Below are 121896 nucleotides of genomic sequence, written 5' to 3' on the forward strand. Positions count from 1 at the left end.
GATTCCATAATTTCAAAGACAGCTCAAAGCCTTACTTCTGCTGAGGACATGAGAAACCAAACAAAACTTATAATGCAGCCCTATGCCAACTGGGAAGAGTATTTGACACCAGCGCCTCTATCCATAGCTATCATGGGAGAGCTGGTATTTATTTCTTCTGTAACAGATTTCTCCATCAATAAGAATCCACCTAAAGATGGTTACAAATACATCAGATACCCAGAATCCTTTCGAGCTTGTCTTATGCAAGTATGTAACTCTGGTTGGACGGCGTTTAATGAAGCCCATACAAGCATGGACCAAATTCGTCTCCATACTGCCCAAGTTCCAGATTACATGAAGATGGCTGTGAAGATTCTGTTCCAAGACAATGACGAGATCATTCAAGCACATCTTCCAGATCAACTGAATAATATCCAGCTCATTGCAGATGAATGTCTTAAACTGTCTACTGAAACGGAAAAGCATTTCATGGATGTCATTGTGATTATCCAAGAGCTCCTAGAAGCATGTTTGAACACAGAGCACTTCTATGGGGAGGAGAGGGGGGTTATTAAGAAAAAAATTGAGGAGAACAAACTGAGAGAGAAGTCAGCACAAGAAGCAAATAAAAGGACGAAGAAATCAATGAGTACCTTGCAGAAGGAACTGGAGGAGACTCATGTGAACTACCAGAAAGCTATGGATTCTCTCCCTGGTGGTCTGAGTATGATGACTATGGGTATTATTGGTGGGATGACACAGAGTATTTCAGCCCTTATTAATGGAGTGACATCCTTAATAACTCACCCAGTGAGAAATCCGTCTGGAGCAGTAGAAAAGATTTCTAATACTGTGAGCAATATTAGAGGTCAGCAAACTGAAGGAGATTTGGTTGATGAAATAAACTCATGTAGTAAGTCCGCTGAAATTCTACAATGCGCACAGGCTATCAAAGAGTTAATGAATGTAAGCAGCAGGGATAATGACATTGACTGGAAAAATCTTTATGTTCAGAAACAGAAAACTACAAAAACGGATTTCATTCAAGAGCAGTTCAAAATAATTAATGATGAATTGAGCAAAATTAATGACTGCAAAGGAAAGTCTGAAGCTCAGGTGTTATGCCAGAAGGGCATTAACATATGCAATCATCTAGCAAAATATGCACCAGAAGGCAAATGTGACAAAGACATAAACATGAAGATAGTTGAGGAGGTCTTGGATTTGATCAACTCAGCCCGTGTTTTTGACAGCAAATGCAAAGACACAACAAAATCTCCAGCCATTTCACCAAAACCTCCAATGATGTATAGAAATGAAAACAGCTCAGAGAACACGAGTCCTTTACAGCAAGCAACAGATAATGCACGATTCACCATAGAGCAGAACCGAGCTCAGTTAAACAAGACGAGAGAGACATATGAAAAGAGCTTGGAGAATCTAGAGAAGAATGAGAAGGAACTAACTGAGATTTTGGTTACTATGAGAAATTGTGAACTCAAAGATATTGACTTCAAAACCACCATAGACATGCTGGTCAAAGCTATGGATGCCATGGGGAGAGTAAAGGAACAATGGGAGAAGATGGTTCGCTTCTTTCAAATGGTTTCCAACATTGTCAAAACAAGCCTTACCACAACTCTTAAAAATTTTGTCTCAGCATCTGAGAAAACCCAAGCCCTTACCACTTACAACGCAAAGCTCTTCTCAAAAGATTTGCTCTACACACAAGCTTTCAAAGCCTGTGACATTGCCAGTCTGGTCAATGTGATCTCAGGAACATACACAGAGATTTCCAACAAGTATCTAATAGACCGTGTCAGTTCACTGGGCAAACTGATGGTCATGGATAAAAGTAAACCAGAATTTTTGCAGGAGCGACTAAAATTACAGGATGACTGTGATGCTGCACAAAAAGGAATCTTAATGCTTGTTCTAAAAAATAAAGATGTATTTGAAAGGAAGAGCGCTGCAAGATTGGAGAGGATTGATCGAGAGTTGCTGGCCATTCTTCCCCCTGCTCCTCCAGAGGAAACCAAGAAAATTCAAGAGGCTGTTCAAGCTGGATTCTGTGAGGAGGATGTAGAATCATATTACTGAAAACATGCTTTCCAGCAGCATCCTGTATTAACTAGAGGAGAGATTATCGCCTTATTAGTCAAAAGTAACAAAAACTGTATGAGGATAAATTTTTTAGAACGAGTAAGGCTGCAATGCTTGAAGAAATTATATATTTGCTCACCACATGATACAACATTAATTTGAAGTATAATCACAATCATTAGAGCTAGAGTGGACCAAATCAGATGCTCTTCATGCTTAGGAAAAGGTACTGAACCATTGCATCCCATACATACGGTATAATACCATTGGCCTGCATAAGCAAGGCAGACCATTAAGAAAATTACCTTACGTAAATCAACAAAAGACATCCTGAAGATGGATAAACCAAGAGTTTCACTTAACTGAAGATAAGATGACCATTCGAAGAAAAGATTTTGACATTTACACATTTAGCAGACGCTTTTATCCAAAGCACCTCACATTGCAGCATACTAAACAATTTTATTTCCCAGTATGTGCAATCTCTGTGATCAAACCCATGAACCCTGTTGTGGCTAGCGCCATGATTAAGTTCAGGAAAGAGACTTTGGAGAAGTCTTTTAAAATCTATTGGAGAATGCATTAGTGAAAATGCAGTAGTTAATCATGACATAGCAAAAAATAGTTATACATTTTACATTTATAATGACTTGAGCTTTTTTGTGCTTTATTGAAAAATAACAAACTGAATGAAAATCTTTTTCTAATAAGTATCTACCATATGCATGTGCTTGTTATATCCTCTCAATTCTCTTCACTTAATAAAAAAAAAGTATAAGAAATTTGAAGTAAAGGTGTGAAGCTGGAACTCTGATTATTGATTGTCTGAGAAAGTATTTCTTTCTGTAAACCTTTTGAAATGAAAGACTTCATGATACAGAATGTTGTAATACATTTAATCTAAATGTTGCCTTCTCATGTCTGTTTCTTTGTTTAGTTAGTCTGTATGAACCTAATACTCAATCAGTAGGCTACAAGTGGGAATCTAAAGAAAAAAAAGAGTTGTGATAACGTTTCTCTCCAATGTATTTAATACATTTAAGCCTTGAATGTTTTTAGCTGTCCTGCTATGTCTGTCTTTTATGGTTTCACTGTGAAGTGGCGTAAATATTCAAGATATAACAATTATTTTGGGATAGATAAGAACATTGAGAAGTCATTGGTAAAGAAACAAAGGTTTTATTAATTTCCTAAAGCAATTGATCAATATTTTGAACACAATAACAATGAATGAATATACAACACAATATGATTGAACATCTCTGTTATAAATAAACTGTATTTGATCAGGTAGGCTAATAAGAAAATATAAATCAGGTAAATATAACAATTTGAAAACAGAAATAACTAATACGGCTAGTATACGGCATACATATGGAATTGAAATAACTGAATAAAAACATTACGAAGAACAAACAAGCAACACCCCAACTTGAATCCTCGCTTTCAGAGTGGAAGAGGGAAATTCATAAATCTTCTTCTGATAATTCAAGACCAGCCTCTTCTAATTTTGACAGAAGTTCCTCAAATGATAAAGACGCCAAAGCGATGGTGGAGATGCCTGTGGTTGGGTAAAGGTATACTTCACCCAAAAATGAAAATGGTGTCCACTTTTACTCGCCTATGAGTTGTTCCGTATCTGTATAAATGTCTTTGTTCTGATGAACACAGAGAAAGATATTTTAAAGAATGCTTATAACCAAACAGAGCTTGCTCCACTATAGTCGAGCACAAAAGAAGACTTTTTGAAGAATCTAGGATGGCAAACAGTTTAGGGAGGGGGGTGCAAATGATGACATGTTTTGGGTGAAGTATCCCTTAAGTATTTACAATTCGTTTTTTCAATAAATAACAAACAAATAACAAATATCCAAATATTAATGTGCTAGGACTGTGTATTCCTCACAACATTTGATACTGATCATTTTAAATATTACTGTAGGTGCACTTGAATTTTTTAAGTATGGAATTTATTGATTAATAAGTTAACCAATCGTTTTGATGTATGCAAATGTTGACTGTTTATGCTAACTAATACTATTAAGACATTATTTCTTAAAGTAACAATGAATTAAATATCCCTTCAATTATTGCAGTAAATACAACTGCGTCTGTCACCTGAAGTGCCCTGAATCCACTAGAGAGCACTCTCCCCTACACCGGGACTTTCATTATTCACTACATTTCCCATAACCTATTGCCTAATCTCATTGAACACTGATCATTCTCACCTGTGTGTCATTACCTCTGTCAATTTAAGCCTAGTTCAATCATTCTGTTATTGCTAAGTCTTGGCATTTATGAGTGTTTACCTATTGGATACCTGAATTTAAATGTTTGGACTGTTTTGTGTACCGCTGCCTGCCCTGACCTATTGCCTGTTTACCTTAATAAAGCTGCCTTTAGATCCTTAACCCTTTCAAGTCTCAGAGTGGTGTAAGTTGAAGTGTTCATTTTAGAGTGCAGGACTCCTGAAAAAATACGGGGAACTATAGCTTATTAAATATGATCAAATTTAACACACAAATATTATTGTATAGTTTATATTTATACAGTATTCTTCCAATGCACAATGATAAATGAGACGGGGAATACACACACACGATTCACCCATGGTTAACACAGAGTATGCGTTCCCATATAGACAAATTCTACATTATGCTGAAAAAATTGGGAGAAAGGGAAAAATGACAGGTCAAAAGGGAATGTTCACGATGTTTTTACCACAGAAGAATTTGTTTTTCTGCTTGCTGATATACAATCACATATGTCTATACATTACGAAAAGCCATTTATACAAAATGGCTTTTAATAGTTTTAAAATGATGTCAGCGAGATCATTTCACAAATATCTTGTTATTAGTTTATTGGAAATGAGTATACGATGTTTGTTGGGAAGATATTTTATTAATTGCCGTTATAGTTTCATATACCTTGATATGTTCCCAACTGTTGTTAATTTAAAAGGTTTCCTTTGCTTTGTCCAATAACTTATCTTTTTCACCCCTCTACGCATAAACTATTTAGACTCTATTCTGTATTCGGTTAATGTGATCAACAAGACTACAGAAATGTAGTTTTTTAAATAATTAGTGTTTATCATTCTGTAATCTTGAAATTTATAGGATTTTCTACTGCAAAAGAGTGTTTGGAGATTAAAAGTGAGTTGAGTTTGATGTTGTTATTTCGTTGTGTGATCTGCAAATGCAACTCTTAACCAGTCCTTTACATCCTGCTCGAGTCACGCTGGCAAAGTTGTATCGGCTTGATCTTCATTTTCCGGATCAGATTAGGGCTCGAATTGATAAGTAGATCGATGGCATTTTATCACCTGTCAGTAGTTTTGGAACCTGATGTCCTGAATACTATAAGAAGCGTTACATTTCCATGCAGTATTCAACCAATCACTACGCACTAGTGAACTGGCCAATCATAGCACACCTCGCTTTTCAGAGCGATTAGCTTTGTAAAATATCAGGCGAAGCAAAGAGGAGATACAAACATGTACGATATGTGGAAAATATAGCATTTTTAAATCGTAAATCTTGTATACACATTGTATTACATCTAAAGCAAACAATAATATTCGTTTTAACCACGTTAAATGACCCCTTTAAATGACGCCAAAGATTCAGTTTCAACTCTGCTTACTGTTTGTGTGGGAATATTGGCCATGTGTAAATATATCTGATTAAAGACCAATGCACAGGTTAATTGTGGATAGGATTATTCAATTTTTCATTGTATTCAATCTATTAAATGAATGGTGCCATACTTTAATTGCTTTTTTCTTCTTTCGTGAAGCTGGTGCTTGGATTTTGTTGGTGGGTTAGGAGTAAAAATAAAAAAAAAATAATCAAGAAGTGCTTTGTATTACACATGAATGCAGGAGGTCCTAGAATGAAATAAAACTAAATAATATAGGTATATTCACCTTTTTACCAGAAGGTTGCCAGTGGTCTCAGGGAAAGAGCATTTGTTCATACAGTAAATGTCTTGGGGCAAGTCATCTCATTGTTAAAACGTGTGCAGTTCATTCATTTTAATATTTATTTGGCCCAAACAATAGAAATTCACATTTTTGTTGTGACAGCGGTCCCGAAAGTAGGACAAATTCAAATACCCACATGACATTATGTGAATTATAAGTTTAGCTGTATAATTTATTACAGCGAGCATGTATTGTAAATGAAAACAACATCATCCACGTACAGAATTAATTAAAAAGCCATGTACGTGTTTCTGTAAGATCGCAAGTCTTTTTTATGTCTATGCTTTGTAAAGTATGATAGGTCCACTTACATTGACTCCACCCTCGGCTTGGAAATGTTCTATTTCGATTGGTTAAATTTCCTAGGGCCCATCCTCGTTCGATGGCTGTAACCAATGGGCGTCCGAGATGTCATATGAGCTCTTGCGTGGACGTGGAAACGGATCATCCGCAATGCATTTCGGTCGTTGAAGTTTATTTATCTAACGGCTAACGGCAGTGAATGAACTGAGAAACTACACTATACGATACGCCTTCGGTTTAATGGGCCGTCTTGACTTTCGTATGACAGGTGAAATAAAAGCACGCATATATGCCTGTGTGTCATTAGTGCAAGACAAGGACCGTTTGGGAATGGTAAGTCAAAATTAACATCGCAAATGGCACTGACAGGTTTATCTCAGATAACACTAGTTTGAATCACAGCTTACACTCGTTTCTTAGCTAAGCTAGCTACATTTGCCTTAGACTGCGTTTGATTGCATCGCGCCTAAGAAATATCTAACTTAGCGGTTTGCATAAAATTGTTTATAACTTACTGTTCTTCAGACAGTAAGTTACACATTGCGACTGCTTAGTAAGGTGTAATGGATGATTGCCAGCGATGTACTATTAAATTATTTCTAACTAACTGTACTTGAAGCCCATTGCGTGGGTTACTAAATAATAATGTAATACTGTAATCTTGCTTCAATAATCACCAAGAAAATCTGACGCCCTGTTTACATAGAGCCAATGGATACATTCAGTGCAAAAGAGAATTTTCAACACTCTTTAAGAATTGATAATATCTCATATGGTGTGACCAAATAAGCATATCTGGGTCATATCATCTGTTATTTTGTGTGCTTCCTTTCAGGGTGACAGCAGAACCACGAACGGTGTTCATCAGCAGGCGAAAGTGATGTCTGATGCCCAACTCTTTGACAAGGAGTTTGACACTCTCGTATCTGAACTTACAGAGCAAGATTTCACTGATCCAGCTCTGTCTGATGCCATCAACAGACTCAAAGAGGTGCAGAAAACCTTTCTTTTTGAGTGGAGAAACATTGCTATTGACTAAAACAGAGAAAAGCTCCACTAGGGTAAACAGCGTGCTTCTTAAAAGCACATCACACAACATGAGTATAAAAACATAGGAAGTGATTAAGTGTGATTTTAAGCAATGAAACGTCTGCATAAAGTGAGTCAGTGCAGAAACATAAAGCACAGTTTATTTGAATACGGTTTCACCACAAAAAAGTCAAAGAATCTGATTTGGACTGTTAGTTTCTATTGTTTGTTGTTCTAAGGTATTTTAAAGGCATTTTTTCTGCAGGTGCTTCGGTACAATGCTCCCGGAGGCAAGAGGAACCGAGGCTTATCTGTGATTGGCTCTCTACGCGAGCTGGTGTCGCCGCCCAAGCTGTCACCTGTTGAAATTCACCATGCACTTTTGGTTGGATGGTGCATTGAACTGGTGTGTAAAGATGGGACCTTATATAATCTTTTAATTGCTTCATAGTTGTCTGCCACTGAGGAGTTGAGCTACAGCAATTTAAATCTGAGAATGTATATCACGTCCGACCCTTTTTTTGCTTCCTCCGCAGCTTCAGGCATTTTTCTTGGTGGCTGATGACATCATGGACGCATCTGTGACACGAAGGGGACAGCCTTGTTGGTATAAGAAGGTGATTGACTTGTTCTTGTTTTAATATCAATGTTAATTGTGCTGAAAATTGCATTAGAGTGTATAATGATAAACATTGCTTCATATTGACTGTATATCATCTTCTAGTTGGTTTTGATTTAATGCTTAAGAAAATCATGTTTTTTAGTGTATCCCATTGTAAAATACAATGTTGTATTTTATCCCCTTAAAGAGATCGTTTACCCCAAAATAAATATTATTTGATTTATTCACCCTCATGTAATTGAAAAGCTGACTCTTCTGTGGAACACAAAGTAACATATTTTGAGAAATGTCTCAGTGTTTTTTTCGTTTCCATACAATTGACGTCATTGTTTGGATGGCATAAAGGTGAGGAAATTATGAAAGTTGTTTATTTTTTGGTGAACTATCCCTTAAATATTCAACTGAGATGTTTCATCTTTTTTAACCATTTTCTTGAAAACATACTAACATGGGTAGAGAATGGAATGGATTAATGATGTATTACTTGTTATCTAAGTATTTAATTTCTGTTCTAATCTCTGATCTGTTTATATCAGGAGGGTATTGGTCTGGATGCCATTAATGATGCTTTTCTTCTGGAGGGGGCAATCTACCGCCTTCTTCGCAGACATTGTAGAGGACAACGCTACTACATTCACCTGCTGGAGCTTTTTACTGAGGTGACACACCCATAGTTCATCATGTAGATCGATATAATTTGTAGACATTTTAATTTATTGCACACTTATAGCTAAACCATACATTTTCATGAAACAACATTCTTCTCCCTGTATGACGTAAGCTGCAATTTGTTTAATAGACACTGTCTTAAACCTGCATCTTCTTCTTTTAAGACTTCTTTTCAGACAGAGTTGGGTCAAGCCTTAGATCTGATGACTGCACCGCCACATAAAATCGACCTTGACCGCTTCACCATGGAGAGGTGAGAAGACAAGTATTTGCATAGGGCAAATTGTACTGGACTTAGAAAATAATATTGTTCTCCGTAGACTAGGAGTGTCCAAAAAAATCTTATTTGCCAATTGATTATCGTTGACTAATTTACAGTGTGTTTGCCACAGGTACAAAGCCATTGTAAAATATAAGACAGCATTCTACTCCTTTTACCTCCCTGTTGCTGCAGCAATGTACATGGTGAGCTTGTCATGTTTTTGTGTTTTGCATATGTGTATTGTGTATGTTTCTTTAAAGAATTCAATTTTTTATTACAGGCAGGAATTGAGAATGAGACGGAACACAATAATGCTAAAACAATTTTGCTCGAGATGGGAGAGTTCTTTCAGATACAGGTATGAATTGAAAGCCACATTTATATTCTCATATAATCAGACTTTATCATGTCATGGCTGTAATACGGTTATTGAAACTTGATGTCATTAATAGGATGACTACCTAGATTGCTATGGTGACCCTGCAGTAACTGGAAAGATCGGCACAGATATCCAGGAAAACAAATGCAGCTGGCTGGTGGTGACAGCGCTGGGCATCATGACCCCTGAGCAGAGGGCAGAACTAGAGGTGAGAAAGAGTAGGACAACCTTTCACACCTCCTTGCACACCCCAGCTATGAAATCTCTAAAAACACTGGTAATATGGAAGGGTTCACTATTATCTGATTTAAATAATGTTTCCTTCTAGGTGTGTTATGGACGTAGTGATGCAGAAAGTGTTGAAAGGGTCAAGGCTCTGTATGATACGCTGGAAATGCCAATCCGGTACCATCAACACGAGGAGGAGAGCTACCAGCGCCTTCAAAAACTCATCCAGCTTCATGCCAAAAATCTTCCTCATGCTGTTTTTCTTAATTTTGCCAAGAAAATATATAAGAGGAACAAATGACGTCTGGATCTGTGAACTGGAAAGACTATAGAAAGGCATCGTGAGATAAATAGTTTGGATTTTTTTGTCACACAGATTTGGGTCAGTTCGATGCTATGTGGGTTATTTTAGTTGTTCACTAAATATGGAAACGGTAGATTTTATCTGCACTTTAAATATATTCACAAGGTCCTAAATGCTCTTAATTTGAAAACGATATGAAAGGTTTATTATAGCATGTAAATCTGTGCATGCAGTGTCAGCTGTGTGATATGATTGGTTTTGTATGTTACACAACCTTTCTCTTTTAGTCTATTATGTTGCTCTTCTAAAACCTCATCACTACTGTAAACCTTATCATCGAAAGGCAGCATTGTGCTTTTAATAAAGAACTTGATCAAACATTTTTCATGTAGTTCTGTGTTTAGATGTGTTTACAGTAAATACATGTTTTTGTGTAAGAGAACAGGTTTTATGAGGACTTGCTTATCACAGTGAGTTTACAAATGAAGTGTATTGAGGTAAGAAAGGGGACCCTCTATGTGGACCACATTGAAAGGGGCCATCTAAATGTGAAGAGCTTTGTATATATTTTTTATGACTGTCAAATGCCTACATGGCAGATGTAGAATATAAACACATCAAGAGAAAGATGGAGCTGCAAAACCCATGATGTTTAGAATTATTTTACAATTTTTTAAAATATTTTAAATACAAAAGCTGGTTTATGAATATCACATACAGTAAGTGATGCAAAAAATGTTAAAATAATGACTTTGGAGTGGAACAGTGCAAGTGTTTTAACTAGTAATGAAAATGCTAAGTATTACATACATTTACGCCATAGCATGACACAACCATTACTGGTTCTGTACTTCGGCAAGCGAGAAGACGGAGGGATGCTGCTGAGGGGTGTGGTCACATGGATGGGATGAGAAAGGGGAGGGCTACATGACGGAGCGATAGAAAGGGAATAACGCTGTGTGATAATTTGGGAGAGACATTTGTGCGCTGGAATAAAAATCATGAGCAGGAAGCCGTGTTTTCTTTCCTCTCGAAAATGAGGTACAATTTCCTTATTACCTTTGTGTTTTTGTCGGATTTTCTCCTCTATCCGTTATTTTGGCCGCATCAAATCTACACCACAAATACGTTTGTTATTTACTACTACAATTTTAGTGTCCGGCTGCTTTTTGGAGCTATCAGAGACTGCGGAAGATATGACACGGCAGTGCGATTCAACTAATGTCATCAGATGTGCTGTTAGAAATCATTTTCGTTAAACACGTCAATATTTAACATTAGCCAACCCTGACTGCATATATACAGACTAGTAATGTACGATTTCTCACAATAAGATATTTAGAGGTCATTAAATCAAACCTTGTTTGTTGACTAAAGCGCAGACTAGGCCTCTGTATCCAAGGACATAGATGCGAGCAGCGTTGCCCGTGGTGTGTATGGAAAGCGGAGAACTCGGCATTAGCCATTGCTACGATTTTCTGCTGCCTAACGTTACATATGCCACATCTTTTTGAGAATCAGATTTTTACCTACAGTGAAATATCTAAATATGTTACGTCTACATTTTGTGAAAACACTTATTTGTTACGTTTCTTAATATAGGCTCAAAAGCATTTTTATGTAAACTATTAATGTATAACAAATAAGGAAAGATAGAGACACGGTTATCTAATTTCAGAAGGCAATAATCTACATTTAAACCAGTTGGGAATATTAGTTAGCATTTCTGTCAATTAAATAATATAATGAACTTTTTTAGATTAATACCATATTTAGCCTAATGTTATGTTTAAAATATGGTAGACTACAGTATATGTTATTGTATAGTATTCTGGTATATATTGTAATGTATATCATTATAAAAGACTTGTGTATTGGCCTATGTGTATTGAAGCCTTATGGAATCAAGCAGACATTCACAAGGACAACACATGTTACTTTTAACTCAACTTTGTGTAGTCCCTTTTCTTTATCTAACACAAAATCAAACATATATTACTCATAATGTGTTATTTTTCTTTTATTATTCAACACATCCTTTTTGACAGTGCAAAAGTAACAGGTCACTATTATCTACGAATATTTATTAGATAGCAAAATGTTTTGGCCACCTCCCAAATATTTTTTACTTTTGTGTTCCTGAATAATGTCTTTATTGACAGATGTCTCTTGCTATTTCAGGTACTAATAGGATCCAAGATGTCCATATATTTACAGGTTTCTTAGTCAAACAACCAAATTCTCTGCACATAAAAAATCACACCATGCACTCCTCCTCTCGTCCATCCGTGCCCCCGCGTTCCCGCAGATTCGACAATAGGCACACAGAGGAAAAACCAAGCCATGGGACCAAGAGGGAGGAGAAAAACAAGAGCACAGCATCACTTCGTCGTGTCACTCGGGGGCCACCTGAGTCTTCCAGGTTTAAGGGCCCCAGTCAAGGTGCAAGAGCCCCGGTAGTTCAGCCTAAACTGGTGCGGCCACAAAGGATTGGTGCTCACGCAATACCAGCAATCTCAAAACCAAAAAGTGGCCGCACTGTATTAAACGTTGCCCCAGTTGTGGATCCAAACTGCAACGAGCCCAGCCTACCTTGTTTATGTTGTGATGACCATTCACCTCAGGATAGCAACAGCCTTTTTAATCACAACCATAACAACAATAACACTGTAACCATTAGACAACAAATGAAGCTCCCACCACCTCCACCTCCTCACAATGATAAATTGGCTGTTTTAAAACAAGATGTTAAAGAAGATGAGTGCAAGCTAGAAGTAAAGCAACCTAATGTTGTGCCAGTGGAAGAGAGAGATGAAGTAAATGGTAATATGGATGAAAAAGATGCAGATCACTCCAAGAATGGTGACAAAGGTGTTAATGTGAATGGCAATGTTGATGTGAATGGTAATGGTGGTAATGAGGATGAGGATGAGGATGAAGATGATGATACTCTTGTTCCTTCGTGTGGCAATTGCCCAGACTCCATGCTGGATTTCTCTCTTACATCTTCAACTTCATCTTCTTCCACATCCATTAGCAGTTGCTCAGATCTGGAGTGCGACTGCCCTGATACATTTTCACTGTCATCACAGGACCAAGAGGACCCTGAGCTCTATCAGTCTTCTCATACCCCTGCTACCCATTTTCCTTCTTTTGAGTCCAGCGTCTTACCAATGGATCACAATCCTTTGACAAGACCACCAATTTCTCCTTGCTCTATTGACGAAGGCTATCCCTCAGCGCCACCCTCCCCCTGTTCTGACTACATGGACAGGAAGGGAGAAAAAGGAACATGTATTAAAGTCAATCTTCTTAATTTTTTGGATTCCATGGAAGAGTTGGGCAAAGTGAATCTATTCTACCGAATTGTTAAGTTGGCACATTGGGAACTGGACAATGAGGTGATTGTCAGAGATAGACTGGATCACCAACAGAAGCTTCAGAGGGTCAACAAAGAAGTAAAACTGTCTTATCTCTTGAAACTTCAGGAAGAAGGATTGGACTTCAATAATGAGGATATCCCCAGAGTTTTGGATGAAATGGGCAACATTGACATTTCATTGAAGTTGTATAAAAGCAACAAATCATGTGATTCCCAAGAATTTTCTGATGCAGGGGTGGATCTGACAGCCCCATCTGACCTTGATGAGACCCCTGCCACTGATTCTCTCTCTCCATCACCACTGGATCTTCTTCCCCCTCCCAGGCCCCCAAAACCTCCAAAAAGAGATTCAAGTGCCCAACCAGAATCACACACATTTCAAAATATCAGCGGACATGTCTCTTCAGTCTCATCCAACTATGAAACTACTGCTTTCACCAAAGCCGTGTCTGCTCCTACATTGCCTATACTATCCTCTTCACCTTCAACCTTGAAACCACCTGCCCTTCCTCCTCCTCCATCACAACCGGTGCCCTACTTTACTATAAATACTGACTCCGCCACTCTCACCTCCCCCACACCACCTATTCCTCCTCCTAGAAGACGGCGTAAGGCTCGTCTGGAGGCACAGAGGCTTGCTGAGCTTGAAAGAGAAAAGACTCCCTACTCCCTTCCACCTCCAACCTCGAGACCTCCTCCACTACCACCTCCACCTGTCTTAACCACAGGTATCCCACCGCCGCCATCAGTCCCACCCCCTCCAACTTTTCATGCACTGGATGTTGAAATACGAAAATTACTTGCACTGGCAGGCCTTACCCAAGCTGAATTGCTTAAACTTAGTCCAGAGTTGGGTGTTTGTGTAGATGTGGTTTTGGAGAATGAGAAAGAGTCCATACCTGAGATGTCTCAAATGGGAGAACTTAGAGTAAATACAACACAAAAGGAAGATAGTGTGAATGAGGAGCTGGATTCCAGATTGAGAGAGAGAACTAGAGCCGGGAAAGACAAGTCATCAAGTGTGAAGTTTGAATTAGATGTGATCAGTGAAAATGAGGGTTCGAAAGAAGAACAGAAAGACACAAACAGAACAACATCCTTCACGGAAATGGCAAGACGTCGTAAGAGAACTGGTGGAAACTGTAATCATGGCTGTGGCTGTAGCTTTGGAGACAATGTCACCTTATCCCCTTACTCATATTACAGTAACGGTCTTAGCAATACAGACATTCAAGGTGTAAGCTTTGGAAGTTTTGATTATACTTCAATCATTTCTGACACCCCTCCTCCTCCACCTCCGCGACCTTTGCCCCCTTATCCACCATTAGCCTCCAATTCATCTGAACTTCCATCCCTCAAGTCATCCACTCTACCTGCCAATGCCACTCGTCCGGATAGATTTGACTGGCTGATAGCCTTTACCCCAGATACAGAGTTGCGAAAAGTGTCTGATGATGGCATGTTACACAAAACAACTTCAGGCCCTAAGGTCACAACCTTTAAAGAACTACGCAATAGAAGCAAACAGAGTTCCCTGCGGGCCCCTGTCCTCCCAGAACCTGATCCAACTGTAGTGACCCCAGACCCTGATTATCTTTACAACCTCAAATGGAGGAGAGAAAAGATTGACGGGGATGGCTGGGAATATACTTCCCAAGCACAAGCCTCTTTTCTCCAGCCGCCACCCACTCCCGCCTCACTGTCCCTCTTCAGGGAAATGCGGCACCTGAATATACAAGACAACTGTCCACCAGAACCCAAAGTTTTACAACAAATTGGATATTCAGTCAGTGAAGGCAGTCTTAGGACTATTTGTGGTGAAAGATATAAAGAGGATCAACCTAAAAAGCTGGAAGATGGGGAGAAGATGGAAGTAAGAGGAATGGCAGATGGAGCGTGGACATTGGAATCCAGGACAACAGGTAAAGTTGAAAATGTTTCATTTTTGTTTCTGTATTAAAACGTTTACAGTTCTAGAGTTCATCCACATTGTAGTGCAAGTTAGTTCAACCAGTCACACCAGAACTTAAAGGAATTTCCGAAATCCAGTAGGCTTGTGGTGCTGTGTTGCTTCTCGTGATATCATAAAGCTTTTCATTTATTCATCCCCTCAGCAGGCGATTTCCAATTTTTCTCGTCCGTCCGTTTCATGAAAAACAAAATATATCACCATCTAAAGAATTGTATCTGCATCTCTTTCCTGATGCTGCTTTGCACTGCTCCTTTCTGTACTGTTTCTGTATCTGTCCAATGGTAATTTGCCTAGATCAGGTTACTTCACTTTTGACATCAGATATTTATGGCCTCTAATGTGCCTGCAAATCGAGCAGCAAATGTATATTCGACGGAGCCCCATTTTTAACAAGATGAACACATTATAAAGCTATAATATTACATGCATTGTCAATATAATCACTTTTCTTATACACACATATTAATATGTGTATATTTTACTACTTTAAAGTTGCTTAACTTTGTTTGTTTTAGCTGTCAGATATCCAGTGATCATGCATCATGCCTTTAAGTGCGTTAATGCATGATTTTGGAAAAAACAGCCCAAGAATTAATAGCTTAATAATTCTATATATCAATAATTTAAAAGACACCAGCACAAGTAAGGCAAAGGAAATGAAAAACATTAGTAAATCATTATAAACTAGAGCAGTAGCAAACATAGACGTTTGAGCCTTGCCCCCTATACACACACTTACCACAGTACAGTAAGGTATTTTACATATGGTATTTTACCTTACAGTGCTTTCCTATAGAAGTGCGCATACATCGTTATACCATCACACTTACCACATGAAAAGCACAGCAAGAGAGTTATCACCAAAATAACACGTAATACAAATACAAATCATTATTACACATATGCATTATGATCGGCTTGCCACGTGTATCTGCTCTTCAGCAGAATAATGGACCACATGACAGACACTGCCTCCCAGTCTGATCATAAAACCAACGCAGACTAACGTACACAATACCAGTTTAAAAAGCGACACCTCGTGAGAGCGCTCTCAGCACAGAAAACTGGTGACTGTACAAGCACAGTGTTTCTCAACCGTGGTACCTCTAGTGGTCTGTGGCGTAATTGCAGGGGTCTGCAGAACTATTAAAATATATTTATTATCTTGCATTCAGGGGTTAGAAATTAACACCCACCAGTCGCAGATAAAACATCAACCGAGTCGGCTATTGCAGTCAAAAGAATTGCCCAATTGACTGGTTACTTGTGTTTATAAGTTATGTGCACTCAAGGTTCATGCCAAATCATATTTAAAATAACCTATTGCACAGCTTCTGCGCATTTCTGACTCAAACATACGCGTCATGTGGCATCACTATGAGCGGTCAGCATTAAACATCACAGCACCGTGAGAGAGAATCGACTGCTCTGTTTGCTTTAAATTGCTCTTGCTGTACTGTGCCCATTTATCTGATAAAATGTCACTGTTATGCAGAATAACAGCAAATATACACAATATGTTCAATTTAAGAATATCCACAGTCAAAATCACTCGGCTCGATGTGCACATCAGCAATGAGAAATATTTGAGGCACGGTAGCGTAATAAATCATAAATTACTTACAATTTGATGATCAAATTACTTACTTCCTCCTGTTGTTTTAATTGAACAACCTTTATCAGCTTTTCACTTTTTTATCCATAGACTTCATAACAAAGTTAATCCACATGCTGTTTTGAAAGACGTTTTCAACATTTCTTCTTCTTTTGACGTTTTATGGCAACCAACTTCTGGTGCTTTTTTGACTTTACGGGACTGCTTGCGAACAACCCGCCAGATGGTGGAAGGTTAGCAAAAAATTAAGCCCGCCCGTTTAGAAAGATGATATGATTTTACTGTCACTCAAAATGTATCTCTCATTAATTTACTATTGTACAGTCAGCAGTATGCTAATTGAAGACCCCTTCTTGCAAAAGACTTCTTGCAGGCCACGCAGACAGCTTATGACATCAGAAAACTGCTCTGTGATCTTGAATTTGTCTCGTGAGACTCGGAAAGTCAAATATACATATCTAATAGGGAAAACCGGACGCTTTTATTAAAATGTTTTTAAATATAATCTTTTACGATAGTTTAGGTCATCACAGAGGGCCCTGAGGGTTCGCTTCTGATCTAGAGATATATGTAAAGTTGGGTTATACCTCTGCAGTATACTGCCGCTGACAGTGCTTACAGTATCTTGTGTTTGGAGTTCTTCCATACCAGGTGAAATGTGATCCTAGCACAGCTTCAACAGGAATATTCTGGCTGGCGAACAGACACAAGTGCCGGTCACACACCGTTAACTATCATAAAATTGTTTTTAAAGGATGCTTTAGTAAAAATCAGTAATCTATTAAAATCAGTAAAGAAAACAAAAAAGTGTGTGGCAGACAGGACTCTGCATATCAGAGTTAATGTGGTAATTATTACACTTTTTCTAAATGAATGCATCTTTGGACAATTACAGTTATTTATATTTCTTTACATTTGTTGTGTTGTGCTGTGTAGCATTCTTATCAGGGTCCAGAATAAACAGTAACCAAGTGAAAAATGCCAGTGAAAATAAGTGAATGGATACACATACACTACATGATAGTACGGGACAAGTTGAACTATTAGAATAAATTATAAGGCTGATCTTTGTTGATGTAAGTGTTGCTGAGTGTAAGACCAATGACATCTATAGAAAACTTTAAAGATGGTGATAAATTATCTTTGGGATAGTTCCCCCATATTTATAAAATTTATAAAATATTATAAATGTTATAATATTTTATTTTCCCTCATGTTGTTCAAAACCTGTATTTTTTATGCTTACTTTTGGGCAGCACTAAAGAAAATATTTTGAGATGTGACTGGTTTTGTGTCCATACAATGGAAGTCATTGGAGGCAAATGTTGTTTGTTTACCAACGTTCTTCAAAATATATTGTTTTTGTGTTCTTCGGAGCAAAGTCATAAAGGTTTGAGATGACGAAGAACCTTGATTGTTGGGTGAATTGGTCCTTTTTTCACACATCACTGTTAATTTTGAACCCTGGTTCATGTTTTTTAGTTAAGACTCAGAAACTACTCTATACTTACAGAATATTGAATGTTTGAGGAAACTCTCTGTCATCTGTTTTGGATTCATGTTTACATAAATGCATTCTTTCTTCTTCAAAATGACACTAACATTTTCTCCATTATCTCTTTTTCTCTCTCTTTCTCTCTCACTGTTTGCTGTGTTGTCATTTCACCCATCCTTTCCATTCTAATCTTCTCCATTTGCAATTCTTCTTTCCCTTACCCATAATCGCTTTTGCGCACTTTCTCCTGTTAAAGTGTCCTCACCTCCCCTCTCTCTGTCCACATCTTACTCCCTGACCTCACCTTATTACCTGCACTCGGCTCCCTTGTCACAAGCCTCACAGTTTTACCACACTGACTCTAACAGAGATCATGACATGCCCCCAAGGGGGGATTCCATGAACATATCAAAACCATCATGCATAAATTCCACCTTTGACCCTAGTAGAAAATATATCGACTATACTGATTCCCTTTACTGGCCTGATTCAGATAACAATGCATTTTTCACATATAACCGTGCAAATGATCCCAATGCTTACATTGATTCGTTGTACCATGAATGCAACCATGCAAATAGCTTTATAGGTTCTTTATACCTATATGAGCATGATTCAGAGGACAAGAAAACCAACTTTTATTCTGTGTATAACAGTGAACTGGATACAATGAAAAACGAAGATTCGCTTTATTTCGATGAAAAATACTCAAGAAACACCCTGAAGCTTTTCACTGACACTGAACCACCAACCACCAACACTACCACACTCACAGAGGGCGACATAACTCCATATAAGAACATTGACATGCAAAGCTACATAACAATGCGAAACCTCAAAAATCAGAGTTACGCAAACAACAACACTAACAAAGACTCTCAGTTGGATTTGCCCTCAGAGCCAGCTTACTCATATTCCGATCACAACAGCAATGAATCGGCAACACAAATCAAGCAAGACATTTTATCTTTTCCTGCCTACTACCTATATCATCCCAAAAACTGCCCTCTGCATAAAGGTGAACCTCCACGGCTGTCCCCCGTCGGGGCACTCTCTCCTCCATACCGATCCGGACCTCCCGTTCCCGGCACAGATGTTGCCCATCTCTGTTCACCCCTCTTTCCTCGAAGTCACACCCTTCCCGCCCTTGCCGTCCCCCTTTATTACCCCTACCTTTACACCCCTCCTGTTCAAGCTCCTCTGAGGGAGCCATCGGTCCCCATACTTCACTCTCAGCAGACTCCTCCACCACATACTTTGAGTAAGAGATCAGTACATCTGTTCAGTCTCATCTCGCTCACTTCTCCATCTTCCTCCACTCTTTTTGATAATACAGCAACATGTTTGTTTGTTGGTTTGTCTCCATTCAGAGATTTTGTTGGCTGTGGATATTGCAGCACTGACAGAGTGGAATTTGTTGAATGTTGCATGAAGATATTTTGTAGTGATTATACGATTTATTTCATGTTATTTTCTTTACTGTCACTGTCAAACTGTTAATGTTCCTGTTTGTTTGCTTGTGTTCTTTTTAAAGTTATGTAGATTAAATATGTATTTCCCTTACTTACCTTTTCTTTTTTCACTTCGTGTTTATGGCATTACAAGATTTCTGTTTTAACAGGGTTTGGTGTTTCTTTTTAATGCTGCCTGGCATGTTTTGTTCTTCACTTACCGTTGGTTTCATGCATGTGGCAAATCCAACTGTACCAATCGAAATTGACTCATGTAAAATGAGTCTAATTTATTCATTAATATCTGTATCAGATATCAGTCTATAGACTACTACTGTTGCTACTGTCTGCATTGGATAGTTCAACAATATGTAAGGTAATACAATATCATCAGTTCATCGAGTTTCTGACCCCACCTTTTTATCCCCAATCACCGCAGCTGTTCGCAGCTTCTCATTTGCTGGCTCTGAGCAGAAAAACTTGGCCTGGATGGGAGATGAGGGAAGGCCCTCAGTGAGAACTAAAGGGCTGTCTTCTGCGTGCCTGCAAGAAAAGAGAAGTAAAATATCACATACCTTTTTTTATCAGATTCATATGTAGCTTTAATTCATATTTGTAAAACAATACTGTTATTTTTGTGTTTTTGTCGTACAGCTCTTGTCAGTTCAGTCAGTTTGGCAGTGGAGGCTATTTTGGCTCAGTTCAATTCATCTAGGACCCTTGTGCAGAAGGTTCGTCCTTTGCTTTCAAACTTGCCATCCTAAATTTTATTCTGACCAAAATCTGATTTTTTGTTCAAATGTTTGTTTCAAACCACATCCCTAAGATAAGTCGTTTTTTATTATGTGGAGGGTGTCCCATTTCGACTTATTTGTTTTAATAGAACGTCTATTGCAATCGTGTTAATGCTTTCATTACCACATAGCTAGAAATAAATACACATCAGACTGGTCTGATAGAACAGATTAAGTTTTGTTACTTGTCCTAAAGACTAGATTTGTCCTAAAGACTGGAACAAACCTTTGACATCTCTCTCATGCTATGAACATTCCCATTAAACACATCCTTAAAGAGAATGAATGAACAATTCAAGCCTGTTTTGTCCTTCTGTCTTTCTCCATGCCATGTTCATACACTTGGCTTATATCTTCTTTCTTTCTTCAGTTTCACACAGTAGATAAGGTACTTCAAAGTTCATATTGTAAACATGAGCTTTGTCAATAACTTATTTGCCTAACTTCATGCACCTTTTCTGTTTTTCTATCTCCTATTTATGCTTTCACTCTATCATTCTTTAAAACTACATATATTGGGTTCTTCTGTCTTGTATTCTTTTTCCATTGCTTTGCACATTTTCTATCTCTTGTCTATCCTCCATCGCCCTTTCTTGACCTTTGTTTACAGGCTCTCTCTGGAGACAGCAGTGTAAATCCCTCTCTGGGTCGGCTGGTACTGCAGTGCCTTTGCCCAGCACTGCGCAGCCTGCTCTGTGACGGACTCAAGCCCCATCAGAGTGACCTTATTGCAGGCAGAAGGCCGAATTCACCGTGGGCATTGGTTCAGGCCTCCACCAAACCAGGTAAAAGACACGTGGACCTCCATAACTGACAGAAGAAAAACAATTACCTTACCTGATCATGTCATATTTGATTTCCTAAAACCTATGGCCCATATACACCATGTGCTCGACATTTTGTGTCAAAAACAGCTCTTTGCCTTGCCAGATCACTTGTGTGATTGTGTGGTTTTTCTTGATGCAATAGAAGAAGGTGTTTTTGTCTGAATGGTTCCATAAATAACCTTTAACATCCGAAGAGCCTTTCTGTTTCACAATAGGATCTTTGTGGCGTTCTTCAGATTAGTAGTTTAGAAAGAGATGGTTCTTTATGTCTTTAACTGAATGGTTCTTGGTGGAACCCAAAATAGTTCTATGGCATCACTGTGAAACACATTTTTTCAAGAGTGTATGGACTAAAAGCATCAGTCACCATTCACTGCCACTGTATAAAAAGATGCAAAGGAATGCGATGAAAGTAAATGGTGACTGATGATACTAGGAGCATTCTACCTATTGTGTTAAATGAAAGAAAGTCCTAGGTTTAAAACAACACATATGATGATATGATTTATTTTTGAGTGATGTATCACTTTAATGACAGGTATGAGGTGTTTCATTTCACTGTTTCTCAATGCTTTGCTCTCCTCTCTCTATCCATCTCCTTTGTTTTGTTTCTTTATTTTTCTTTCCTGGAACTCTAAATCCCTGCAGTATTGACTCATCCATCTGTGTCATGCTTCCCATCTTGTAACATTCTTCAGTTTCTCCCTCAATTCTCTGCCTCCCATATTCATCTGAGACATTAAAATATATTTATATGGTGGTTGTCTAGGCCCAAGCACACAGGCTTTGCACAGCCTTCAGGCTAAAGTAGCAGGGCTTCCCCAGCTTAAGCACAGCAGACACAGGTTCAACGCCTTCCTGTTTGGTCTTCTCAAGTAAGCCACAGCCTTCCTCATTTTACCTAAAGTAATGATGTCTTTGACAACGTGCCTTTAATCTTTTCCTGTTCTTTAACACTGTCACACAGTAACAAGCTCCTGGATTACTGGCTTTCACATCTGCAGTCTTGCTGTGGTAGGTTTCGTCATGTCATTTACATTGATTTTACATTTACATTTGTACAATTTACATTTATGCAGAAGCTTTTATCTGACTTCACCCCGAAATGAAAATTCTGTCATAATTTTCTCACCTTTTGACATTTCAAACCTCTATGGCTTTCTTTCTTCTGCAAAACACAGAAGATATTTTGAAGAATGTTGGTACCAAAAACACCCTTTGACTTGCATTGGTTTTGTTGCAAGTCAATGGGGACCAACAGTTTTTGGTTACCAACACTCTTTAAAATATCGTATTTTATGTTTTGCACAAGAAAGAAAGTAATAGATTTAAAATGAAAACAGAGTGAGTAAATAAGGACAGAATTTTTATTTTGGGACATTTTATTAGTTTGTGTGCTCGGCTTAGACTATTTTCTGCTGTTTTCTGTCAATAACATCTGCCATTCTCTCCTGCAGATGTGTTGGAGACGTTTTATCGCCCTATGTCCTTCATGCGCCTATCACTCACTTCCTGCAAGCCTGTTTTCGAAGAGCTTCTTCTTCTTCTACAGCCTCTCTCTCTTCTAACCTTCAACCTCGATTTGCTGTTTCAGCATCACCACCTTGACCCCGCCTCCCCGACTCTCACTCCAGCCAGCCACAGCTCCGTTATACGTAGTCCACCAAATGAAAACTTCAGCTTCTACTTGTCCCCAAAGGGGCTTTTCCAAGGCAGCGACCATCAACTTGGAAGCATATTAAAGCAAGATCACAGTGGCTTGAATCCCAACGCAGGCCTCACAAGCCTGTCTAGTCATGCTCTTGACATGTTTGAAGAATCAACCTGTCAGAATCCATTTTTGGGTGCCACCAAAGAAGAAGCCAGTTCGCCTTTAACGTGGTTGAAGGGAAATGAGGTGTCAGGTATTCTTGCAAGCGTTGGGAGTGGAGCGAGTCTTTCTCAGCAGGCAGGCCAGGCTCTTCAGCAGGGCTGGGGGGCAGTAATGCGTTTGGGGGAACGCTTGGGGCAAAACTTTGGTTTGGCCGCGTCCAGCTCCTCAGAATGTGTTAAAGATCCATTGGATGACCAGAATACTGGCTTCCTACTGCATCGGAAAAGTCCAGTTGAAAACAGACATCAACCAAGAGAAGAACTTTCCTTGTGGGATCGAGAAACGGCTGTTCCATGGAACTTGGGAAGGCTTTTTGGAGCTTCAAAGAGCCCCAACAACCCACCAACAAGCAGGTTGGATTATACTTTTGTGTGTTGTAGAAGTGTTTCGTGTCAAATGTGTATTTGTAGTGTCCTTTCTTGATACTTCATACTGATTTTCAAACACAGGCGGCCATCTCAGTGGCTTTCACCTGGGGCATCTGTCCTTACCCGGATAGTGAATCTTGGCCAGGATTCTCTGTCTGAGAAAAGTGAGGTGCAAAAAGATGAAAATTGCTCAAGCAAGGAAACCAGAGATCAGCCGAGGCCCCTGAGGTAAAGTTTCCCAAAAATGTTGAATTGTTATGTTTGTGCGAATTGTCCTTTATGTTTCAAAACTCAAATGCTGATTTTCTAACCTGTTGTTTTGTGATTTGTCAGGGTGGTCAGAACTCTGTGTGATTACACAGGCACCGGGGCAGAGCTAAGCTTCAGGAAAGGGGAGGAGCTTGTTCTGTTAGGAGGCGTGGACCATGACTGGATAAAGTGTCTTCAAGGTGACAAAGATGGCCTGGTTCCCATTAGTTATGCTTCACTTGTGATGTGACTTATCCTTATTTCTGCTTGTATGTGTGTGTGAATATCAAGGGATATAGACTAATGAATATGGAAAAAGAAACCGTGTGTGTAGTAATTAGTAGCAGTGTTTTGTGTTTATCCGTTTATCTATAAGCCTTGTTGCCTGGTTTGTGATGTCTAACTATTTTCCGTGATATACAGACATTATAAATTACTGTATAAATGCTAAATATATCCTTATATATTTACCATAGACTTTACAAAGATAGATAGACAGATAAACAAGATGTTAAGGTAATTAAATGAGTATAAAAGCATCATATTGTATTTATTATTAGGTGTTAGCCTGCCATAACAAAAAAGATTTAAACGCTCAGCACAGTTATCAAAATACTCATACTCATCTACTCACTAAACAATATAACATTTCATTACCTCAAATATAATATGTAACCAATATTCTTATGGAGCTTTTTGGTTCTGCAAAAAACTGTGCAAAAAGAGAAACCCATTTTTTTATCATATACCATAAGCCCATATTTTGGACTTTAGGGCGGTATTAGTGACTACAATATCTACAAAAAATTTGATTTAAATAAATTGTTTGGTTTTGTTAAATATAATGAGCTAGCCAATCAAAAAAAGGAAACGCTTGACAAAACAGACCAAGAAAGAAGTGTTGATGTTGTCTAAAGATGCCTAAAAAAAGAAAAAAAGTCTTTCACTTTTGAAATATCCCATTGGCATAGCATTGTAATTTCATTATTATAATTGCTGTAATTCTCAATGGTAACAGTAAAGTATATTAGAGTAGTGTGTAGATCATTTTACTTTTCTTACAGTGTGATGCTAATGTGTACGATCTGTATCACCATGAGCTTGATAGTGATGACTATGCATAATCTGTACTGTAATATTTATTAGGCTTGTTGCTGGAGAAACTATACTGTATATGATTGATAGTGATACCATTACTGAGTTTCCTTTCGATTGGATATTATGTGTTGGTCAAACGCTTTGAATCAGAGTTTTACATATTGAACTTGCATGAATGTGTATGAATGTGTCTAGAAGTTGTAGTTAATCATCCATACAACCTGCCTTTACATTTTTGAGCATGCATGGGTACATTCACTCAAAATCCCCACACTATGGGCCAGAAGTGTAGTAGAAAAGATCATTTGAGTTTGACCCTAATACACTGTTTTACACATTCACGTGTAATATGGATACTTGTGTCACACTCCTGACTTTAACAATATCTTGACACAAACATTGAGAAACTCAATTGAACGCGGAAGAGAAGTATGCATACTAGGCTGCTGTGTTATACAGCCATTGACAAGTTGAACAGCTGTATCAAGAGAGCTGAAAAAAGTGTGTCAGACTGCATGAAACACTTTAGAAAAACGCGTTATCCCCTACTGAGGAACCTTCTGCTCTATTGCAACCAATAGCTGAAAAGCAGTGTGCTACAATGTCATCTCATAAAAACAACTAAGCATTCACAGCACTATATGTTTGATGGATGAAAGTTGAATCTAAATCTCATGTTTTCACGTAATCTATGCCATTTATCAAGATACATCAAGTGTCATTTGGTACATTGCTGCATAGTGTAAGTGGCATTTTAGAACATGTGCGACAGAACTGGTTGTAAGGTTATTGCCTGAATCCTAATGTACCTGTTTTAAAATGTAAGTTCAATAGTCTTTATTATATGTTCAAGAGTGCATTTGTGGTGGCAAGAGAGATTTCTAATAGGCTGGTATAGTCGTACCTCACAGGGCAAACTGCAATCATGCACGAGAAATTAATTTTTATTAACGTATTATACTTGACTGCTATGATTATTATTATTTGGTAGCTTATATGTTATTAATAAACGTGTACAGCTTAGTCTTGTTTTGGGTTGGCAATCATTTTTTTCAAGTTATCCATTTGGCAAAATCACAAGATATGCACAAAGCAGATGACTTTTACCTCCACTGAAATTTATTCAAAGTAGTATACACATTCACATGCTGGCAATGCATTTTCTATAAGCTTATGAACCTACTGTAATCCAACGTAGAGAATACAGTGATTTCACACAAAACATACAAAATGTGAATGTCTGTCAGCAACATGACGGATTCATAAGTGGGAGATTTGAAAGCTTTTTGTTATTTTTCAAGCTTGACAGACCCAATTTTAACATTTGAAACAAGGAGGTTACGGCTCAACCATAACCATTTTGCGATCAAACAGTAATATAAAGACAGTGAAAAGGAAGGAAAGGTTATTGCCTACATCTGTAAGTCGTATAAATAAATATAGAATTTATAGAATTCACTGATGTAAGGAAATGCTGATGTTTAAAATTGTGCTGTTTGGAAGACTGACCGACATGTTACCATTAAGTTGTACGTTTGTGTAAGTGCCCACTCATACAATGTGTTGTCATTTTGCCAAGTTGTTAACTCATTCAAATTTTTAAGAGATTGTCGTAATTATTATTATTGATCATTGTCATGTGACGATGTGGATTAACAGTTGTGAATTCTACTTTGCATTACCTTTGATTTGGAGAAAGAAACCCGAAGAAAGAAAGTTGTTACGCAGTATATAGTGCATTTATTCTTTGTGGTATATTATATCAAATGATCTGCTTTCTGTCTGTTTCTCTTGTCTGTCTCTCTATCTATCTCTTTTTGTGTGTGAGCATACTTTTGTGTGGTTATGAGTTGCGTAGCTCTGTGTGGTATTGCCCATTGCTGGTATTACATTTAAACATAATCTTTACTGTACCATCTCCTGAGTTTTCCAGTTCCCTGTGAATCAGCTCTATGCATGTTAGTGTTTGTAAATAAACCCAATAAAATATAAAAAACTAAATAAATTGTTTTGTGCCGAAGTATCTCTGTGAGACGTGGCCACAGGATATACAGTGTTGTCAAAGGACATATCATAGCATGTTAAGATCTCGCTTAATGGGATGGTTCACCAAAAAAAGTGATTTACTCACCCTCATGTCACTCTAACCTTTATGACTAAAGGCCATTGCACACTGAGTCAGAAATTTGCGTCCGAAATTTCCCCACATTCAAAAAATAAATACAACCACAAGTTGTGTCGATCACATTTACAGACTGCCTCCAATATTTTCAATCGTCATAAAAAACAATTCCGACTGGGTTCGATTTTCTGCGTTTTTCGCATCCGTAGCAAATTCTAGCAATCATTTTGTGAGGCTTTAATTGAGAGACACCATTCAAACGAGCGCCAAATTAAAAAAATGCATACGGAAATTTCAGACTGTATTTGGAGAGACCATAACACAAAAGAAATATTTTGAAGAATGCTGGTAACCAAACAACATTGGATCCCATTAACTTCTATTATATGGTCACAAAACCACTAAGAAAGTTCTCAAAATATCTTCTTTTGTTTTGCAGAAAAAGAGTCATACAGGTTTTGAATGACATGAGGATGAATAAATGATGACAGAATTTTTATTTGGGGTTACCTATCCCACATGTATGAAACTTGATCATTAAGATTATAATCAAACTCTGAAGGTAAACATTTTGTTTAATAAATAATTGACAAAGATTTGAATAAGAAATTTTGACCACATAAAACACAGACTTTTCAACTCTAAATATCATATTTTTTCCAAAATATTTCATATTATTTCAGAAGTAAATGTGTCCATCCTCAGTGTGGACAATATTACTAAACTCAAGCTCAAACTTAAGGTATGAAGGTATAAAAGCACAAATGGTCTGAGAAATAAGTTAAACACATTGGGTGTGGGAATACAAAAGCCTTTTCTCTCTACCTCTAGAAGCATAAAGACGATATTTTGAAGAATGTTGATAACCAAACAATTTCACTTCTATTGTATGGACACAAGACCAATGCAAGTCAATGGATACCGCGTTGTTACCAACATTCTTCAAAATATCTTCTTCGTGTTCTAGAAAGACGTCATTCCGGTTTTAAATGACAAGTGGGTGAGTAAATGATGACTGAATTTTCTTTTTTGGGTGAACTGTCCCTTAAAGAAGATCAATAGATCAATATTTTATTACTAGATCTGGTTCACACTCTCTAATCTCTGCTAACTACACCATTGTAATCACATCTGTAATTGTTTCCCATATGGATCAGTTCCAGCTAACAGTTAGTGGATCAGCATTCTTCCCAGCAAGATAAGCTCCTGGAGAGAGACTGAGCGAGTACGGTATGGCGCAAGGGTACGTGGAGGTGTGCAGTAAAGTCATATCATCTGCATTATAGAAGCACACCTGACACCTGTCACAGTCCAGGTACAACCCTATCCTTCGTGGTTTCACGGTGAGATCTATCTCGTTCACTGTGTCATACTCTTTGATGCTGTATCCTTGGTCATGCTTAAGGTGAAGTCCAATGTCCTTGTTTAAGTTACTTATACATCCGCCATCGAAGCCCACGCTCCAGTCTATCTTTCCTCCTACGTCCACCTCCCAGTAATGTTGTCCTGACTGGAAGGTCTTGTGGGTCCGGGCCACTGGTCTATAGTCTTTATGGCGCAAGAAAATCCCCTTTTTAGATGTGCGGCTGATGCAGCGTCCATCGGTGGAGACCCGCAGGTATGGGTCATGACAGTCATGTATGACATTATGATCAGGGACTATGATCGATAAACCGAAAAAAAGAGTTGATATATAAAATGTTAATAAAGCAGTGCTCCAGGAGAAGCATTGTAAATTCAGAATAGAAGTCAGCAACAAGTCAAGTAATAAACAATTATGCTTATTAAGTATTATTTCAATAAACCAAAAAAGCACACAAAAACGTTACTTAAAAGTTTTCTATATGATATACTAACAACTGATGTTCTCACCCGGTTTGATAGTCCCCAGCATCTCCCTCCACACAATAAACTGCAAGTGAGTTTCACGAAGGCCAAGAAACAGAGAATTTGGTATCACGTTAACATCTTTCACTGCTGATTTGAACCTACAACGCAGATGATGATGATGTAAACTCACTGATATTTGCAATGTGGCAATTCATCCCGTTTTTTCAGTACTCACTGTGTTATTTGAGAAACATTTTCATAATTTTCACTGCAGTTTTCTTTGTCTTTCATCTCTTCAACAAATTCCTCCCCTTTCTCAGTCCACCACTATAGAAAAAGACAGAATAGTTTCAATATAGTTGAAACTGCCGTATGAATAAGCCAGTGAACATTTACATGTATTAAGTAACTTTTTTCTGAATTAATATGTATTGCAAAATTGTGCTATAAAAATAAAATGTAGACATATTTACTTTTTCTGATGTTTACGTTTCATTGTGTTTTACTGATTTGGCTTTTGTACAAACTGTAGTAAATTTAATTGGTTTGAACCTGCAGAAATCCGTCCGGATGATCCGTCTCTAAAACCGAGTGTAAAATTCCTTCCTTCTCTCTTCCATCGTTCAGTGTCTCCTCAATTTCTGTTCTGTTTGTCTTCATCTTTTCCACCAAATCCTTCTCTTCTTTCTCCAGCAGTTTCTTCACTTCATCTTCTTTTTTCTTCAAGAGCAGGTGCATCTCCTCAAACTGAGCAGAGATCTGGGCAGAGAGCTGTGTGGATCTCTCCTGTAAAAATACACGTTGCAGGTCAGGAGGTTGTCAGAATAAAATCTTTCGTGCTTAAGCTACGGAAAGTAAACAAAGTTTGTTGTACATTATACAATAATAATAGAGTGTAAATGATTGCATTTATTAAAATGATTCAATAGATTTCAATTCATAGAGAATGTGAAGCTGACGTGATGCTCTATGTTGCAGTGGCGCCACCATGGGAGGATCATACTCCACTACTATAATTGTTTTGATATGTACCGTTACTTGTTTTGTATGATATATGGAGAAATCGGAAGTGAAACAATCATTACACTGAACGGCTCTTTGTAATGCTATTGCAGTTTTTAACAAAGAAAGATAGACCTGCCATAGTTATATTACCTTATCGCACAGGAAAAACAAAACACTGCATTGAACGCACTAGCAGCGATCCTCCCAAGATGGCGCAACATTCAACACGGCGTGCCGTAGCTTCACATTCTCTATTGGGACAATAAAGACCTCCCTCCTAACCCTAACCTTACCATGCACGTATTATTGAACACCTGTTAGCCATTTTTCAAGTATTTTCTTCATTTAGATGAAAATAAATGCCCGTAGAGGCTGATATGTGAAGAGTGAGTTTGGCAAAAGGCAGATTCGAACCTGCGTCAATAACGGTTTCAAAACAACTAGTCACACGTTTTCCTACTAAACTTTTAAAGCTGCAGGTAAACGGTGTTGTTTTTACTCAAGCTTTTTCTGGGGGAGGGCGCACACCCACATTTTGGGTTCTTCCGACACCCATGACAACATTTATAGACCTGAAAATGAAAACACTGGCTATGTGGTGCTATCAAAACATTATGTTTGAATGTGCATTCTTACCAGCCTGACATGATCTGGGGACGGAAATATGTGTTTACTAACCAATAACAAAAAGGAGCTTGTTTCTGGAAACATCAGTACCTCACTAGTGGTGATGCTTGTGCAGAAAAATCACATGCATCAAGTCTTTATGAAATATGAAGAACGGGATAGTGACTTGGTGGATCAACTGTTTCACTTTTATATGTACAGTAGCCTATTGTATTTCTCTTCACCTCAGTTTTAGAGATCTCATTGGTCTGTTTCTTGATGAGAGCCTCCAGGTCTTCATTCTCCTTTGATACGAAACTTAGAGGTTCTAATAACAAATTCTGCAAGACACAGGAAAGACATGTTTGTGTATCCTATTTCACACATTGTCGATGTGTAATTTTAAATAAAAACCAAACAGAGACTTCTAGGAGCCCGGATTTCTGATTCATAAAGATTCATAAGGCTTCACTGACCTTCCTGGGCTCCGCTGCCTCCTCCACAGGTTTGAACTTGTGTCCCTGATGTTTCTCACAATCCCTACAGATTAGACACACCAATTTCTGATCAGTCTCACAGAACAGCCTGAGTCTCTCTTTATGATCGGAGCACACCAGCTTCTCAGGTTCCTCAAACACGCTCACAGCACCACGGTGCGCTCCAGAAGCAGCCAGGTTGCTGGCCCTCTGGGCTTGTTGTTCGGTCAGATGTTCCCGCACCGCGTCCACCATATTCCGTAGGACCCGGTTGGATCGGAGATCCCACATGGTGTAGGGTCTGCGACATTCTGGACACAATCTCAGCCGGGTGCTGTGGGAATGATTGCTGATACACTGTCTGCAGAACGTGTGGTCACACAGCAAGCTCACTGGATCTGTGAAATCCCCCAAACACACAGAGCATTGAATCTGTTTGGACAGACGGATATCCATTGCTCTCGTAAAGCCTATACGGCTATATCGTTATATAAAAGTTGGTTGTATCCACGCTGAAAGAATGCCGCTTCTGCCCCCTGTCACAGAGGGTTAAGATATGAGGTGTTGTCCCAACAGCTGTGCTTCAGCCTTTCAGACAAATGACAACACATGTCTACCACATGTGTGCTGTGACGGGGGTGTTTTGGAACTCATCCCCTGCCCATACTTGACTAACACATGTCTTACTGTTCTAAATAAAGGAAGCCATTTGACTCCCAACACTGATGAACTTCCCCATATAAATCATGCCACATGCCATCCTGATCAACCCTTTTACATTTCAGATTTCTACTAAGAATGCAGATTTATTTAGGAAAACAAAAGATTTGTGTCAAGTTTCAGAAGTAAGCTTTGACCTTCTGTGTCATAGAGGGAATCAACAGGTGGTTGAATGATCACATGAGCATATAACACTTGCAGGGATTGGTCAGTTCTCAAGCTATTCTGTTGTCATTTGTATAAATAGTATCTGTGTTACAGAATCACACAATGGAAAATAAAAATGAATGTATTATTTACAATTCAGTTCAGTTTAGTTTATTTTCACTTATATTCTCAGTTAAATTGTTTATATAGCAATAAAAAGTGTGCAAACAAACATCAAATTTGAATACACTTAAAATGAATACACATTAATTGTAGTTGGTCAATGCTTTGAATTGAATACAGTATATAATAAAACAATACAGTAGTTATTTACTTATTTTATTATATACATAATTTTCCTATCGATTGTATATGCATGTAAACAAGTATTTTAGGTTTGTGGACTTATATTTATACAGTATAAATAATTGATTTATAAAATGATACGGTGAATCTGGGTCAGAAATGTAAAAATGAAAGTGAAATAAGAAATGCCATCTAAGCCCACCTCCCAGTGCCTGTTTCCTTCTTCAGACTAGTTGTGTGTGCAGAGAGATGTCCGAATGACAGGGAACTTCTGAGCTTGTTTACAGCTGTAAATGTTATTTTTTAATTTTATTTCAAGTTGCTGTAGTTGCAAGAACCGAACTATACGAATGCAAGAACTGATAAACTGCGCCTTTATTTTAATTTGAGGAGTTTGTATAAAAGCATCTGCTAAAGCCATAAACATTAATGTTCCACTGTCACAAAACTTATATGGAGCTGCTGTTAATGACATTTACCACTAGAGCGTGCCAATGCCACTTCTGAAACTGAACCATGAATCAAAATCTGCTAGAATCACACGTTTACTGTAATAAAACCTTTGACTTATTGTATGCACAAACCTCTTTTTTGCTTAAAGATAATAATTGATTAAGAAATGCTATTTTCTGTTTGTCTTTATGTACCCCTCTATTGCATTTTTAGAAAAAAATGTACAATAAGAAAGCGATTAAGATAAAAAGGAGAATAGTATGGTTTTTATTAGTTAACAGCTGTTGCTGGTTTAATTCAATAACTCAGATTTAAGTTCTGCTTCATAAGCTTTCAACAATTTCAACAAACTGTTTTTTAGTTCAGTGCGGCCATTTAAATAGCTGCATATGTTTTATAAATATTATAAGCAATATAAATAATGTCATTCACAAAGAATCTAAAGTTCTACAAACGCAGTGTATGTCCTGTTCAAAACTAGACATGCTTTGTACTGATCTTAAAAACTATTTTTTATTCATAAAAAATCAATAAAATATAGATATTAATCACAATTTAAAGAGAGTGTCACAATACTGGTAAATATACATTTACTTTTACATGACATTTACATTTATTCATTTGGCAGACGTTTTTATCCAAAGAGACTTACAAGTAGGTTAGCATATACTGTACATCATATACAACTGTGTAAAACATTCATTTAAATCCCAAAGCTATAGACTAATGCATTAAATCAACAAATTATAAAAAACCTCACTAGCACAAGCACGTATTAGTAAATAACCATTACATTATTGTTCTAAAATGACTATAAACCTACATATTTCCAATTATTAAGGCTGTATTATTAAATGCCTTTCATGCATTATTGCTAACGTAATAGTTACAACACGAAACATTATAAAAGCAGTAGACTCCAGTGATTTTGACAGCATTCAGTACTGTTCAGTCAGCAAACCCAGTAAAGTAGTGTCCATCATCTTGTAAAAGGTGCATTAATGTGAAGAGTGTTGAATCATTTCAAACAGTCATGCCAACCAAGCTCTTAATGCCTTGGCATTTAACGTGTTTTCGTTGAGTCTTTAAGGAATTAAATGTTGTTTGAGTAAAATGTGAGGATGTGGGGTCCCGGTTTTTATTTGTCTAATCATGTCTCTTACTTCTTCCTGAGAGAAAGAAAAGCTGAGTGCTTTCAACTAATAATGTAGTCAAGCATCAGCCGGGTCCTGCTCACAAATGCCTTTTCCGGGAGTGCTGTCTCAACCTACAGAAAATGAAAAACCAAATAGAGACACAGTAAGGGGCTTAATATAAATCAAGAACTTCTTTTTTTTGGAGGATCTATTGACAGAAATGCAATATAATATACACATAGCTCTGTCTTCAGAGGTGTATAAATACCTTACATAATGAAGTGTATGTAGTTATAACCTTAGAATGAGCTATTTCTATCTCCATTCACCACAGGTCCCATTGCATGGAATTCACCATGTTGTTTCTACAGTAGCCCTAAACAGACAACCTTCTCTACAGAGCGCGTTTCATTAATACGCTATCTCAAAGATACGCTATCGCAAAGAAGCGAAAACATGATAACATCTTAGATCTGTGTCAGCCACGGTAGCGCTTCGAAAAGGAGGGGTGGAGAGAGCCATTGGTTGCAATGCATAACGTCACCGCTAGGTGGTGCTTAATGTCATACACTGGATATTTAAGTAATAATTAACAAGATTTTGTGTTATACTGTAGGACTCATTTAAGTGAGGAGAAATCATTCATCTAGAACCGACTGACCACTCCCACTCTAGGATACTGGTTGAGACTTGTGTTACATCAGCAAAAGTAAAATGCAAACCTCTGGTTAGTCTTGAATAAATGTGGACAAGATTCCACTGATGCTGCATGTTTTTTATAATGTACAAACCAGTGATACATGGAGCTGTGGAAATTTCCGATGCTGAAAATATCTGCATCTGTGTGTGATAGTTGTGTGTTTTTGAGACTTTGTGGATGTTTCGTATTTGTCTATACGTTTGAGAGTTTTACCTGTGCAGTACATCTGTGAGTGCAGCATACATAAGGTCTTGGAGGGCATCATGGTATCGGAGGGTATCGTTTGCCTTCTGCGAGGCCCATCATGCCTCTCTGTGTTTTGTCACAGCCACGCCCAACATAAGCTGTGGGTGTGGTTTTCTGCTTCTCACAGGACGTTGGTGATCTGAGTTAAGGCCTCCTGATGAGCGTTATGGTACACTTCCCTCAGCTGCTTCACATTACAGCCCACCGATGACTCGCAACCGTAGTATTTCTGATAAGATTCGTAATGTAAATAAGAGGTGACTACAATGCAATAGAGTTGAACACAAGAGCACTATGTCAAACTGACCTCAGCACAGTGAAACACCTTGAGCATGTCTGAATGAAAGGCATCCAGGCTCTCATAGTGCCCTGAGAGGAGCTGCTGCTGCAACCTACTGAGATCAACAGGAGCCGAGACAGATCTGAAAGAAAAACCATGAAGAAATTACATTTCATCACCTTGGAATGATAAGGTTCTGAGATATTGGTCCAAACTGAGTTATCCACATATGCCTATTTTCTGATAACTTTAAAATAAGATTTTTCCATTGCGCTAATGTTCAAAACAAAACTCAACTGGTTGTGAAAGTGGCTGTAATTTGTTTACTTTAAAATGGTCTTGAATCAATATTCAAATCTATTTTCTCATTTTTTTTTGTTCCATTGAAAAAAATAACAGTATACACTTGTCCAGCAGTATTTCCTTCGTTTTTTATCTTACATACATAATAAAATCTATTTGTTAACATTTTGATTTGGTTCTAAATGTTCTGTTGTTGTTTTCTGTTCAAATGTTTGTGTAATGTTAAAAAACTGAAACAGGCAGCGCTGGACCAGCATTGTTTATTTATTCTGAAGTAGTCTTCACTATATGACTTTGAAAGAATTCCAGTTTTTGTGTGAACTACTTCTTTAAAAGCATTCTGCAGTCGACTGCGTATGAAAATATGCTGAACAAACAACTCCGAGTTAGGGAATAAAAATAGTACCATGTGCACACAATCATCCATACGAACCTCTTTCGGGAACACAAGTTCAGCAGAGGAGCAGCGAGGGTTTGTCCGGATGACCCTGAAACGAAAAAGTGATCAGCTAAGCCTCACACTGTACCTCAGTCACAGCCTTCTGCAACGTCTATTAATAAAGTCAACAGACGTACCCTTGGAACTGACAATGACGTCATAGATCCCCTGGAGTGTTTGCGTGAGGTTTTTGCTTTGTACACTTTTCCTCTCCTCTTCAGACAGAAGACTCGCGTGAGTCAAACGCCTGTCGTCTGTTATGTGCACAACACACATCTACTTAGATGTCACACACAACAACACATGTACAGCTATGAACTAAACGCTTCAATGTAGGTAAAGGTAATCTGTCATCTTTTAAATGCGATATTCAGAATGTGGTAAAATACATGAACTTTTTCCATGAACTCAACGGGACACGAGGCCTATGTGCCAACTGCGCTAGCCCTAAACCACAAGTCCTCTTCTGCCCTTTTGACTAATGCTGGATGGAAATAGAGTTGAGGTGGTTTCGGGAGCTGTTCCAGAAACTATGGCCCGCTGAGCATGAAGGAGCGAGAGGAGAAGGGAGGAGTTGAGGGGAAGAAAAAGGACGTATAGGTGATGTTTCATAAAGAAACTTCCTCAGCCCATAGAAATTACTATTAATAGACCGTCCCATTACACTTGGGTTAAGATGCAGCTTGCAGCCAAGAACACACTTTTCTGCCACTCACAATGGAAAACATATCATCGTGACTCTAATTTGTCTAATTTTTAAATAAGAGAGTTGCCTGTGCTTTGAAAATGTAACTTTCAGACCTCACAACTTCTTTTCGAGCAAAGATCATGGTTGAAACTCCCAAAATGGTTTATTTAGTATTTTTTGAGCACATGACCCACATTTAGATGTCATATTCAATGCATATTTGGTCTTCAGAAACTCGGCCTGGTGATTTAGGGTGACGGGGTAAAAAGGAGAAAGCTGGGTAGAGGTATATATTTGTATATTTGTATTTCATTCCACAGCATCTCAACATTAGAAACAAATGAACTTTATTTTTTTACAACGTTAGTGTTCATTTAGTATAATTGACACATTTCTAGGATTGTTAAGTAATGCTGTTCAAGTAGCCTATAATACAGGCTTTGCAAAAAGGCTTTTTATGTATAGGGAGAAAAAATGACATCCAAAGTAAGCTCACAAGATTTAGTTCACAGAACTAAAGTTTTTGGCACAAAATGAAATACTTAAAAGTGCACCATGACCCCTTTAGGAGCTTAAAAACAAAACACAAACTCAAAGACACACATCACAAGTTGGACCTGACTTGGTGCTGGTGTTGTCTTCGAGAACTCCCGTCTGACATTGACTGCTCCCTCCGCTCTCCTCCTTTTCTTTCTCCCGCTCTCTCATTCCCTCCCTCAGGAGCGCTGCCTGTCTCGCTCTCATTTTCTCATAGTTCCTCACCAGAAAAATGCAATGTTCCCAGATGAAACTCCTGTTGAGAGTAAAAGAGCAAATTAAAGATACAATAACAATTTACAAATATATAAGACCATCAAGTACGTGGATGTGCGTGCATGGGAAAGGCATAAAAATAGCCATAAAACAGGGAAAGAGAGCAATGTTGCCGTTATGTGTTTTTGTGTGTTCTTGCCTCTCCTCACAGGACAGGGGCATTATCAACTGAGGGGAGGAGATATTTTCATCATCACTGCCTCTCTCCTGCAAATGAAGTCATTGGCAATAAGACTAAATCATCTGGGGGCACTAAACAATAGAGATTCTCATTCAAGTCTGTTTAAAGTGAATTAAGAGCTGTATCTTAATACGCCTCATACCTGCTGTTTAAGAGGGTCACACTGATAGGGAAGCTTATCATCCCGGTCTGTCTGACTGGTTTCTTTACCAACCTTCTCAGCAGGCAGTCTCAGACTGTCATCTCTGAGCGAAAAAAAATAAAACGATGTTTACTCATTAAATTGTATCTAACGGAATTAGCTCTGCTATCATCTCAGCCATAGATGGTTTGCCTAGTCAGTTTGTTTGTGTATGTGTGTTTGTGTTTACCTATTAAGGCTGTCAGAAATGCAGTCGTGAGGAACACTGTCCGTATGGTGTTTATAAGATCCGTCCTCGGGCTGAGTGAGAGACATTACATCAACAGACCCTTCTAAAAGAGAGAATAGAAAGGACATGTTAATGCTATGCTAAAGTTACCAATGATGAAATATAACATGGAAGCACAAAAACCACAGCTTAATGCAGAGAAAGAAGCAGCTGTTATATGTGATATTATTTTACAGAGCTAATTTAGACTTCCTTCACACCTCCGGTACTCAGACCTACACACAAGTACACAAAAAGTGTTGATACACATTCACAAGTGGGTCTACTCACTTGATGTTGCAGTCTTTTCTGATATTTTAGGAAGCTGCAGTGAAACAGAGACGGTGTCACATGCAGAGTACAGTAAGAAAAAGGTATTATTTAAATAAACAGTAACTTTTATGATATTTATGAGAAAAAGTCATATGGGAATACTATGAGCGAATGATGACAGAACGTTCATACTAACTCAATACCTTGTTGTGTGCACTCAGCCAATAAATGTCAAAGGGCAACTGAAAGTTAATCCGTTTCAGCCTCAGATATTTTCCTGTTACACAAACATAGGTTATGAATTCATCATTCAGTTCTTTCATTGATGTTTTCATCAATTCTCTCACATAAGGCGTTTAAACCACATAAACAGAACTAAATCGGCTGATGATTTTTTTGGTCTAAATATAACAGATATAAGTAGATACAGTATATATAAGTAGGTGTAAATATACCTCCTTATGTTGCTTGTATTAAAAGTACATTGCAAAAATTTTAATTGCATAATAATAACTATATTATCAATAGCTTTATTTATGTTCGCAGCCGTGGAAATATGTTAGGGTGCATTTCAAACTTATTTTCAGTTTTTCTAGATTTACTATTTATAGGTATGTGTTTAGGTACCTTTACCATTTTGTTCCATTCACATCACAACTACCTCGCCTGTGCCTAATATTCTTGAGCTTTATGCCTGCGCATCCTCTCATCCATTACAAGGTATAATTTGTGAATTACTCTGTGCTCTGTGTTACTCAGGTCCTCTGTGACCTCCCAATGACCCCCTAAATAAAACTATGAAACCAACACACATATACAAACTCACCTACGTGTATAGGTGCAGGAAGAAGGCCGTACTGATGTTCTTTAGGGTCATAGTGAAGGCTCTCTGTGTTTTCTAGTGAGGAAGGACTCATGGGGCTGTGCAGGCAGAGTAAACAGACAGACAGACGATTTGTCACTTTGTTAAAAGTTCTGTAAATAATGGCTGCATTTAAACAAACACCCTTAACTCCTGTTTATAAATGCACAATAGATGAGCGTTTCAAGAGTAAACTCACTCCTTGGTTTTAAACACATCTGAGTAAAGCCCCGCCCACTCGTATTTCTTGTCAGGTGACATAGCAGAACTCCTCTCTGATTGGCTGTGTGCAGATACTGATGTGTCACGAGAGGGTAACGATAGGCGTGGCTCTTGGCTCAAATCTGTCTCTTGTTCGTCATGTCCTCCGTCTCTCGATTTTTCACAGTCTCTTTTCTTTCTAACTTTCCTTTTCTCACATTGAGACACAAAGTCGGACCCGCAGAGTATCGTGTTATCATCTGTTTCATCTTTCCTCCGTTTTAAAGGACACTCTGACACCCCATCAAGTAACGGTGCAGTTGGCAGAGATGGAGAGAAGCAAGGTGCAGGATTTTTTCTCGGTCGGCCCCGCCCCCTCCTCTTTGCCTCACTTCCTGTGCCCGTCTGACTTTGAAAGCTCTTATTTGTGAGCGGCTTGTTAACACGTTTAACATGTTTACTCCTGCTCACGAGAGTACTGCTTGAATGAGACAGCCTGGTTTTGGTGGCAGTAGAAGAAGAAAAAGAGCTGATCTCACTGGTCTGGATGAGTGTCCTGCTGATATCGTGTCTCAGGCCTCTTCCTTCTGTATCTCGTCCTTCAGTGAGATGCTGATGGTGCCCATGGAAAACTGGACCACCAGGCCGGAAGCTCTCTGTAAGAAAAGAGTATTGATAATAGTGTTCAAAAACAAGGATGGTGACCCCTGATGTTAAAAATAAGGTGTATAAGAAATACAGTTAATATACTGAAAAGTCTAGCATGACAAGGGGCCAGTTGCATAAACATAGCCGCTAAGTTAAGAATGTCGCTGCTCCCGAAATCGCCTACTCTCATACTATATAGTAGGCGAAAACTGAGAATGTGTCATGACCTAAGTATGTCCGCAACCACAGTATGCAAAAAAAAGTAGGCAAGAAATCCGTAGAGATTTGTGAGTGTGGATCAGATGAACACTTATCTATCCCATGATGCAATGGGAGCTGAGCAACGGTCAAATTTCAAAAGTACATCACATAAAAGTGGCGAAAAAATGTAAAGGCGGATGGGCGTTTCAATGTAAGTGCCAATAAATGAATTTCTTGTGACTAAATTATGTTTTTAGCAACGCTCATGTATAGATTGTTGTTTATACGTAATAGTTCAAAGAGTGTACGGGTCACATGACCATAAAACATGGCGGACGCAGTATGTCCGAAATCTATTCATACTACTCACAATCATACTATGTAGAACGTACTGATTTAAATGCCGATAGTTGGGTACTGTTCTTATTCAAATTTAGTACGTACTGTCACAGTATGTGATTTTGGAAGCGGCCTGTGTCTTAACAACGAGTCTCACCGACTAGCAGTTAGTTAGGACTAATCACTCTCACTTTTCAGATTTCAATTAGACCAATCTACATTATTATGTAACCGACTTAAAGAAGTTAAGTCCAGTCTTGAAGAAACAAATGAGATGACTAACTTGTAAGACTAGCTTAAGCAGTTTATGCAACCGGCCCCTGATTTATGTTGTCAGCCTAAAGTCAGTCCAAACCTGTGTGCCTTTCTTTCTTCTTCAGAACACAACGAAATGCGTTGGATTTTTAATAATGTTGGTAACCAAATAACTTCCGCTATATGGACACAAAACCACTGAGACATTTCTCAAAATATCTTCTTTTGTGATACACAACAAAAAGAGTCATGTACAGGTTTTGAATGACATGAGACTTAATAAATGAATGATAATTTCTCATTTTGGGTGTTCTGTCTTTTTAAGTGTCCCACTTATACAGTAGACCCTCTACCTCTTAAACTAAAGCTACAGTAAATATGAATAATTCCAGCCTGTTTTGTGGAGTAACTCCTGTAAGCCTGACCGTGGGAATCATACTGCCAGTATACAATGTGTAACTGCAAATTCCTCAAGTTCTCCTAGTTAGATACTACAGTACAGTAAATCGATTTCACAGAGCTTCAGTAAAGCGCATTCCACAGTGAGCCAAGCCCCGGGCCAACAGCACAGCGATCGGGAGATGAAGATAGGGTGTGTGCTTAAAGAGACTTTACGAGAGAGATAAAATAACACATTTGACAGCATAAAAAACATTGGCTCAAAAGCTGTATATTATGATTAATATCAACTTCACATTTTTAAACAGCAAATTCATCAAAAATATGACACAAGTTCAACTGTGAGAATTATATAACCCATTCTAAATCCCATTAGAACAAACCGTGTGTCGCCGGTGTACACAGTGTTATGTGTCAAAAGAAGAACGTTTTGTTTCCATAAAGAACCTTTAACGTCTGAATAACCTTTCTGTTTCACAAAAGTTTATTTGTGGCGATAAAAGGTTCTTTTGATTATTAAAAAAGTAAGAAAGAGATGGTTCTTTAAGAGTGGTTTCACATTTAGTTCGATTGTGTGAAACATACACACAAAGACAATTTTTTACCAAATAATACATAATTAATAGCGGTTTACTTCCACGATTTGGTACGACTGGTTCATATATCAGCAGCGAACCGTATTGGAGTTCACATGAGCCGCTCCCCAGACCTCCCTTTGTAAGCAGACTCGGGTACAGTTCGCTGCGCACCTAGGGTTCGGAAGGCAGCATTCACATCATCCAACCGAACTCTGGTGTTATTCGAACCTGTTTCCGCACAAAACATGCTAATGTGAAACCGACATAAAGAACCTTTGGCTGAATGGTTCTTTGGGGAACCACAAATGGCATCACTGTGAATAACCGTTAAAGCACCTTTATTTTTAAGAGTGTAGTATAGATACAGTGGACTGGTTGCAGAAGGACAGGGTCATAAAATTTAGTTTGGTGTAATATGGCCTGTGTCTTCAAGATCCATAGGAGCTATTTTTGTTCTCTGGATGACCGGAGAATTAACCTGCAGCATGAATATGAGCAAACATGAACATCTGATATATCAGATGTGCGTGGTTTAATAACATTTTAAACAGCTTAAGAGTGGCATTATTAGGGCCCATCTGGCTATGAATACAAAACTCTTATGCCGTGTATGTTCTGGCTTTTGTGGAAACTAGTAGCTTGGTATTAGCACCTATTGTATTATTGCTCCTTTATGACATATCGCTTACTGCCCCCTGAACTCTCTGTAAGTCGCTTTGGATAAAAGCATTTGCTAAATGACTAATTGTAAATGTAAAAGTGTCTCCTAAATGTAAATGTATATTCCCTTTCATTTACAACAACACTCCATCCTTCCTTTCCTCTTATTCTTTTTGTCAATAATTTTTCACTTGTAGATTTCCATGCCCAGATTTCTTCCTTTTCCCTAGCATCACCACATTTCCGTTCCTCTGCAGAATGCTGGCTCTCTCTTATTCACTCTTTCCAACTCAAACACACTAAAGTATTCTGGCCAAAGGCCGGCAGGAGGTCTAAATGTATAGCAGAAATCTGGGTGGTTCCATTTTACAGAAATAGAGACATAGTTGTCTGACTGAGTCAGCAGGGAAATACTATTAAGGTTAAAGCTTGTATGAGTTTTTATAGCAAACAAGTTTGCTTATGAAATGTAACACTTAATTTCATGTTTACAGCTGTGCAAGTATAAAAAAGCACAGGAGAAAACTACAGCTCACTGATAATAGATCCCTGAAGGTCAACTGAGGCCGAAAACCTTCACATCTGGGACAGTTGCTTAGATCGCGGTATTCCCCGTGCAGATGTTTTATTGAATAACATATGGGGTGCTAGTAGACTTGTGGTTATGGATTTGGGTTAGTTATGCAATGCTTGCAGGTTCGAGCGAAGACTTGGAGATGTGTGAGTCACTTTGAAAGTAGCTGGTAGAAACCCATCAGCACTGTGTATCTAGACTGCTTCAAGGATGACCACACAGTCCGAAACTAACACTCAGATAAGACCGAGAGCTGCTCATCATATATATACAAAATTATTCGTTTGACAGATGCTGCTTTCACTCACAATTTCTGCAATGCTAACATCATGCTCTACCATTTGAACTAAAGAAACAATTTTGTTTCATATATGATGTCATACATGCTGCGGAGGCTGACCAAATGACCTGCTACTAATACAATTTTGTTTCAGTAAATCTTCTTAAATTGCCCAATAGCAGTTCGGTAATTCATACAAATATCAATTTTAAGATTTTAAATGGTTTTCACCATACTAATAAGTCAGATGTCAATATTTCTGGTGGTTTAAATATCTATTGAAGTCTCTCTTAAAGGTATTAAAGTCTCTCAAGTTCTTTTGGTATTTTTGTGCTTTTAAGCATCATTTTCCATAGTCAGGTAGGTGAATTGTCACATCCATAATGGAGTTGTCATATCCATAACAGTCCTACTATTTTTAGGTTTGTGAAGAGCCATCTCTCTCTGTTTGTTGCGTCTGGTTTGCACAGGTACGAAAATGTTTATACTGGGACTATTCATGCAATTAAAGTAGAATTTACTCACAATGCTTAAAATAAAAATATGCATCTGCTAAATGTCAAGCAATGAGTTTTTTATTGTATCTGCTTATTTGTGTATTTAGTAGAAATTGCCTGAATAAATACAGAAAACATCCATAGGTAGCAAGAAGCCGGAACTAGCAAAAACACGACTAGACAGCTGACGACTTACGAATAGACAACTGACGACTTACAACTAGACAACGGACGATTTACGACTTACAACTACACCTGACAAATAAGAAGACATTTACATTTAGACATTTGGCAGACGCTTTTATCCAAAGCGACTTAGATAGCATTATCCTATACATAGGTATCTGCAATCCCCTGGGATAAAAACCCACAACCTTGCGCTGTTAACGCAATGCTCTTACCACGGAGCTACAGGAAAGACAAACACATGGTTTAAATTGTGTCCAGGGAGTGAAGATCAGGTGCGGGTGTAATCAAGGTGGCTGACGGGTTGCAGTACATGTTGGGAAATGAAGTGCATGGGGTTAAAAGTTCAAGGAAATGTGAATGGAAATGGTCGGTAGCAGGCGCTGATGTGAGGGGGGGGGCGTGGCTGCCAGCGGTGGAGTTGTTACACAACCTTATGAAAGCATGAGATTTATAGACAATAAAACATGCAGTAGAACGCAAGTCTAATGCTTCTGCCAAGTGTTACATAATGCTAATAACACCGATACCAAGACACCACATAACAAAGCAAATTGTGTTACAATATTGAAACTCAAGTGAGAGCATACACCTCTCAAAGGACTTATAAACTGATTCTCTGCTGAAAAAATCTGCTTAACCAAATATACACAAAGCAATATCAAGCCTGCTTCATTTTAGCACCTAACCAGCAAAACAGTGGGAGACAAATATGACTACAGACTCTCTTATCTATTATAAATTACTGTCATTTCATTCAAAGATTTTCTCTCACTGAGTTAACATAAGCAATGGTTTTTAAATATGTCACATTAACACTTCATTATGCCAATATTTATGACTTAAACTAACATAAACACTGACAAGGCCATTGATGAACCATTTTTGGTTTGCCAAAGAACCATGACCTTCCATGAGATTCTTTTTTTATATCTAAATAATTGTTTCCACAACAAAGAACAACCATTTTTGTTTCATAAATTGTTCTATGGCATTGTGATGCATGTTTTTTAAGACTGTACAAATAATATGTCTCTAAAAATGTCACCATAAAGGGCCATTCACAGTATAAAAATGAATATATAGATAAATGTAACTATAACTATATTTGCATCCAAAGTCCACACCAGCGGACAACAATGTTGTTTATTTTAAGCCTGCGTACTGCAGTGTTTCCAATCCCTATGAATGTAGATGACCTGCTGCTATTGTTTTCGTTTTCATTACGGAACGTATTTTCTCCAAAATATGACAGCAAAGGCTGGATGCTCCCTCTGAAGGCTGAAGGTGTGAACGTATCCGGGATATAAAGCATATTTTGCCACCTTTCATAAGCGGTATATATAAAATCCCGCCGTAAACACACCTCTTTCCAACCACTACAGTATTTAATTAAGATATAAACCTGTGATGCGGTCATCAAATGCTATCCGCTAGAAACTGTTTGTAAGTATGTTTAATTCTTCATCAGCTGGAAAAAAACGTCCTGAAAGTGGTCCCAACGATATCGTTATAGTTGTGATGTGAACAACTATACAACCGCTATTCTACTAAATAGAGAATGATTTTTAAAACATATTTTTTAAGCTCTGCATGTGACTTAATCTTTAAATATAAACAACAATCATATCATGCCCTCACCTGATGCTTTTCTGCCTCCAGTCAAACAAGATTCCATCATCCATGAGCTTCCAGGTCTCATCAGGTTCCTTGAATCACCCTGAACTTCAGCAGCACTACTCTTAAATGTCATTCTACTTTTTGCATTGCTGACAAGGTTGGGATTCTGCAGAAAAGTGTTATGGCGGATTGTTCTATCTGACCAAGGAGGTGAAGGTAGGCCTTCATCACTCTCTGTACCAGCAACAGTTTCATCCTCCTGGTACCCTGATGCACCTCTTTGGTCTAAACTGCTATCTATCCTCTTGGATTGAACACTTCCTCTCGACCTCCAGGGCCGCTGATGCTCTGCCCACCTAGCTTTTGATGTGGGCCTCAGGTGTGCCGATCCTATATAAGAGAGATGTGAAGCTGTATGTTTATCTGCCTTTCTTGTTGGCATTGAGGAGGAGAAGAGGGAATTAGAAGAAGAAGCACTTTTGCTTCCATGGTCTTTTCTGAGCTTACTTTGTCCTAGCAGACCATCAATTTCCTCTCTTGCTCTTCCTCTAAGCTGTTCATTTTTGTCTCTGTTGTCGACCCTTTGCCAGCTATTTCTACCACACCAGTCGCTTGAGGATTGAGAAGTTACATTTGGGTTAGTCCACTGTTGCTTCCCTCTGCAAAGAGGGTCACGTCTCATAAACTTGTGCTTCCTTTTATGGAACTTTGATGGGCTTAAAATGGGATTTTTGGAGTAGGGATGCATATAAGAGGGTAAAAATGGTGAAGAAGGATATATGGTGGCAGATGGAGGGTATCCTCTGTAAAGCCCGAAACCGAAGGAAGTGGCGGAGAGTGGCAACTTGCAAGGGGAGTGATAACAACTGCCTCCTGTCAGTGGGAATCCGAGTTTATGAACCACCGGACAATGTGTAACAATATGTTCTCTTGGTTGCGAGGGGCACCCGTTGTTCCTTTTAAAATCTGCCATGCCAACATAATGCAAAGAATCGTGGGGAAAGTCAGATTGGGGTGAGTAGTAACCGCTGAAGTTGATCTGAAACATGGTTGGATGGTGAAGGTTTTGTGGTAGACACTGAAGAAAATGGGGGTGATTTTTCGTTTTCAAACTCTTTCTTCCAAATTTCGCCTCATCTCCCTTAGCAACGTGATGCACAATACGAATCGCGGCAAGCCTTACTACTAATTCCTCTATCTCTGCCAGAAATGCCGGGTTTTGTCTTTTGGCCTTGAGTTGAAGATACTTCCTCTTACATTTGTGTTTATGTCTCCTAATCTCATCATGGCTGAAGAAATTATGACCTTTTCTATTACATTTGTAGTTGAGTCTTTCCTTCTCCATCAGTACTGATCGGGAAACATGTGCTGTTCTGCTGTCTTGCATTCTTACAGAGCATAACTGAGTCGTGGCTGGATTAAGTGGTGTTGAACGTAATGATGAACGTGGTCTTAATTTGTCATCAGCTATTGTGTTCACATTTTGGGAACTGGTTGCCTTTGGAGCCGAATGTTTATCGTATTCACAGTTGTTAGTATAAGGCTTTTTCCTGAGGGACTCAGAAGATTTAAATGAGCTGGACAGAGCAGGTTGGGTTTCAAATGTATTGCTGTGTCCCCCAGGAGTGAACCAAGAATTCCTCAGACTTGTAGATTCAGCCTCTTTCTGAGACATTTCAAACTGAATTTTCTCAGAATTTTGTCTTTGTGCTTTAGGTTTGCGTCCTCTTCTCTTTCCTATGTAGATAGTGCCACGTTTGCTTACGTTAATTTGTGGACCGAGTTTCCCCCCAAAAGAAGTCACAAGTGAGGATAAAGATTGGGTAGGATCTGAAACTGAACAGTCTACCTCTCCTTCATTGTCTATCTGAGAAATATCTGCTTTGGATGATTGTTTTTGCCCTGAAAGAAACTGCGTAAGCACTTCATCTCGTTTCTTCATTCTCATTGTATTAATATTTTTGATAATTGTCTTCATTATCAACTTGTTTCTTTTCCGGCAAATTTGGGCATGTTTAGTCTTTGTCAAGGGGGGTTTGAGATTGTATTTAGCACTCTTCTTCACAGACTCCGACCCCAGGAATTCAGATCTCTGTGGCTGGACTGTGAAGGAAAGTCTGGGCCGACCTCGTTTTCTTCGTACAGGCTTTTGAAGTTTAAGGTCAACCTCAGGATCACATACATTTGTTTGTTCAATGATGGGATACTTAGATAAAGACTTTTGAGACCCACTTTCCTGAGAAGATTCATCCAACCTGATCATTTTTGGACGACCCCTTTTCTTAGTCTGAGGCTCTTGGGATGAGACAACTGGTCTGGGTGATGGATTTTGGCATTGTTTAGCTTTCGGAGGTCGTCCTACAGGTCTTGGTTTATGGTGTTGTGATGTCTTTGAGGACTTCAAGGTAGATATTTTACTAAGATTAGCTGTTTGAGGAACAGTTTTACAAGCAGTGGAACCAACAGTCTCCACCAGATCCATCTTTTCCACTTGATTTGCCACCTTTGTCATTTGAATGACTTTAAGTTTCTTGTCTGAGTTGTTGAATTGTTTGGGGTGTAAATTAGTCTTATCACCTGAGGTTTTATCTGTGGAACGATTTGAGGTGTTATACTGAGAATCAGCACTGCTGCTAGTTTGAGAGGGACACTGCATATTTTCTTCATTGTCTGAACTGTGTCTTACTCTCTTTTTGTCAATTACATGACCCACACTACTGCTATCCTTTGACTGGACAACAACATGGATTTTTTGTGTAGGTACCAAGGTCCGTTTTCTGTTGTCATCCATGTCTCCACCTTTATTATGCTTCTTGTTCCTTCCTTTGCTCTCAAGTCCCTGTGAAGTGCTGCTCTCGTGATCTGATAAACTAGCAGATGTATTTGAAGCCGGAAGGACTGCTGGTGTTTTCATAGAAGGACTTGGCTGATGCCCTGATTCATTTTCTTTACTTCTTTTATTAGTAGAATCTCCACCCTGTTTGCTGTCCTCTTTCACACTTGCCTTCAAATATTTATCAACATTACTGTACCTGAATTTAGAGGTCTTTGACTTCTTTTTAGGCTTTGAGGACTGTGAATTCTCACTACAACACAATGAGTGTTCAGCCTCATTTTGAAAACTGGAAGATGACTGCTGAGAGGTGTGAGCTTTCAGCCTTGTGTCTTTTGAGCTTTGTGATGGGAGGGAAACAGTTATTGTTGCTCTGGTTGGAAGTTCTTCACCCTTCCCCCTTTGAACATTAAAAACTTGGGTGCCGTCGTGTAGGCTGGAGTTCTGTTGAAGTGAGGATGGTGGAGAAGGAGCAGCTGGAGGTGAATATGTCTGCTTCAGTGGGGTAGATGAGGTTATCCTGTCAGAAAGGGGAACTTTGCTATTGGTCTGTGGTTGAGCTGCATATGAGGGCCCATCTGATGTCAATAATGACTTTGAATCGGTCTTCTTTGTCTGTTTTGATGCAGCCTGTTGGGAAAAAAACATGTGCTGACCAGAAATCATCAAGAAATCTTTGAAGTTTTCAGACATTCAGATCACTTTAGGATGTGAGGTTGAACTAAAAGGTAACCTGAACTGGATGTATATCTGAGGAAATATCAGCATCATCTGACAGGCTTCATTGACTGATGACCTTTACTGCACTTGACTTCAAGTACATTGTATCCTAATACATGACTCTGTAGTCTGTGCTGGATAAAAAAGCTACAAATATTCACATCTAAATAAATTTTTCTCAGTCTTTAGGCAAAAATTTACAAAAATGTATTTATTCAAACAAGGATTTATGGTTAGTACAAAAATCCACTTGCAACTTTTTAAGTTTAAACTTGACACTTGTGAAACATAAAGCCTACAGTTTTTAAACAAAGGATCAAAGTAAACGAAGAGAAATATATTTAGCTGCAACCATTTTAGCAACTGTGTGATACTTATAAGAACCAACCAATAATGAAAACCCACACACAGATGAAAGACTTCCAACTGAGGCGGAAAGGAGTGAAGGAGTAGAAGATAAAAGTGAGCAAAATCAACCAAGAAGAAAGCGAGAGAGAGAGAGAGAGAGAGAGAGAGAGAGAGAGAGAGAGAGAGAGAGAGAGAGAGAGAGAGAGAGAGGGTGAGAGAGAGAGAGAGAGAGAGAGAGAGAGAGAGAGAGAGAAAGCATCTGGTTAAATGAGGGGATGTAAAAATAGATAAAATATTGTCCAGCCGTTGATGAGAATAAAATTCTGTCATCATTTACTCACCACAAGTGGTTTCACATCTGTATAAATGTCTTTGCTATGTATAACACAGAAAGGATATTTGGAAAAATGTGTGAGATCATCGACTACCATAGTCAAGGTGCACTAGAACTGTTTGATTTCCCAAATTCTTCAAAATATCTTCTTTTGTGTTCAACATAACAAAAAAAGAATCACTGATGTCCCATGAATGTCAGTTGCTAACAAATTTCCAAAAACCTTTCTTTGTATTTATCAGAACAAAGTAATTAAAACAGGTTTGGAACAACTTGAGGGTGAGTAAATTATAACAGAATTTTCATTTTTGGTTAAGTATCCCTTTGACGGACTACAAAAACAAACGTAGAGCACTATGACTGAGAAACAAAAGATTAACTCATATTACAAAGAAAGAAAGACTTACCTTTTTAGAAGGCGGACACAAAAGTGTCGAATCAACCTTTATCGATGAAGTGGAAAGTGGTGTTGTGGAGGCTTTTGAAGAAATGCAGTCATTGCTGTCTTTTTTCTGACTCTGCTGACGTGACTGAATGGCCCCAGTCATGTCAGAACCGGATCGATCACCTCCACATGAGCTTTGGCCATCTCCGTGTGAAAGTCTCTGAGAGATCCTAGCGGTGGGTCTGCATATAAAGTTCTCAAGGCTTTTTGGGGGCTTCTTGGTTCGTTTGGCTTCTAACCCTATTTTCATTCTTCCATATGCCTCTGACTGGTCAGACTTCATAACTGTTAACTCGTCCTGCCTGCTCTGTTGCTGAGATTCACTCTTAGTCCTCTTTGAAGAAACTTCTGCTTCAGCCTCCTTGGTTTTTCTCATCTTCTTTCTATCTTCTCTCTTTTTATGTTCATCTCTCTCTGGGCTTGGTGCAGGTACTGTCTTCTGTTTTTTCTTATCCATTTGAACTTATAAGTGACAAATGCAAACTGATTAAAGTTCTTGTGTCAAAACCAACTTCCAGGCAAAGGTTTGTCTTTAATCCCTGTTCAGTTCACCAGAAGTGTTTTGGTCATACTCATCTCACCTGAATTGGAAGGGGCTATGAAGGAAAGTGACAATGAGAATGTTACATTAGTCAGTGTCTAATAATAGGCCACAAAGTGAAAATCATTTGCACAAACTGAGAAGATTAGAAAAATAGAAACAGTGACAAATTGCATATCTTCGCTGTCAGGCAGACATTATATTTTTCGTTTTTGGTTTTTGTCTGAGGGCAAATATTTAACCAATAAAACATATTAAAAAGAGCTTGTCAACTATGACAAAGTAGACATTATGGAGATACAAGGTTTCAATCCAACAGCAGCTTTCGCACAGACAGTCCAGTTACCTGAGATATCTCTGGACTAGCTCACCCACGGATTATCGAGGCACATAGAGCTGGCTATAAGCACGGCAATACAGATGCTAATAGCATCTGTTATTAGAAGCTGACATGAAATACCTCTGGAAAGTTGGGATGTCCTGCAGTGTGACATCTGAAATACTCATCCAAAACGACTTACTAATATACTGCAAACTATTTTATTTGTATTATACATGCAGCTGAGATTAAATCAATATCTGTACGTTTAAATATGGTCACAGTGCAAATACTTTGGCAACTAGTTACATTTTACCCCCAAATCTTAATGGTATTCAAAATGGATATGTCTAATAGAGTGTTCACACCAAATGCGACTTGCGCGAATAAAACGAGCTATTCGCGAGTAGTTGGACGCTTGAACATTTTGAGTTTACTTGCATCATTTGCGAAATGGCAGACATGGATTTTGTTGAGAGGGTAGCTGCGCTTTATGTGCTATGGAAGGCTGAAAAACTGCGTAAAATCGTTCGGCGCCATGTCTGGATCCTTCCGATTCTTGAGGCGCACTGATAGATGGAGCGTCCCTGCAATAAAAGATGCTGGTCATGAACGGCACGTGGTAAATGAAACTGAGTCATATGTCGTTGCTTCGTTGGCAGTCGTTGGGTACGTGCATAAGTTACACAACATGAACTACACAATATATGTAAAAGTTACACAAGATGAACACAACATGAACTACTAAGGCAGGGATCATTCGATGATGTATTGTGTGCTTGTGCTGTAGTCCCTCCTGCTTTAAAATATCTTCTAGTGTGTTCTGCAGATGAAGGAAAAGTCTAACAGGTTTGAATTTCATGTGGGGGGGTGGGTGAAATTTTGACAGAATTTTCATTATTGGGTAAACTTTCACTTTAAAGGGTGGACGTGTACATCTTCAGCTTAATTATGGTTTCTGCATGTCTTGCCTTGACTGGGATATCAGTAACTATCAGATATCAGTAACTGTGATACCTTGACTGTAAACACTTTCAAATTTGATGTAATAGAAGAGCAGCTCCTAGAATAATGCATCAAATGAAATCCAGATCCTACACATACAATCAGCTAAACTCCCTCCCTTTTGTTAAGTATTTTATAAAGTTGAAAATGTAAGTGTTCAATGAGCAGTTTTCTGAATCTTAATGTGCCATGTGCATCTTTGATCATAAGCGTTACAATAACAGCCAAGGAAAGTAGGTTAGCCAGATGTCTACTTTCAAGTTTAATCTGAATGTACAGTCTGAATCCACAGTTAACTCGGACGACACTGTACACGAACAGCATGATACATCTCAATTTCCTAGAGACCAATTCCCTCAGGACATACCCATAGAAAAATCCCCAGCAACTGTTTTAGAGCTCTGGCTGAAACTCTTGTTTTGAGTTGTCTGAAAGGCAGGTGCTTTCCCACAGAGTGAGGTCATTTCCATGGAAGATTCCGAATGATGAGCTCAGTGTGTTCACTTCCACAGGGGACCCATAAAATCCAGCAGCCCGAAGGGAGGAACACACTGACGGAGCCCTGCATCGGTAGTCAGGACCGTATGTGAGCTGCTGGCTGGATCCGGTCAAAGCACTTCCCACTTTTAAACAGACAGATCAATCTTGTCTGACTACAAGGTAAAGCTTCCCTCCCTGATCTCTTGACTTCCTAAGATAATCATTATGCGAAGTGTTTTCATCGCAGCCTCACGCTGGTTAATGAAACCTATTGTGCGTTGTTTCAGTCTCTGCTAATTCTCATTATCGGGAAAGAATTTAGCAGCATTTCACTTGCTGAGTGCAATCTTATCAGCTCCTCCCTAAGGATTTGATGCTAAGAAAACAATCCCAATGGAAGACTTGACAAGAAAAATGTCCTGAGGAGAAGAAAGAGCATGTGTGTGTGTGTGTGTGTGTGAAGTGCAGACGATGGGGCTGTATGGCTATTAGTGGCACAGTTCAGAAACAAAGTGAGAAGGACATCTGAGGGTCCTTCACTCCCTGGGAAATAAGCCTACTTTCATTTACCACACTCATTCATTTTTGTACCACCTCTCATGTCCTTGTTTCCACAACTTTCCCTTCCCTTCTGTTTTTTTACCTTCGTACCTAATTGCTGGTTTGAATGTTTTCTTTCAATATGTATATTTAGCTCTCTCTTTAACACTCCATCTTTCAAAGCAGTTGTTAAATCAAGCCCATATGTTTGACCCCAAACCTCTGTCTATCTGCTTTCGGTATTGCAGATATAAATCTTCAAAAACAAGCAAAAATCCACTTAAAGCCACACTTCTTGCCATCTCTGATAATTTGTTCTCATCTGATCTGCATTTTTCTTTCTTTTTCCCATCCGTCCTTTGATTCAGGATTAACCAATGAATTGCTGATCCATTCTTCCAGCATCATGTGCAGCAAGTCTCCAGGAAGTTATAAGGTTTCACTATATTTGATTTTGTGTATGTTATCTCAATACAATTGTTAACCTTAACTGTTCAAGCCAGTTGGCTCTTCTCTTATACTCTGCCAAAGGGTGGTGTCAAAGTAATGGTTCACCCAGAATTGAAAACTCTGTCATCATTTACTTAACCTTAAACCTGTATGACTATCTTTCTTCTGCAGAGGACAAATAAAGATATTTAAGAAAGTTAGTTATGGAGCAGTACCGGCACTCATTCACTTCTTCTGTATGGACTAGGGATGCACGATAAATATCAATATCAATAAATACCATATCGGTATCAGCCAATAAATGGTCATTTGTAATGTTATTGTATCAGCCGAAAATTTAATTTAGGTTGATATATTATAGCCGATAAATTATTAATAATTTTCTCGGTTTAAACCACTTTACCGTACGTTCTTGTCTTTCTGTCATGATCATTCCCTTACTGCTATTGAAAAAACATTGTTGAGGTAGTTTGTAGATATGTGTAAATTATAGGGAAAGCATATTGTTTATAACCAACTGCTGTCTGTCTTGAGACCTGTCACACCGTCTCTACACCAGACGCGGCGCGACAAAAAACAATAAAAAGCATTAGAACACAATATAAAATACAATTTTGTCCACGTCGGATGGGGCTCCACTTTCCCATTAGATCAAGCCGTGTGTCGTATCACATCCCGCTGGTCGCTTCTAGCATAGACACAGTGTTAAGACTTCTGGGTTGCTCTGGGAGAACAATAATTTATTTATTAAAAAAACATTATACCAGAAAAGTTTAAATGTTAAAGAATCTTGAATTAGTGTAAAGTAGGCTTGGTACATGACTTTCAGGTCAAATATGTATGTACTGTATATCGGCCAATATATTGGTTATCAGCTTCCATTTTTTTATTACATATCGGTGCATCCCTAGTATGGACACAAAATAGGTGCCAGTAACCAACATTTCCCAAAATATCTTCTTTTGTGTCCTGCGGCAGAAAGAACATCAAACAGGTTTGAAATGACATGAGGTGAGTAAATGATGACAGATCACTTTAACCTCAGTCAGACAAAACTGATAAGATCTGCAAAGATTCCGAAAAATATTGCCAGTCATTGAAAATATATGAAAGTATACATTAGCCTGTAGTTGCATTACAGCATCAAAATGACATCACCAAGCACTGCCTTTCATTTGACAAAATAGAGCTTGAAGCTGACAAGATAAAAGACAACTGACCAGGAAATCCATCAGCCAAATTTGAAAATACAAAGAAATAAACCCGTTTCAATTCTAAGAGCTCCTCTGTGACCTAGATATAGCCCAGTGCTCCAAAAATAGCAAACAAAATGAGCGTAATGTTTAAGTTGGCTTCATGCTCGAGCGCAATGCTACGCACTGAAAAGCGCAGCATGTCAATGCGCAGTGAATGCGACTTGATTTATGGGACATAAGTGGGATGTAATAAGTTACTGGTCCGTACCTATAGATAGCATTTGAAGTAACAGCGCACGACTTTTCCAGTGAAAGGGAAACATAGGTAACGCGATCCTGTTATTTACAGCGCTGGGCACGACGACATAAAGTTGTCCAGAAAGTGACTTAAATCGGATGCCAACACCTCGTCCTATTCAACATGGATAAAGTGTTTCCATTTCTGTGCTTATCGATTATATTGAGCTGGGTTATCCCGAATTATAGCGATGCTATTTGAATACCCCAAACTCTATACGCGATACTGTACGCGCATGTTTACGATGAAAAGTATTGTCGGGTATGCATGCGCGAGGGCCTAACAGATGAATACCCAGTTTCATATTACATATTTATTAAACAACTGAGGAACGCGATTCGAAAATGTGCCCTCAAAACTCGTCGCAGATTTAGGAAAACAACAACAATCATTTCCATACCGTTTCAAAGATGCGATTTAACTTACCCGAGCCGCAAGCAGACGTTTCGTGCGAAAGGGAGCAGCTAATTTACAAGTGTGCGCAACGAGCTGAGACGATAAATGGAGGGATGTTGCGTGTCCGTTGCGCGAAACGAAGTACCCATGAAGATGAACATTGTGCAACACTATACGATACTCACGCCCCCCTCCTCCCCTCTCTTTACCCCTGTTTCTATTCGCTTCATGCGCAGTTGTTTTACATCAAAAGCATGGTCGTGCATTGTGTACCCAACCCACAAGCCAACTTAACCGATGAGGGAAGACGGAGGAGAGGGATGGCCATGCTGTATTTGCTCGGTTACTGAGCTGATGCTCAAGTTGAGCTAAATTTACCCACCAATAACACGAGAAAGTCGAAATGTAAACAGACGCATATGGGGCCGCCCGCATCACCCTAGCGGATGCTGTTTTATCGACACAATCAAAGACCAGATCGAAGTACATTAAACCACATGGCTATTAGAAAATATATCAAATATAACCTCGTTGGTCGACGTTTAAATGATGATGTAAATGAAATGTCATTATTAGCCTGCGCCGTTACGTTGAAAAGTTATTGTTATTTGTATTTAATGCGTTTAATTTGATTCGTAAATATTAGTTTTTTATCTTTTGCAATATTTGTGCACACTGGCATTCAGAAAATCTCGCGCCCAGTTTGCCAGGAAAATGTTAGGTGATGCAGTGATAGTTTACAGGCAAACAGCTATTGCATCGTAATATTACAACATGCGACATAATAATAAACGAATACGCGCTACTGGTAGTGACCAATAGGTGGTGCGATCATACTAGACAGACAACTGAAGTTATATAAGATATATTCACAACCTTGCTGTATAACAATAAACAGAAACGTAACATTAAAGCGAATAGCTAGGGGTTATTATTTATATTATTTTATTATTACATAAGTTAAAACAAAGCTTAATCGAGGCGAAAACTGAGAAACTTTAAATGGTTTGTTTCAGTGTGGGATAAGATTTATATACATCAAATGGTTTCTAATACTCCCATTGTAGATGTAACCTGAATGCAACAAAATAAAAGTTAGAGAACAAATTATTAGGCACATTAAAGTCACCGCACCCGCTATTTTAGGTGCGTTTCATTCAAACGTGTTGTCCTGAAAGACTTTTCAAGCGTTGGATGGTTTTGAGTAAATGCTCAATATAACGGGTTTGAATAACATATTTTAATCACTTGGGTCATAATACTACTTGCTGTTTGGAACGATCTCTGTTGTCATCTTTTTCTAGCTGTCGTACTTGGACATTTACGCGTTGGCGTCATTTCCTGTTTTCAAACAATGATGGCGACCTCCGTCGACCGTGGGTTATGACAGCACGGTAGGACAGATTAGCAAGGACTGTGTTACTATCGCTTTGCATTAGTGTGAATCGTTGTCTATCGAAACATCGGCTGACTTTTAGTGGTAAGCTACTTTGATCAGTTTTGCTGCGTTGTTGTGTGCATCATGGTGGTAGTCACATCTTTCCTCATGCACATGCGACATTACCCTCGGTCCCAGAGCTCTTTCAGCATGACCCTAAGTGGGAAGTTAATGTTTTTGCGACAATGACTAGCGGTACTATCTGGATTGTGTTACCCGTCCACATACATTGTCATTGCGAAGCGAGCTGTCACATTGTCTAACGTAATCATAATTTGTAAAACATGTCCAAATTGCTTTTTGTCTTTCAGAACATGAATCTGCACAAACTTTCCTTGCGATTGCGTCCAGCAGTAGGTGTCCTTGCGTTTGCCATATTGTTCAGAACATAAAACCTTGTTCTCATTGAAGCAAGTTAAACATTTTACAAGACGTATTTCATTTAATGCTTTTCATTACCAGGTAACACAGAAGTTTAGACACCTCCACATAAGCAGCAGTGGCCAACAATTGGAGGCGGTTGCTGTGGAGACGGCATCAGCGGAGCCAAATCTCCTCTCAGTATTCAGAACACCAGAGCAAGATCCAGTATGTCTTCAAAGCTCCACACACATTGTTTATTATAGACAACAATCGCCCATCAACAAATATCACATTTATATAGCAACCCATGTTTTTACTGTAGGTTTTTTTTACCCATCATATCACATAAAAACCTAAAGCATCCTGTCATAACAGTCAGATAACTTTGACAACTGTTTAGCATTTGTCCAAAATTGTCTATATATAAAATATGATACTCTGTGGACTTGCTATTGCTTGTGGTCAACCATCCTTCCTTTCTCAGGCATGCCACTCAGAACAACAAGTTGGCCAATACTACACCCTCCCTCCGACTCACATCCACACTCTCTTCCCTCATGGACTGCCTCCACGTTTCCAGTTACAGGTACAGTGCAGAAGAGCTTTTAAAAATCCAAAGTGTATAGCAAGTAAGTGCCTTTTTATTTTTAATGACTTTTGTTCTACTTGGAAATCTGATGTTTGCATATGTGTGTGTTCGTTTCAGATGAAGACATTTAATGAAGGCTGTGTGATGGTGAGGCAGCCCACGCTGGAGCTCATCTCATACCTTAAAAAAGCAGATTACAGCAAGCCTCCCCTGCGTTATGTATTCTGTATCCTCACACAGTCAATATGTTTCTTGATCCAGTGAGCTATTTGTTTTTTTTTACAATATGTTTGACTTTATAGAGTATGTGTGTTGGTATCCTTAACCATGTCCATTAGATGGACTGCCTGGTTCTGGAAAGACCATGTCATTGTGTCATGCCCTGCATTACTGCTACACTCAGGGCTGGCTGATCTTACACGTACCTGATGGTGAGCTGCGCTGAACCACATACAATATACAAGATGATGGAAAGTCTGGAGTCTGATTAAGTTTTCTTTTTTGTCACAATAGCACATCTGTGGGTGAAGAACTGTAAAGAGCTGCTTCCCTCTTCTTCACGCCCTTTACGCTTCGACCAGCCACTCCAGGCATCCCAGTGGCTAAAGAACTTCAAAATGACCAACGAGCGCTTTTTATCCAAGGTACAACTAGATGTAGTTATTGAAAGACCTATTTGATGCTATTGCTGGGACTTTTGGAGTTACTTTAATATAGATATTTTGATCTATCATTGATCTCTATTGGACAGATAAAAACAACACGGGCTTATATGTGGACAAAGCGAGAAAGTACAGAGGAAGGGCGACCTCTAGGGGAGCTCGTTGATCAGGTGAGTTTTATTATTCATCACATTAAAATATTATTTTAAGTATTTAAGTATTGCTCAAAGTAATTGTTACATTTCTCTTGGTCCTTCCATATATATTGGCCATGTCTCCTTTGTAAGGCTAATAGTTTGTTAATCTTTTTTTTTTCAAACAGGGTGTGAATCGGGTTAAAAGCAGTAGTGATGTGGTGGGCGCAGTGCTTCGGGAGCTGAGGCTTCAGGCAGGAGGAGAGGGGGCCTTTAAACTCGCTGTGGCTGTGGATGGTGTAAATGCTTTGTGGGGCAAAACATCTCTTAAGAAGGAGGACAGGACTGTGGTATGTTGTTGTAAATTTGCACATGTAAAATATCTGTACATTACTATTTACATAGAAAAAGCTCTATTTAAATGTTTATTCTATCATCATATGTTATAGTTTGTTATAAGTACGGTTTCAATTAGTTTGACATCTGTTTGTCTGTTCCTTTTTTACAGTGTGAGCCAGAGGAACTGACTCTAATTCATAATCTGAGGAAGATGTTGAAAAACGACTGGGTAAAATAAGCTCTTAACAGCTATCATACTTCAGGTTTCATTCAAAACTAATTGCTCACTGTTAATTCATTCGCTTGTTTTGTCACAGAGCGGAGGTGCCATTCTCACAGCTTTGTCTCAGACTGGGTCCCTGTACAAGCCAAGAACTGCTTACCTCCCCACAGAGCTCCTAGGAGAGGTCAGTGGCTCACAGGGTTTCTTTAGCCAGGGGTTTTCAAACTGAGGTCCGGGGACCCACAGGGGGCCTCCAGAATGTTCTAAGGGGTCCTCAGAAATCTTTTGAGAAACAAAAGACAGCAGAAAGTATACATTGCTACAGAATAATAATACATTTATTTTATATTCGCCATTAAAAGTTGCTTTCTCAAAGCGCTTCACAGCAGACATCACATCAGATAAAACAACACAATGACAACACTTTGTACATCAACCCCAACAAAAACAAATAATCCCATTTAGTAAAAGCAATCCTAAAATAAAACGTTCTAAATAGAGATTTAAGAGTCGCTAGTGAATTTTCATCCCTGATGTCAGCTGGGAGAGTGTTCCAGGCCTTAGGAGCATATGAGGAGAATGCACTATTACCCATGGAGCGAAGCCGTGTTTTTGGGAACCACACTGAGAAGAACGAAGATTTGGAAGAATCAGACAGAAATCTAGCAGACGAGTTTTGTACATATTGTTGTTTGTTAATGGCGGTTGTAGAGATTCCAGCAAGAAGACCATTACAATGGTCAATACGTGAAAAAACTAATAAAATAATTTCTCAACCTTTTGGCAACTGAAAAGGATAACAAAGGACGTAAGCAAGCTATATTTCGCAGATGGAAAAGGGATGTCTTCACCAATTAGACAAATTGACCGATTAACTGAGATTATTGCCGTTTCATTTCTACAAAGAATATGTTTGTCATACAAAAAATGGATATGTATTTTTGAAAAGGGGTCCCTGGCAAAAGTTTCATCATGTTTGGGGGTCCTTGGCATGAAAAAAATATATTAAACTACGGAAGCATTTCCAACAGATAACAGAGCTTTGTGTATTTTCTGTTGCTTTTACAATTTTGCAAATGCCTCACAATCTATTGTTGAAAGTCTCTAACATGGCCATCTGACTGGACCATTGTAAAGAGATGTATTGTCTAAATGTGTTAAAATGGCTTAATGTATTTAAACCTTATCTCTCTGTTTCTGTCTTTGCCTCTTTTTCTTTCTTTCAGGAGGGGTTTGATCATATGGAACCATTTGTTCCCATATCTATTTCCCTCTACAATGAGAAGGAGTTTGAGAGCTGTTATTTGTACTATTTAGACCGCAACTGGCTGCAGCATCCACACAGTAAGTTTAAAAGTTGTGTTTACAGTGTGATTTCCTTTCAAGGGATTTAGTCACAATGAAATAGACGCTTTGGGTACTGGCATGTTACCCCAAGCAAAGATGGGAAGATTTTTCAGTGTCAAAATGAAATGATGTAAATGTCTTATAAACCAGATGAATAGTGAACCGCACACATAATTGTACTGTCAGCATATTATGCATTAATTATGACCAATAAAATGTATCAGCCCTGATTCTGAATGTCTGCCACCTGTAATGTAAACATGGTAATTCTGACATAAGTCTGCATGAGTGAACTATTCTCAATGTTTCTGTTTTACCAGGTCAAACTGAAGAAGGAAAGAAAGAACTCATCTTTCTGAGCAACAAAAATCCCTCCATCCTGGAACGATTGTGTGCCTTTTTGTAATGCAAATCTCTCTCTTTCTCTCTCTGTGCACCTGTAAATCATGTGAACTGAATTCCTCAATAAACTATTGTACGCACATTTCATATTAAATATATAAAACATCTACAACCTTTATTTCACAATCAAATAATCATACATGTTTAATTTGAAAAAATATTTCGCAATATCTTTGCCTTAAAAAAGAAAGAAAGGTCATGTGACGAAGGTCGTGGTCATGTGATCCCAATCCGCACGAGAACCCGGAACTCAACAGCATGATGCGTGATGGACTGTTGACAGCACAAAAGCAGTATGAAGTACACGCAAAGCTGCCGAAGACGACAGTATATCATATAATGATAGTTACCTTATAAGGAATAAGTAGTCATCACACATTGAAAAGGACAAGTGACATCTCGTTGACAGAATGAGAGAAACCGCTCTTTTCATTCTGCTTATTGGAGTGATCAAAATTCTAAGAGGTATGTTTATGACGTCACTGTAGGATTGTATGCGATCAAATACATATTCGTCTGATAAACGGTCTCACTTGTATTCTTCTGCATGTTTGTGTCTCATCTGTGTAGCTGACAATAACGGAGATTGTCAAGCACTATGCTTTCATCATGGTTCGGTCGTGTGCGAATGCAATGCGACATACTGTGACTCAATTGGCCGGGTTGGGTTGCCAGATCTGGGGCAGTTTTTGTCATTTGTCAGCAGTAAAGCTGGCAGCAGACTACTGAAGAGTCAAGGCCAGTTTCAGAAGAACAGCACAGCAACAGGTGAGTGGTCAGAAAATGAATTATTTATCATGAATAAATATATTTTTCAAATTAAAGTACTGGAACTTTATTAAAGGTTTTAAGTAGTACACCCCCCTTCTTTATGTCTTGCCTGAATCCCAGCTCTCAGAATTATTCTGAATCCCAATCAGAAGTATCAGCGCATTAAAGGATTCGGGGGAGCCATGACAGACGCAGCAGCCATGAACATCCTCTCCTTATCTCCTGGAGTTCAGGACCAGCTGCTCACTCAGTATTTCTCCCCAGATGGTGAGAGAGACAGATATCTTAGAAAGTGGAAAATGATGGATGAAGGCAGGTAAAAAATAGGTGTTGAAAGGAAACCGAATGGAATTTCTAGGGGATTGACACAATAAGCATGTATCCTATAGTATCATATGCCTTGAATCATTTAAGTACAGGTTTTAAACTAACTGCTGTCATACATAAACTATATTCTGTTACAGGTATAGAGTACGGTTTTGTGAGAGTGCCTATGGCGAGCTGTGATTTCTCTACTCGCCTCTACACGTATGCTGACACGCCAGGAGACTATGAGCTCCAGAATTTCACACTGAGTAAAGAAGACATTCACATGAAGGTATGGCACCAAGCACTCAATAGATGATACTACATTCGTCAAAAAATATTCAATATACAGAAAAGGTTACTGCATGCAATGCACTCGATTTGTCGCTGCATTTACAATGTGAAACATAAGGTAGATGGTATACATTCTATATTGTGCTGCTGTATTCAGTAAGCTAGTATTAAAGGCGTAGTTCGCCCAAAAATTATTTTATTATTTCAAACCTGTTTTCAGACCTTTTTTGCTGTGGAAAATATTGTTCGGTTACCAACATTTTTCAAAATATTTTATTTTGTGTTCTGCAGAAGAAACTTAATCATGTACAAATATGTAAACAACTGTTTCTGTATATTTAATCAGTATTAGGACTCATGTTGTAATTTATTTCATCTGTTTTCCCAGATTCCCCTGCTGCAGCGAGCCAAGGCTCTCTCTGCCAGGCCTCTGTCTCTGTTTGCTAGTGCCTGGAGCGCCCCTGCCTGGCTAAAAACAAATGGTGCACTAACTGGAAAGGGCTCCCTCAAAGGAACGCCAGGAGGCAAAGAGCACAAGACCTGGGCTCAGTACTATATCAGGTATGTTGAGGAGCCTAATTTTGCATCTAAATATGAATTACTCATTAGGTCTGCTTTGTAAACTTGATCACAGGTACAACACTGTATTTGATTGTAGTAACAATTACACATTACATGCATTTCAAGGCGCCACAGTTCCTTTTCCTGTCTTGCAGATTTCTTGAGGAGTATGGGAAGTATAATCTTTCGTTCTGGGGGTTGACGTCAGGGAACGAGCCCACCGCGGGACAAATGACGAATTACAGCTTTCAAGCTTTGGGATTTACTCCGGAGACACAGCGTGACTGGATCGCCCTAGATCTGGGTCCAGCGCTCCATTCTTCTGCGTTTGCCAGCATCCGCCTGATGATTCTGGATGATCAACGACTTCTGCTTCCGTACTGGGCCAAAGTGGTAAGTAGGGAGAATGTTCAGATGAAAAGAAGGGTGGCTAAAATGTCTCTCTGACTATTCTTGCTCCCTGTTTAAGGTTCTGAGTGATGTACACGCAGCACGCTATGTCCACGGCATTGGCGTTCACTGGTACTTTGACCGTATTGCACCTCCTGACATCACCCTGGGAACCACACACCATCTCTACCCAGAGTACTTCCTGTTTGCAACAGAGGCGTGCTCCGGATGGAATCCAGCGGATCGGGGTGTGCGTCTGGGCAGCTGGGACAGAGCAGAGGACTATGCACATGACATCATACAGGTACTTGAGGATGTCATATACTTCAGGGGTAAATGAATGATTTTGAAATCACATTATAAAATGTACATATGTAAATAAGACTTTTTTTCCATCTTGTCTTTTGCATAGGACCTGAATAACTATGTAACAGGCTGGACAGACTGGAACTTGGCTCTTGATCAGGGTGGTGGGCCAAACTGGGTGAAGAACTTTGTGGACAGCCCTATCATTGTTGACCAGAGTAAAGATGTCTTCTACAAGCAGCCTACCTTCTATAGCATGGCCCATTTCAGGTAAGATTAAATTAGGGCACAGTCTTAATGCTGTCTGTTTAAAGCTTTTGCATGAAATTGTATTAAGACTACCTCTAGTGAGTGGAAGAAGCTTTCACTGGCATAGACGTTTAGTGCTGGATTTAATCACTAACTTTATAGTATGCACTTTGCTTTTATGTAGTTATACCTGGGTTTTGTACTACTATGCTGTTCTTCTTTGACCTCATTTATATTATCCAAAGCATACATTTTTTTGAGTCTTTGACAGAAGATATGATCAGGCAACAATTTCAAAGTAACTTTTATTCCCTTTAAACCCAACAGCAAGTTCCTGTGGGAGGGGTCACAGAGAGTGGGCGTGTCCATTAGTCAGAGCACTGTCCTGGAACTTTCTACTTACATCAGACCTGATGGTTCAGCGGTGTTGATCATTCTCAACAGGTAAGAATGAGTGGTTATATACAGGCTCAACTAGTTGTTATCGAGCGTTTACTAAATGATTACTAAATGTTTCTGAATCTCTGCAGGTATGAAGAGGACGTGCAGTTTGAGGTCTGGGATCAAACGTTGGGCTTTTTGGCATCAACCGCTCCATCTCATTCTATTCTCACACTACTGTGGAACAGACAATGACTGCAAGCTAACACTTTTGATTAGCTGTATGTGCACCTTTCAAATGATTGTATGATTATAACAACCACAAGTGATACATTGATTGAGTTTGACTGTGAAAAGTGTTAATTAACTGTTTTAATTTATGTTTACTTAAAAAAATATTTTGATTTTGTTTTAACTAATTGTGTTGATGTGAAAGCAGTATCTCATAACTTCATCTTCATGAACGAACTTGTACTGAAGCTACGTGCAATTTACAATAAAAAAACTGTTCACAGACATTTTTTCTTTAAATATTTCTATGAGGAGTGTTCAAATATTACACAGTGCATCGAAGCACTCCATTCCGATTGGTCAATTGTGCCATCCAATAGTCTGATATGATTCCTCAACCACCACAGGCTACTTTAACTGTGTTTCACATATTCAAACAAAGCACTTGATATCAAATCAACATTTTGTGTGAAATTACTTGTGTATTAAATGTGATGATCTAGTCAGACTGCCATTGTCTTCCTCGTAGCGTTAGGGTCCTGAACACCCTAAGTTTAGCAATAAAGACAGTCTGACTGAATGCAATTGCTTTTGTTAATATAACCAATACAGGTAACCTTATGTCACAGCAAGATCAACATATTTCCTGGATTTATTCCTGTTTTATTATTAATACATCATGGTCATACACATCATATAATATATATTTATATATACTTTAATATTTAGCAATTCATCATCATTTTCAATGTTTTTTTGTCTTCCTTACATGAGTTTTCCAACTAAAATTATTTACATTAGAAAAAAACATTGCAATTGAAATGAGAGTGAAAAGAAATTGGTCTACAGCAATTAAACAACAGAATGAGGCCGATGGGTTTGTGACATTTACACATCAGATGTGAAGGGAACCAATGACTAAACCTTATGACCTCGCGGATCAAATAATAAAGGATGTGAGAAATGAGAGAGCTGGGGAATAAAGTGGCTTTCATAAACCGCAAAAACACGGCACCCCATCCCAACAAGAATTCACATTGAATGATAAGAGGCGCTATCCAGGGAGTACAGTTTGTCTCTATGGGAAACATAACACTGTACAATCTAAATACAAGCTGAGGGCTGTTCTGCCATAGCCTGACCCTACCCTCATCTTCCATTGTTTGTTCATTCAGGGTAGGGACGGGAAAGGGTATGCTAGGCAAAATGCTGCAAAAAAACCTACTTTGGAGACTATTGGACAGACACTAAAATACAGCAGGATACATCAGACGCAACTGAGATGGCTGCGTTAGACAAACAAACAGAAGTAATGTATGGTGGGATGATAAGAAAGAATGGACAAACCAGAGGGAGAAAAAAATATACAAACAGCGGGTCACAAAGCTTGACTGAGACAGGTGGACGTGTATGTGTTTCTCAGAAGGACCATCTCTCTGGTGTGCGGGGATCAGTGTTTAGAGAGGAAGGCTCTGATGGGGACTGAGTGTCGTTTTCATCTTCATTCAGGCTCTTCCTGCATACAGGACACGTGTCGTGCTTCAGGGAAAAAGAGAAAAACTCATGTTAGCGATCCATCGTGATTCTGACCAAACCCATTCTCTTTACAGCCTACACAGACTTCTGAGGTTGCATCTGAAAAAGAACGTCAGTCGTAAGTTGATATATTTATAACACAGTGTAACAAGTTTTTATTTGCCTGACCTTTTTTAGTTCCTGTACACTTCCGTGGTGCCAATTATTGTGGTAATATTTATGTTCATGTAGCATCAATGTTTTATTGTATTTAGCTCAAGTCAATATAAATATATATATAATAGTAATATATAGTAATGTCTGTAGCACAGGGAAGGTGGGATTAAGTGATGGGGGGTGACTACATCTGGAACTTGGTTTGTGAGAACAGTATTAGTCATAAAAGAGAAAAACGATCAAATGTGTAATTCTGAGTTTTAGACGACTCTTTTTAGTAACTTATGTTAAACTGTTGTTAATTTCTGTTAATGAGTTATAATACGTAAAAGTATCAAAATATATTTTTAGTTTGTTTGCGAGTATCATCAATGGTAAAAAAAATATTTTCATATTCAGCGTGTTAAGAATTTTTTTTTAAACCATTGTGTAGTCAACATTTCCCTAAACTAAGTGCACCACGGACAAAATACTTTTAAGGAGCTCTTCACAATACATTTGCTTATACATTTGGAAAAGCCTACACTTGTATTTGTAACATTACCTACTTGCATACAGTTATATTTTGTGACATTTACAGTTTACAGATATAAATTTACTTTTATGTTTGTATAAAAATAATAAATCCTTTCTTCAAAAGCACTTAATATTTACATTATTTTTTAAGTCTCTACTTATTAAACCATAGACACCTGGGGCAATAAGGATGTTCAACCAACTCTAGGTGATACCTTGAAATCTGAGTTGGTATACTTAGAAAGGAGAAACTTTGGTTTCGGAACAGCCAAATTGAGTTAGTTCAATTTACTCTGGGTAGGCTTACCCTGGGTTAAGTGTGTGCACCACGACTATAAAAAGCCATCATCAATGGAGCTCCGATTTACCGATTCACCATGGAAACCAAAAAAGCAACATGGCAGCAAAATGCACTTGAGAGCGAGGCACACTTGCCCTTCTGCATAAAGTGGATTTACTGATGTGCTGAAATTGACTTAAGTTTAAACTAATAAATGGATAAACATATCAATAAACAAATAAATTAATCATTTAATGAATGAAACAACAGAAATAACAAAAAATCTCATGTTCTCACATCACAAGTGGTCAAAGCCAAGCACAGGTGTGATTGTTCAAAGCAATTTGTAATAAGATTTTATCCGCATGCAATAGAACACCAACGCAGACCGACTCTTTAAAGAAATCTGATCATAAATAAGGGTTACAATAGACTCATGTACTACCAGGTGTACCGACCCCTTGTGATCAGAACATCTACTGAGAAATGTTATTAACAGGTGTAAACAGAGCAATTCTCTCTTACATTCCCTACAATGTTTCTCCTACCATTTCAAGCCAGGGCACGATGCAGTTGCTATGGAAGATGTGGTTACAGGGTAGCTGCCTGACTGGCTCGCCGACCATGTAGTCTTCCTTACATACAGGGCACTCCATATTGCAGTCTAGAATAGACAGTTAGCAGCGGGCGAGAATAACATAATTTCAGTAGATGAGTGTTGCCATAAATGTATTTTAATTTATGACTGGTAGCAAACGAAAATCAGGATAAACTAACCAGCCTGTTCCTGAGTGATAATGATGGTGGGAAGGGAGGAAATTTTCTCTTTCTCAGCAGGAGGGGGACCTGTGTTCTCAATCTGACCCAACAACTGTATGAGAGAAGACACACATTATCAGCCTTTATATCTAGAGGCATAGAACTGGTAACATGCACCTTTGCATGATCAGTCCTCTGCTCAACTACCTGTGTTATGACTGCATCCAGACCCCCCTGTCCCCAGGCGTAGTCCCCTGGGTTTGAGTGCAACATGCCTGTCCTGAGACACAAATACAAATATCAAGATGAGCTAACATATGACTTTATGAGAATGACTGAAACACATTTAACGTTGTAATATATATACAATTATATACTATTTATAACTACACGCACCGCGGGTCCCCTTGCATGGAATTCACCATGTTGTTTCAACAGTAAGCCTTCTACAGAACATGTGTTGTTTATACATTATCTCCTTTGGCAAAGAAGCGAAAACGTGATGACATGTTTGTCCTGTGAAAGCCGCCATATTGCTTTCGAAAGGGAGGGGGGAGCGGGGGGTGGGTGGATGGAGTAAGACATTGGTTGTAACACTAGATGCCGCTAAAATCTCCACAATGCTCATTTACGATATTAACTATTATAAATAAATATTGAAGTTTAAACCGCATTAATAAAACTTTAGATAACGTTTAGTTTTCTTCACTTAATAAGGAACTGAAATTTCGATTATTCACTTTTAACGGAAAACCAATGTCAGGAAATTCAAGTTATTTTTTAATATACTCACAGTCCTTGTAATAATGACATAGCCCAATTCAGCTCAAAATAAAGACAGAGAATACTTTTATTTACCACGACAGTGGGGGAGATCCTGGTGCTCCTGAATTGGCAAAAAGACCTGCGAGAAACTGCTGTACTATTCTGAAAGGCGAGAGGACACAGTGAGGAAGTGACATTGGTGCTGAGGGATTCTTCCAACTTCCTTCATTTCTTGTTGACATTTCATGAAGTACCTCATTCATCAGCTGAATCACATACTTGCACAACAGCTGCCAAATAACATTTCTATTTCAACCTATAACCAGTCCATTAAATGTATTTAACCGCTAACAATTATTCAAGGAAAAAAATAATATAATACAATAATTTAATAATAATAAAAAATTAGGCAAAAATGGTATAAACAAGCACAACAAAGTGAAACTGTGTGTTAAGGAGGAACATACCCCTCAATGGCAGGAGAGCGATCTGGTCGACTGGTCCCTCTGGATCGGAACCTCCTTTGACTGTGCAAGCGTGGAGGACGACCAGGACCCCAGTGTTCCCCTCCACCTAAAGGGTCCCCCAGGGGCCCACCAAGACCACTCGGGAGGATACGGCCGAATGACCCTGCTCCAAGACTCCCAGAGCCAATACCACCTCCCGGGATCCGCTCTGAGTCAGGACTTTCTAGATCTAGACTGAATGAAGGCCTCTCCACAAACAACAACTGCCATAGCTACAGAAAGAATGGTGGGAAAGAGAAAGATACGTAAAGTTGAGAAGGAGCAGTACAATCTACTTAGACCCAACTCTGTTTCTACCTGTTACAAAAAGACGTATGTATGTAAATGTTTACACAACGTGGAAGTAAAAATGGGATGTTTGGAAGGAACAAGTCCACATACCTCAGCAAAATGTGAAGCTGTGTCATCAAAGTTATTTGAACTACTGTCCAGCAGACTGAGGGGAAAACGTTCAATCACATTTATATCAGACCTGGAACTACAATGTTTCATCATACATTATAGTACATCTTAAAAACAAGTTGTATTTTTTATGCCCATCTTATACAAATGTACTCCACAAGATACTAAAAGTCCCACCTTATAGAAGTGCAGGAGTTGCAACATGCCATTAGATACAATGAACGAGGAAGTGCAGTACCAGTAAAAAGCTCACCTTGAGTCTTCTGTAACCTCCTCGATGAAGCCCGAGTCACATCTGGGACATACATACTCCTAAACACAGCAAACCACAATGAAAATACAATACGTTTACAAACAAAAAAATCCCACTGTTGATCACACTTCCACAACACTGTAAACAAACAAACGAACTACAAACATAAGTGTTTTTGTAAAGAACACAAACAATTGCATAGCACCAGAACACATTCATTTGAATTTTAAAGCACAAAGGATTGTGGGGGAAGAGGCTCTCCCTGCATTATGGGTCACACCGATCGCAAGCTGATTCAAGAGAGACTGCTTCCGTAGTTTCTGCTCAGATTTGAACAGGTCAAGTCAGTTCAACATATGAGTTTATAACAAAAGAAGGACGATGAGTGCTGGACATGTGGTACCGTGTGAAAGGCCACTTTGTCACCCTGTTTACCCTTTAGGTAGGAACCTGTTTTACAATGAAGGGTTGTTGTATGTCTTCAAATGGGTTGTAAACAAGGGATTACACAGAACTCATGTTCTTTTGGCCAACTTGTGGATTGATTTGAAGACACTATGAAAAGCAAGTGCTGAAATGAACACTGTCATTCACATATATCACTAACACACGTAAATGCGACATTATATAACACTGTTACAAAAAACAGAAACATTTCGCTTTCGCTTTGAAAAGACTTGGCTCTCTCAGTCACGTTTGAGAAATAAACGTTTTAATACATTTCTATATGGTAACAATGTAACAGATATAGCGTATGCAAGGTGAATGGGTGTTACAGATACAAAAAAAGTCGACGTTTATACAGAAAACAGCACAAAAACCATCTTCGAACACAAGACGTTCACTCGACTGTTGAATGAATGTGAGCGTTTATGGTGAAGAAAACATCTCTATCATATTCTACCCGGACGAGCATTACTCTCCACAAGACAACGACAAACACACGTATCTTAGCGTGTATTTACACAAACAACAACACACAGCGGGGCCCTTCACCCACATCAGGCTGATCAAATGCTGCGAGCTAACATGCTAACTTTAGCGCAACAGCTGAACCAAGGAAACCAACGACACCACTGAAAAAACCCGCGACCGCGAGCAAGACGACGCGTTACAACCGGGGCGAACTCACCGGCAGTTTTGGGCTTACTTCACCCCTACAACAGTGACAGAAGAAGCGATGCGGAGGAATCGCCGCAGCCTCCGCCATATTTTCCGTGAAACTGTCCCAAACAGCAGCAGCGCTGGCCGTCGCTCCGCCCACTGCAGAGGGAGGTGCTCCGCTCTAACACGAGCTCCGCGAGGTTCGATTCATTTCGGAGAATCGATTCACTCGGCCGCTTCCTTGCGATCGGTCTGTTCAAAGAATCGTTTAAGAATGTTCACTTAAAACAGATTGCGTTGGTTGTTGCCAGCCGCCGCTAAAAACCAAGAAGAAGATTGCATTGGACTACGATATTTCCTCTGCTCGGAGAACTACGTAAATACTTTTAAGAATATGGGGCGTAAACGGTTAGTAATCGCACCACAATACCACTACATCACTTTATGATTGATTTAAATATATAGTTTAATATCGCTTTGTTTGTGTTTTCAATATGTCGTCATCACAGTTTTTTTTCTATATCAAACAAAGCTGTTTACCGCCGAGACGCTGTGCGAATCGCTTCAACTGAATCAAAAGAGTTGGTTCAAAAACGACGATTTGTTTGTTAACCGGACGTCACTAGACCTTCACCACGTGATCATACCACGGAAACCCTTCAATGCTGATGGTCATACAACGTTTCGGCAACACACGTGAGATCTCTCAGTTAATTTAAGATCTTCAATATTGCTCTGTTTATGGTAGTCTCATCTTTGTACACGTGTCTCTGTGTTTGCAGTTGTAGAAATGTTTGGGGTTTATGATTTGTTTTTAAAAAGACCAGACAAATACACACTTACTCTGTGTTAGATTGTGTGAATGTTATTACTCAGAAACTCAATTATTTAAAAGTAGGGGTATGCTGTGACGCAGAGGTGTAAAGAGTACCCGAAAACCATACTTGAGTGAAAGTACAGATACCTTGCTGTGACAATTACTCCATTACAAGTCACAAATTCGAGTATCTGATTTGAATAGTACTTGAGGACACAAGATATAGTACCTCAATGCCCTGTAAATGGCAATATTGCTTCTTCTGTAGCAGAAATAAACCGCTGCCTGCAGATAAAGTTAGGTGCCATGCAAAATTGTATTGCATTAGTCATTACAAATGTAGTGGAGTAAAGAGTGTACTTATTCAAAATTGTAGTCAAGTAGAGATCAAGGTTGCTAATATCTTTAATACTCAGTCAGTACAACTCCAAAGTAGCCACAGCAAAGTAACTAGCTACATTTACTCCCAAACTTTACACCACTGCGTATGGTCTTACTGTATTTCTCTTTTATGTAAGGCAAGGTATTGAATAAGTTACAGCTTGTAAAACAATGTATGATGTAAATGTTCAGAGGGTCTGCTTTTTTTCTTCCTGTCCTGGGTGAATGCTTTCTGGTGATTTATTACAGGTATCAATAATAACAATAACTGTGGGAAGTTTATTGACAGCCATGGTCAATGTTGCCAGGTGTTGCTATGAAAACTAAACCATAAAAATCCTGAATAAATCCACTTTATTAATTTGAATACAAATAAAAGTCTTATTAGGTGGGGAAAATGCTATTATAAATGGACCTTGCAAAAATAACTATTTTACATTTGCCAGCCGGTGCGGCTATTTTTGGTCCTAGAAATATTTTTCCAGTTTTTTGTATGAATTAAAAATAGAAAAAAGCTCAATAAACCGTTGTCATGACCCAAACCAATCAGCACCCAAACCATGAATCACAGCATCACAACATATTGTATGTGCGGTATTTTTGGGGGCAAAATGGTTAAATGAATGGGATATTTATTTATTTTTGGAACCATAGTGTTTTTTTCTTTTGTCAAAATCAAAAAGAGTAAGGAGCAAATGTACAAGCGCATCCATTTATTGTTTGTTAAGTTAAATATGTTGTTTCAGCAGATGACGGCACAGGAGGAACGTCTGTATGGACTGGTGCTGCAGGAGCACTTTGGAGAGGTGGTGGAGAAAGTGGGCACTCATCTCCTCCGCAGTGGCGTTCTGAACCTACGAGCTCTTGTTCATGAGACCAAACTTCCTCTTGACTTGGTGAGCTCATATCAGTCCCCCTTATCCTGATATATTCAGGTCACACATTCTTTTCCATTTCTACTGTTTCTTGTTTTCTCTTTTTGCAGAGTAAGTCAATTTATAATGATCTGTTTTCCTCTTCAACACACACTTCTACTAGGTCAAGAAGTCTCTGTGTGTGCTGGTGCAACAAGGGATGTGTACGTTTTCTGCAGGGCGTCGTGGTCCAGGGGCACCCGTGGAATACCAGATCTGCTGTGAGAAAGTTCTGCACATGCTCCGTTATCCACGCTACATCTACACAGCCAAGAGTCTTTACGGAGACACAGGGGAGCTCATTGTGGAAGAGATACTGCAGAGAGGTCAGATGACAATGAGCAATACAGTCAGCACAGTAGCAGACAGACTCACCCACAATATGCCAGGTAAGTCCTACATATAATGCATAGGAAACCTGTTTTTATATTTATACACGACGGAACGTAAATAAATCTCATTGTGAAGAATTCACATATAGATGAAAGGAACAGAACGTTAAGTGAAATTAACATTTTTTATGTCTTAACTTATGTTTCAAACACTTGTCGCACCAGAGGGCCAGTGTATGGACTACAGTGAGGTTGTCACCGCATTTTCCCGCTTGGTGGAGACTCATTTTTTGCAGCGCTGTCCCTCCGTGACCCCAGCAGGATTTTCAACCTCGGTTGGAGCTGACTCTAACCCTCCTGCTGTAAAGCAGCCCGTCGAGCCAGAGGTCAACCCAGACTGCTACAAACTTCCTTACATCAATATCAGTGGTGAGTTAATTCAGTCAGAGGTGGATGACACTATTAAGTTTTCGTGAAATATATGACTCTCTGTTTCTCATAATCTTAAAGACCTTTTGATCTATAAGCGTTTGCTTTTATAGAACAAACTTAGTTTTCCAGAGAAATATTACAATTTTTAACATGTGCCTACAAATTATTTCTTTACAAACTCTTGGGAAATAGGTGTATACACAATACTGGTGTCATGATTAGTTGCACGTATTACAATATTTTGAACACATATGAAAAAGTAAAAGTTTGAAAATGTAATAGATTTAATTCCAAAATAATAAAAAAAATGTTGACAACAAGGTTTAATTGAACCATCTGCATGTAAGTGTATAAACTGAATTTTAACATAAAATAACTAAGAAAGCTTAACACTATGGGGCAGTTTCCCGGATAGGGATTATTTTAAACCGGTACTAGGCCTTAGTTAAACTAGAATATTTAAGTCATTTAAAAAAATGACAAGTGTGCATCTTGAGACAAAACAGGTACACTGATATATTTTAAGATATTTCAAGACATCTCTAACAGTTAGTCTGGGACTAGTTAGTCTTAAGCCCTGTCCTGGAAACCACCCCTATGAGATAACTTTTTGAAACATTAAAAATAAAACAATCACTACATTTATAAGACCTGAAAAGCCTGCTACCCTCATTTCCATTTGAGTCATTTCAAAGTTTAAAATAACTTGTGTTTTCTCAGGTAAGGGGAAACGGAGACGCAGTGATGATGGTGATGCTGACCAGAGCACTGCAAAGAAAGCCAAGACGGACAACAGTGAGGTATTTCAGTGGAGATAATGACATCACGCAGACTCTCATGTTTATTACCGAAGCATTTCATCTCTAATACTGTAAATTTATCCGTTCGCTCCCACCATATGCAGTTTGGCGATGAAGGGATCTACTGGCAGGTGAATTTCGAAAGGTTTCATCTGCACTTCAGGGATCAGGCCATCATTAGTGCTGTTGCCAGTAAACTTGATCAGGTGACCACAGCTTTCCTACAGCAACCTTCTTCTGATGTGCTGTGAGATAATATTGGACTGATGTGTCTGGGACTGAATGTTCTGGATTTTCACATTTAGCTTTTCTCCTCAAGGGAAATAATAGTACAGAAGAATGTAGGGCTGTTTCGCCTAAAATTCTTTTCTTCCCCTACAGACCAGCAGTGAGATAGTTCGAACCATGTTAAGAATGAGCGAGGTAACCACGCCTGCTAATGCTGCGTTCACTCAAGCTCTTTCAGCCAATGAGGTAACGTACAGACATGTATTATATTTCCAGATTTTTATTTTATTAGATGTAGGTTTATGTATGGCTGTCATTTGATTGTGCTTCCTTTTTTTCCTGTTAGATTTTCCGATCTCTTCCCTCAGGTTACAACATCGCCAGGCCAATTTTAGACCAATACCTCACTCTCCTTGTTGATGATCCGGTATGTGTAGATATATACACATAAATACATGCAATCTAATATCTGATCTGAAGTCCTAGATGACCTTTTCATTATTTCTGCCCTTTTTTTCATCCTGTCAAATCCTCTAGATGGAATTTGTTGGCAGAACAGGGGACAGTGGAGGAGGGATGTTTGTTGTCAGTATCCTTTAGAAATAAATATGAACCACCTTAAAGACAAAGGGAAGTTTTCCATGCCTAATGTGCATGCAAATCATTTACTTCAGAATTATGTTTCATGTCAAAAAGGAGCCAACAAAGTGGCCTCATGAGGGGCTGTAACAATTCATCTTATAAAGTAGAGGAGAAAAAATAATGGAAGGGTTGATTCTTGACTCTGTGGTTAGATTTGCATCGTGCACTGGTTAACCTGGCCAGAGCCACTCTGGAGTCTGTGGTCCAGGAGAGGTGAGTAGGGTTTGTGTTCATCTTTGTTCTTTGCTCAGGTTTGTGTCATTATTTGGCAATGCTTTGTGTCAGGTTTGGTTCGCGTTCTGCTCGCATCTTTCGCCTGTTGCTACGGAAACGACATCTGGAGCAGAAGCAGGTAGAGGATTTTGCCATGGTTCCAGCCAAAGAGGCCAAAGACATGCTGTACACACTTCTGTCTGAGAATCTGGTCCAGCTGCAGGTACAAGTTCTTTAGGTTTCTCTTTATCACAGGGAATGTGATTGCTAGAGTCCTGCATACACTCAATGCTGTGTAAATATGTTTATATATTTAAAAAAAAATCCTGTAGTCAAATAATACGTTTTTCTATATTTCTCTCTTAATAATATGCAGGAAATCCCAAAGACACCAGACCACGCCCCCTCTCGTACCTTCTATCTGTACACTGTGAATCAGCTGCCAACAGCCAGATTACTGCTTCAACACTGTTATAAGGTACAAAGCTCTCGAGAACATTTTTTAAATGTCCAGTGTGAATAAAATGTTTTGTAAAACACATATTGTGTGTGTGTGTGGACAGACAGTTGGAAACCTGATCGAGAGGAGGCTGTACGAGACCAAGGAGAACAAGCAAGTGTCTCTTTTTTGTAAATGAAAACATTGAAATTCTCGGCTCATTGAATTAATTTGTTTATTGATTGACAGGCGACTTTTGGAAAAGTCTCAGCGAATTGAGGCCATTCTGGCATCGTTGCAAGCCACCGGGGCCGAGGCAGAGCAGCTGACAGAGGTGGAGGAGATGATCACAGCTCCAGAGAGACAACAGCTCGAGTCTCTACGGCACCACATCAACAAGTACTGCACATCAAACTCCACTATACACATCAGTTTGACTCACAGGATTCATGTTAACGTTACATCATTTCCACTCTTTTTTCTTTGTTCTGGCAGGTTGGATTCCAGTGAAAACCAGGTGGACGAGACCATATTTCTTATCGAATCCTACATCAAATCCACAAAGTCCTCATGCTGATTGATATTTGGATGAATATAGGCTTGTTTAAATAAACACGTTTATGTTTGATAAACTTGAGAACAGAAGTGATAATGGTTCACCAAAAATGGTAGATGAAGAAATGATGACTCCAAATGTACTCCTAATAGTTCTTTTAAAGCACGGGAGAGGTTGTCTTATGTATAGAGAAGTGAAAGTGGACACCGATGTTAACCGTGTAAGTTTTGTCTAGATTTAATTTGCAGTGGATTAAAATAAAGATGCAATTCTGTTTTATCTAATGGTTTTATTTATCAATGTCAAAAAAGCAAAAAACATTTACAACCTGTGCATTGACCTTAAAAACAGATAAGACGTGATTTCAACAAGAGAAATAATTAAATAAACTAATTGTTAATATACTGCTTGTTTCTGACTTAAATACAGAAATCATTGTTTTGATTTTCACAAATAGTGCATTTGCTTGTCCGTCTGCTTGTTCATATCACACAATGGCATTGCAAATATTCTGACTCTTAAAACAGATAATCTACAGATTAAGTCACTGCTGCCATGAAACATTTAACCTGTATCAGTGGATTGTAATTTGACCATGATGACCCAGCAGGGTAATGGACTGACCCACAATGAATGTGTACCTGCTGAAACATTCAAAGTTCTGTGTATTTACTGTACATTTTGGTTAACCTAAGTTAAAGCTGCTTTTTAAATCCATTCCACGGATGATTTGTCAAAATCAGCACAAAGGGCACGGCCCAGAGAATGTGTCTGTGACTGATCGTGGATGAATAAGTGTTTCTGGAGCAGAATCACTGATCATGTCTAATGGTTGTAAAGGAAATCCCGGTTGAAACTTGCGTCCACTTTGTGCTCAGCTGTCATTGTTCTCATCCTCCTCTTTCCTCTGTTTTCTTGTGAAAAAGCCCAACTGTACGGATACATTAAAATAAACATGGATTAGACTATAATTTTTACTACAGATGTAGTTAATGACACCCACAGTGTTATTTCAGTGTGATTTATGTTGGGTATGAGATTAACTCATATTCGCAGAAAAAGAAAACTGGAGACACCGATCAAACTAACAGAAAAGATACACTGTATATTTTCAGACTTCAAATACTGCAAAGAAAACGAATTCATGTTCACATTGAAGCAATACAACAGTAATATCTTTATATGTACTGTATTTAGGAATGTACAAAAACATTTGTTATGTGATAACCTTGATTTTTATCAGTTTGCATCTGTCTTGTCATGCTGTCAGTCTTTCCAAGCACTATAGAAATTTATCATTTAATACACTTTAAACTATACTCCAATAGCCTATATATGTGTTTTGTAAGGGATGAGCCTGATTGAGGTTATGTCATGCTGGTACCTTCCAAAGGATGAATACTAAGAGGGCAAGTAGCAGCAGTCCTCCAATAATACTGCCAATCAGAATCCAGAGTGAAATTGGGATCGAACGCCCCTTCAGAACTTCCAACACTGTCTACACACAGCACCAATGTGTTAACAGTGTCTCAACAAATGTATTTTTATTAAATGATCAACTTTAATAAGCATAACTGACACTGCAAAAAAAACATTTTATTTATGTAATATATCCAACATATAAAGTTGTTCCATGAATTTATCTGTCTAGGAAGTTCTCTCACCTCCCTCAAGAGGGCAGCATCTCCTATTGTAATCAAATTGGACTCCTGAGCAGAAAGCTGGTAGGAGCCCACTATAGTCACTGCTTTGAACTTGGCCTGACATGAAAACACAAAGGGTTTTTGTGTGATGCTTGGAAACATTAGATATACTAAAGTGTGTGGGTCAGAGAGAGAGACACTCACCTGTCTAAAGAAGTTGTCATGGATTCTTCTTGTGATGCGGATCTTAGCCATCTCTCCTTTCAGTAGCTGCTGCACATTACACATGACCTCCACACACCACGATGAACTACAGTTCTGAAAATAATAGCATAATCCATAATGTTTGCACTACTTACATTTTCTTGTGCCATTATGCTTTGCTCATTCCTTTTATTTATACAGAAAACAGTGACATAGACGAAAGTAATGGCTTTACAACAACATAGGGTGAGGAAATGATGACACAATTTTGTGGCACCTATAGATATCATATGTGCACAGGCGATTCAATTTTCTCACCAACAGTTCAGTTTTCTTCATGTCTTCTGGGTGAAGTGGACGTACATCTCGCTGCCTGGACTTCAGCTGAGCAACATCACTGACTATTCTGCAGTTTACACCTGATGCCTAAACACAGAAACAAAGCTTTCACTCTATAACAACACGTCAACTGAACTAATTATTGTTCAACACACACAAACAACAGAAAAACAGGCAATGATACTAACATTTTGAGAGAAAGCATCAACCACTGTCGCAAAAACTCTGTCCCCTGAAGCCACAGACGGCAAACTGACACTTAGCTCGAGATTCCTGACTGCGTAACAACCCGAGTTTTGCACCTGCAAAAGCAGAACACACACATTACTATTTTAAATTGTAAACATACATAAACTTGTACAAGTAAAGTTCCTGTTTCAGGTTTATTCTAACCCACCCTGAAATGTGTGTAGAACTCAGGCCCTGTCCCCTCAGACACAGTCCTGGTGGGGTGGACCTCATAGCGGTTTAAATTGGACTCACTGTTGTGGATTAAACCATCATAAAAAGTTAAACATTGAGCATCTTTAAAATATGATTCCTAAATTGTTTGATAACATAAACAGGTAATAGAGGTATTGTCGGATAATCTGTCAGAAATGTAAACTCTCACCTTGTGATAAAGAGTTCAGGCTCATACTGAACAACACTCTGCAAATGAACGCTGTTGTCCGACAGTGTGTCTACATTCTCTCCGCTGTCACTGTGGAAACACATAAACACACACTGAGTGAAACATCACAGGACTGCGATGTACACGATGTCATCTTGACTGTAATGTAACCACAGATAATTATAACAGCGCTCTTGCGTGAGTTATATCGCTGCTGTAAAACTGACATGTCCGACTTCACACTCTGACTGGATTAGATGCTTACAAATCGGTTTTTAAATGACTATTACTCAACAGAGCTACAGTAAAAATAAGAGATACACTGTAAAAATTTAATGGCAACATGTTTTACAACACTTTGCGATTGAAATGACTCGTACAGCCAATTTTAGGTTCAAGTTTAGGCAAGTAACGGTTCTTCTACTGGTAACCCAAAATATTGCTGGCTAGACATGCTTTTAACTTGCTAGCTAATTTAATTTACTTGTATTTTTTCTTTTGCTTGTTATCAGAAAGAATTTACAGGGAGTGGTACAAACAATAAAGTGTCCCAGTGGCATAATAGAGATGTTTTGTGTTTTGGAACACAGCTTGTTTAATCAAACTAAAGGACTGAAATTAAATCTTGTGTAATTATGCACACCATTAACCACTTTTGTACATCTGTTAACTATATTTTGGGTAGATTTTGCATTTAGTTTTATTTGAAAAATCAGAATTTTTTTTAACTTTAAAATACAGCTTTCTTTTAGGATTAGGGTAACAGTGTAAGTTATATGGTTTATAACTAGTGATGCTTAAAAACAATAGACGTTTATGGAATGTCTTGAGTAAGGTAAGTAAACGTGTGTGTGTGTGTGTGTGTTTGTGTACCTCTCAGCAACAAGCTTTATCTGGACCTTACTGTTGAGAGATGTACAACTGAACTCAAATTCCAGCATGAAGTTTACCTGAGAATAAATGAGGCAATTGATCAGATGGTCACAAGGCGACTCAACGCCTCTTTAAATGAAGCGGAACGAAAAGCCAAACTTCTTTCTGAGCCTTACCTTTGAATGAGAGCGAAACACCGGATAACTCACATTACAGGAGTGACTGTTTGAGCTGAGAGCTGTGCACTCCATCTTAAACTGGACATCTTCCTATAGAGAAATAAAGAGCATTTATGAGATATAAGAAACTTAAAGGGATAATTCCCACAAATTCTGTCATCATTTACTCACCCTCAAAATGTTCTAAGACGGTATACATTTCACTGTTCAGCTGAACGCAAAGAAAGATATTTGGAAGAGTGTTGGTACCCCAACAGATCTGGGACATCATTGACTACCACAGGAAAAACATCTGCTATTGTTGTCAATAGTGCCCAAGAACTGTTTAGTTTCACGCATTAAACAAATATTATTTTGTGTTCAACGGAACAAGTAAATGTATACTCAACGTGAGCATGAGTAAATTATGACATCATTTTTGTGTAAACATGAAACTCGATTGACTTATTTTCCATATCGTGACGTTTATCCGAGTGAAACGGCTTCTGAAATTTGAAAAAATGTAGGGTGGGGCTTTTATTTTGCCTTTCCCTATTTGATTGGTTTGTTGTAAGTTGGACCTGGAGGGGAGGGCTAAAAATGCCTGGCCATTGGACAGTCAGTATAAATAGTCCTACCACTTTTTTGTTGTTGACGTCATGTGGTAAAGAGGTTTTGTGGAGAGAGTGCAAATGAATTTTGAAAAAATAATGGTGTGCACCGATAAATCGTTTATAATAATCACTGCAACACTGTGTACAAGTAGTGTACATGTATGTTTCTGCATAAATGACAGATTATTTAAATCAGATGTAAATCTGTGTTAGCTCATTTGTTTCAAGCGGAGTGAAAGTGACTGTGTTTGTACCCGGATGCTCAGGCTGCTAAAGTGCAGGTTTTTCGAGTAATGCAGAGTTAAACTGGTGTTATAAGCATTTTCCAAACGGTTCTGGAGCTGTACTTCTACTGCGAGCCTCCGCCGTGGGCCGCGTATCACATACGGCTTCTGCCTGCAGGCACAGAAAATGTAATGTTTGCATATATTTAACATCAACACTGCAAACATATGATCTTGTAGAACCTATAATAGTGAAGTTCACCTTGTCCCAAAAATTTCCATATGTGCCTGCAGACTCAGATCTGTTACACACACGTCATCCTCCCCACAGTCTTTGAAAAATGGGATCTAAAGAAGATTTTCTTTTATAAAATTTCTGCATTAATTGTAATTTAGTTTAAACACAAATTATCTAAGTAATAACTGGATGAACTACAGTACTGCTTCAATAAGACTCACAGACTTCTTCACTGTGGTTGGCCACCCTTCATCCAGAACAGGACTGTTGTCTGTGTCATTGATTTTAAAGCGCAGGGTGAAGCTGATAGGCCGAATGTAATCAGCTGTGTCCTATGGATCCAACCAAAGTGTCAAGTGATTCCAAAATATAGATGAAACATGAAAAGGAACGGTGGTCTTTTAATGGATTCAGACTCACAAAAACATGAAATGGTAGCATGGAGCACATTTCTTCTCCAACACGAATACTGACGCCCAGAAGGCTCTGTCTCTGTGAGTTGTTGTCGAACAGAGCGCGAGCCAAGATCTTTCTGTCATCCAACAAGGCCTCCATTTGCACATCTACAAAAATATGCAGGAGCAGAGAGTTAGAAAGTGTATGGGAGACAATTTTGTTTGGTTTCTGACGTTCTTCAAAATATCTTCTTTTGTGTTCTGCAGAAGAAAGAATGTTGTACAGGTTTGGGTGAACTATATATATATATATAAATTAGTTGAGCGAAAACTCAAATTCAAAATCAAATAAAAAAATGAACATACACAGGTGAAGAAATGTGATTCAAAATTATTAAGAAATATTCTGCATTATTACCAGGACACTAAAGGTCAAGTGTATGAAAGTTTGCCTCCAAAAAATAACACACTGGACCTTTAAAAACACAAGATGCTCTTTCTTCACGATGAGATGGATGGCATGGATCGCACGGTTTTGAACTTGTTTAAACTCAAGTCTTGATTCGAATTGTCATGCTGATAATATCATTTCTAAACAAACTAGACATTATAGTACTCAATACCAATACACCAATGGAAGAGTGTCAAAAATGTTTAAGTCTGGTTGGTTGGATGATTCTTTACCAAAATATTTGCTATTTGAGCCAGGAGAGCGGGACATGGCCAGGAAGCAGACCGTGGCATTAAGGCATGCAGAGTCTCTGCCAGCCCTGTGGCAGTTCTTCTGGATCACATTAATGGCGTGTGGCTGGAAGGACAGGCTGGCGTTGATTTGAACTATTTTCCTCGATCTGCAGAGAAACCGTAACAGGTCACCGTGGGTCAAAGTCAAACTGCTGTTCTACACATTTTAAAATGGCGTACTGACGACTTGTGGGATGGCACCATTGTGATGATGCGTACAAACACAGTACTGTAATGATGCATGGAGTACCTCAACAAGACTGCGGAGCCCTGTGCTCCTACAGCAAGATCCAGTAACTCATCCCCATCCAGATCCAGCAAAGCGCTCAAGCTTCGGCCAAAATACTGCAGCCTGGCAGAGATGGAAGAGCCAGCGATTCGCTAAAGAGAGAACGAGATATTACATAAAATGATTATCAATGACATGTATACTGGGAATCCTGTTTGAATGACTATATTTGCAATCAAGCATCATAAATAGTGCCACGTTTACTTGTTTGTACTGTGGTATGATGTAGTATTCGTCGCCGTGGTAGATGTAAAGCGCTCCCTGGTGGTCATCCTCCAGTGGAGCTCCAACCAGCAGGTCAGTGTATCCATCATGGTTTAGATCAGGAGCTACAGCCATGGCATAACCAAACCGTGCATCCTGCACCTTACGCTGAGCATGCAGTGTACCGTTAGGTGCGAAACCATCCTGGAAGAGAGAGATGGAGCATGTTTCACATAAAACGTTCATGTATTAAGTTCTGGATGGCAAAAGAAATGAGTTCAGCATGACGTACGAATAGAATTGTCATGAAAAAAATTCTTACACAATCCTGATCATTACATTATCAAAAATCTGCATCTGATCTAAACATTATGCTCCTGTATCTGAAACAGTAGAGATTTTGATCATTTTGAGTGTCATTTGCAATCTGAAGTTATAAATTCAATTTTAATATTTCTACAGCAGCTGTTGTGTTTATTTCTACCGCTAAAGTGTGTTATTTGTTATATTCTATGTTGATATAAATGATGAAAACATAACCAAGTGTTGAACGATCTTATGAAGACATATAGGGTTAGTTTGACTTTTGGTGATGTACAGGGCTCACAGACGATTTGTTGCTGTATATATTTAGAAGAGTAAAATGTCGCACACATACACAACAACACACACTACGCCGACTGTATTGCCTCTGTGGTTCTCACCCCATCCAGACAGTAGACGTAGACTTTGCCTGTTTCTTTGTTTCCTGCTCCCAGGAACATGGGAGCGGCGATGAGCAGGATATCTGTTATTCCATCCTGATCTACGTCCACAACGCACACCTCGCTGCCAAAATATGAGCCAATCTGGACAGAGAGAGAGAGTAGAGGATAGAGATGTTAAGCAATCCAAATTCAATTCTGAGCTCCATTTGGATTTTAGGAGGGGTCTGAGAAAATACAATCAGTTTGCTTTGCTTTAATGGGAAAATAAACTTGTTAATTGTGAGAGAGCGGGAATGTGGTGTGAAAGAAGTGCTGAGAGAGGGAAAACCATAAAACATCAACTGAATAGTGGGAAGTAAAAGAAAATATTTTGAAACACTGAAATTATGACTTGACGCAAGGTTTAATGAAGATTCCATCTGTTCTGTACCATGGTAGTAGTGTGTGTGTGTGTGTGTGCCCACCTGTTCACCATTTAGGGCCTGTGTGATTATGACATCGCCATCAGGGGTGAGATCAAACAGAATGACTTTTCCTTTGTGTTTGAATCTGGGTGCCCCAGCAACATTCAACCTCCTCCAATCTCCTACTACCACTGAGGACACGGTGTAACCTGCAACAGATGTACAAACAAAAAAATGCTCTCACTAACCATGAACAGAAAGCTTCAAATAGTGCAATTCGGTAGAACCTCAAAGGAATGTTTAGTGGGTTGATGAGTGACATTACCCAGGTAGGCTGCATGGTTCTTTAGCTCCAGTGGAAACTCTTTCTCGAAGGCCTCTCGTGAGGGCATGAGCCGCCCCTTTGAAGTCTCCTTCAGGACCCCTCCGTCCCAGTCATACGCACCCACCATTCCAAACAAGATGCCATCCTACAGCACAAAATACCACAATATTAAGACATAAAATAATAAGTTTCGGTCCATGGTACATCACAGCTTGAAAATTTACAAAATTGGTTCAAGACAAACAACGGAAAGAAATGCTGGGCCTTACATGTTCACAGTGCAACACGTTTAACCTACAAATAGTTCAATGTAATCTAAATCAAGCGGATAGCGTTAGTTTGGCAGGTCACGTGAGTCAAGCGTGCATCAGCCGTTCCTTCTCTACCTATAGAAATGACACGATCGCATTTTCCATTTCAAAATTCATTTAGCTAATAGCAGCGTATCACGATCTTTGTTGCAAATCTTTCTTGTGAGAGGGGCGGGGCCAAAGACGAGACCAGAGAGAAAGCACATTATGTCGTCTCGTGACCGACAATAATGTGTTTCTCTCCACAAAAAACACGTGGTACTGTCATGATCCTGTCCCAAGACTAAAAAAAAAACAGACAAGACGTGGCAGAACATGACACAAACATGCAAAAAGAAAGCATTCAGACAAAAAAGCCTGTGTGTAAACATGTGTTTCTTGCTAAGTGTGCCAGGAAGGTGATAATAGATCCAATAGACAAGAATGTAAATTTAAACTCACATCCAATATGTGTGTTGAAAAACCAATCTGGGACATTTCTTCTAGAAAGGTGCTTTCATTGTATCCCAGAGTCCCTGTAATGGCATAACAAAGACATTAAACACTGTTAATGAACAAATGTATAAATAAATAACAAATACAGCTGAAGGAAATATCCCATGCATGTGACTGTGCGATTATAAATATCATATAAAAATATCAGCTGGTGCAAAGGCCAGTTGTGATTTTTCTTGTATATTTGACCTGTGTATCCTGTGACTGGCACAACTGTGCCCTTTTTAAAGTCACTACTCTCGCTTCCTTCCTTCCATCCTTCCTTCCTAATATGCTGTTTTTAGGGGAGAGAATGAACAGCTCATAATGATCTCAGCTGACTAGTGCATTGGCTTTGTTTCGTAGATTTAACCATTTTTGCAATTAAGTCTAGCCCATTTTTATATTCCTGCCATTAGGGGGCGGTGCGGCCCAGCCACATGACGTCATCAAATGCCGCTCATTCTCTCGCCTCTGAGCTTTCAAGTGCACGAGTTAGTTTTGCAACGGGTTTATCATGATAGTATTAGCAAAAGTCAAGACGGGAAGATTTGAAACTGCAGTTTCAAATTTAGATTTGAGAGGTTGTAGAGGTTTGTATTTGTGGTTGCAATTCAAATCTGAATATAGGACAACGTGTAAATATGTGCTATGCCAATGTATTTTGTCAATGCCAGATTACACATTAGTGACAAATTTTTCTGCAACTTCAAATTCAGAAGACAGATTTGTGAGTTTTGTCCACGAGTGCAAATCTCAACATTCAACTTTCAACAATTTTTCACATTGGGGCTGTGAGTGTACGTTTTAGTGTACATGTACAAAGACTTACTTTACATGTTCACAAATTAGAATCTACATTCTCTCAAATTTTGCTAATGATTTACACTCATAGTTCTTCCTCTTACCCTCTAGGCTAAAAATGCGTTCACCCAGTGCGTCTACAATGTCATTCAGTGCAGCCTCATCCGTCACATTGAAGAAGTATTTCTCATCAGGGTCACTCGCAATAGACTTAATCTCTGTGATGAAGGCCGTTGGATTCTTTTTTACTCGAATGTAATAACCTAATACCTGTAGGACAGAGAGATAGAAAAACACAGTTAAAACTATAAGACAAATTTGACATCCATTCGTCAATTTCCAGGCCATTATAACATTCTAATAATGCGGAGTTGTTTTCAACTCAAATATGCAGAGTTTGAAAAAAGGAAATGGAAAAAAAACACTTTACTTGACAAGCACTTTTAAATACTTTTTTTGTGGTTAGAAATGTCCAAATCCCAGTGACAAACATAAAGGGTGACTCATAATAATGATTTATGACAAAATGCTGGTGTGCAAACATGAATTGAAACAACCAAACACAGATTTTAATTTATAAAGCAAGTAAAGTAAGTAAATAAACTGGGCTGAAATGAGACACATTGTTGATTCCTCACACTGAATCTGATTCCCAAATTGTATTTCTATCATCATTAACCCAGCCTGAAGTTGTTCCAAATCTGTTAACATTTTTTTTGTTCTGTTGAACACAAAAGAAGAAGTTTTGAATAATGTAGGAAAGCAAACAATTCTGGGGCACCATTGACTACCATAGCATTTTGTTTTCCTTCTACAGTAGTCAATGGTGCTCCACAACTGTTTGGTTACAAACATTCTTCCAAATATCTTATTTGGCGTCCAGTGGAACAATAACATTTATACAGGATTGAAACAACTTGAGGGTGAGTAAATGATGGCAGAATTTCCCTTTAAACAAGCGAGTCATATTTGACACATGTCAGAAAGATAAGAGAGGATCAACAACAGACAATTTCTCATGCAGAGAGCCAACACCTCCCCCACATTCTTAGCACCAAAGCAGATGATCTGATGGATCAATTAATGATGTGATACCGGACTGAGAAAACAGAGACTCGTCCTAGAAGCCAAACACCTACACAGAGGAAATGGAAAGAGAGAGAGAGAGATCTGCTGGCAGCACAAAGGACAAGCCCCGAAATCACCAGGGTCACATTGAATGTTCAGAGGCTATTGACTTGACCTCTATTGAGACGAATTAGTCAACATGAGGAAATAGCATTTTAACTTTTGTCTACTTGTCTTCTATGAAATAATAATATTGGGATTAAAAGATCATGCATTATTTACTTTATTATTCACTAAAGGCTCAGTACCGTGGAGAGAGATCTAAAGAGCTCTTGTTGGGACTGCAGATGAACACATCAGAGAGAAACTAGTCAAATATTTCATACCAGCACAGCGTTCAACAGGTAGTCACTTACAATGACAAGAGGAGATCTGGGCTGTTAAAAAATCAATTATTTAGCATACCATAAGATCTGCTTTCATTTATAGCGCACGTTCAGTATCCACAACCCCCCGACCACTCACACACCCACCACATTTACATTCCTCTCTATCCTGTAATGTACAAAACACATCCTGCACCACATGACCAAAGCTGAATTTCTTGGGAGGTTGTTGCTCTAATCTCCCACGAGTTCTTTACTTTTCCATCCGTCTCCTCGTTCCTTGCAGGACGAAGTGGACCGTCAGAGCCTAAAACACATCTCAACATGAAAGCTATGCTTTGACTGGTGTGGCATTAGAAGCAGCTGTCATAATTTTATTCCACAGTTCCCCTTACAGGACTCAGAGAGACCTAGTTACCCAGATGACTCTGCACATTCTGGCACAGTTTGTCTAAGAGAAGAAAACATGGGCTCATTCAGGAGCAGTCTGCCATCCATTTCAATGAGAAGTGTAAAATCACCCGAAAGAGCAGCGAAGGGAAATAGTAGTGCAAAATGAATATTAAACACTCCATTTTGAATCGCTTCTGTCACTTCTTCTGGTTCCTTTTAATGTGATTTAGCTTTCTTGCATATCCAGGTAAAAAATATCTAAAACAGAGTAAAAGTGGGTTTTCAAACCGGGGTCTGTGGAAGTCCGTGAAAAATACTAGAGAATAACTGTACAAAAAGGTTAAAATAAGGCCCAAATAAATAATGACGATGAATTTGTATTTAATAAAATAAGATTACAATTAAGTAAATTAAAGTTAATAAAACCTTTACATTTACAACAATAAGAGGAAAAACAAAGAACAATACAACTTAACAGAAACTCATTTTAGAATTCTGTTATTTTTTTATATGTTAATTTTCAGCATAAAAATTATGTGTTTGTAAAAATAAATGCCTTTTTAATTTTACAATGGGGAGGATCTCACTTGGGGGTCTGTGGCATCTAAAGAAAACCCTTGAGTTAAAGGTTTATATAAGTGGAAGTAAGGATACACGTATGTATTCAAACGTTTTAAAAACAAATAAACTGGAAGGCTAAAGGCTGGGTCACATTACCTTACTTTAGCTCAGATTATGCCCAGATTTTCAGTCTGGAGTTGCAGAAAGTCTGCGCCAGTCTGCAGATTTTATTACGTATTGTAATACCCATTAAACTTTTAAAAAGTCTGCAAGTGTGTGATGTCTGTTTTTATTTCTGTTCAGATTTTAAAAGTCTTGTAGTGTGATCCAGCCTTTAAATGGACAGACAGAAATGTATTTTTGTCTTTTAAAGACGGCAAGATATTTAAAATACATTGACACCCCATCTGGCTCTTGTGGTGCCAGCTTCTTTCTATTAGTTTTGTTGCGGTTTAGGGCGGCGGTTAAGGGGTGTAGTGTGCCCACCCACAGGGGCAGAGTGTCAGTGTCGGGAGATTCAGGGTGGGGTTCACTTCTCTGATGGTCCAGAGCTCTGTTTAAGTCTATTTCTCCGCAGCAATAATGTGGTCATGATTGTTTAAAGAATGAGGGAAGACAGTGTTATCATGCAAACGGAGTAAGAGAGCGAGAGGACCTGGGTGGAGCTCAGAAGAAACACTGGAAATAGAGCAGTGCCAATTATGGTCAGTTTAAGTGGAGATGTAATATGCAGACATGCACTCTGTTGCTCGCCACTGGTTTTCTTAGGAGGGGTTGTAGGTTTTTTTAGGCAACATTAGGGGGTTTAATTATGGTATGTGTGTACTCACAGCTATTGCGTATCTGGTGATGTTGCGTTTTTCACATTCAGCGAGGACATCAGGAAGATCTTCTCCATCATGGGACTCTCCATCGGTCACGACTATCATCACTTTAGTGGCACCTTCCCTAGCACCTCTCACTGGACTGAAGGCCTCCGTGCTGGAGAAAGATAGATGAGCTTGAAAGAAACATCTGAGTAAACATAAAAAAAATCATTTACCCACTCTCGAGTTGTTCCAAATCTGTATACATGTCTTTGTTCTGATAAACACAGAGAAATATATTAGGAAGAATGCTTATAACCAGACAGTTCTTGGCCACCATATATGAAAAATGACAATGGTAGTCAAAAGTGCCCCAGAAAGGTTTTTTAGGCTTTTTTACATTTCTCAAAATATCCTGAATGTAAAAGCAACTTTTCATACTATGGTAGTCAATAGTGGCCAAGAACTGTTTGGTTACAAGGATTCTTCCAAATATATCTCTCTGTGTTCATCAGAATGAAGACATTTATAAAGATTTGGAACAACTTCAGGGCAAGTAAATAAGGACAGAATTTTCATTTTGGGGCGAACTGTTCCTTTAAAGGGATAGTCTTTTGTCCTCTAAAAATAAAAGGCAAGATTTTAGAGAAAAGAAAGAAAGAGTTTGTAATGATAATTGATAAGAGGGCAAGTAAATGTTACTATTCCTTTAAACTTTGTTCAGGAAACAAAAGTCTTGTAAATTCAGGTATAAACTGCCTCTCTCCATGTGAATAGTCTTAATACAAAAAATATTTGTTTATATATTTTTTCCAGTGAAATACACACAAAATGGATAACTGTAACACAAAAAACATCTGTGCATACTGTAAACATGCAGCAAACGTCTGTGTTGTTTGTGGTAGTGTGACCTGCATTTTTCAAGAAGTTGCGTGGCTCAGTCAGCGTTAGTCAACTTGGTGTTTTTAGGCGGTTGTCCAGACTCAAGGCTAAATATAACTGTGTGGCCTCCCGCAAGAGTACAGAGTTTAAAAACAACCAGCAGCCTTCTGCCTAATTACATCCAATGAAAGCCATGCTTAGAGGAGTACAGAATAACACCAGACCGTGTATAGTTTGTAAAAAAAAGAAAAGTTTGAAAACGGACACAATAGAATAATACGGAAAGAAAGAAAGAAAGAAAACTTGCATGGAAACTGATTTGAGCGAGTAAGTCTGTGATAATTGCTCAGGCTGGTGTTATTTAAAGACTGTTCTTTATTGAGTGTTTCGATTTATGTGGCTTAACTCACACAACTTTTACTGTGTGTTTCAATTAGGTACTATACTTGAATTCTTTAAAATTTGTTTTTGTGTGTGTAAATGATCAGAACTGGCTGGGAGGATATTTGCCGGGAAAGTTTAAGTGTCAATACATAATAAACGCAGCGTAACTAGGATTTATGTATCACGATATGTGAATAAGCAAACACTTTCAGTATGTCTTCTCAATAATTTGGACACTGTGTGTGTGTTTGCACAGCTGCACAGGCAAAGAATCAGTCTGCTGGATGGTAACCACACCTGCAGCTCTGCTGATCCAGCTACCCTGTGTCCCTCTCCATCAGCAAATCTTAATGTTATTACAACCTTCCTCACCTTATCCGACTACTACTATCACTTCATCTACCGCGAAAGAGAGGAAAGTAAGTGCGTCAGTAAGAGTAAATGAGAGAGAGAGAGAGAGAGAGTCTGTATAATGTGTGCTCTAAAGAGAGTTTTAAATAAGCCTTAAATTGAGTAGAAACACAAATGAAAGAGCTAAAGGACTTGGACTAATAGAAACCCATTCAGTCTTAATGTTTTTAGTGTAACATTACCATTTCCCCTTTATTCCTGATCCTTATTAGAATTAAACAGGACGTCATCGTTTTAAGAATTCTCTTTTTCCAGACAAATAAGACAAAAAAGTATTAACTCATTTTTAGATATAGCGTTTCTCTCCTGCAGTCACAGAGTTTTCCTCCGTGTGTTTTTGCTTTTGTGGTGTGAGTTATGGTTAGTGTCCCACACCGGTGTTTGCAAGTGTCTAGTGTGTGCTGGGGAGCCAATAAGGAAGACTAGCTGGAACAGACAATACAGGAATAAAGGAGAGTGAATGCTACAGAGTATGCAATGAATCGGACTTAATGTAAACATCTCTGCTCATACATGTTTGATGGAGTCTCTCAGTAGGTAGTGGACTTCTAAAGAGATGCCTATCTACACAAAGACGTTCTTGATCGAACAGACTCCACTACTCCACACACTTTACATTATCTCTTGATGTGGTCGAGATCAGGGAAAGGGTAGAATGTGCATAAAGAGATACCTTTTCGAAAAGAACAGTGAGATAGCTCTGAAAAAGAGAGAGAGAGAGGTTTGCACATTTGTTTTGAGTTGCTTTGAGAGCGTGACCGGCGGGTCGCCATACCAGGCCATTCGGATGGCTTCAGCGGTGTGTGTCTCTCGGCCCTCCTGACGACTGATGTTCTTGGCTGCTTCAACCACGTCCTGTGTTGTCTGATAGTCCCTGAGAGACCACTCGTGGACTGAGATCTCTCCGTACTGAATGACACCCACCTACAAACATTTCATTCAAGTTAAAGGTGAACTGTGTTATCAGCAAGAAATAAAAACATTAAACCAGCACTGCTTTTTTTTGCAAACTGGTCCGACTTTGGCTCAACCAATAGTGTGTGTTTGGGAGGAGGAAAACTGTATGTGCCATATTTTTGCAATTTTAGCTTTTAAAAGATAAAGTTCGAGCCGTAGGTCATACAGCAGCAGTAATTTGTGCAGTGTGAATAACTCTAGAGTGAGCCGAAGATGAGATTGGCATCTCCACTATGCGCTCTGTCCCACAAAAATAACACATGAATGTCCAGAAGTGCCAGAGCAAAAAAAGAACGCCCCACAAACCAAAGAAATTGTTTCATTTACCTCCAGTTGCCCCTAGTCTGCCTACTGCCCCAAATATCTGCCTTAAAGAAGCACACATAAGAAACTAAGATACATGCATTCAACCAACCGGTCATCCACACATCCATAAGTCTCTCACAATCTCTTTCTATCCATCCCCTCTCTCTTCCAGTTTAACACACACATTTTTTTAATAAGCTTTATAAGTTTCTAACTGTGTCCCATCTAGCCTCCTTCTCTAGAAACCGCAACTTCTGTCTATTCACATTCACGCTGCCATTTATTTTCTCCCGCCTGCCAGCGGCGTTTCTGTTTGAGCCCAGTACTTCTGACGGTTGGTTTGTGGCTATGTTACACACACTCGCTCATACCAGCTCAATGCCTCTTTGTTACAGCTAAAACTGACAGCATTTAAGGCATTTCTACACATCAGTTAACATTTCAGCCAGGTGTCTGCATCTTATACAAAAGCACACAGTTTAAAATGTTTAGATATCATCTGCTGAACAACGTTAAAACTTTTGTCAAATCTTGTATGCTCATGACTACATGTACTATTTACGATACATATTGAGGCCTTAATTAAATTTCTATATTTAAAGTTCCAGTGTGGAAATTTTTGGAGGATCTATTGCCAGAAATGCAATATAATATGCATAACTATGTCTTCAGATGTGTATAAAGACCTAACCTAATGAAGTGTTATGTTTTTATTACCTTAGAATGAGCTTTTTCTGCACTTTGCAACCTCACTGATAGATGCCGCTAAAATGTCCACATTGCTCCTTTAAGTCCTTTTTAAAACCATACTTTACAAAAGACAAAACAATCGCACTGATATATTTTAAGATTTGTCAGTTTAAGTTGTTTTCGACCAAGAAACCTCATTTGAACAACATTTAAATTAGTCAGGAACTAGGCTTAAACCATGTCTGGGAAACTGTCCCTTTCAGTATTAAATGTATATATATAACTATGTAATATTTACATGATTGTCTCTAACCTTCCATTAGCCCAGAAAAGCGGTCTGTCAATTAGAAGAGAACTAAAAAAGGATTCGGTATCCTCTACGACCACAAAAATACATTTGTTTATAGTCTAACTTAGTATAAAAAAAAAAAACAAGCAGGCTAAAATTATATTTAATAATAACAAAAATTACATCCAAAAAACATGCGTTTATAGGTAATGTGGATGGGAAATATGTACCGTATGTGTAAAAAAATCCCCAAAAGTCTAATGCTAAAGTTAGGATGAATAAATTAGGAACTGCATAATCAAAAAGACATACCTGCATCTGCTCAGGGCTTATGTGAAACTTGCTGAGGATGTTGCTTAGGAAGTTCTGCACTTCATTCCAAGGATAAATACTGTTAGAACCATCTAAAACAATTACAATGTCCATGTATGTGGTGCACCCTATAAAACACACACACAGACACAGACACAAAGGAGGTCAAGCGTGTCATTTCTGAAGTGATTGGTTACAAGCAATCTTAAAAATATCTTTCTCTGTGTTCATCAGACAAATTAATATTTACAGACTTAGAACAATTCGAGGGGGAGTAAATGATGACAGAATTTGTATTTTTAAGCGAATAATGAATGTTTTCAAAGAGACAAAAAACGAAATACTCTTTCCAAAAGGCGGATGAGCAAATATCATTTTATGACCTACAGTGCATGAATGACTGACTCTTAAGGTGTGGTACAGGACATTTGCAATTGTTTGACCACATCCCTACACATAATCTGTAACTTCTATGTGAAACGTCACTCTTATGCTTTAGTGTTGTTTGTCTCATGTTCATCTTACTCTTAGCGGTGGGCGCAATGACATCCTTGGGCTCCATGTCATTGGTGACAGATGCACAGATTCCAGTGCTGAACACATATGCACCACATTCCTGAGACCACAGTGGAGCACATGCCTGTGGATGACACGGAGACAGTCTGTGCACATGTTTCATCCAGTGTGAGATTTCGTTCATATTGCAGGATACATTTGAATGCGTTACGGTCTTTTACAGCATATTTCTTTTGTTCGAAAAAAGGGAGGAGAATGTGTTGTCAGGGCTTCTGGTCAGACCACTAAAATCTGTTAAAATGATGTAAACCAGGGAAAATAGAAAAGAGAGGGACAAAGAGGAAGAGAAAAAAAGAAGTTAATGGCAATGGGAAAGGCCAAAGGAATATGTTCCTCTGTGCTTGCTATTTCACTTGATGGTCTCAGTTCTGCACTATAGATGAATCAACTTTATCTGAGATGTTTCTACAAAACAATTTAGATTAAAAAACTGTATTTGGCATATGATACAAGCTTAGTGCAATGCAGCTCTCCGTCCATCTGAAAAACTGAGATATTAAAGTGATAGTTCACCCAAAAACAAGAATTCTGACATCATTTACTCGCCCTCTTGTCATTTCAAACCTATAAGACTTTCTTTCTTATCGCAGAAGACAAAAGAAGATATTTTGAAGAAAGGTGGTAACCGAACAGCACTATACCACATTCATTTCAATTGTATGGACAGTGTATGGGGTCAAGTTAACAACATTTTTCAAAATATATTCTTTTGTGTTCTGCAGAAGAAAGAAAACCATACAGGTTTGAAATAACAAAAGAGTGAGTATAATGATAGACTTGTTTGGGGGGTGAACTATTTCTTTAACAACATTTCATTTGTGGTTTTTCGTTTCTATGGGGAAAATAAGAAGCCCAAAAATGAGCAAGCGAATGGTACTAAGAAAAAAAGAGAATTGTTGATAAATGCGGATTAATGTCATAATGGTCTTTACAGAGTTGAATGGTGCCTTGCAATCAAGCATTTCCAAATTACTTGGTGGCAACGGGGATAAAAGAAAAAAACACATACAAATATTTATGTCTTGAAAGCCTACCCTTTATTTGCCTGCAAAACCATTGTGAGGAATACAGATCACAGGGCAAGAATGGAACGGATGGAGAGAGAAAACACACACTAGAAAAGATGAAAGCGTAAAAGAACGATCACTTACTAAATGAAACAAAAGAAAAAAGGAAGAGTTGAACGAAGGGGGGTAGATGAGGAAAGAAATGTTCTGTGACTCCACACCCTGTTATTACGCAGGCCTATAACAGAGGGATGGAGAGATCTAGAAAGTAAAAAGGACAGAATTTGTGTGAGAGACAGATTTGAAGTGGTGATGAGGGTGAGAGGTGCTATGGCTTTTCCATGGCCTGTCATTACAAAGGGCTTGAGTCACATTCCGATCCAGTTATAGAGCTGACCAAAGAAGTCAATCCAACATACACACACATACATACAGGCTCACAAATCCTTAAACAGGTACATTTGGTTGTGCAGTCATATTAGAATGAATGTGAAATGTAGGGGTCATTACAACCAAACTATGAGTGATTGTTTTTATTGGCTATACCATGGTGAACTATGTATGACTGTATCCCAGAGGATGTGCTTATTTGCTCTCCTCAGTTTAAACCTCTCTCACTCGCACAAAAACGCATTTTTGTTTATACTTGCATGCCTCCGGGAAGTCATTCATTCACTCGCTCACTCATATGTATTCGGACTACTGGCGATAGCCACCCAGCAGTTCCAGCAAACCAACAGCAGAGCAGCACCAGAACTGGACAGATTTCGGCCCAATACAAAAAACCTTTGTGTATGTAAGTGAGAGTGTGTGTGGCTAAAATAATTTCACAGGCTAAAACAATAAGTATATGTTAGGCGAAGGTTTGGCAGCTCTGATTGTGTCTTGGTCAGGTGATGTTTTAGTTTGTCTTGTGCCATGTTTATCTTTTACCTACCCATATTTAACATGAAATAGGTTAGCAGAAAATGTAGTTTTGTGGTGTTTTTGGCAAAAGACTGTTTTACTATATTAAAGGGACAGTTCACCCAAAAATGTCAATTCTGTCATCATTTACTCACCCTCACATTGTACTAAACCTAAACCTAAAAAAAAAGTCAATGCGGGGGGGAGATCTGTTAATTTATGTTAAGCAGAGGAAAGAAATGTATACAGGTTTGGTTCAATCTAAGGGTGATCAAATGTGGTCAGAATTATCTTTTTTTGGGAGAACTATCCCTTTAACTATGGTTTTTTGGTTTTAACTGTAGTAAAAGCAGTAACACCTTACAATAAGGTAGCATTTCTTTGTTCTAGTTGCGTTATAAACAATACTTCTGCAGAATTTATTTAACTTAGTTTATATATAATTCATTGTTAGCTCATGTTAGTAATTAATTTACTAATTGTTAACGAATAAGCCTTCAACCTTATTGTAAAGTGTTTCGTAAGTGGTCTTCTAACCAATTCTACATCACTGACATGTGCTTTACTCTCCTCAAAAACTAGACAGAAGCACACACATGTGTCATTCCAAAAGTGGCCACTGTTTTGCAGGTGGTCACATTCATATGATGATGATCATAACAGATGGTGGTGGTTGGGTGCGAAAATAATTTCAGAACCGCTCATTCCACAGTCATGCATACGCATATATGAAAAAGAGAAACATTCCTAAATTATTTGAGGGACTTGCACATAAAATCTCACCAAAAAGCCATCTGAAGCAGTTGGGGTCAGTGTCATACCCAAATGAGAATTCTTTTGATTACGAGACACATTCTGAAATGCGTTTTCACCTGTATGGAAAAAACATACAAAATATGCTGTAAACATCTGATATTCATTCACAGGAAAAAGACAACACAGTCAAATTTAATGAGCAGGAAGTTAAGCCAATACCTACCTAGGTTAGCTTTTGAGCAATTTGAATTTATCTCGTCTTCAACAACGCACTTGTAAATATCTCCCTTTCTGTTATTGTGAGGCCCATCCCACGGAGCACCAACAAGAATTCTGTTCACAAACAAAAAGCCAGTGTGAATACAACAACAAAATAACTTTAGGTCAATGACTATAACACCTTAGGATGTAAGGTCATAATAAAGCCTTTATGTTATTGATCGTGATCACTTGTGAACACCTCAGAATAAGGGAACATAGACAGAAAATATGTAAAAGATTGCATACAGTACAATACATGGTAATGTGAAAATGAAATACAGTACAGTAAAACACAACAATCACATGGCACTGTGAATGTGAGGTGCAGTACAGTACTCACGATTTCTCTCCCTTGTTGTCATGCTGTAGCACAGAGAAGCCAAACAGAGCATCTTCAGGCCCACTGAAGATCCGCGGCCTCTTAACATCAATGTTAAAACACTTACACAGCCCTAAGATAGAGAAATGAGTCTCAAAAGGATAGTTCACCCAAAAAATAAAACCTTCATAATTTTCTCATCATCATGTCATTCCAAACCTGTCTGATTTTATTCACACCAAACATCACTGGACCCCATTGAAACCATACATTCTTCAAAATATGTTCTTCTTGAGAAAGAGTCAAATGCAGATTTTGATAAAGGGTGAAAAAATGCTTTAACTGATTTATTCTTTTTAGTTTATCTACCTCTTAGGTTCGACTTTATCAATAGAAGAATCCGTGCACTATAGGTTTTCGCTGTATGAATGAAACCGGGGACAAAATGACAGACAGGAAAAGGATAGAGAGCGTGAAATCTAGACATGAAGAGAGGGAAGGGTGTCGGTTGTAGTAACTACTGAACATAGAGGTGCCCTGTTATGACATACAGACCTGCCTTTTATACGTGTGTGTGTTTAAGAGAGAGAGAGAGAGTCTGCAGCTATAAATGATTTGTAATTCATGGCAAATGCTAATCAAAACAACCTGACAGTCCAAAACAGTTGACCAGTTGACCAATCCAACTTCTTATAGAGAACAAATGTAAAACACTGAAACCTATCTGAGAGGAATTCTACGTTTGGTGAACTCAGCAGTGAGTGATACTGTTAAAACCCACACGTACACTGAGGTCTTATTCACTGTGGGTGAAGTTATGTTCTGAGTGGATTTCTTAGGATTGTTTATCCAGAGAGCAGACCGACATAAAGGGGGGGGGGCTTTTAGAAAAGGAGCAGGCAGAAAACCAAACCCCACAGACCTCAAACAGGGTCCCTGAACTTCTCCTACTCATTCTCTCTTTCCAAAGGAATGAGAACATGGGGGATCCAGATGGATCAAAGAATAGACGGGATACACTCTGTAATTTGTTTTTTTCCCTTACTGTCCCACAATTCTCTCTTTTGTTCTCATTTGGCTCTCTATTGAAGTTATGTTCCTTATCAAAAACAACCTTCAGCGCATTAAACTTTTATTATACTTTTTCAGTTTGTGTATATCCTGGGATTTGATCCCATGACATCGGCACTGCTATGTTCTACTGATCAAATCTTGTATCCATTCCATATCTCTTCGGGACAATGATATTCATCCAAATATTCCCCTCATTCTTCAGTGTTTGTTTCTGTGTGTGAAAGAAAGAGATTTTGAGTATTCCTGGTCCTCTTTTTTTAGCTCTGTGGTTTTTCCTGGTCCTTTCCTCCAGGGCCCTTGTCATGACAACTCTAAACATTTATGTAGTTTGGTTGTGGATGGTCTGGAAAGGCAAATCAGATTCTCTGACTTCAAACACATAAACACACACACACATATTACCCACACCACGTTCAGAAACAGACGTTCTTATTCACCATTGGAGGGATGCCACCATGAATGAGTTTTACCATGCAAATGTACATTTCAGCTATGCCACTTTGACTACATGATCTGAACACATATGGGAAACATTACTTCGACAGAATGTATTACTAAAATAACCACTGGGGGAAAACATTTTATTAATTTAAAAAAGCTTTTATTTCTGTCAGCCTGTTTTTACTCCTTAGTTTAGATGGGTACACAATTATATCCATTCTGAGTAATGCAATACATATTGAGTTTGATTTCTGATTTACTATCTTATTTATGGGAACTTTTTACCATTGAGATGATGAAAACAGAGAAAAATATTTGAAAGAATGCTTATAATAGTAGGAAAAATGACAATGGTAGTCAAAAGTGCCCCAGAACTGTTTGCCTTTCTAAATTCTTCAAAATATCTTCTTTTGTGTTCAACAGAACAATGAAATGTATAAAGCACTATGGTACTATATGGTAGTCAATGGTGAACAAAAACTGTTTGGTTACAAGCATTCATTCTGTGTTCATAAGCACAAAGAATCTACAGATTTGGAACAACTCAAGGGTGATCTGTCCCTTTAAATTCCTGTGTTTTCCTCTCTTATGGTTTCTCACATCAGCACCACTGGCATCACCACCACCAATGTGCTAAAATGCAGTGCTGACTCATAAAATGTAAAGCTTTAGTGGATTTAGATAAAGGTTACATTTACACCCATTTGCATTTAAAAGAATTGATTCGTTTCATCATTTTTTTCTGCTCATGTTGGCTTTTCTTATAGTGTTCTGTTTCAATAAACTCTTCCTAAGCAAAAGGAAGGAGACATACATGGTGCAAGAGAGATAGAGGGGTAAGGGGGTGGAATTCCCAAAGTCCACACCTGTGTTCTCCATCTACAGCAGAACATACTGTAGAACAAGACAACTTACTCATCCCAGAAGATCTGGAGAAACCATTAGCAGTAGCACACGTGCTCAAAAACAGACGGGCAATGCACAGGCCACAAATTGTGTGTCTATCACACCGATGCTGATAAACAGTCACATATTACAATAAAAATGTTTTTATCTGTAACTCATTCAGCAACAAAGCACAAAGTCTGGTATTGCTTTAGCTGAAAAACTGTTGTGGCCCATTAAAGCAGGATTTATTTTCTTTACAGTCATTTGTCTAGACGTGTGTCATTTTATACCTAATAGCAGGCCACTACAATAAATAGACGGCTTAATCTCAAATCTTACAGTGTTGAATTTGAATAAAAGGCTCTTTCACAATGCCTTTCTGGGATCAGTTAAAAGGTGGCTGTAGCAGTCATTCAGGAAACCACACTTGTGATACACGGACCCGTGACGTTCAGGCTTGTGATAGCCATAGTAATTTCAGTGAAAATGAAGCTAATAAGGATGAAGTTGTGATTAGATGAAAAGCTTTGCATGCTTTACATTTAAAGTAACTGAACCGCAGCAGCAGTCCTATTTATTGTGCTGTACAAACAAAATATGCGGTGTTGGCTAAACAAATAAAAGAATGTGCTTGTGATTAGGTAAGTAATTGAGTAAATGCCCGGATGTTCTACTGCACGTATCTAAATTGTGAGGCCACGCAGGAGACGCAAACTTTTAAAAAGTAAAAAAATGCTAGTTGGAGCAGTTAATAATGTAAGTCCTGTAGTTAACAAGAAATGTGTTCGTGTATCACAATACGACTAGCCTTTCTTGTGGTTGTTAGCCGTTTGAATTTACAGGTAAGGTCACAGCGCAAGCTTGCCGGGTTAGCCTAACGTGAGTATCCGAATGTTTACACGCTACACATACATGCTTATCGTGCATACTGTACCAGCAGTTGCTTACTTCAGTTCTTAATAGAAGTGTGAACCTAATTCACATGAATCACTTGAAAGTAGCGCGGGAGCGAATAAGCATGTGCGACTTGATGCGGCGCGGCAAGATCCGACAGGCGGATGACATCAAAGTACCGCGAGAGCGAAACCAAACGTTTCATCTTTTTTTAATCGCTCTCGCGGTACTTTGATGTCATCCTCCTGTGGGATCTCGATCAAGTTGAACCAGCCGTCTCTCTTTTGACACGGCCGAGTCAGGTAAGCAGATCCCCGATAGCACACATACATCTGGCAGACGTCTATTTGATGTCCGCACTTACATCTGCCGGACGTATTTTTCTGAGCGTTCTCTCATCTGCTATAAATCTTTGAGATGTTTGCTGTCAGATGTCATATAGACGTCTAGAAGATGTCTGTAAGATGTTTATGGTTTAGAATGTATGTAAAACTGCCATTTATGAGACGTTTACCAGATGTTTCTACTAAGCAAATGTTTTCCAGATCTTTAGCAGACATCTTACAGATGTACCTGTGCTATCTGGGATGCTGCGTTCCAGACCTTCATATTTCCCACCTCAAACGCAAATAATCTAGATTAAAAGTAGTTAGGACCATGAAAACATGAATGTAACTGAATGATTCATTTAAGTATTTATTAACATTAAAACAGGACCGTTCCAGATGGTGGTAATATCTCAAATCCGAGGTGTCTGGAACTCAAGCTGATTCATGGAAGGTCTTTTTAATTAGAGGCACAATTGTTTTCTTTTTTTAGTATTGTTAAACTATGACCTAAGCGTTAGCCTATGTACGTTTTAAATAAAACATAGCCCGTTTTATCAACAGCTAGGCCTAAATGACATAGATCACTCAAAGGTGAATTTAAGCAAAAAAAGAAATAAAATAAACACATGCAAAAATAGTATAAGTCAAACTCACCTTGAAGAAGAACGGTGATTTTCAAATACAACAGGTACTTATGAATCTCCATCTGTCGTGTGATCAATTATTCTTGCGTTTCTTTAATTTGCTCTTTGGTGCAGTACGTTTACATGAAGCGCGTTCACGTGAGTTGGCGCGCACATGCGTGCCCTTGTTCTTTCAGGTAGAGATGCAGGGCTTCCGATCCAATGGCATAACTCTCGCGCGGTAACACACCGCTTTCACATTGCCTGCGCATGAAATACATCACTGTAGTGTATTCTGGCACGATCGGAGCTTTTTATACATTTTGGCTAACAAATAAACTTCAAACTACGATGTACACTTTATATTCCTGCACGGCAGTGAAAGTTTGTATAAGAGACAACATGTCATTGTATATCGTTTAAAAAAAGATCACACTGCTAATAATTAGATCAATTAGTTGTCAATTGGATCAATACATAGATCAAATGTCAATCGTTTAGACAAGTTTGATTAAAAAACAATATTAACACTATGTTTTACCTTAATTGGGAATTCCACACCTGTTGTAGTTCTAACAGGCGCCCCGCGAGTTTTCCGAAATAAACACATCCGCCAAAACAAAACTCAAAAATATTCCTTGGATTTTATGTCAAAAATATGTCTACTCCGAAAGAGTTGCATCCCACAAGAAATTTGAAATATTATCCTGAATGATTATCCTGAGTTGAAGTTTGTGTCATTTTATTTGTAAGTGATCTTCTCCAGATTTACATATAGCCTACTACGAAAAAATAAAATAGTGTCTTTATTCTGTAAGACTTCGTCGTCTCCCTCATCTAACTGGACCTCTGTTTTTGAGTCTGGCCCACTAAAAATCTCTCTCTCTCACTCTCTCTCTCTCTCTCTCTCTCTCTCTCTCTCTCTCTCTCTCTCTCTCTCTCCTCTCTCTCTCTCTCTCTCTCTCTCTCTCTCTCTCTCTTTATATGACTGTTACACTTTCCAACCAAAGTGAATAATTATATTATGGATTACATTTAGATTCCGGTGACAATACTGTAGTTTTATGTAACTTAAGTTAAGGAGCAGAAGCTGTTTCTATACAAATGTAGGCTAATACATCCATCAGTTATTGCATAAATGATCAGTCAAAAAACCTCATTAACGTGAAATACAGGGTCATTCTTTATAAGAAAGGAAATTTGGTCAATTGTTCTCGCCATAATTCCACATAAATAAACAACTTGTTTGATCAAGCTTTTTTTCCAAACTATTGAAACCCCCAGAACCACATCTGTGTCCTTCATATATCATGGGGACTTTTAACAGCATGTTAAATTTATGAACATTTTAATGTTTATTGTTATTTGGATTGTTTGATCTAGTTGCAAAATCAAACTATTAAAACAATTTCAGAATATCGTTCGGTCATTTCTTTTTTTGCCTTTGCCCAAGTAGTGCGGCTATTTGTCGACGAGAGGGCGACAGAGGAACACATTTGTGTTTTATAAGTGTTCATTAACAATCCTAGAGGTGGCGCAATTGTGCTGTTTGTTATCTGGGTCCGCGTGCACTGTTGATGCCCTATAATTTATTTGTGTACCAAGTTGTGTTTTGTCTTTAATGAGCGTTGCTAAGGGTGTTTAGGTAATGTCACCACAAACCTACATATTTGTAACCGCAGAAAATAATTAACCTGTGGGAACGTGTGAGTCTCTCTCTCTCTCTCTCTCTCTCTCTCTCTCTCTCTCTCTCTCTCTCTCTCTCTCTCTCTCTCTCTCTCTCTCTCTCTCTCTCTCTCTCTCTCTCTCTCTCTCTCTCTCTCTCTCTCTCTCTCTCTCTCTCAATTATTTAATATAACTGGACTAGCAGGATTTTCTTTCTGACTCACACTCACGTTATGAAAACTAACAAGGGTGTTCACACGCATCTCAAAGCACACACTTCTGCTTCTAAAGAGTGATTATTGAGGCCAAAGCGTATTCGAACAAAGCGGCAGATTGTGGGTTAGCGTATGAAGTGGGTGTGTTTTGGCCGTTTTCTTCTGTTTCTATTCTGTGAACTAATCAGAACCCAGCAGTCCGCACTGACCCCCTCTGCTGCCTGCTGCTACAAGCAATAAGAGACATGTGGCTTCCCGCAGATATACAATACAGTACAGCACAATACTGCGCTGCGTGAAACCTGTAGATTTAAAATCAGCTCAGTAGAGTGTGCGAGTGATGATGTGTGTGTCCTAGATGAAGGATGTAAGTGTGCATGCATTTGTCTGACTGTTTGTCTCTGCAGAAAATGCTTCAGATTGCCCAATGAATGTCTATTAATGTTACTTCAGCATGTTTGAACATGCCCATTTATTGTGTTGAGTTCATGTAATGATATCTTACTCTATAAAAACCCAAGTGAGTCATTGAGGTCAGCGTTCTTTCGGTTACGTATGCTGACCTCATCTACCCTTTCGGGTGTCCGTAAATTTCCCAAACGTTATTCTTAATGCAAATGCTCCAGGAGATCCCGTTGGCCTGATTTCTATTTTAGGGATGGCTTTGCTCTCTTAAAACTGTGTTGCACAAGGGTTTATTCCCAAACTGAAACCTATCATGTGAATCAAGCAGACCGAGGTTGATACTTACACTGCTGACCCAGGGGCCTAGCCATGAGGTGAGTCTGTTTCCCTGTGATTTCTCCCTCCACACCTTAGTGTGGGACTCACTCGTTCCGCACGTCTGGAAACTTGGAATCCTCACCGCCAGCGCGCTTTGAGTCAGCACCAGTGTGAGAAATGCATCAGACAGAACATTTTTTTTCCAGCCGGAATTAAATGCCAGAGTGTGCGCGTAGTTATGTTTGTATGACTCGTCTCTTGGCCTCTTTGGCAGTTAAGCCAAGCTAAGTGTGTGGTGTGATGTGTGTGAGAAACGTATTTGTCAATCACAACCTTGTTTACTTTTGAAGCGTGTGTGCAAGTACCTTGCAGACTGCCCTCGAGGCTCATGGATAAGGGCCAGCCGATAAACTGCAGGTGTGTGATGCACCAGCTTTAGGTAGGTTTGACCCATAATGCTTTGCTGAAAGCCTTCAGGGCTTTGATGGAGTGTTTTGTCTATGGGCCATTTCTCTCTAGCAACACACTGTTTTATAACGGTGGGGACTTTCCACTGACTTCTGTTTTTTTTTTGTTACCAAGCATGGCATTTTTAGATTTTCATTTTTAGTATGTACTGTATATGAAGCCATTGCTCACATGGGGGTTGGTGCAGTGTAAGTGATTTCAAGTTTAACTATTCTCGAGGGAGGCATTTGGTCCCCACACTAATAGTAGAGTCTTTAAAGTCACACATGCTTGTACATGTCACTTAAAAACTTCACACACACACATACACGGTGTCATTTTTCTTCTTATTTGCCAGTCTTCTTGACAAAGTGCCTACCTACATGCACGCACTCACAAGGATATAAATCTTTGTCTTTCACAGGCCTGTCTTTGCCGCCGGGCTCATATTAACATACCCGACTGGCTGTCCATATATTTAAACATGTATAATCGGATCCAAAATCGCACCATGCTGTCAGATTTAACAGAGATCCGATATATCTGTTATCTTTCAACAACAGAGATTAAGATCTTACTTTGTATGACAGCCAGCTCTTGGTTGTATCACAGTCTCTTCCCATGAGCCACTTGTCTCTGCCATGCACCGGGTTATTTACAACTTCCAAAAGTGAAAGGTTAGATGCTGGTGAAAGGTTGATTTCTAGACGGCTTTGTTACCAACAACATCGCTGTTGGCAAAGGAGATTAGATTCCATGGAATGAAGTAACATTTTAATGGACGAATGTTTTGGAAGCAAACACTTGACTCAGCTAGTTAGCTTGCCAGCCAAATGATATGCAAAAAGACAGCCATTTATCAAACGACGAGTAGATATTGTTATCCCTGATTTACATGCCCTGCATGTATATGTGAGTGGGTAGTTTTCAATGTCTTTGAAGTAAATGAGTCAATATGTTGGTTTCTGCTACATTAGACCACATTACAGGCTGTGGGTGCGTGTGTGTGAGAGAGAATGTGGTTTTAAGGTCTGTGCTCTAAGTGTAAGTGTTTGATGGTACATGTGAAGGTTCTGAAGAATGTGCATGTTTGGTTTCATATGTGTGCAAATGTGCGGGTGGTTTTTGAGAGGGGAGAGAGACAGCTGCCTTTTACTGCTCCGGGGGGTAATAAAGGAGGAAGGAGAGGCAGTTATTTGGGGTCTTTTATAAGGGGCAGGAGGTAGAGAAGAGTTGGTTTTATTGGGGTCACACAGTAACCAAGTGCAGCTGCAGGCATCACCCCTAAATCACGTTCCACCTTCACCTTCAAAATTCCTTCGTATTTGTCTCTATGCAGCTGTATGTTTGTGCATATGCACTGTATGTTTTGTAAATAAATGTGTACTTTTTTACTGTCTGTCGGTGACCCTTCTCAAATACTTTCAAATGCAGGCCTAAAAACCGTGTATGGTAAGTGTGCAGTACAGTAGTGTGTATCCAGTTATGTGTGTGTATGTGTGCTGCTCCTCATTACTTTCATGGTCCCGAGTTTCCACTCTCTGATCCTGTTCCTTGTTAAGCACATCTGCCGTCAATCATCTTCACCTTGTAATCCAACTGGCATTTCCTGCCCCGACTGGACAGTCGGCTTTATTCTATTTAACTGCTTTATCCCATTGGATAGTTCTAGTGCCTGTAAAAATGATCCAGGGTCCTGATCATCAGGCCTGTTTTGTCGCCATAGCGACGAGAGTGGAAGATCAACTAACGAAATCTTTGATGATGTGTTTTAAATTTCATTTTTATATTCACATGCACCCATTTTGCCGATTACATTCCGACCCAAAAGTGAAGAAGCAAGAGTCATTCTTTCCAAACCCAAGGGTTTCGCCATGCCCGAATACAGGGACACACAGAGATGGTGACAAGAGAGACTGTGATGGAAAAAACAAGGAGAGAACGAGGGGGGAGAGAGACATAGACATAGAAGTTATTCTAGTTACAGCCAGCTGACATTAATACTAAAATAAGCTTTGAACCCACCAATGTGAGAACACAGGGAGGGGACGCCGTTTAAAAAAATTGTTCATAAATATAACATTGACTAATATTGATTGCATCAAAATTCAATAATTCATTGAAAAACAGAGATGAGAACAAATTGTGTAACAGCTGTAACCTTTATTGAACATGCACAGATACGAGCAATGGATTTGTTTATATAAAAACATAATGAAAAAAACGATACTCTGGGATAAAAACCCCACACTCAGGTTTTACTAAATTATATACAAAGCATTAGAGATGGTATCACGATTGATAAAATAAAAAAGAGGATTTAATGTTTAAGCTACAGACATACTGTATCATATTTAGACAACATATAATACAGAGACACACTTACTATCTTTCCGCTGTTTCTCAACAGGTAGCTATGATTATGACAGACTGATCTATCAAAGCCAAGTTCCCATTCAACTCTCATTTTTGTAGATACTGACCCTTAAAAGTGCTTTTGAGCCCAAAATGATTTTTTTCTGAGTTGACCAGTTTGGGTCAAAAGACTTTGCCTGAACCTTGCTTGGTTTTCTGGAATATCAGATGCTGAATCAGCTCATTTATTTGCATGGCTCTCTGATGTAAAAGCTTGAAAGATGAGATCGGGGTTAGAGGAAATGGATTATATCATATCACCGTCATTGTGGATAACTAGAGTGAGTGATCTTCCCATTCCCTCTTACTTTCATTCTCTGACATAAATTCGTGTGCACACGACGTCGTCTGCGCTCATGGTCTGCCAAGAAAAGCAGGAAAAGACTATTAACAAAAAAATATGATCAAAAAACTTTACTTGTGCTACAAACGCAAGGCCGGCAATTCAGATAATCCAAATATATTATGTCCCAAAAATGGTAAATGTCTCACCAGAATCAGTTCTCCGTCATTGGTTAGCTCCCTGGTCCATGAGGTTTTCGGCCCCTCGCCCTTTTGTAGAGTCTGTTCGCATGTGATTTTGGTGTCCGTCTCCCAGCGAGGAAAGCTCTGAGAAACACAAAGACAAACGTGAAAAGGCCAGATTTGGGAGTTGTGTAAAAAATTAGTGTTTTCTTTGTTTTTCTTACAGTGTGTCTGTGAAAGAACATTGTGAAAACGATCCGTGCCCATGAGAATGGAAATTAAATAGGTGGAGACTGGGTGTGTTTCCAGTCTGATAGCTCCTCTGAGATGTTGGGTGTGTTTGAATCCACATCAGATATTAAAATTACACACATCTCATAACATTTTGCTTTTTTGGATGTGTTTACCGTGCACGGACGTCCATCCACAGTGGTCTCATTAAACTCATGTCCTACGGTGAAGGTGACGTGGGTGGTCCTAACGGAGGTGGAGGTTTTGATGGACAGGAGCTCTCCATCCTGCGTGATCTCCACAGATGGCTTGGACGCCGCCGCCACCGCAATCTTTCTCAGCATCACGTTCACACCTGCCGAAACACACATGCATTTACAATTCAGATATGATCATTGAACACTGCATTACACCAGCGTCCATGGACATTGAGGGGAATCCTGATTTATAAAATACAGAAAGACTGATTTCTTTCTAAGGCAAGTGTCCAGTAGTTGGACAGATAATGGGAGAGAGTGATATTTAGACTGGCTGTGTTCCGCACATCTGCGCTCGCTGTCGACACTGTTTGATGACATCAGATATGATCCCATAGAGGGAATTTGACAAGCACCCAGAGAAATAAAAGGTGCGGTAATACAAACATGATAAGTACAAAGTCACTTTAGGATTTTCATTTGAACACAACCACACCATTCTTCATGAGCTATGCTGTAGAAAATCCTGGGCCGCCAAAAAAAACGTACAATATTTTTTGTAAAATAAATTTTGACTTCTTACAGAGTGTGACATTTAGTTTTTTACAGTGTACACTGACATTGTATAAATAAATCAATGAAAAACCAATTAATAAACTCTTGCTTTTGGGGGTCTCAGGTGCCCCACGGTCATTTTATTTAATATTTTGAAACTTAATAATATTCTTTAAATATCATAAGAAAATAAATATATTTGTGTTTGGGGTCTCAAGAGCCTGAGATTAAAAATCTAAATAATTGCAAATGACATTTACATTTAGTCATTTTGCAGACGCTTTATCCAAAGAGACTTACAAAGAGTTCAGAGAGCTAATACAAAGGTTTCAACAAAAGCCAGACCAATACCTGTGGAGAGAAAGTTTTTTGTTTAGTTTTTTTTCTCATTTCTCAAGTATTAACAGAAAGGTAGGTTTTAAGTAGTTTTTTGAAGGTTGTGAGAGATGTGGTTGACCGGACCGAGTTAGGAGGAATGTTCCACCAGTGAGAGAGAATGAGCGATTTAATGCCCTTATGAGAAGGCACTACAAGAGGCGACTGGTTCGCTGAACGCAGGCTTCTTGATGGGGTGTAGGAGTGAGGAGACTAGGATAGTTGGACTGGTAGACCATAGATACATTCTCTTCCGTAGTTTATTTTGGTTTGTTTTAAATCTATATCTCAACAAAAAATGAGGGTGTGATATATAATATATTATACCTATATTTTAGATTATTAATTTCTTTACAAACAGAATGATTGAATGCGATGTGTATGTGCGCGTGTTTGCATTGATGGGTGGGTGGACGGGTGGGCTGGTGGATGGGTGGGTGAATACATTGAGAGGGGGAAGTTATTCAAGCAGCCACAGGGGATGCTGTAATCTATTAAACCTTCCTGACAGGAAATGGATAGAGCACAGAGTGGAAGTAGGAAAGGGCAGAGGTAAAAAAGACAAAAGCATGGCATGGTCGAGGGAGGGCAAGAGTACTGACATTAGAAAAAGAAGCTACTAAAGGAAAGGAAAAGGTAGTCAAGTGTGGAAAAAGACAGCTAGATGTAAAGAGGCCAGTTCCCCCCACTCTCTCTCTCTTTCTGTCTGTGTGTGTGTCGAGTAGAATTTCACACTAGTTACCTCGCACACATTCCCACCTGTCACCAAGGGTAAATATATACACGTAAAGGCAGTCAATAGGAACACCCAAACTTGAGGCAGACATACAGGCAGACATGTGTTAGCAAATTCAACAACAAACTTCTATTTGCATAAAGGAGCCCTATAATCATCACAACACAAAACACAAGATAGGTGAAAAGAACATCTGTTTCAGATTCATCTGTACACTAACAGATACACATAATCAAACTTCTCTGAGTGTCACATCAACCTCAGTTAGTCGGTGCATTTAATCCTCAGATCTGATAAAGTCATAACTCAAAACCCCAAAACAAACCCAGAAAAGATGTCCGAGAACACACAGACGGTCAGGGTCAGTGTCACAAGTCAAAGGTCAGAGGAAGCATTTCAGAATTAAAGGGATGGAGATGAGAACTGAAGATGGAGGAGGGGATGACAGGGCGTGGTGACAGGTCGAGCACATCTGTGCACAGAAATAGGCTAAAATTGTATGCCTCTTTGTTGAATTGTGTAGAGTTACATGCTTGTGTATGTACATGTGTGTGTGTCTGAAACATTCTTGGAGCAGATTCCTCAATCAACTAATATGTCAATCACACACATTCTTCACATGGATACACAACCTTTTGGTCTCCTGCAGCTTTTCTTATAATTCACGTTGTTCCCACACGTCTATGTTAGAAACAGCAAGGGCTCTCACACGGGCGCGCACACACACAATTTTCAATTGTGCTCCTTCTCCGGCCTCTTTAACCTGTCTGCTTAGTTTTCACTATTCTTTTAAACCACTCGAACGTCTCAGGGAATGTTTTCTTTTGTGCGACAGAGCTATGGCTGCTGAAGAGGACTGTTTGGGTGGCTGCGGTGCCCTCATTAAATGGGACTTCTGTAAAATTAGGAAGTCACGCTTCATTCTGGCGTGAAAAGTGCGTAATATTGAAAAATAAGTCTATTTGATCTGGAATGATAGACTTTCCAACACAAGCATTTGGAATTCGCGCTCGCGTAAAGTGAGTCACTTATCTGGTGCCCAAGGCGTTTCGTGCCCACATCTTTCAGTGCATACGAGCGCGCAACTGTTATTGTATTCTTACAGTCAACAGTGTCCCTTTAATGCCTAATTTATGTCAAAAATACGAAGCAAGCATTTTTTTGTTGTTTTTATTTATATTTCATCAAATTAAGCTTGAGGTTGTATTGAGTATGGACCAACCCTTGTGAGAGGGATAGCTATTTACTGTATGTATTCACATTTGCGCATCCTATTTGTGCGCGTTAGCAGCATCATTCAATCATTCCGGTTACTTACCCAATGCTTTGAGAAGCTCCTCGAAGTTTTCGGACATTTTCATTTTCCAAGTACCAGCAAAATCAGGGATTTTACGATCCATCGTGCGCTTTGTCGCTCTTTAAGTGTATCCGCCTGTTGCGCTGTCTGTCTGTCTGTCTGTAGTGACAACGCCCGGACACTTTGCTTTACTACAGTTCACCTCTAACTGATTCTAAAACCAATGTTCCCAATGAGATAACCCAAATTTATTTAGCTCTCTTCTGACCAGCCTAACTTAAGACGTCAACCTTCACTTTTTATTTTCCTGACTTAAGTAGCAGGAATTAAAAACGTTATATCTTGTGGCAAATAGGTTGAACCGAATATTTGAGGCAGCTATCACATTTATTCCGTAACGCACACACCCCTTCTTTGACAACTCCACCCTCTCTTTTGAACTGTCAAACCAAAGCACCAATAATAACTCGAGAAGACGACAGTATCCCGCCCACGCCACGCCTCATTTAAAACAAATGTGCTTTTAATGTCGCCCATCAAAAATAATTTGTACATTAGCTTAAAGAGTTTTCTTTCTTTAAAGTGTATCGAAAGCTATAATAGAATTTCATTTTTTGCTTTTTTCATGGATTTATTGTTTAACACGACTTTAGGGTACATTTCATTAGAAAGGTAACGATTGCATTTCCGTCACTGTTTTTGTCCCTGCTAAAACATCCTTATTCACTGGTTCATTTTAAATGCGTTAATGTAGAGTCTTAAATCTTCACACATATGTTATGTTCATATATTTTATAGTTAAAATAGTTTAGATGGAACATGCCACACAGTAACATGTATGTAATATCAACAATCAATAGGCCTAAAAACAGGACACTATGCTAAACTAACTGTCATAAAAGTGAAGTCAAGTTCAATTCCTTCCCTCCTCTTCGTTCCCGTGGTTATCCAAAGCCAACCGTGCACACTCAACGCTCCTGTAACTGGATCTGTCTCCTTTGGGAAACGTTTTTCCCACTGAGGGAGACACGGATGGTCTTGTGCGGGTGGTAAAGAATTCCAGAGGTCTTGACGGGAGCAAGTGAACGTGCGTAAAGGAGAATTACGCGGGCACAAAGGGTGACCCAGCAGAGGCCAGGAGGTTGCGCCAGTTTCCTCGAGGGTCTTTAGTTACCCCCTCACCCCTGCTGTTGAAGCGGAAGAAAGGAGCCGAGGATCAGGACATATGGGGATGGGGGGGGTGGTTCTTGGTTAAAGGTGGAGAGGCGAAGTTTGGGTCCCTAATGAAGACGCGGGCAACGGAGACTGCATGATGAATGTGAGCGCTACAAAGAAGTCGTTAAACATTTACTTTTGATGGATGGACTTTAGCGCCCTAGTGAACGACAGATTTAAATTTGCGGGTTACCCTGGTGACAGCAAGGACCCCGTGCGGTTTCCAGCCGCTCGCGCGTACGGACGCGCTTCAAAATACGTTCTGACACAGACCCCCGCTAACCCACACTAACATTTTACGATTATTACTTTTAAAAATCCCACATAAATACTTTTTTCTTTTACAAAAAGCAATGACGCATTGGGGTCGCGCCCCCGCGCACTGCTTGTTGACAAAGCGCGCCGCTTGTATTACAAGCACTTGACAGAGATAGTGCAGCGATACATCACACATCGCACACCTTGCCGATTGTGTTCGCACAATAGTTTCATGTCTACACATGTTCCACGTCGTACGACAACACCCGGCGATAGTCATTACGCTCTCATATCAATGGAGCTATTTGTCTTCTTATCGCCGTCCTAATCTCGCTCTTCGCCGTCTGCCTTTGTACCCCGTTTGCTCGTCGGGTCTTTGCTGCAGGGGTGTGGGCAAGCGAAGAGAGTTATCTTTGGCATATCTAAATACCAACTTAATGGTATGCACCACCAGCAACAGAGCTGAGAGATAAAAATAAACAAAAACTGTTTTGGAAACTGTTATTATGCTCATTAAATAAATAAGTCCCAGTTGCTTTAATACCACACATTGAACTGAAGGTCAAGATGTTTGTGTGAACAGGTAAAATGGGCAACTATCTCCTGGTAAACAAAAAACAAACAATATTTTGCATGTCCTGGCCTATGATACCAAACACCCTTGCATTCCTCCCAACTGTTCTCTCCCCCGTTTTCCCCCTCACCACCTTACCCATTTTCATTCCCACCCACTTATCTTTTGTTCTTTTGTGCTTAGGTCATTTTTTATTACTTTGTTCAGGGCTGGTGAGAAGAAGAAAGAATGAGCGAGAGAATGAGATCAAAGCCCAACGGGGAATGACAAAGATGGAGAAAAGGATGAGCGGCAAAGAAAACAAAAAAGAAAGAGCTGAAGGGAATAAGAAGAGGTGCTTGGCAATGGGACATACATATTTCTGTGCACTTTGAAAGAGGAATTAGGGTTTCATTTTACATTTCTCCCTATACCCTCCCTCTCTTCTGTCTCTTTCTGCTTCTCACTCCTCATGCCAAGATCTCAGCAGGGTAAGTGATACTTCACTCAGGGGACTCGCATAACCCCAAAACACATGCCACCGGCACATAGGTTTATGCCTGGAACACCACACACAGTCTTGTCCACAACACCTCACACACACAGACACACGCACACACACAAATTGGGTTTGTGTGGATTACAGTGGTTTTCCATCCTGACTTTTAAACTTTTAAAGGTTCTCCTCAACCTAACCTTCTCAGAAAAACGTTTTTACATTTTCAATAGAACAAATAAATGCACACGACCAGTCGAAGGTTGGAAACAGTTATTCTTTCTTTCTTTGTCCACCATTTAGGTAGTATAAGTAAATTAATCAAAACTATATTGTAGCACAGCTGTCACTATGGGGATTATGTTGCAAATAAAAGCATCCAAAATAAATCAAAATTGTAATATTTTAGCATCTGGTCCTCAATTACAAATTGTTTTGACCGAAAGATATACATTACTATATGTTGCCATAATTGTATATTTTTGTCTACAAGAGTATTTTTAAACATATTGCATTTTAAGATTAAAAAATGTTTTGGATTATTGGAATCATTTCAGGAAAGTGTTAAAAAACTTCTGAATGGTAATTGTATCAATAAATAAACAAATAAATTATGACTTATAAACTTTTTCCTTTATCAGGGCAATAGGCTTTACCAGGAACACACACATTGGTTATTAGTGAGAGCTTCCTATAGACATCCATTATACATAATGATTCTATCCCCTGACCCTATCGTCAACTCTTAGGCCACTAAATGTGGTATATGCCTATACAGGGCGCGTGATGTATGTGTTGTCATCAGAACGTCATGTACGTATACACAGCTCAATTTTTCTATATTTTTGCCCTAATAAACATCTAGAAACCAAGCACGCCCAAGAAACGTCCATCCAAAATGACTACAACAAAATACAGTAAGTACTCATATGTTAAATGTTTTTTGTAAGGCAGGTTTGACTGTACATATTATTACATTTAAAACAAAACATTTTTGAGCATTTTATTGAGCATTTTAACATTATGAAACTGAATTAATAAGTAAATGTAGATCAAGCCTCACTTTTTAGGGTGATCCCTTACCACTTATAGGTTATTTATAAACCACACAAGTAAATTGCATGATTCCTTTAATCCAGCTGTTCCTTTTTCTCCCCCCCCCCTCTCTTTTCTTTCCATGTGGTGTCCATTCTTTCCCACTTTATTCGTTGCTCATTATTAAACCCCCCTTTCTTTCCCTCTCTCTCTCTCTCTCTCTCTCTCTCTCTCTCTCTCTCTCTCTCTCTCTCTCTCTCTCTCTCGCACACACACACACACACACACACACAAACATGCATTCTGTCTCTATCCTACTTATACAGTAGAGTCAAATCAGACTGGGGCTGGTGAATCAAAAGCTAAACATTAGCCTACCCGTTATTGGCTGTCATCTTATCTTTGAAATCATTTCCTACTAACTTCTGTTTTCCATCCTGTTTCCAACTAAATGAAACGAGAAGAGACAGCTACACACATATATGTCGAAAGGAGTGTCGTGATTGTAAATGTTGGCTGTTCACCTTTAAAGAGTGTGTGTTTTTTGCTCGCATAAGCTTCTGCCAATCTGCAGCCACTTCAGCGCTAAACTTGACCGCGACCTTTAACTCGGTGTCCTGTGACATCAATTACTATCAGGCTGTTGACTTTCATCCCCTTGTTCTGAGACGAGGGATTTTAGAGCCCAGTGGTCTATAGAGAATGTTCTCAAGTTTTGTTTGTGGACCGCCATCCAAAATGCTGCACAAATGAACTCTTTTACCTCAACACCTCATCAGTCATCTGTACTGCGCTATGTGTGTGCATTGGTGTGTTTTAAAACTGGCACTCTAAATAAATATGCTCAAATCATTCTTAACACAGCAGGCATCAATTTGAACAGTTTTATTTGCAAAAGCATTTGTTTCTTGTTTATTTCTCTCTACTGTCTTCCGTCTAAAAAGTTATATAACAAAAAATATAACAAGACTATTACAAAACTCTTTTGTCTACAAAAAAGTATTGCTGACAGTCAAAAAATTTGATCCTTCCATGCATAGTGCCCTGATACAGATTTGAAATGACAAGAGGGTGAGTGAATGAGGACAGAATTTTCATTAAAGTTTAAAGATGAGTGTAGCTGAGCCAGAGAAAATATAATAAATTAGATAGAAAAATTAGACACACAGATGCAATAAGCTATAGATGCAGAGATAAGGAATTAAAGATGTGCATTTTATTATTACATTGATCTCTCTCTCTTTCTCTCTCTCTCTCTCTCTCTCTCTCTCTCTCTCTCTCTCTCTCTCTCTCTCTCTCTCTCTCTCTCATTAACTCTGAAAATGAAAATGTTGCTGTTTTGGTCCTTATGCCCTTCATTTTATTTCCATCCGGAAGAATGGATAAAAAAACATTTCCACTCACATCCTTCAACAGCTGTCAGGCTCCAAAAGCCTAAAATTCTGGGCTTTGTGTACCACTGATCGCCCCATAGACACAGCTAAACTATTTTAACCACAAAATGGTGAGAATTAATGGTGAAAACTTAGCAAGAGAACGCATGAGCTAGCTTCTATATAGATTTTATTTTAACATTTACATTTATGCATTTGGCAGATGCTTTTATCCAAAGCCATTATACAATACACACGTTTTTTAAGTACGAGCGAGAGTACAAGAGACATATGAAAACAGTGTGGTTGAAAGCATGAAAAAAATAGACAAAAGAGAGAAAAGAGATGTGGGAAGAAAAACACAAGGCTTTTCCCAGCATTTAACCTTAGTTTATGTGCATATCTCCAATAATTTTTGTGACCATTAAAAGTTTGTATCACTCCACCCTTTTCTATCATTTTGCCAGCCTTCAGCGCACCCTCCTGCCTTTCACTCTTCACTTATTCTTTCTCTTAATTTTTCCTGCCTTCTCTTTAAGCCCAATTGTTACTCTGTTGACTCTGCTCGGCATATGCTTGTATTTGTCTGATGTCATATTTGTGTCATGACCTATTGACTGATGCCAGAGATTGAGACTTGATTGATTGTTGCTCAGCATATTCTCAGAGGGAATGTGGGGCATTGTGAAAAACTAGTTTATACCAGTAGGCCTACAACAAACATCCACTAACAACCTATGCATGTCAAAGATATAATACTTCCATATAATAAACATACACATGTGTTAATTCATTTAAACAAACGTGTTAAAGGAATTGTTCACTTTCAGATGTGAAGATATAAGTTGAGGCAACACTTAACGACACAGTATATAAACTGTATATTTGCACGTGATCTGAATATGATCTTATAAGAACGGCGCATTCCGTGTCAAATAGGGCCAGAACACACTTTCAGACATTCAGTTGCATAAACATGGAAAAAAGAAATGTGTGGTACTCTGTAAAAGAAAGGCCAGATTTCTGTAACACGCACACAGTAGTATGAGTGTGCACGGAGAAGCCAGAGAACAAGTGTTTAAATGGGTGGAGAGGTGAATGAGAGGTTAAAAATTCAGAAGAGGGGGCAATGAAACTCCAAAATAAAAGAGGGTGGGAAATATTTTGGATTTGGTCAAATTGATATGACTGTCAAATCATCTTGAGGGAACTTTTATATGCAGGTCTCAAGGAGGTCTACTCAGAACCTATGAATGAAAAGTGGACTACATGTCTCGAGGCGAGCACGCTATTGGGGCTTTAAATCAAAGCACTGCAGTGCCATCTCGTGGACAAAGTGGAATGCTTGCGTTCGTCATTTTTAAACTCTTTATCAGTTTATTCAATCCTTTATAAGAACTGTATGACAGATTGTACATATCCAACACTGTTATATAAACAAATCGTACGTGCATTGACTCAAACGCAGTTATACGTTTATTAGTAACATAATATCGCCACCTAGCGGTCAACAATGAAATGCTCAAATTATTACTGTCGGTGGTGTTGCTTGGGATGCACTGACAGAGCTGGGTAGATTTGTCAGGAACGGTGCAGGAACAAGGGTACGGGGTTAACAAGGGGTTAATTCTTTTAATAATAAAAACAAAACACAAAACAACAACCCACGAGGGGTAAAACAACTGAACAGTAAGGGTAAGAACAGGAAGGGTACACAGGAATGACTATAAACTAGACTAAATACAACACTAGACATATCTAAGACTAGACTAGACTAGACATAGCAATACATGACAAGGCGTGTGACACGGACAAACATCTCAAAATGATCCGGCAGAAGAGAGAAGACACAGGGCTGAAGTAATGAATATGAAATAATTAACGATCAATAACGAGGAAAGGAGAGGCCAGGAACAGAAAGGAGACCGGAGAGAGTGTATGGCAAGCCATAACAACAATAAATGCCTCTCTCCACACTACACATGAGGTTCTGTCATGATCCGGCCACTAAAACATTAGAAACATGACATGCGGCAGAATCATGACAAGATTACTTGGGAATTGTAATCAGTTACTGACTACAAACTAAATGGCAAAATTTGGCAAAACAAAAAGTATTCAGACGGCAATATGACAAAAAATGTATAATCTAAACTATAAGATTCTGTCTACATAATTAAGATTCATAAATACCTGCATATATTATAGCCACATTAATACCAGTTTGCGAATAGCAAAAAAGAAAAGCTGGAACCTTTTCAGGCATATATAAAAAAAGATTGAAAGTAATTTTTTTGTTAAAATTGGGTTTTGGTTCAAATATTAATAATCTCTGAAAATATCGCTGAAAAATAGCCATTTAAAGTGGCTATAGCTGATCTTTAAGGATATGCCGGTGTCTGTCAAATTGTCCTGTCAGATTTTCCTACTGCAGGGCAAAATTTTATTTAATCTGAACCACATCGACAAAATAATCAGGTAGGATTATTTTACATTACAAAGTACCCTGTCAGGTAGTCCTACCATTTTAAAATAAACACATAAAACAAGTTTACATCGTAAATGTCAGATTATCCTACCAGCACAAATTATAATAATTCACAGACCTATCAAATTGTATTATCAGTATTTATTTATACATTTTACAACGTAAATACATAAAATTCCCGTAGCAGTGTAAAATATACAGTTAGGATAATTTCAGCTAAAAATGAAAACTTCATCTTGAATAACTCACCCTCTAGTTGTTCCAAACATGTATAAACGTCTTTGTTCAGCTGAAAAGAGATATATTTGGAATAATGTTAGCAACCAACAGTTTTGAAGCACCATTGAAAAATTTAAATAGTAGTCAAAAGTGCTGCATTCCTCAAAATATATTTTTTTGTGTTCAACAGAAGCAAAAAATTACTCTTCTATGGCAGTGAACGGTACTTCAGAATTGATGGTTGCTAACATTATTCAAAATATCTCTCTTCGTGTTCAATGGAACAAAGAAATGTATACAGGTCTGGAACAACCGGGTGAATAATTCGTTACAGAATTTTCATTTTTGGGTGGAGTATCCCTTGTGGGCCCAGCACCATTTTCCTTACTTTCGTGTTATTCAAACAGTTTTATACAGTATTTGTATAGTCTTCAACACTAGGAAATGTTTTATTTATTAAATTGTTATTTAGAAAAAGTAGGCTATTATACCACTGCAGGAGACTTTTACTTTTGATACTTGACTGTTGCGCTTTTATTTTTAGCTCTTAACTTTAAACCCTTTAAAGGGTTAACTTTAAACTACATACAAGTTAAACAGATTTGGAACTTTCATATGATATCAAACACTGTAATATGATAATTTTCTCCATGTGTTGTGTTTTATCACATCACAAATGTTCACAATAGAAAGATTGAATTATGAATGACAGGTACACACAGTCGTCAAACAACAGAATCAAGTTGTGAAAGATTAAATGTATCAATCGCTTGTGCTTATCTTATACCTATTTAAAATGGAAAATATATTCATATTTTTCAGATGTATTACCTTTGCACAAATCGCTTAAATCATAGTATTATTGTTGCTAGATTGTGAAGATTAACACTGTTCTTAAACAATACATAGCGAACATAAATGGAATCATTTTTGGAATCTGTTTACTTAATCCAGATTACAAGCAATAATTTAATACCCAGCTCTGTGCACTGAACACAATTTTTGTCTTCCCCATTTCTTCACATTCTGCCCAAGCATGCAATTTCAATGCAATTGTTTTCGGTACCCCCGTTGACCGGATGGTTTAGATTCATAACCCCATAATAATACTGTCCACAGAGTGCAACTGGATGGCTACTAATGCATCCCCAATACCACAACTTCTGCATTTCTAAATGCTTTCTAATCATATTTATATAACTCGTCTCGGTTATGGTTTCTGCCTAAACCTAAACTTCCCTAACACAAAACCACCTGTTTCACAAAAACCTTTTAGAAAGAAGTTCAAATCCTCAGGAAAATCACTTCATGACCAACATGTCTAATCTCCAGGTATGCATCCCCATGAAGAAGGTCATTAGTCTTCTATAACCAATGTAGGGAGATATGCATGGCATATTTTGGTGCATTTTCTCTCTGTACTTTGTAATTTCATACAGAGAGCTTTGTTTTGGTATTTCCGTGAAGACTTGTTTTATACTGATCTTATAATATTTCCTATCCCTAAACTTAACCCTCACAGAAACCATTTTAGTTTTCACATTCACATGATTCTACTGTTCAAACTGTATTACATTCCCTAACCGACCCCGAAATCTTATGCCTAAAGAAAACTTTAATGTTCTTTAATGTTTTATTATGAAACATTTATTAGAAATCTTTTGGCATTCTGCTGGACTGCACAGAAATTTCTGCAGCCAAATAAGAATAAGGCAGATCCAAGACAGACTCATACTTGACGAAAGTCTCAGTTTTAAAAACCTTAAGCAATGTTTGTAAAAGTAGCCTATATTATGCATTATGTAATAACTGTGATGTATAGCTTTTCTTTACTGACAGTATATTTGCTTACAGGGTTTCTACGACACGAAAAAAAAATGAAGGGTTCGAAATGCAACTGGATGAAATCCAACGTGAAATTACTCTGTCACTCAGATCGTGTCCTTCAGGATTCATTTCTAGATATTCTCTTGCCAGGTAGCCTAGTGATTCTGTTGTACCTAAACATGGCTACACAATGAGAAAAGTCAGTAAATCTAAATAGTCGATTAGCACAAAACATTACATGTATACTAGTATTAGTATTATAATAGGCCTACTATTAGGCTGCAAAATATGACAATATAACAGTGCTAAGTCTTTGCAGAAAACAGAAAACAAGTGCCAGCATTTGTGTGAATGTAATTAATTTATATGCAAAAATACCTATACTATCTTAGATTCATAATTACTTATATTTAATTACATCTGTCTGACATAATTAAAAATATACATTTAAAACAAAGCACAAACACAACAATGAAATGCATGCATTTTTGGCTCAGTAGCCTAGAAGTGGCAAAAGCAATAGCCTACTTTTGAGTCTCACAAGATATAAATCAAAGCTACCAAGGTAAACAATAACATCATGACGTTTAACCCAATCGTTTTAGTCCCTGATCCCCCCCGAGCCCCGCAGTCGAGCTGGTTGTTGCTCGGCACCTCGTTTTGTGGGTTCCCCTCGAAATGAACCGCCTGACACACGTCTCCGATCTCTTCACACGCGAGGATGATGTGCTTGCTCTCATTGCGGATGCTTTTGATCCCGCAGGCGTCCCCGAGGTTGTCCACGCGCACCGTGACGAAGGAGAACGTCTGTTTGCTGATGCACAGATTCCCAGACAGGGCTTTACCCCCGGCTTTAGTGCACACACTATCCACCAGTCGAGTCTCGCTGGCGCGGAAGAACGATTGAGTCGGTCTGCCACACATCTGGATTTTGCGCAAGAATGCTTGCCATGCGTTCTGATCCAACGTGTTTGGAACGCCGGCGGGAATATGGCGCATGAGGAAAACGTTATGGGCGTTGTTGTACTTTGCTGGCATGCAGGGTCTAGGGTTTTGATCCAGCGAGTGAATTAGGGGGACGACAGAAGCCAAAAGTACCAAGAAAGCGACCATGGTGTCGATTCCGCTGCGAAAACAAACGAGCGTTACGCAATAACACGCACTGTAAGAGCAGCTGCTTTCAAAGCTAAAGACAGCGTGCTATATTAAGCTCTAGTGGCTTGTGTGTGGCTCTCTCTCTATAAAAGCGAGACACTGTATGTAGCCTACATGTAAGAAGGCATTTTGATACCTTACCTAAAAGACGGCGTTTGCAGATGATGATAACGTTTGATACGTCTACCTGGTGGACCTACATTTGCTTCTGAACTGTTTGAAAAGTGTATCCTGAAACTTGTCAACTCCCCTTACTTTTTTTCTAGCCAGTTGGCTCATGCGTAATATGTTATTATTTGCTAAGGGAGTGCAGTTAACGGATTAAATACATATGTGACCCTGGATCACAAAACCAGTCTTAAGTAGCACGGGAACAATTTTTGTAAAAGCCAAAAGTACATTGTGTGGGTCAAAATTATAGATTTTTCTTTTATGCCAAAATTGTTCAACCCAAAATATATAAAAACTTAATTTTTGTGAGTGGATGGCCTGCTACAATGC

The 121896-nt window shown here is 38.8% G+C and overlaps 12 protein-coding genes and 1 long non-coding RNA gene across 21 annotated transcripts in view; 7 read left to right on the forward strand and 6 right to left on the reverse strand.

Moving 5' to 3' along the window:
• LOC306901580 (uncharacterized protein) overlaps positions 1-2987 on the forward strand; it is a 14091-nt gene extending 11104 nt beyond the window's left edge. Inside the window, exon 2 of the mRNA XM_079469438.1 lies at positions 1-2987. This exon is cut by the window's left edge and continues 16 nt beyond it. Coding sequence (XP_079325564.1) covers positions 1-2082 — 2082 coding nt within the window. The 3' untranslated portion in view covers positions 2083-2987.
• Positions 2988-6517: 3530 nt separating this feature from the next.
• On the forward strand, positions 6518-10491 carry fdps (farnesyl diphosphate synthase (farnesyl pyrophosphate synthetase, dimethylallyltranstransferase, geranyltranstransferase)). Its single transcript, XM_079470400.1, has 10 exons — positions 6518-6712; positions 7215-7370; positions 7674-7814; positions 7945-8025; positions 8567-8689; positions 8864-8952; positions 9092-9164; positions 9242-9319; positions 9414-9548; positions 9669-10491. The coding sequence occupies exons 1-10, from the start codon at positions 6620-6622 to the stop codon at positions 9867-9869; spliced, it is 1170 nt and encodes a 389-aa protein (XP_079326526.1). The 5' UTR covers positions 6518-6619; the 3' UTR covers positions 9870-10491.
• A 271-nt stretch (positions 10492-10762) lies between these two features.
• rusc1 (RUN and SH3 domain containing 1) lies at positions 10763-15214 on the forward strand (the record flags this gene model as incomplete). The annotated part of the gene is made up of 2 exons (XM_079469016.1): positions 10763-10913; positions 12054-15214. The coding sequence occupies exon 2, from the start codon at positions 12137-12139 to the stop codon at positions 15212-15214; it is 3078 nt and encodes a 1025-aa protein (XP_079325142.1). The 5' UTR covers positions 10763-10913; positions 12054-12136.
• Positions 15215-19005: 3791 nt separating this feature from the next.
• LOC306901338 (AP-4 complex accessory subunit RUSC1-like) lies at positions 19006-26976 on the forward strand (the record flags this gene model as incomplete). Its single annotated transcript, XM_079469017.1, has 8 exons — positions 19006-19597; positions 20442-20518; positions 21192-21366; positions 22178-22283; positions 22376-22422; positions 22866-23634; positions 23731-23877; positions 23983-26976. The coding sequence occupies 8 exons, from the start codon at positions 19006-19008 to the stop codon at positions 24146-24148; spliced, it is 2079 nt and encodes a 692-aa protein (XP_079325143.1). The 3' UTR covers positions 24149-26976.
• Positions 26977-28271: 1295 nt separating this feature from the next.
• trim109 (tripartite motif containing 109) lies at positions 28272-31491 on the reverse strand (the record flags this gene model as incomplete). The annotated part of the gene is made up of 6 exons (XM_079469061.1): positions 28272-28777; positions 28991-29106; positions 29184-29275; positions 29501-29734; positions 30805-30900; positions 31036-31491. The coding sequence occupies 6 exons, from the start codon at positions 31489-31491 to the stop codon at positions 28272-28274; spliced, it is 1500 nt and encodes a 499-aa protein (XP_079325187.1).
• A 1409-nt stretch (positions 31492-32900) lies between these two features.
• Positions 32901-55529, reverse strand: LOC306901379 (histone-lysine N-methyltransferase ASH1L-like). 4 transcript variants are annotated; one of them, XM_079469064.1, is made up of 16 exons: positions 55366-55529; positions 50073-50706; positions 45452-48893; positions 39192-39849; positions 38957-39051; positions 38334-38407; positions 38149-38182; positions 37819-37921; positions 37590-37692; positions 37406-37473; positions 37071-37246; positions 35903-36019; positions 35760-35814; positions 35051-35165; positions 34711-34972; positions 32901-33928 (listed from the first exon to the last, which is right to left on the reverse strand). In XM_079469064.1, exons 2-15 carry the CDS (start codon positions 50565-50567, stop codon positions 34865-34867), a joined length of 5643 nt encoding a protein of 1880 aa, XP_079325190.1. In that variant the 5' UTR covers positions 50568-50706; positions 55366-55529; the 3' UTR covers positions 32901-33928; positions 34711-34864. The 4 variants fall into 4 exon arrangements, with proteins under 4 accessions (XP_079325190.1, XP_079325191.1, XP_079325192.1 ...); XM_079469065.1 differs by having other exon boundaries at positions 32902-33928; positions 37076-37246; XM_079469066.1 differs by lacking the exons at positions 32901-33928; positions 34711-34972; positions 35051-35165 and having other exon boundaries at positions 37057-37246.
• Positions 55530-56654: 1125 nt separating this feature from the next.
• dap3 (death associated protein 3) lies at positions 56655-61111 on the forward strand. Its single transcript, XM_079469069.1, has 13 exons — positions 56655-56815; positions 57085-57126; positions 57236-57361; positions 57621-57722; positions 57843-57951; positions 58064-58156; positions 58239-58369; positions 58477-58557; positions 58710-58871; positions 59030-59089; positions 59178-59267; positions 60310-60427; positions 60751-61111. The coding sequence occupies exons 2-13, from the start codon at positions 57088-57090 to the stop codon at positions 60834-60836; spliced, it is 1197 nt and encodes a 398-aa protein (XP_079325195.1). The 5' UTR covers positions 56655-56815; positions 57085-57087; the 3' UTR covers positions 60837-61111.
• On the forward strand, positions 61041-64606 carry gba1 (glucosylceramidase beta 1). The gene is made up of 10 exons (XM_079469068.1): positions 61041-61297; positions 61403-61600; positions 61724-61870; positions 62068-62201; positions 62592-62764; positions 62920-63157; positions 63234-63458; positions 63567-63730; positions 64037-64153; positions 64240-64606. Exons 1-10 carry the CDS (start codon positions 61243-61245, stop codon positions 64343-64345), a joined length of 1557 nt encoding a protein of 518 aa, XP_079325194.1. The 5' UTR covers positions 61041-61242; the 3' UTR covers positions 64346-64606.
• Positions 64607-64943: 337 nt separating this feature from the next.
• Positions 64944-70786, reverse strand: rnf115a (ring finger protein 115a). Of its 2 annotated transcripts, none has more exons than XM_079470142.1 (9): positions 70648-70785; positions 69516-69574; positions 69242-69296; positions 68801-69072; positions 68427-68495; positions 67776-67848; positions 67587-67680; positions 67358-67473; positions 64944-65860 (listed from the first exon to the last, which is right to left on the reverse strand). In XM_079470142.1, the coding sequence occupies exons 1-9, from the start codon at positions 70723-70725 to the stop codon at positions 65741-65743; spliced, it is 936 nt and encodes a 311-aa protein (XP_079326268.1). In that variant the 5' UTR covers positions 70726-70785; the 3' UTR covers positions 64944-65740. The 2 variants fall into 2 exon arrangements, with proteins under 2 accessions (XP_079326268.1, XP_079326267.1); XM_079470141.1 differs by having other exon boundaries at positions 64957-65860; positions 69242-69338; positions 70648-70786.
• A 45-nt stretch (positions 70787-70831) lies between these two features.
• Positions 70832-77704, forward strand: polr3c (polymerase (RNA) III (DNA directed) polypeptide C). 5 transcript variants are annotated; one of them, XM_079470136.1, is made up of 16 exons: positions 70832-71027; positions 71152-71315; positions 72567-72713; positions 72856-73120; positions 73289-73492; positions 74216-74295; positions 74400-74501; positions 74677-74769; positions 74870-74950; positions 75061-75112; positions 75318-75378; positions 75451-75601; positions 75755-75856; positions 75942-75991; positions 76067-76216; positions 76313-77704. In XM_079470136.1, the coding sequence occupies exons 3-16, from the start codon at positions 72567-72569 to the stop codon at positions 76392-76394; spliced, it is 1620 nt and encodes a 539-aa protein (XP_079326262.1). In that variant the 5' UTR covers positions 70832-71027; positions 71152-71315; the 3' UTR covers positions 76395-77704. The 5 variants fall into 5 exon arrangements, with proteins under 5 accessions (XP_079326262.1, XP_079326263.1, XP_079326266.1 ...); XM_079470137.1 differs by having other exon boundaries at positions 70912-71027; positions 71129-71315; XM_079470139.1 differs by lacking the exon at positions 70832-71027 and having other exon boundaries at positions 71277-71315; positions 72564-72713; positions 76313-77342.
• On the reverse strand, positions 76652-102298 carry itga10 (integrin, alpha 10). Its single transcript, XM_079470135.1, has 31 exons — positions 101997-102298; positions 101487-101719; positions 97228-97339; positions 96850-96959; positions 96654-96742; positions 93907-94021; positions 93382-93509; positions 91603-91751; positions 89175-89325; positions 86041-86206; positions 85100-85173; positions 84348-84492; positions 84083-84231; positions 83616-83759; positions 82912-83115; positions 82669-82799; positions 82359-82525; positions 81700-81842; positions 81501-81611; positions 81304-81389; positions 81072-81213; positions 80222-80314; positions 80046-80122; positions 79173-79262; positions 78957-79041; positions 78748-78861; positions 78539-78646; positions 78221-78334; positions 78038-78133; positions 77758-77871; positions 76652-77304 (listed from the first exon to the last, which is right to left on the reverse strand). Exons 2-31 carry the CDS (start codon positions 101536-101538, stop codon positions 77248-77250), a joined length of 3516 nt encoding a protein of 1171 aa, XP_079326261.1. The 5' UTR covers positions 101539-101719; positions 101997-102298; the 3' UTR covers positions 76652-77247.
• A 4351-nt stretch (positions 102299-106649) lies between these two features.
• Positions 106650-111181, reverse strand: crabp2a (cellular retinoic acid binding protein 2, a). The gene is made up of 4 exons (XM_079468756.1): positions 110798-111181; positions 107793-107971; positions 107413-107529; positions 106650-107281 (listed from the first exon to the last, which is right to left on the reverse strand). The coding sequence occupies exons 1-4, from the start codon at positions 110877-110879 to the stop codon at positions 107231-107233; spliced, it is 429 nt and encodes a 142-aa protein (XP_079324882.1). The 5' UTR covers positions 110880-111181; the 3' UTR covers positions 106650-107230.
• A 7139-nt stretch (positions 111182-118320) lies between these two features.
• LOC306901185 lies at positions 118321-121638 on the reverse strand. The gene is made up of 2 exons (XR_013787364.1): positions 121537-121638; positions 118321-121366 (listed from the first exon to the last, which is right to left on the reverse strand). It is a non-coding gene; the product is annotated as an uncharacterized lncRNA (long non-coding RNA).
• Positions 121639-121896: the final 258 nt, after the last annotated feature.

Source organism: Barbatula barbatula (genome assembly GCF_947034865.1).
Source record: "Barbatula barbatula genome assembly, chromosome: 12".
Taxonomy (NCBI): Eukaryota; Metazoa; Chordata; class Actinopteri; order Cypriniformes; family Nemacheilidae; genus Barbatula; species Barbatula barbatula.

Excerpts from the sequence above, each read along its gene's own strand:
- fdps (XM_079470400.1), top strand. The coding sequence starts at position 6,620 with ATGGGCCGTCTTGACTTTCGTATGACAGGTGAAATAAAAGCACGCATA. Across the intron at positions 6,713-7,214 it reads ACAAGGACCGTTTGGGAATG|GGTGACAGCAGAACCACGAA; the intron begins GTAAGTCAAAAT and ends GCTTCCTTTCAG. Across the intron at positions 7,815-7,944 it reads TTGGATGGTGCATTGAACTG|CTTCAGGCATTTTTCTTGGT; the intron begins GTGTGTAAAGAT and ends CTTCCTCCGCAG.
- LOC306901379 (XM_079469064.1), bottom strand. The coding sequence starts at position 50,567 with ATGGATAAGAAAAAACAGAAGACAGTACCTGCACCAAGCCCAGAGAGA. Across the intron at positions 48,894-50,072 it reads TGTGTCCGCCTTCTAAAAAG|GCTGCATCAAAACAGACAAA; the intron begins GTAAGTCTTTCT and ends TTTTCCCAACAG. Across the intron at positions 39,052-39,191 it reads GATGTGTTTAAAACCAAGGA|CCCCATGAGTCCTTCCTCAC; the intron begins GTGAGTTTACTC and ends CTGCCTGCACAG.
- dap3 (XM_079469069.1), top strand. The coding sequence starts at position 57,088 with ATGAATCTGCACAAACTTTCCTTGCGATTGCGTCCAGCA. Across the intron at positions 57,362-57,620 it reads GAACACCAGAGCAAGATCCA|GCATGCCACTCAGAACAACA; the intron begins GTATGTCTTCAA and ends TTCCTTTCTCAG. Across the intron at positions 59,268-60,309 it reads CCACAGAGCTCCTAGGAGAG|GAGGGGTTTGATCATATGGA; the intron begins GTCAGTGGCTCA and ends TCTTTCTTTCAG.
- gba1 (XM_079469068.1), top strand. The coding sequence starts at position 61,243 with ATGAGAGAAACCGCTCTTTTCATTCTGCTTATTGGAGTGATCAAAATT. Across the intron at positions 61,601-61,723 it reads GAAGAACAGCACAGCAACAG|CTCTCAGAATTATTCTGAAT; the intron begins GTGAGTGGTCAG and ends CCTGAATCCCAG. Across the intron at positions 63,459-63,566 it reads ATGCACATGACATCATACAG|GACCTGAATAACTATGTAAC; the intron begins GTACTTGAGGAT and ends TCTTTTGCATAG.
- rnf115a (XM_079470141.1), bottom strand. The coding sequence starts at position 70,725 with ATGGCGGAGGCTGCGGCGATTCCTCCGCATCGCTTCTTCTGTCACTGT. Across the intron at positions 69,575-70,647 it reads AAGTAAGCCCAAAACTGCCG|GAGTATGTATGTCCCAGATG; the intron begins GTGAGTTCGCCC and ends TGCTGTGTTTAG. Across the intron at positions 69,073-69,241 it reads CAGCTTCACATTTTGCTGAG|CTATGGCAGTTGTTGTTTGT; the intron begins GTATGTGGACTT and ends TTCTTTCTGTAG.
- polr3c (XM_079470138.1), top strand. Across the intron at positions 74,502-74,676 it reads TTGCCAGTAAACTTGATCAG|ACCAGCAGTGAGATAGTTCG; the intron begins GTGACCACAGCT and ends CTTCCCCTACAG. Across the intron at positions 75,992-76,066 it reads TACGAGACCAAGGAGAACAA|GCGACTTTTGGAAAAGTCTC; the intron begins GCAAGTGTCTCT and ends ATTGATTGACAG.
- itga10 (XM_079470135.1), bottom strand. The coding sequence starts at position 101,538 with ATGGAGATTCATAAGTACCTGTTGTATTTGAAAATCACCGTTCTTCTT. Across the intron at positions 91,752-93,381 it reads TAAGCCCTGAGCAGATGCAG|GTGGGTGTCATTCAGTACGG; the intron begins GTATGTCTTTTT and ends AAATGTTTGTAG. Across the intron at positions 80,315-81,071 it reads TTAGCAGCCTGAGCATCCGG|GAAGATGTCCAGTTTAAGAT; the intron begins GTACAAACACAG and ends ATTTCTCTATAG.
- crabp2a (XM_079468756.1), bottom strand. The coding sequence starts at position 110,879 with ATGGATCGTAAAATCCCTGATTTTGCTGGTACTTGGAAAATGAAAATG. Across the intron at positions 107,972-110,797 it reads GGAGCTTCTCAAAGCATTGG|GTGTGAACGTGATGCTGAGA; the intron begins GTAAGTAACCGG and ends GTGTTTCGGCAG. Across the intron at positions 107,282-107,412 it reads ATGACGGAGAACTGATTCTG|ACCATGAGCGCAGACGACGT; the intron begins GTGAGACATTTA and ends TTTTCTTGGCAG.